We start from the raw sequence: 143,623 nt of genomic DNA on the forward strand, positions 1-143,623 counted from the left end.
GGTAGAATACTTCCTTGATAGCCCCAGCTCTCTTCAATTTTGCGACTTCCTCTCTCACAGCGTTCGCATGCTCCTTTGACGGGCGCCGGAGAGGCTGCTTCTTCGGTGTAATAGCCGGATTAACGTTAAGGTGATGGCGTATGAAATCTGAGTCAACCCCGAGGGCTTCATAAGGATCCCAGGCGAATACGTCCTCATTTCGTCGAAGAAAATTAATTAGCGCCGACTTCTCCTGCGCTGGTAATGCCGAGCCAATTTGGAAAAACTTCTCGGGGTCTGATCCGACGAGCACTTTCTCCAGCTCCTCACAGCTCACCTCCATGGCCGGTCCTTCATTACCCGTAGTTAGGACCGGGGTTCTTGATTGTTATAAGCTATTCCCGGCTGAAGTGGAAGGTCCGCTGCTTGATCGTCGAGAATTGCCGATACCATGCATTGTCTGGCCATTCCTTGGTCCCCTACTATCTCTTTGATTCGACCTTCTGACGGATATTTCACTTTCTGGTGCAGGGTTGACGACACAGCCCCTAGGGCATGAAGCCATGGCCGTGCCACAATAGCTGTGTAAGGGGAGTATGCATCTACCACGATAAAGTCCACTTCCACTACTTCTGAGTCTGTTTGCACAGGCAGCCTAATCATGCCTTTCGGGATGACGACTTTTCCCTCAAAACTAAGCAGGAGTGAATCGTATGGCGACAGGTCTTCCTGCTTCAAGCTCAGCCATTTATACAAGTCTGGGTACATTATCTCCACGGCACTACCCTGATCAACTAACACCCTCTTCACGTCATAACCTCCTATTCTGAGCATCACGACTAGGGCATCTTCATGGGGTTGAATAGTTCCTTCCTTATCCTCCTCCGTGAATCCGATTAATGGCGGGGCCCTCGCTCTGGCTCTCTTGGATCCTCTTTCGCTTGGCCCTGTCGGGAACCTCCCTACTGACATCACTCTGAACGGGCCAGAACCGGTTCTCCCAGGTGCGGCAAGAATGACATTTATCGTGCCTATGGGTGGCCTCAATGCGCCTTGTCTGGTTTCGGCATTCGACTGCTCAGGGCGGTGCAACAGATGCCTTAGCTTTCCTTCCCGGACAAGCCGATCCAAATAGTTTTTCAGGCTCCTGCATTCGTCAGTGGTGTGACCGGGCTCTTGATGATACGCACAGTATAGATTCTGATTGCGCTTTGAGGGGTCGCCTGCCATCCTGTTCGGCCACTGAAAGAAGGGTTCGCGCTTTACTTTCTCCAGGATCTCGTGCAATGGTTCTCGGAACACAGCGTGGACTACCTGAGCCCCAATAGGTCCAGACTGTTCTATGTAATCTCTCCTCGGCTTGTTACTGCTGCTGTAGCGGTCCGACCTGAAGTCCCTTCTCTCCTGAGGGACAACCTTCGTCTTTCCCTTCCCAATCTGTTGGTCCTCCTCGACCCTTTTGTACTTGTCTATCTTGTCCATGAGTTGTCGCACGCTGGTGACTGGCTTCCCAGTGAGAGACTTTCTCAAGCCATGCTCTGTCGGCAGGCCCCTTTTGAATGTACTTATGGCGACGTCGTCGTAGTTTCCTTCTATCTCGTTGTATGTTTCCCAATACCTGTCCGAGTAGGTCTTCAGCGTTTCTCCTTCTCGCATGGATAAGGATAAGAGGGAATCAAGGGGCCGAGGGACTCTAGTGCTGGTGATGAAACGGGAACCAAAAGTCCGCGTCAGTTGTTTAAAGGAATCTATGGAATTCGGCGGGAGGGCATCAAACCATCTCATTGCCAGGGGTCCCAAGCTGGATGGAAACACCTTACACATTAACGCCTCGTCCCTGGAGTGGACGGCCATCCTCTGGTTGAATTGACTCACGTGCTCCACTGGGTCAGTTCGACCATCATATAATACAAACGTCGGCTGATTGAATTGCCGAGGGAGCATCGCCCTCTCTATTCTACGGGTGAATGGCGACTGGGAGATTCGATCCAGGGCCTTGCTCATAGCGTCATTGGTCAGGCCTTGGTAAGACGGGCTTTTGCGACCGTGTTTGTGAGGCCGTTCTTCCTCATAGGAAAACGTCTCGCTCGGAGGGGTTCTCGACCTCCGTCTGTATTCACCGTCCTCACCACTGCTAGTGTCCGAAACGGGTGAAGGACGTTTTCGCTGGGCTCGACGCAGCTTCTTCTTCAAATCATCAATCTCTTGCTGTAGAGCCTTCCGCTCGTTGTGCTGGTGGGACGCCTGATCCTTCCCTTTTGAGCGGCTTCTACTCGTGTGAGAGGTGTTCACACTGCCCTCTCGTTGATTATCTTGGTCTCTCGCTCGTTCGAGGTTTAGAAAGTTGTCCTGTCGTTAAGATTCTACACGTCCGATTTGGCGCGGACCTAATCCTTCCATCCCTTACTGTTTTACTTGTCGAGACATAAGTTCTCCCCACAGACGGCGCCAATTGTAGGCGCCAATTGTAGAGGCGGTTTTTGGGGCTCAGGCCCAACTGGCAAGCGATTCTGGCCCAAAAGTCCCTCAACAATGAATTTGTAGAGAGTAGGTTACAGAACTAGGTCTTGACAGCATGAACATAGTTACGAACAAGCCATGCAACCATTTGGACGTGGGGATGTTCCTCTAAGCTTCTTGGGATGACAGTCCGTGGGGCTATATCTTCTGCTTTTTTTTTCCTCCAACTCCTTTCTCTTCTTTCTCTCTTTTTTTCCCTCTCCCCCTCGATCCCCTGGCCATGGGGATTTTCTTCTCTTATATAGCATCCTTCCTACGATAATGACCCTACACTTGTTAATCATCCGGGCCTCTACTTGAGTGCCTGTCCTATAGGACATCCTCCTTCTTTTCTGTGAGTTGCACTGGCCAAGATAATTCTGTTCTCCTGTCCTTTCCACATTAATGCGGCTGGAAAAGTAGCTCCTTGGCATTTAATGCGGCAGTTGTGGTTGCCCCCCTCCCCGAACATCATGCACTCTTCCTTGATACTGGATGACCTTTCGCCATATAAAGGGTGTGAATCAGGCTCCCATTTGGTGCGTCCGAGGAGCTACTCCTCCTCGGACGCTCCTAAGCAGGCCCGGCCCAACATGATTGGGCTGGGGGGTCCTCTGCCCGTGTCTTCGCTTGTTATTGTGGTTGGGCCTAGTACAAGGACTATGGCCCAACGTTGACTGGCGAACTTTACCCCCACATATATATATATATATATATATATAATTTTCATGCACTATTACTTTCGAAAATCTAATGAACAATGCTACCTCTCATTTATCGTCTTTGTTATGCAAATCATCAGTTAGTAAATATATGATAATGGTAAGAAGCGTTACAAATGAGATCACTAAAAAAAATATAAAATTAATTAGCCACTATCATTATGGAGTAGTAGTTTATAATTTTACGCATCCAAAAAAGTGGAATATATAGAGTTTTTTTTTAAAAGGTATGTGTAAAGATTCACTATATGTGTGTGTGTGTGTAAAGGTAAAAAAAAAAAAAAAAAAAAAAAAAAAGGTATATTTAAGGTTTTTGTTAACTTAAAAACTAATGAAAATCAAATGGTTAATAACTAAAATTATAGTATTAATAAAATATTTAATGAGACAATCCTAAAAAAATTACCGCGCGCAACGTGCGGGTATGCGACTAGTCATTCATTATTGCCATGAAGGTCTAGCTGATCAAAATTGGAGTCCAACAATAACTCACAACCCAAATCAAGATTAAAGCTTTAACCTTCAGAATTTTTAGTTTTGGTTATATTTTTCGAAAGGATGAGAGTTGAGATGTTGCATCTAGCCAACTCCAAGTTCTTAAAACTCCTTTTAATATTTTGTTGAACTCAAAATTTGTTGTTTATTCTAAATAAGAGTGTGACCAAAAGATGTGTGTGTATATATATATATATATATATATATATATATGTTGTTATCAAACCTTAAATTCGACAATGGACAAGTTCACATTGTACCAGATGATATGTGATTAATGATTCTCTCCTATATATGAAAATTATGATCATGACTCGTGACCACCCTTTTATCTTTAGCACCAACTCAGGAGGGCATATGGGCCTTAATTTGAACCAATGGTGTCTATTGCTTTTATAGAGACCCCACCGACCGTTTGTGAACTGTGAATTTGAATGAGTCAGAAAACCACAAATATATATATTGTACCACAACCATAAAGTTGGATTCTCCTGGGCTTTCAATTTTGAAAACAAAAATATAGGTTAATGATCCAAAGGATCTATAAAAAAGAGCAACATCAGCAACAAAAACAAAAGGCATACTCTCAGCTCCTGAAATTTTTACTTTTGTCTATACATATATGTTTACTTTGGTGATGACATGACAAAAGAGATGTCTTTAAATCAGGTCACCGATTAGCTCACCTGCAATCTCAAAAGTCTAACAATAGTTAAAAAAAACTCCAAAAGCGAAAGACTTCACCATGAAGAAAGCAGAGGAGTATTATATATGTTTTGGTGGTTGCTATTTTAAGTGACAAAGCCAAGTTATTAGTTGGTTGGTTTTCTGTAAATTGAAACATTTTGTTAGGAGTGAATAGTGACATTGACTGCAAATTACAAAATATATAGTCTTATGAACTGATATATCAACTTTTAAAAAAATATAAAAGTAACTCAGAATTTATTTATTATATTGTTAATTACATTCATTCTTACGAGACTTATGTAGTAAAATTGGTAATATAGTCTTAATAATTTCGTTTTTATTACTAGAAATCATGAAGATACACTTAAATGCTCCCCATGACATTCTTAGAATTGTGTTTGATAACCCTACAAGAAATACTTTTTTGGGTTTTCGAGAGGCATGAGAATGCATCAACATCAATATGTTGTGCTTGTGATAGGTGTTGGTAATGTTTGATTTAGCCATATCACAAATATATATTCATGGAAGTAACAAAAGTTACAGAAGAAATGTGCTGCATTTAATTTAAGAGAGAGAGGGGAAAAGCCCTGTAATTTAACTTTAAAAGATATAATATGATAAACTGACAGAAGATTAATTATATCAAGTCTTAAAAAAAAATTCCCTAAAAAAAAACATAGCAAAAAAGTATAAATGAACAGAAAGAATGAAAATGATATGAAATGGACCCCAGAAATAACTTGTAAATATTCCGATTGCCTGTGAGGCTTGGAATTGAATAATTTGTTGTGGCCTGATTAAAAAATTTAGCCACTGTACAGTTTGCGTTCTTGACCACATTTTATATATCCACTGTACAGTTTGCATTTGGTGGTCAAGAACCAGACTTCAATCCACAAGATTCATTTCATAAAAAAATTGATGATGATGATGACAACGACAATTCAATAAATTATGAACTCAAAACTAAAATTTCTAGTTTAAGACAGGCCTTACATGCATGTTTACTGGGCGGTATAATCGTTGCAAAAACTCACATGATAAAAGTCTATTTAGTTACAACAATACTTCTGGGTCCCGAATCTAAAGAAACAAATTGCCTTTAATACTCTTTTTAATTTTATTTTTAATTCTAATTTCTGAAATAATTGGATTTTTTGAAAACCTTTTGAGGATTTTTTTTTTTTTTTTTAGACAAATATCTATTCAAACGACATTTTTGCCTTAACATTCCAAAATATTTCCTCTATGGGTACTTTTTAGAAAAACCATATCTTCTTAATGCTTTTTTTAAAAATTATTTTTTAATTCTAAAACTAGAAAGTAGTTTTTTTTTTTTTTTTTTAGTACATGAAATAAATTTTAGTGCCTCAATTCCTATGCCATATATGCACGCAAGAAAGTGAGATATGATGATTCTTGGACATGCAGATCTTCGATACAGAAATTTTTTCTAGAACTTCATAATGATGAAGTATAACTTTTGGGGGGGGGAAAATATTGCCCAACCACAGCCCATTACAGCTTCTTTCAATTCCAAATTCCTAACCAAAATGGAACCAAGGTGTTCACAATTGACTCTTGCTTTTTCTTTCTGTTGGATAACAAGATCATTCTCAAATGGAAAATATATGACACTTGAATGAAAAGATCATCATGATGGTATGGGACAAAAAAAATTCTTTCCTTTTCTAGGCTTGATGATCTAGTTTCTTTCTAATAGCTGTGTGCTTACCAAAGAAGACTTCTGCTATGGTCCAACACATTCAGTCGTACATTGGGTGGCATTAGGAGTTTATGACAGAACAGAAGTCATACTTGACCCCACTATGTTAGAGAGATGTTGTTGGCATTTGAAGACTTCTTGATAGCCTTATTTGAAAGATGTTGGCATTTGAAGACTTCTTGATAACCTTATTGTATGTATGAATTCAAATTATGGTATTGGTTCCATGATGATGAGCTAATTATAACCTATGAGTATCAAGTCATAATAAAAAGAGAAATGAGTCAGGATTTAGAAATTTTGCTTTGACTATGGTAACTTGGAAGTAACAACTCATAACTTTGTGGATGGTAGCAAAAGAAGGTAAAAATAATCAGATATACCTTTTGCTCAAACATTTTAACTAGTTAAATGAACATTTAAGCACCATATGAAAGAAAATATGGCAGTTTTAGACATATCAAAACAGAAGAAGAATGATAAATCAGACAGCACTAGCTTCTTTGCCCACTCTGCCCAAGATAAATCTCAGACTGAGCTTGAACTTAGCCCACTCGACCATATAAACCATCACAGGCAACTATTTTCTGTGCAAATCATACTTTTTAGAAAACTTAGTTTAGGATGGCCCAAATGAGGTTCAAAGTTCAAACCTCAAATGGGCTAGATCTCCAAAGGGAGTGTTAGGAAGGAGCATGGGTTGGGCCCATATTTTCTCTCATTTTTCATCTTTGAGCCAAATTTGGGCTGCTCTTAGGTGTAATTCAACTGCCCAATTGACAGCCCAGTGCGATGAGACTGTCCATTGGAATTTGGAAGTGTGAACTGGATTTATAATTCAGAACTAATGTCCTCCGAATTTTTTAGGCCAAAATGGCCCATTAGCATGTTTTTTTGAACTATTTAGCAACAGAGCACTGTTTCGGAACTATATAGGAATATACCACTTTTTCTGGTACTCGAGCTTGGTGAGCTCGAGTACCATGTTTTTTTAATCCACTGTCGCCCCATATTCAAGGAGCCCTATAGTGGCGTTTTTAAGTCCTATAGTGACGTTTTCGGGCCCTATAGCGGCGTTTTTAAACCCCCATACCAAGTTAAGGGCCCTATAGTGACGTTTTCGGGCCCTATAGCGGCGTTTTCCTGCAAATTTTTTTTTATAAGTTCCCTTAACAGGTTCAAGGGGCCCTATAGTGGCGTTTTTAAGCCCTATGGTGACGTTTTTGGGCCCTATAGCGGCGTTTTCCTGCAAAATTTTTTTATAGGTCCCCATAATAGGTTCAATGTGCCCTATAGTGGCGTTTTTAAGCCCTATAGTGACGTTTTTGGGCCCTATAGCGGCGTTTTTTTTTTTAGAAGATGTTTGACCAGTAAAAAACATGGTACTCGAGCTCACCAAGCTCGAGTACCAGAAAAAGTGGTATATTGCTATATAGTTCCGAAACAGTGCTCTGTTGCTAAATAGTTCAAAAAAACATGCTAATGGGCCATTTTGGCCGAATTTTTTTTCTTAAATTCTAGGTATACCATTTGACTGTAGAAAGACTTTACTATTTGCCCTACCTCTCTTTTTATTGCCTGCTAAAGAAATTTGGGCAAAACTTCTTTTTTCTAAAAACTGATTTATTTTTCAAGAAGCATTTTCTATAAAATTATCTCATTTTTTTTTTTTTATATTTGGTAGAAACTTTAAAGGAATTAAAAAACAATCTCATAACTTCCCTTATTTAACTTGTTGTGAAATAAAATTATTTTTCCAAATGAAATTAGTAGAAAACAATTTTTAAAAATAAACTATACTTTTTATGTTGATTAAAAATAGTTTTCTTTTGACACATTTTTTCTTATGCTACCAAACACTGAAAAATACGAAAAATTATCTTTATACAATATTTTCTATTGAAACAAACAGAACGTTATTGTGTGTCACATAATTAAATTTAATCATCGTTAAAGAGAGATAACACTATACTATATTGGTAAATATAATTGAAAGATGTAAGGTGCTAATGCTAAGAAATTGCATCTAATTTTTATCTAATAAACATACAAACCAACTAACATTGAAGGTAATGGATCTTCCAGGGTCCAAAGATGTTTACCTTGAGTTTCTTTTTATTTTTGATAATGTACTTTTGTATGATGTCATTACTCAAACGATCCTTTGCTATATTAAGGACATATTACTCTTCTTCCTCGTTTTTAAAAAAGGACATATTACATAAATAAATAAAAATTCCTTTTAATTTTTTTTCAAAAAATCTTTACAAATAAAAGTATAAAACTAAGTCCGTATCATGTTATGTTTATATATATATATATAAAAAGTTGATACCATATATAACTTTTAGAGTAAACTACATATTTGGTTCCCAACCTTTACAGTGAATGTCAATTTAGTCCCTAACGTTTCAGATGTATCAGTTTAATCCCTAACATTTTGGTATTATGTTAAAATAGTCCTTACCGTTAAGTGGTGGATGCAAAATACTGACAAGACTAACAGACATATTAAAATATTATTATTTTTTCCAAGTAAATTGCCACGTGTCCTTTAATTAATAATAATATAAAAAAAAAAACCCTTGGCCTAATAATTTGGGAACTGAATCCATTGTGAGAAAGGAACGAAGGGGAAGGGGGAAGAGAGATTGGAGACTTTACGAGTGCTCAAACAACCCACCCGTCTACAACAAAACTAATACAGCCACTGGGAATCAAAATTTTTTTTCACAGAAAAATCCCGAAAAACTAAAACAAAGGTCCCAAATCCATTTTATATTTTCGTAATTTATTTTAACAATAATAACAACGATTATAGAATTAACAAACAATCCAAATGAAAACTATTGTAAATTAGAATTAAACGAATAAATAAATAATCCTCAAGATACATTTCAAACAAGAATACAACTAGATATACCACTTTATATATAAAAAATAATAATAAATAAAATAAAATTCAAAATCAAAACACGATCTAATAAAATAGAAATTTTGCGAAAGTCATAACAATTGTTGGCTTATATGGAGGACAAAGTCACATAGACATGATCTAGTAATATATTACTGAATGATTTTTTAGGCGCTTGATGAGTTGATTGAGTTTGTCGATGCGGATGATGAGATGAGTGATGGAACAAAGGAGTGTTGTGCTGAAGCAGTTAATGAACATAGAAGACAAGGATGGCGGCGATGAGGAGAGCATTGCACTAGCTTTGTGATGAGTGGGTCGCCGATCTCCACTCAGCCAGGCCTCTCCATTAGCTATATTAGCTTCGCCATGGATGGGTGGGTTGCCATCACCGTTGCCGTAGATTGAGCACTTTCAGACTCTCCTTTCACAGTGGATTATGTTCCCAAATCAATTGGCTTTCTTTTTTCTTTTTTTTTAGTTGGACATGTGACAACTTATTTGGTAAAAATAATAATATTTTAATATGTCTGTTAGTCTTGTTGGTATTTTTCATCCGTCACTTAACTGTAAGGATTATTTTGACACAATACCAAAAGGTTAAGGACTAAACTAACACCTCTAAAATATTATGAACCAAAAAGACATTCATTACAAAAATTAAAGACCAAATATATAATTTACCTTAGCTTTTAATAGATACAATAGAATTTAAACGGAATGATGTCCGCGTTCAAGGATAATTGCTTTTTATAGGTAATTATTTTATAGTTGATATTACCATAGTAATATAATTACATCTTACATAAATAAAATAAAAAATAAAAAAAATGGTGACTTCATTATCTTATCACTTTAAACAAAACAGAACAACACCGCCATGATATCATTAAATTCTGAATTCTTGACTTGGAATCATAGTGGCATTACAAGGTCCTCTTTGGGTGAACCCCACCACATAAGCTTTTTTTATCTTTTGCAACTTTGAATTCAGAGATTAGGGTTTGTATCATTTAGCAGTTAGCACTTTTTATTTTTTTTTCTGGATTAGTATATAGCAGTTATATTAATCAACTTGTACAAATATATTTTTACCAAAATATATATATATATATATATATATATATATTGTCAAAGCCACGTGCTCTAAGTCATTGTCACGTGCGCTTATATAGACACAACACAACAAAGTGAAAGATAGAAAAGAAAATACCCCAATCCAAAAAAGCCTCCCAAATCCAACTCCAACTCCAACTCCTTCCAAGCACCAATGGCCAATAGGCAATGCCAAACAGTTGGAGGGAAACTCATCTGACCGTCCATTTTTCATCCTACGGTCATGATCAATTCCAACCTATTTCCCATACAAAATGGAGAGTTAAAAAAACACATTGTAAAGAAGTAAGGAAGAAAAACCAAAGTAGGGTGAAAGGAAGAGAAACAGAACAGAGAAAAACAGAGAGAGAGAGAGGGGGAGAGGTTTGTGTGTAGAATTGATTACACAATAAGCGCTGGTTTTTTAATTTCTATACCTCTCAAAGCTCAAACTAACACATACCCAGAAATGTTACAACTTTGATCTTTGTGTAAATTTCCTCTGAGAAAATACAAAAAGTCCTTCTTTCCAACTCTCTCTCTTTCTGCCATATGTGAATGAAGAAGTCTCATCCTTGTAATCCTTCTATCTCTTTCTCTTTCTCTCTCAATCTTTGTGCAGTTATGGATTGTTTGGTTGCCTAGAGAAAAAAGATGAGAAGCAAAAAAATTGGCAGTTCTGATTGGATTTCAACATTCTATATTCTTATTTTCTCACAGCAACCAAATGGAGTTGTTTACTCTGTTGCTTTGTTCTGGTTTTTTCTTCTGTAAATGCTTTAGGATTTCATTGATGGGGTTATTGCTTTTTATCTTTGAAAATGCAGGCTGATTTTGATGATTTGAGACAGGTTTCAGAGACCCCATTTGTGTTATCCTTTAGATCTTGAGGTCAGTGACACTTTTTCTTTCACAGATTGCTACAATTTGTTCTCACAAAAATTTTCAATTTCTCAGTATTCCTATGAGTTTCAGAGAGAAAACCCAAATGGGTATTGGCTAATTTGTAGAAAGTTTTGGTCTTGTTGTACAGAAATGGAAAAGGAAGCAAAAAGTCATAGAGCGAATAACAACAACAACAACGGCAACAATAACAACAACAATAGAGCTACTGAGACAGACTTTGGGTTGCAGTGGGGTAATAGAAAGAGGCTTAGATGTGTGAAAGTCAAAGACCAAAGCTTAGCCAACAAATCAGATTGTTTGGGGAAGAAGAAAATTACTTCTCGTGTTGATCGCCGAGTGGTTAGCGCTGCCGAGAAAGAATCAGTTTCTCCACAGCCCCATCGAATCAATAAGTAAGATAAACAAAAACCCAGATGAAATTTGAAAGGAAAATTCTTAATTTCTCTAAGGAAATGTGAGAACTTGAATGCAAAGTTTATATCTTTTACTTTGATTTCTTGGGAACTAAATGGGTGGTAGAGAAAGTTTCAAGCTTTAGGAGGCTTAGAGAAAGGGAAATAGAGGAAAAATGTTGGAGTGGCTGTGCTATTGGGTTAGATCCATGAAGATCATTTGATTAATGCCCTTTCTTACATTGGCTATTATCATCATTATAAGGTTTGATTGATTTCATTATGTTAGCTTAATTGATTGCTTAAGAAAGTAAATGAAAGAAAAAGGAAGTGTAATTTGATTTATACTCTGATTGATTGCTTAGAAAAGGTAAGAAAAGAAACATACAACAATAGGAATCATATTGCAGTTGTTGTTGGAGTTCTTGTTATTGTACTGTCATATGAAAGTATTCTTTACTGTAATGTTATGTGATTTTTTTTCACAAAACCAGATTTAATCATTTGGAGAAGTAAAGTGCTGAACTTCTTGTTCCTTTTTGGTTCTTAGGAACTCTGACTTGCCAATGAATAACCGGAAAGTGTTGGTGACATCGCCAGAGAAGGAAGATCGATATTACACAACAAGGGGTTCGTTGGGATTGGATGATAATGGGAAGGTGTTGTTGGATCCTGTAAAGGAGGATAGAGGGGTTGTTTGGCCAAAGCTGTTTATCACACTGTCTAGCAAAGAAAAGGAGGAGGATTTTATGGCTATGAAAGGGTGTAAGCCTCCTCAGAGACCCAAGAAGAGGGCTAAGTTGATACAAAGAAGCTTACTTGTAAGTGTCTTAGTCATACTCATACCTGTGCGAAATCTTCATTTTTTTTGTTATGAAAATTAGGCAGGGAACAAACTTTGTGACTTGGTTGTGTTTATGTTTTTATCTTTTCCTGTATTTTCTTGCAGTTGGTCAGTCCAGGTGCATGGCTATCGGATCTGTGCCAAGAGAGGTATGAAGTGAGGGAAAAAAAGGCTGCAAAGAAGGTACAACTTACTCTATATCTCTCTTGTTGTGGTTGTTTAATGCTTTTCTTAATGCAGTCTTGGTTGCTAAGAAAATTCAGGAGAAGTGAAGAAAATTAAATTAAAAATTCAATATTGGATACTCAGGATTTGTAAAAGCTCTAACCACTCAACCTGAACTTTGACTCATGAATTTTCTTTTACTTTTACCTGTGTTTTCTGAGCAACCAAATGTAGGGTATATAGATAACACTCATACAGTTGTTAAGAGGGTATGTGATTTGGCTAAAATGTAATGCAGAGACCCAGAGGATTGAAGGCAATGGGAAGTATGGATAGTGATTCAGAATAAGAAATTCAGATGAATACAGAAGCAGGCAGGGAAAATTGAATTTTTTTTTTTTTTTTTTTTTTTTTTAAATTTTTGTAGTTAGATGAGAAGTAGAGGGAGAGAAGAAAAAGGAAAGGAAGAAAAGAATATTGTTGATGAAAAGGGTCTCTCTCTCTCTCTCTCTCTCTCTCTCTTATCTTTTTTGTTTCTGTAGAAATTGCTCTGCCAATTTTAACTTTTTGAAAATAATTTTCTTCATATTTTTTGGGCATGGACTTTTTCCTTTTCCTTCAATGATCCTTTTGTCTACTTGTGGCGTATACTTTGCATTCTATTCTGCTTTATTTCATTTCACGGGTACCCAAGAAGGTGAATTGCATTTGCATATACGTGGATATATTAACAAATGGCTTAGATTTTAGATTGAGTTATCCAACCTTTGATTCCCTGCCACTCAAAAAAGAAAAGGGTTATCACAGAGTCTGATATTTCTATGCCTTATGGATTGGCATTCAAATTATACAACGCAGTCAGATGAGGCAGAATTTAGTTTTTATTTTCAGTTCTTCGTTTTGGGCAACAGAGGCAGAGAAGATCACCTATTTTAGATGTTCTTGGGTAATGCATAATCCATTGAGCACACACTAGGAGGTACGTTTTCAGATTCATTTGATTGGTTCTCATTGATAATCTAACATACAAAAAATGTTGGAGGAAGCTACCTAAAAACCCTATAGGACAATTCTTGCAAATATTTATGAGTCTGGGTTCAGATTTGGGAGCTTCAGGAACAAATTAACAAGAATTTTTCATAAAGTCACTGCTTTAAAACTAATTTGATAATGCAGCCTCTGGAAATAATGGGAATTACTGACAGTGCACTCCACGTTTGTTGGGGCACACATTCCTAAAAAATTTGTTATATTTAATAGCATCTGACTGTGAGACAAGCCGAAGCCACAAATACACAAATGGCTCTAAAAAGGACACAGACATACTGAGAAGAGATCATCAGACCATTAACAAACTAAATTGACAACACCCCATATTCAAACTCCATCAACCTGAATAAGTGTCCGCTAATTTCATATCTGCTGTCAAGTAACACCGTACGAAGCTAAGGGAAGAGATGATAATAACAAGAATAAAACAAGGCAATGTATACAGTTTTGCGCCCACTAGTTCAGTGACGATTGTACGAAGCTAAGAGAAAAGATGACAACAACAAGAATAAAACAGGGCAATGTATACAGTTTTGCACCCCACTAGTTCAGTGACAGTATAAGGACTTCTTTCTAATTAACCAAATATTATTCTTTACTACTCATTTCAGTAGAGCACCTAATTCCATCCCAGGAAAGTCGCCAAAGTATTAGTTCTCTAACTTTTTTTCTTTGCAACCAAAAAAAGAAAAAGAAAAAAGAATGCTTGGAATATACTCTCAAAGAAGTACACTACCAACCACCAGTAGCTTGGTCATATATAATCTCCCCAACAAAGAAGAGATTTGAGATTTGGGAAAATATAATGAATAGTTCTCTAATTAATCTACCAACCAGCTGAGAAGTCGACTGATTTATCTTGCCAAACCTTGGCATTTAATTAGTTTGTAGTGTAACCTTATCTACTGAAACTTGACTTTATCTTACAATGCCATATGTGGCAAGGCTTTTTGAGATATCTTCCTCTACTTGTCAACTAAGTTTATAGTGCTAACCACAATTTCAGAGTGCGCTTTTGGTCACCTTGTCAACTGAGTTCATACTGCTAACCACAATTTCAGAGTGCACTTTTTGTCAGCTTGTCTGATTTTGTGTGTACCTATTTCAGCCCACTGCAAATAAGAATTCAAAGTGATTTTCTTTAAGTAATGAAAAAAAGAGAGGTTAATTTGGTAGTTAAATGGGCAAACTTCAATTTACTCTCTCAATTATTAATTTGGTCAATTTAGTCCCTTAACTTTTAAAATCAAGTCAATTTCATCATTAGGTCCTCTCTATTTGAATTTTAACCCAATTAATAATTGAAAGTGACTTGATTTCAAATTTTAACATTTTTTATAATAATATTTTAATGTCTATTTTATTTGCCTCATCAGTAAATTCCGTTAAATTTTAAATAAATTCGAGATCAAAGAATAAACCTTGATTTTGAAACTTCAAGGATGGACCAAATTGAACTTTACCCAATGGTTGAAGAACGAAATTAGATATTTAAAGTAATAAATTAAATTTCTATGGCCAAAACTGCAAAATCAGTGGACTTTTTTGGAGTGCCAAACCAGACCAAATTTTATGCCAACAATCCAATGTCAGGGCACCAAATTCAGACCACATAGGAGCAAACTGAGGTTTGTATGTTTCTATCCAGTTACTGCTTATACAAACGTTACTGCTAAGGGGGGAAAATGAAATGAAAGATGACACTTCATATATAACAGATGTATAGTTATCACACTACAAAATTTGCAAATTTTTTTAGAATGATCTGAATCAGATTTACTGATTGAGTAATCTTTATTCTTCTTTGGCCTTGCCCTCTTTTGGCTTCTCTTCATTCCTGCACAATTGATCTATTTGTTATGAATATAAATCCATAAGAAGCATGACAAACAAAGACACATCAACTCATGCACATAATTGCACAAGTCTGTGAGCATACACAAAGAATGTACCAGTTGTTCTCTTTTAGTGACTGATCTGTCACCTTTCTTGGCTGAACTCTTTGTCACTTTTGCTTCTCCACATACCTTCATTGTTAAAATTGTAATTTATTGACTAACTACGTGTACATGAGAAGGATACACACAAATATACATGTGAGAAAATGCACAAGCACACTTTGCATACAAGAGAGAGAGAGAGAGAGAATACCAATCAGTCCAATAGAAATAATCGTCTTGCCACCTCTTCGATCTTCCTCTCTTCGGCTTCTGATTTTGTTTGTACCTTCATGGTTGAGATTTTATTCTTTATTACTAGTCCATGTGCACATACATATGGAAAGAATCACAAATGGTGGGAATTATCCAACATATATATATATATATATATATATGTATATAATCATTATAGCATCTCATGGAAATAGTTTATTCCATGTATTCTCTCTCTCTCTCTCTCTCTCTCTCAAAATGTTGTCATTTATGTGTTAACATTCAAATGAAGATCAAGATGGAATCCTCAAATACAAAGCCCTAAAGTAAATTATAACATGCTCTCACTTTCTATCAATGAACTTGTAACATCAAAAGTTACTCGTAGTAGTAAAAATCATTATGGGCACTAGAAGGCATAAAAAAGCTTGTGTATGTTTGGGTGAGAGTACTTACTGAACAGGCCTGTTGTCATCAGCTGACTGATAATTTCCCTGCTTCCTTTTCCTTCCCCTTCTCAGCTTCTCCAGTGGCTCAACAAATTTCTCATCAAAGGTGATCTGTTCTTGTTTTTCTTGCCTCTGCGGGCTACAAAATGGAGGTGAAGGAGGAACTGATTCATAGTTTACAACGCAATTAATGATATTGTTTCCCTGCCAATCAACATCAAGCATTTCTGTTGCTGCCATCTTTACTTCTACTATTCCATCTTTATCATTTACATCTATTGCATTTTCCTCTGCAACCTCTGGTGTTTCATTTTCCATTGCCACTTGCACAGTTATATTTTTCTCTTCCACTGCTATATTTTTATCTTCTGCTTTGGCCTCCCACTGATGGTACAGTTTGCTCTTCTTTAATGGTAGCTTCTCTCCTGATTCAGAACACCTCTCAAGGAGTAAAATATAGACACAGGACACTATGCTGTATTGTTGCCAAGAAACAATAAAAAACTTGGAGCTAATAAGAAATGATATCAAAATGTATTTGTATGAATTTAACTTCAAACTAGGCAGCCTTTTGGTGGTGGTGGCCTTGTATAATCATTCTTCTTTCAATCTTGAATTAAACTGTCTAAATATTTCTTAATGATATTTCTATCATCCATGTATATCTATGAAAAACTTATAGATATCGATCAATATCACAAGTTGACTGACATTAAATTCCTTAATTTTATCTAGTTAAAAACATTGGCAAGATGGCTCTTGCTGTAAGTCTTTCTTTCCTTTTTTAGGTCGGGAACTGTAAGTTTGAGTTTGAAGACCACAAAGCTCTTGACCCTTCTCAATCTAAATGCTCACTACTGTCATTGAGCCCGGAAATTCTTTTGGGCCTCAACAGATTTAAATTAGTAAAGATGATTTTCTTGTGCAAAGAACACACCCCACCCCAAATCAGTGTTTTGGATGAAACTCTTAGTTGTTCAGCCACACAGTAGGATTTTTATCAACTAGAGAAAAAGCAAGAAGAATCCCGTGATATAATGATTGCTCATTTATACTTTATCCACTGTGCCATACAATACGTAATGAATCCTACATTTTTGGATGAAGTATATTCTTTTCAACCGAAATGTGCAAACTGGTGAAAATGAGCTATGCAGAAATTACATTTCTCATACAATAGATACTCCTAATATGAGATAGATTTAGAGAAGTGCAGAACAACTTTCAGGTTTGAGATGAATTGAGAAAATCGCATTCCACATGATTCAAGATGATCTTGTGGCACCACTACTTAAAAATGAACATACATTTTACCTATTTCAGAGGAAGCTGAAGGCAGGGCAATGTCAACTGTAACAGCAACACAAGAGCTCTCCCCATAACTGTGACAGGGAAAAGTCTCTTTAAGTTAACAGATTTCATGTGGTAGATTGAATTCTGTAATCCAAAAGCAAAGAACTGATACACCACCAAATATATTGTGAAAAAAGAACCGGAATATATTGAGAACCACAACATTGTCAATAAGAAACAAAGATTGCTTATATATTTATGAATCAAAGATATTGAGAAACTTAATTTATCACAAGTGAAGCACTGGAATAAATGTATCATATCATTTAATTTATGGATTTTAATAGCATCACAATGGCAAATGGGGAAATGTGTTTATATTTCCCAAACTAGATTGAATAATCTGCATTCAAATTTAGGTAAATAATGATAAAATACATAAATAAAAAAGATACATATTTACCCCGGTGTGGCACATAAAGGCATTTCTTTTGTTTCATCTGTCTTCCCTTGTTGTCCTTGTGAGATCTATATTGGATATAGGTTCAAAATTATAACTTGTAGAAGATCAAATGAATTTTTATCAGAATTGAACAGAGCTAGGTGGTGGTTGAACAAGCTGTAGTGAGGAACTCAAGATGTTTTTTCTTTTTCTTTTTTGAGTAAAGAGGAATTCAAGATGTTGACAAAAAAAGAAAATGAATAAATAATTTGGGACATTTAGAACTTGATATACTAAAATTTCTTAAAAGAAAAGGAAGGAAGAAAATGACATCAATTACTGGACTTGAATTGTTCTGCATGCAGCTGTCCATATCTTTCTCCTCCCTGACACAATTCAAAGAATTCAATCCCCTAGTGATTGTTGGTTCCATATTACCATGTTGGTTCTTTCTTGATTCTTGAGCTATAGGTTTTTCCAATGGAGAACATGACCATTTAATGCGCCTCCTCTCTTTTCCTACCAAGAAATGCCTGCCTCGTGAACCTTGTGAAAGGAGACGTGCCGGCCCAGTTATAGGTGCATATTGAGGAGGAGGAGGAAAGGAAGGCCGTCTATTTCTAATTCTCATATTTTGGAAAATGATAGTATTTAGAAAGGAAAAAAAGGTGAAAATTTAGGGATAAGATTCTGAAGTTTGTAGAGGGATGCTGGTGAGTGATACAAGGAAGAGCAATTTAAAGTAATTGAGTCATCTGAGGATGAGAGACTGCTGTAACGTGGAGCTTTATTATTAATTACGTGGCGCATCAATTGCATTGAGCGCACGCGTGGTACCAAACTATTTTCATTTTGTACCATGTTGCATAAAGTAAACACGGACAGATAATTGCCACAACTGGCATTGTGCATGAGACTATCTGCAGTGCAAAAGCATAGGAGAGATTGATCTTATTGTTACCCTTACAGCAATCTCTTTTTAGTGTTAAATTAAATAATCAACAGTTTGAAACTTGAAGTTCATACCTCACTCAGAACGATATTTTCAATTGAAGTTTATTCTATTACTCACTTGGCATTATAAAACTAAAAATTTTAGGTTAAATTACCATACGTGCATAAGTAGGACATTGATTGTGTAGGGACAAAGCACAAGCAGCATACTAGCAATGGACAAGCAATTATAATAAATAGGTAACATAAACTTAAAATGAAATAAGCACATTGTAGTCATATTGTCCTGCCTCGTATCTATCATTTTTTAAACAGAATAAGTAAAACATTTAAGAGATGAAATTTAATAAGATATTTGACATATATGCATAAATATTCTACCAAGAAGGACATATACAATTACAGAAAGTTCAGATGATTATTGAAGCAATGAAAGAATCCCAAAAAGGTTCTAATGTTATAGAAAACATACCTTAACTCTATAGCAACAATAGACTGTCCCATGGGCGTGCAAAACACATTACTGACTGGAAAATTTGGTCCAAGTAGACCACCATGCAATTTGGAGCAGTTGCAAAGCATCAAATTTTAGTTATATTCTCTGCTTTACCAATTTAATCATCTGAGGCAATTCTTTCACCTCCAAGAAAGATATATATGAAATATCAGCATGCTAATGCTATTAATACATATTGTAAATGGTGTATAACAAAAGTTTTTGGCAGCCAATTTGGGCCGGCAATGTGCTCAATCTTGTACTGAATATAATCAGTATTTTACGAAAGCATAGAGTTTCTTCAAGATTGTCCTGCATAATTTTTTTTATACGTACTTTCCATTTTATGATAAATCAATCCCAATTTCAAGTAATCTCTGCATAATTTGGTTTTCAGTACTTAAATTTTGAACTGCACTTTACAAGGATTATTAGTACCAAGTACCAACCAACCATACAAAGTTCAGGATTCTTCTCATGAATTTAAGATTCTACATTACATTGTATTTGAACTTGTTTGCATCAATATGTCGCTCGCTTATGGAAATTTCTGTTTTTTGTTTGTTTTCTTAGAAACTGTGTAAAGTGGATTAAAAAATCTTATCTGTTATCCCAATTTAAAACACTATTCAGAACACTCAAAATGTCATAGCCAATATTGTACTTCCATAAAGGTGCAACTTGTAGATCTCATATACTATCTGGCAACTGGGAAGTTTTAGTCCAATATTTGGCCAGAGCCCCTTGTAGTAGTAAATTTTCTCATGAGATGAGGATATACGATATTTAGAGAACTAAACGTGTTGCCTATTGATGAATTACATGAGTGTACAAAGCATTCAGCGAAGTCCAATGTTTTCCAACTGTTAATGTTAAAAGTTTCTGATCAATGGTTATAGATGTGATCTGATGCATAAAGTAAGGTTTTATGAGCATGCAACCTCCTAACCATCTATTGTATTAATCAATTAAGATCCGAATGGAGAAAACTGGTAACATTGGAAAAAGCTTCTTTTATAGAAGTTTTGTCTCACATTAGAAAACTTAATCATTCTTCAATGAGATGGAGTGGCCTTCAAAAATACTGTAGTTCATCAGAAAAGGGCCTTTAATATGAGACTCATAAATTAAATCCAGAATAAACACAGTACTTTTAAATGACAGTAAATTCAGTCATTAGAAGTATCAAATTGGGCACATATTACATAGAATATTTTTACTGTGTAAGTTCTTTTTTCTTTTATTTTCTTTTGGCCAAAGCATAAGAACATACCTTAAACCCATCCTGCACTATCATGCAGTATAAGGTTAGATTTGTTATGATGTCCATTCATTGAGGTGCATAATCCTTAATTCAAAAATTGGTGTGTAGAGAAAGGGATGAAAATTCACCAATCCTGCCTAGTATATGAAACTTGCAAGCATTAACCATATATTTCCCATTTTGCCATCTCTAGTAGTCTTGCAATGCTTCTGCATTGAAAGAATAAGAAGCTGGACTAGGGCCAAAAATGTGGCCAGGATGACATGGGCTCCTCGTGTTGTGTAGGGGAGAAAACTCAGAAATTCATGCGTGATATATCTGAAACATGCGATTTTTAGGAGCACAAGGGAAGAAGATGATGCCTCAAAAAAATTGTGAGAGTGAGGGAACCATTATACCTTTTGTGGGAGAAAAGGTTCTCTTCTACCTAAAAGGAGGTCAAAATTCAGGAATTATTCTTCTTGTGAGAATCAACTTGTGGAACTTCCTTTCATCTCCTCATGGCACAGGCTACCCTAAACTAGCCAAAGAAATTAACAATCATTCCTACACTGCTCATTACATGTGGCTACATGTAGAAATACTAGGAAACATAATGACAAAATGAGCCACAGTAGCATTTCAACATCTTTACATTTTTCTGTATATATTGAAAATTAAAAAAAGGAAAATAATAATATATAGACATAAGGTTATAAGGAGAACCTAAAAATCAATATATCACTATAAACACTAGCATAATGATTAATCTAAAACAAAACCATATTCAGCATCAATAGCCAACAAGAAGCTGGCAATCTCCTGAAACAAAATAATACATTCTATGACATTTTCTTTTAAAATTCTGTAAATACACTTCTCCCTCATCTCCTCCTAAATATAGTACTAATTCAAAGAATTGCATATTTGTAAAAGCAGAGATCTAAAACCAGAGTAAGTGTCCCCAAAAAAAAAAAAAAAAAAGTGATAGAGAACCATTTCTCCTACCTATTGAATAGTACAAGTAAAAAACTGCAAAAATGTGGAAAGAGAATGTAAATTAATTTCTCTTTCTAGTTGAGATCTCCACACAAATTCTATCAAGGTTACTTGTTCTGGATAGGATTGGATTTGCTTGGCGGCGCCTTTCGTAGGCTTGTCTCAACAGATTTCTTGGCATCTTCCATGGCTTCATCCAACTTGTTTGATTTTGCAGAAAAGGAGCTGACTAAAACTAGCAGTCTCCTTGGCTGATTTCTGTCTCTCGGACAAATTTTCAAATCATACTGGAGTGACAGTAAAGAACACATGAGAATAAGCAAGCAAAATAAGGCAAAGAGATTAAACAAAGCTCTCTTGCTGCTTCTCATGTTGGTATTTGGTTGGAAAGAAAATGAAATAGACATGGTAGACAGATGAAATTTGCTGCTAAGAATTTGCAGATCTCTTTTCAAGATAGATGGTGGTTCATGCTTCTTTCATACAGGCTGTGCTTAAGCCTAAGAGTGAGAAAGTACACATGTTACTTAACAGTAACTATATTTTCTTTTGAGAGCCTGCATGGTACTTAAATACTCTTACACATTAAAGGGTATCAGGTGTTTGGGTTCATGTCAAGTATTGCAGATAACTAACCAAGGTAATTGGCAGAGAATTTAGTATCATTATTTGACTTATTCTGTCTGGGGTTAAAGTATAAACCCTGTTTCAGTCAGCTCACAAGTAAGCAGAGTAAGAAAACTGCCAGATATTCATCTAGAAGACTGGCTAAGACAGAACAATTAAGTGGTAGGTAACAAGATTAAACTAGGCCAATCAGGTGTGTAAAAAAGACAAATGATTGTGAGGTCTACTGCATATACTTGATTGAACATTCGAAGTTGTTTGGACCCTAATTTGACCTGCTTAGGCCTTGGTAACATCTTTCACTTGAGTTTACTGATTCCTGAAGAATTTCCTCCTTTGTTTTCTAGTAGGATAGAGCTTGGAAGCAGCTTATCATGTGATTCTGAATTTGAGTATATATTTTTCTGACTTCTCTGCAAACATTCAATATTTTACAAGATGTCTCATGTGACTTATCACATGAAACCAAATCAGTTACATCATTTTCTGTCCTTCCATGTTTTATTAAATAACTAACTAATTTTGTATATCTAATAAGTGTCACAAACACAGCTAAAGTTAGCTGGGTAAGCCTGCTTTTTATAACACAAACACTTATCATCTTCAAGGAAACTGACTGCTCCTCTTTCACCTTGTACTGTTCAGTGTTCACAATCTCCTCCTATTCAAGTTGAGTTATTCTAATTTAGATCTAGGACTTTCCTTTTCCTTTTCTTTTTCTTTTTTTTTTTTTTTTTTTTGGGGGGGGGGGGGGGGGTGTTAGAACCTAGCTTATGTGAACAGCATAGTGTGGGATGTCGGCAGTTCTTTCAGCTGAAACAAGGTTCAAAGATTTTGTTCCATGTTTAAAATGGCAAAGTATTTAACTCCACTAAGCACATTAGGCTCATCTAATTGAAAGAAAGGCCTTCCAGTTGAAACTTCCATTATAGCAAGGTTTTCTTCCCATGGAGCCGCTTGTTTTTGAAGATTCAAAGATGTATTCAATGTAGAACATGGATTTCAGCAAATATATAAATAAATAAAGCAATTAAAAGATTTATCCACTTGCCCAAGCCGCATCAGCAATCTTTCAAGAATATATAAATGATACATTCTCAAAATAATAGGATTTTCTCCATTCAACAATGTGCAAATCAATAATATAGTCAGCTCTTTTTTTATTCACTAGGAATTGGAATTTCTTCTTTATGTATATAAAAAGAACCCATCTCCTTTAATGGAAGGAAATCAGTCATGAAGGTTGAAGGATACAAGATCTGGTCAAGGGAATTCCTGAAGTTGTAAATTGAATGAAGATTTTTAATGAGTTTTATTTCAAACGTGCATGTGGACTGAAAGATTCTGTCCATAGTGAAAAAACATGTGATCTATGTCAGCATGACTATCATAGAAGACATTGTGCTGACTTTCTTACCCTTTAAATGAATGATCAAACAGCACTACACAATAGTGAAAATGACTTCGTTTTTCCAGTCAAACATGCCAATTAGATGAGATGTTATAAAAATCATCCAGTAAGGACACTTTTTTCTCTGATAGAAATATTAATATAGTTCTATTGGAATCACTTCAAAAAGCTCTAAGATTGAAAAGCAGCTTCAAGAAACCAGCTTTCAATAGTTATTGCTCTCAAATCTTGCAAAAGAATATATATATATATAAATAAAATAAAAAAACCTTCAGATTATGATTAAATATAGGAAGGCAGAACAACAGAATTTTAGTCACTAAGTCCTTGAAAACTCCATGCTAAACTGACTTTTTTCTTTAATGATCAGCCAAACGTGTTCTTTTTTGGGTTTAAAGCTCTATTGACTATATTTTTTTCCAAGAGTCTTGTAACTCAACTAGCGCCTTCTGGTATTTCCAATGGAGACATTTAAGGTTCAAATCCCTCTCCCTTATTGTAACCATTGAATTTAAAAAATAAAAATAAAAACTCTCTTTTAAAGTTTATAACACTATATTGACAGTTTTAACAGCTATTTATTTTTGAATAAGTAGCAATAACATCACTAAGTCCATATTTAAAAAGCAATAAAATTTCCCCAGATATTATAGAATCTAGGAATAGCCAGTTTTCTTTAGTTTTTCCAATATATATAGACCCCTAAACTGGAAACAACTTTCACAACTGCTTTAAAAAAAAAAAAACAACAACAACAACAGCAACAACAATTTTGAACATTATGTATCAAAACAAAATACAAAATACAAAAATTGTTATCATTTGTAATTCAATGAATAAATTGATGATAAGGTACAAAGCTTACAGAGACAAATTGTTTGGCACATAATAGCCATCTCATCAGTTTTCCCCATTATCTGACAAAATCGAACCCTTCTCTTTCCAAATAAGATTGCTATAACCAAATAGTCTTGCAAAACAAGAAATTAACTGTTCTTGAATTACTTCTTCAGTTGGAAGCACAGAATCCGTCTCCTTTCTCAAAGAAGTAACTTCTTTATCGGCAATCCCACAAGGCACAATATGCTTAAAATAGCTCAGATCAGGATCAACGTTGAATGCTAACCCATGAGAAGTGATTCCATATGATATACTAACCCCAATAGCACCAATCTTTCTCTCTCCAACCCAAACCCCCGTCTCACCCTTTTGTCCAGCACAAGCTCTCACACCATACAGAGAGGCCAATTCAATCATAGTTAACTCAAGTTTCTCCACATAATTTCGAGCACCAATTCCAATATCCCGGAGAGAAATAATGGGGTACAAAATTGCTTGATGTGGACCATGAAATGTAATGTCCCCTCCTCTTTGTGTGTAGCAAAGTTCAGCTCCTATCATTTTAAGTTCAGACTCGGGGATCAACAAATTGTGATCAGTCCGTCGTTTGCCAAGGGTATATGTAGGCGGGTGTTGCAAGGACAAGACAGTATCTGCAATTTTACGAGTTTTTCTATCGGCCACGAGCTTTTCCTGGAGCTTAAGTGCATCCAAATAGTTAACAGTGCCCATTTTCCAGACCTCAAGGCTTCGCAGAATTCTCATTCCCTGCAGATCATAAAACACTAAACTTATGTATCCTTGTGCTATCATCAAATAGTGAAATTTCAACTATTGTGTAATGAACACTAGTAGCATATATCAATCTGATTGACCCCAAAACTAGAAGAAAGCAAAAGTGAACCCCACATGTATCTATTAGTTTTACATATGGGTCTAAATCTCAAATGTCAAAGCTTTAGAATCAATGCCAAATAAAATGAATTTTCACCATAGGAAAGTGTAAATAAATTTGAACATTAAGCATTTTTTTACAAACCCATGATTAAGAATACCACTGTTTTTGAAAACATGGATCAAAATATCAGAGTAAGAAGTCGTGCAATAAGTATTTGCAAACAGGTCACAGAGGCATTTCATCAAACAATTAATGGGCACTCAAAAACAAACTATCGTCATTAACAATACTGATTTAAGAACTGGTATTAATCTTAAAGAACGACAGCATACCTAAAACCACGAAAATCTCAGGCCTCAGTTACGAAGAGAGAGAGAGAGAGAGAGAGAGAGAGAAGGCTGAAGAAGCAGTGAAACCACTACCAGAGCTCATGGATTTCTAGGTTGTTATTAAACGGCGCCGTATCTGTACTTCTTACAGATTACGGTTATTACTACAATGAATTCTCACCAAACGCGCAGTCTTGGGGCACTAATTCGTAAAAGTTTAGAGTGTTCAACAAATTGTTTATACGTGGTTGTGTGTCTAGTGTCTATCCACAGTCTACAACTACAAAGATGATGTCCTTTTGGAATTTTTTTTTAAAATAACAATAAATATTAAACAATTTAGTTAATTGTTATATTTCAAAACAATTTTGAAAAATAACATCTCGAGTATCTAAAACTCGAGTTCCAGATGGAACTCGAGTTTTTAAGTCTCGATTTGGAGAAAAAAAATTGCGCTGAAAATCGAGTTTTAGAGACTCGATTTCCATAAATTGCAAAAAACGCCGCTATATGGCTTTAAAACGTCACTATAGGGATTAAAAACGCCACTATAGGGTACCCTAAACCTGGTACTTACAAAAAATTTTTGCAGAAAAACGCCGCTATAGGGATTTAAAACGTCACAGTAAGGCTTAAAAACGCCACTATAGGTGAAATTTTTTGCATAAAACTCGAGTCTTAAAGACTCGAGATCTATGTGGTATTTTCCCACTCAGAACGCGAGTCTTTGAAGGTCGAGTTTTTTATGTGGATCTCGATTTTTTGAAACTCGAGATGCTATTTTCCAAAATTGTTTCAAACGTTGTCTAACTTACAAAATAGAAAGGCTGAAGGAGGTTATTTTGCTCAAAACCTCTGTCCTTTTGTATTCATACCCTTTAGAACTCTCCTAATTTTTCAAGTCACCATTATTTTTTTTTTCTTTTTATTTTAAATTTTATATATTATATTTATATATATTAAAAATATTTAGAAAGTTAATTATTATTTTATTTCCTGTCAAAAATATCTTTAAATTAATTAACCAACAACTTAAAATTTGTATATATTAAGAAAATTCAGAAAGTTAGTTATTATTATTTTTTCCATCAAAATACCCCTAAATTAACTAACCAACAACTTAAAAATGGGATTAAAATAATAAATTAGAAAAAGAAAGTTGATTATTGCTTTATTTACTATAAAAAATACACCTATCTAAAACTTAAAAATGGAATTAAAATAGTAAATTGACAAAAATAATAAATTCCTACTTTTGCATTGAAATGCTTTTCTGCTTCTAATAAACTCATACTTTTACGTTAATTTAAATTCCGAGAAATGATATGTCTACAACATTTTCACAACATTTTTACAACAAATCATAAGTGACAAGTTGTTATTGGTTATTATTGTTGGGGCAAAAAATTAATTTTAGTGTTAGGTTCAAATTTGAACCAATAACAACTAACCACCTATGATTTATTGTGAAAATGTTGTAAAAATGTTGTGGATGTAGCATCTCTCTTTAAATTCCTACTTCTACTCGCTAACTCCCTACAAAATAAGATTACTCTTTTGCTAGTTTTAAAACTCCTTCAATTTACAAAACTCCTTCAATTGTTTTTTCTTTTTAAATAAAATTCATTACAACCTTAGGTTTTTTTTTTTTTTTTTTTGTGTGATTGAAAAATTTATTTTTTTGAGAAAGTGTGATTGAAAAAAAGTAGAAATCACAAATTATAATAAATGTAAATTATTAATCTTTACCCAAAAAATAAAAGAGCGTGTGCTCAGAGGCTTGTATTTATTATTTTTTTTTCAACATGTAATTATCTTATCAAATGTTACAATAATTTAGTTTAAGTAAAACTCTATTAGATATATATTTCAAGAACTTGAAAATTCTATTTCAACTAAAATTCTATAACAAAAATTTCAACAAATATAAACCCCTACTCTTTTTATTTAAGTTTTTTTTTTCACGTATTATATATATATATATATATATACATATATATTTTTTTAAGAAACTTTCATGTATTATATTAGTAAATAATATTCAGACCACAATATTTAAATTAAATTATCATTTTATTTAAATAAAGTTATTTTTGTTTAGTCCAAACTTAACAAGAAGTGAAGCTCTATCTCTCTAACAAGTCCAATTTAAACTCAAATTTATTATTATCATTTTTTTTAAAACAAAACTACTTTGATTGAAAAAGCTTTTTCAAGGTTTTCCCAGAAGAAATTTATTACCAAACAACACATCCCATTCAGGTTTAATCATGTATGAGAATTTTTTTTCTTCCTTTTATAATATAAAATTGTTAATAAATAAACCAAGATTAAATTATATATTGTAGGAATACTTAATACATTTCCCATGCATTATACGGGTTAGCAACTAGTATATTATAAATCCTGTTTAAAATACTATTATTATTTTCGTGTGTGTTCTAATAGGTATTATTGTTTCTTTAAAAAAGAAACAAATTTTTTTAATAATTATTATATTTCTTAAGAATATCTTAAATTTTTATGACATACTAACTTTTTTTTTTTTAATTACAACTGTACGGTACTAGGTCCCCAAGCCCTTTGGGCCTTGAGCCCCAGCCCTGTGGTACGGTCCATAACCCCAACCCCTTGTACAAGGCAGGGTCCTAGGCCCACTAGGCCATGGGCCCTAGTCTCGTGCCACGATGCCTAACCCAATGCCCATTGGACCTGTAATCTTGACCCGAACACACTTTGAGGCCCAATCCGGCCTCTCCCGATCAACTGCAACTTGGACGGGAATGTGATTGCTCAGAATGACCATGTCTTGGCTGCCTGGTATTGCCTTAAAGAATATCGCTGCCAAACAGCCTTTTGGAGGTGGGAACCAGTTCCAATGCCATTACCACCACTCACAATGGAACATCCACTTAGAAACGATGAAATTGGACCCCCATTCCCACTAATAACCAGGAATAATCATAACACCTCCATTCATCTTGAGCTATAAATAGGGGAATAGAGTGAGAAATAAGGGGGGAGGTTGGAGAGAAAAAGAGAGAAAAGGAGGGAGCCACATCAAGAGTGAAAGGAGCGACCTTGTGAGAGGAAGAGAGAAATTCGTAAAGACAAGAGTGAGTGTAACTGGGTCTCCGGGCAAAGAACTAACCATGGTAAGAAACCCAAATCCCACAATACAAATAAGTTGTGAGTCTAAGTATAAGTCAAGCCCATTGGCCATATTTTGGGTTCGCACAACAACAATGGGAAGTGGATTCATTATACATATACGTGTGTTTCTAGTTTTTATGATAGAATAAAATAAAAGGTTGTACATAAAGTGATATGGATATCTTCTCAAAAAAAAAAAAAAAAAGTTGTAGCTAAATAGTTATGTAATAAGTACATTTTCTTTGTTGACAAAGGTCTACTATGTTTTTCTTTTATTAAATAGAAAGTTATGGGTGTTTTCACAAATTGTGTAATTATAGTCAACTTATTTAAGAACCATTATATATTTTATTTCATAAAATAATTGGGAGACTCTGTTATTACCTAGGATTTTTTTTTTTTTTTTTGGGGAGATTCTTGTTATTACCTAGGTTGTTCACTCAAAATAACCGAGAAACTTTACCAACAAGTGTGAAATTTTCTACTTCATCAACCAAGCTATTTTAAATAAGTAATTAGTCATTGGTTTGAGATCTTTTTTGATAAATAAGTAATTCTTCTTTAATTAAAAAAGAAAGTAACACAAAAACCAAAGCACGCCAGCAGTGTTCTATAAGGACACTACAATGAAAACTACGGCGCATAAAAATAATAACAAACCAATCAAATCAACTAAAGAATCAAAAGTAAAAATACTCAAATTTGTCCACTCAAAAAGAGTTTGGAAAAATAGTTGCTTCAAGTTATAAATTGATCTCTCATCTCCTTCAAAATACGGGCATTCATTTCTCTCCAAATACTCCAACGATAAATTCTTAGTAGTCCCCAACCAATGAGAGGGTGCCATGGGTTTTGAAATGCATTACATCAGCTTTCCTACCACTATGACTGTTTCTGATGAGGATAAAATTATGCTGACAATGGTGACGGAACGGACCTAACAAGGGTGACGGAACGTACTTGACCAAGGTGACGGAACAGACTTGACAAGAGTGACGAGATGGTTTTGCCGTCAGCATTCCTCCAAGGCTGACGGTGACGTGAAGTAAAAGAACTACACATAGGGCTGAACGTCCTAATGTTGACGGGATAAGCGTAGACTGACGGGGTAACATCAACTGACGGCGTCAGTCTATGGAGCATTGTTCTGCACGTTTACGTGTACAAGTAAATAACTTGCTCCCCACGTTTCATGAAACCTAAGGACTCCTATATGGAAAGAATCCCGTAAAATACGCCCAAGAAGACTCCTATAAGGAAAAGACTTCTACTCCAAGGAAAAGAGGGGCAGCCCTCGCTACTATAAAAACCCAAGCGCCCTCACAAACCACGGTACGCATAATTTACCCTCTCTAGCACTCTAGAGCAGTGAGAATAATTCTAACTTAACCTTCGGAGGGTGTTTGGCCGGTACCACACCGGTACCCCCCGCTAGGTTATTTCTTTTTGTTGTGCAGGTGCCATTTGCGATCGTACGAGGAACGTGTGACTAACTGGTGGTCTTATTTCCAGCATCATCAGTTGGCGCCGTCTGTGGGAACCGTTTTAACACGTTCTCGCTTCCAAGACAAAAGAGTTACATGGTACTCACTCGCTCAATGGCGACCACCAACGACATTCAAGAAGAAGAAACTCCTACAACTGCGCTTGAAAGACAGGTGAGGACGCTCGCCGCCGCCGTGGAGCGCCTCACAAAACAAAATCACGACCTAGAAGAGCAACTGAGACAGAAGAATGCAACTCCCAACAACCAAGGAGTAGAGCAAGAAGGAACCAGCGCTGACAGGAGAAACCAGGAAGGACCCCAGGCCAGCAACGCCCCGAGCAAACCTGAACGACAGAACACGAGCATCCCCTCCCTCGCGGAAACCACTCCGCCACTCGTTCTCGCGGAGATGCAAGCCATGAAGGAACAAATGGAGGTTATGATGAATGCTCTCAAGGGACGAGTATCAAGCGACCTTGACGACCTTGTCAACCGAACGGACTCCCCGTTCACCGCCGCCGTCAACTCCTACCCCTTACCAAGTAAGTTCCGCATGCCGCAGATAGACAGTTATGACGGGGTCAAGGACCCACTGGACCACCTGGAGACCTTTAAAACCCTAATGCACCTTCAAGGAGTAGCGGACGCCATCATGTGTAGGGCCTTCCCTACAACGCTGAAGGGCGCGGCAAGAATTTGGTTCAGTCGACTGGCACCAAACTCCATCAGCACCTTCAAAGAACTCAGCGCTCAGTTTACCGCACACTTCATTGGAGGCCATCGGTACAAGAAGTCTACGGCTTGCTTGATGAGTATGAAGCAAAGAGAAGACGAAACTCTAAGAGCCTACATCTCCCGCTTCAACAAAGAGGCGCTCTCGATCGACGAAGCTGACGACAAGATACTTGTCGCGGCATTTACAAATGGTTTGAAGAAGGGCAAGTTTCTGTTTTCCATATACAAAAATGACCCAAAAACCATGTCAGAAGTACTTTATCGGGCCACAAAGTATATGAACGCTGAAGATGCACTGTTAGCTCGGGAAGAGAGGCCTAGAAAAAGAGAACGGTAGGAAGACAGTCGGCAGGACCAAAGCAGAAAGAAGGCAAGAACCGCGGACCGAAGGGACGAAAGACGCCCTAAGCCCCTAGGGGGAAGGTTCACGAGCTTCACTTCGCTAACAGCCCCGATAGATCAAGTCCTTATGCAGATCAAGGACGAGGAATCGCTGACATTCCCAGGAAAGCTGAAGAGTGACCCCAACAAACGTTCCCGAGATAAGTACTGCCGATTCCACCGCGACCACGGCCACGACACAGCTGATTGCTATGACCTCAAGCAGCAGATTGAAGCCCTTATCAGACAAGGAAAGCTGCAGAGATTCGTTAGCAAGGAGAGAGCGGATCCCCCCGCGCAAGACCAGCACCCCCGACGGGATAATGAGCGACCAAGGCCCCCAATTGGGGATATAAGGATGATCGTAGGAGGGATGACCGCCGCAGGGTCATCCAAGAAGGCCCGCAAGACCTATCTTCGGATGATACAAAATGTTCAACTGACGGGAGCCGTGCCGAAGATAACACGAAGAGGAGGTCCCGTAATCGGATTCTCGGAAGAAGACGCACGACGCCTTCACCATCCACATGACGACGCACTCGTCGTCAGCTTACGTGTAGGAGATTACAATATGCATCGGGTCCTGGTCGACAATGGCAGTTCAGCAGATATCTTATACTACACCGTGTTCCAGCAAATGAGGATCGACAGGGGGCGACTGATCCCAACAAATGCCCCGCTTGTTGGCTTCGGCGGGAGTCGAGTATTCCCACTGGGCGCGGTCACCTTACCCGTAGTTGTGGGTGATTACCCCCAACAGATAGCCAGAGACGTGACATTCTTGGTTGTTGATTGCTCATCAGCCTACAACGCTATCCTCGGGCGACCCACACTCAACTCATGGAAGGCAGTGACCTCCACCTACCACCTGATGATAAAGTTCCCAACTGACTACGGAGTAGGGAAGCTGCGCGGGAGTCAGATGGCCGCGCGCGAATGCTACGTAGCCATGATGGAGATGGAGGATCAGGTTCAGGCTTTAAATATAGAAGAGCACCGGACGGTAACGGAGCCGGTTGAGAAGTTAGAAGAGATACCCCTTGACAGTTCTGATTCTGGCCGAACAACCAAAATCGGGACGCTCGCTAACCCCACCGTCCGTCAGGAGCTCATAACCTTCCTTAGACGCAATCGAGACGTATTCGCATGGGGTCATGAAGATATGCCAGGAATAGATCCTTCAGTCATGGTGCACAAGTTGAATGTGTCGCCCGCCTTTTCACCCGTCAGACAAAAGAAGAGGGTGTTTGCCCCCGAGCGAGACCGAGCCATAGCAGAGGAAGTCAGAAAGCTACGGGAAGCGAGCTTCATTAGGGAAGTGTACTATCCCGATTGGTTAGCAAATGTAGTAATGGTGAAGAAAGCGAGCGGGAAATGGCGGATGTGTGTGGACTTCACCGACCTTAACAAGGCCTGCCCCAAGGATAGCTACCCCCTCCCCAGGGTTGATGTCCTAGTAGACTCTACGGCCCGACACCAGTTGCTGAGCTTCATGGACGCATTCTCGGGATACAACCAAATCCGGATGCACGAAGCCGACCAGGAAAAAACGTCGTTCGTGACCAGCCAAGGCCTATTCTGCTACAAGGTCATGCCCTTCGGCCTGAAGAACGCGGGCGCAACGTACCAAAGGCTCATGAACAAAATGTTCGCGCAACAGATTGGGAGGAATGTCCAGGTCTACGTAGACGACATGCTAGTCAAAAGCCGAAGGGAGGAAGATCATCTAGGAGATCTCAAAGAAACATTCGACACTCTTCGCTCCTACAACATGAAGCTCAATCCGGGGAAATGTGCCTTTGGAGTAACGGCAGGAAAATTCTTGGGATTCATGGTGTCTCAAAGGGGAATCGAGGCAAACCCGGACAAGATCCGGGCCATTATGGATATGGCACCACCAAGAAATGTGAAGGAGGTGCAAAGCCTCAATGGAAAGATAGCGGCGCTGAATAGGTTCGTGTCAAGGGCGACGGACAAATGCTTGCCCTTCTTCCGAACATTGAAGAAATCCTTCGAGTGGACTGACGAATGTCAACAAGCATTCGAAAGATTGAAGGCTTACCTCTCCTCCCCGCCATTGCTAAGCCCGTCACAGCCAGGAGAAGAACTTTTCCTCTATCTAGCTGTCTCCCCCGCAGCCGTTAGCGCGGCCCTGGTCAGAGAAGAAGAGAAGGTGCAAAAACCCGTGTACTACGCAAGCCGAGCGCTTCACGGTGCCGAAGAAAGATACCCCCCCATGGAGAAACTTGCCTTCGTATTAGTCACGGCAGCCCGTAAGCTCAAACCATACTTCCAAGCTCATACTATAAACATCCTAACTGACAAGCCCTTGCGACGGGCGATGAGCAGCCCTGAGGCCGCGGGACGATTGGCGCTGTGGGCCATAGAGCTGAGCGAATTTGACATTCAGTACCGCCCGCGAACCGCCATCAAGGGACAGATCGTCGCCGACTTCATAGCTGAGTTCACTCATGGGGAAGACAAGGGGGCAGCAGAGTCCCCTCAATGGAGCATATATACGGATGGATCGTCCAACAGGCAAGCCGCAGGGGCCGGCATCGTGCTACTATCGCCCGAAGGAGACACCATCGAATGTATGGTCCGTCTCGACTTCCCTGCCACCAACAATGAATCGGAGTATGAGGCTCTAATAGCAGGGCTTGACCTTGCCAAAGCAGCAGGAGCCACAAGGGTAGTCATCTACTGCGATTCAGTGGTCATCACTAACCAAATAAACGGAGACTACGATTGCAAGGGCGAAAAGATGAAAAGGTACCTTGACGAAGTAAAGACAAGGGTGGGAGACCTAGAAGCCAAAGTCGTCCAGATTCCCAGAGAAGAGAACGAGAGAGCCGACCGTCTCGCGAAGGCCGCTTCAGCTGAGAAAATGGTCATCCCTGGTAATGTACTCTCTTTTGTACAGCTTTCCCCGCTAATAGATCTCAGCAACATGCAGGAAATAAGCTCCGACAGCAGCTGGGCAGCGCCGTTAGTTTCGTACTTAAAAAATGGGGTCTTACCAGACGAGAAGGAAGCTGCAAGGAAACTTAAAGTCCAGGCGGCGAGGTTCGTCTTGATAAAAGACGTCCTGTACAAGAGAGGTTTCTCCTGACCGTATCTGAGGTGCTTGGGTACGGAAGAGGCAGACTACGTCATGAGAGAAGTACATGAAGGAATCTGCGGAAACCACTCGGGGTCCAGATCGTTGGTACACAAGCTTGTACGAGCAGGGTATTATTGGCCCACCATGCAGAAGGATGCCGAAGCCTATGTCAGGGCCTGCGACAAATGCCAAAGGTTCAGCAATATTATTAGACAACCAACCGAAGAGCTGACCCCAATGACAGCCCCATGGCCGTTCGCACAATGGGGATTAGATATTATGGGACCATTCCCTACAGCCGTGCGACAGCTGAAATTCCTGGTAGTAGGTATCGACTATTTCACGAAGTGGGTGGAAGCTGAAACTTTGGCAACGATTACAGAAAAGAACGTGCGGAGCTTTGTCTGGAGATGTATCATATGCAGGTTTGGCATTCCTAGAGTCTTTGTCTCGGACAACGGGAGACAGTTCGACAACGACCCCTTTCGGGATTTTTGCTCGCAATTGGGGATAAAAAACCACTACTCCTCCCCCGCCCACCCCCAAGCTAACGGACAGGTCGAAGTCACGAACCGATTCTTGCTCAAGATCATCAAGACTCGGCTCGAGGGGGTAAAGGGTATATGGCCCGAAGAATTGCCAAGTATACTATGGGCATACAGGACAACGGCAAGGACGCCCACAGGAGAGACACCGTTCCGACTGACATACGATGGCGAAGCAGTTATCCCAGCCGAAGTTGGACTCACAAGCTACAGGGTGCACAACCATGATGAGAACAAAAACGACAAGGCTATGCGACTACAGCTCGACCTGGTGGACGAAATCAGAGCAGCAGCAGAACAAAGGCTCGCCAGGTACCAGGACCGCATGGCCAAACACTACAACTCTCGAGTCCGACATAGAGACTTCCAAGTTGGAGACCTTGTTCTTAGAAAGGTCATGGGTGCCGCTAGGGACCCTACTCAAGGGAAACTCGGCCCCAACTGGGAGGGACCTTACCGAGTTACATCGTGGCAGAGAAAAGGTACTTACCACCTAGAGACATTGGAAGGACAGAAGCTACCACACCTATGGAACGCCGAACACCTACGGAAGTATTACCAATAGGAGCGGTAGCCTGAAGACCGACCTATTTTTGTTACTCCAGCAAACTTTAATTTTACTCCTCGGATTTATCATTTACTTCAGTTTTTTCTTTTCTTGCAACAAATACTTTTTAGCCCGAAGGGCAGGATTCGGTTTTAATTACCTTTATTTAAATGCATGCCAATAAGAGGAGTTTTATTCAGAAATTACTGGAGGATTTATTCTTTCTATGGTTCACTAATTTCATATTCTAGGACGACTAAGTCCACAACACAAGATCCTCAAAACCGACGGATCGACAAAGATGTCAAGACATCAACGTCTAAAAAATTGACGGGCTAAAACGATGTCAAAAGACATCCAAGGCCAAGGCCAAAAACTGACGGCCCAAAAAAGCTAAAAGCCAAAGGGCTGACGGTCCAATAAGATGGAGTAACCATCATAGGGACGAGATCCTCAAAATCGACGGATCGACAAAGATGTCAAAAGACATCAACGCCTAAAAAACTGACGGCCTAAAACGATGTCAAATTATATCCAAGGCCAAGGCCTAAAAACTGACGGCCCAAAAAGGCTAAAAGCTAAAGGGCTGACGGTCCAATGAGATGGAGTGACCATCATAGGGACAAGATCCTCAAAACTGACGGACCAACAAAGAAGTCAAAAGACAACACTTGTAAACCGACGGTCAAAATAAACCGACGGTCAGAAGAGGTTGACGATTTAAGAAAGGTGCGACCGACCAAAAGCTGTAAACCGACGGTCATAAAACTGACGGGGTTTTCAACAGTTTAAAGAGCTGACGTATCCCAAGCAGACGGGAATTTCCAACAATTTCGTCTAAAATAAAAAGATAAAAACGACGGAAATGAAATACGTACATAAACGACAAAGGCACTTAAACATTACAACTGTTTAAAACTACAACTGTTTAAAAATTACAACTGTTCTCCAAAAAACCGTCTAAAGATTACAACTATTTCCAAAAAAAATTTTACATAGCTATAATTAAGCAGCAGGAACGTCAGCAGGGTTGCCGTCAGCATGATGGTCTTCGACATCCACGATAATGGTTGGAGAATCTGAAGCTGTAGGATTAGCAGCAAGCTGAGCCAGGACTACAGAGCCGTCATGCTCCGGAGTAGGTTCAGGCTGAAGAGAGACATCGTCTCCATCATCCATTGAAATCCCAGACAAGTCCAGCTTCGGGAAGGCCGACGCAACCTGTCGAAGGCAGTCATCGAACCCAGTGCCGTAATACTGACCACATGAGTCGATAAAAGACTGCGACGTTTTGAAGTCTCTAATCGCGTCAGCCCCCGCCGTCTGTAACTTCTCCTCCAGAGCCGTCACCTCTCCTTGGAGCTTGACGTTCTCGCCACTGACCGCCGTCAGTTTATCCTTAACCTCCTGCAGCTCCTGGTTAAGGATACGGACGACTTCCTTATACTGAGCCTGCTGATTCAACAGGTTCTTGTTGTGGCTGCGAACTCGACTGACAACCCCCTCCTTCGCCACACAACGGTCACGGAGGGCTTTGACACGAACCAAGGCCTAAAAGAGCGTATCCGTCAGATAAAAAGTACACCAAAACAAGATACGGCATGTTCAACCCAAAAATGTGAAAAACTTACCCTGGAGAGATCAAAGAGGGCCGACGCCCCTAAATCCTCCGTCCCCACTTGATCACAGGGCTCCATGTCCGTCGGTTTTATCAGAGATTCAACCTCCCCGACGGCGTAATCCTTATGGGTTAGGAGACGGCACAGACCCTCGCTGACGGGACCAGTGGAAGTCATCACCCCCTTTCCCGCGCCATGGCCAGACAACGGAGGGGACTTCTCCTTCAATGGTTCGTCTGACGGAGTGACGGCAGTCTTTTTTGATGGACGGCAGTCACTCCCGTCAGGTTTCCTCTTCGCCACTTTAGCGACGGCCGTGGGGGTTGACGAGGCTTCCCCCCCTGCTTCCTTGGCCTTCCTCTCCTCCTTCTGACGAGCTGCGGTAGCCCGTATCCTTTGCTTCGCAGATTCCATCTCTATAACACAAAGAAAACACTTTAGGAAAAGTGACGGAAAGAATAAAACTGACGGCAAAATAAAAGTCTACTCACGTCGTCGCGCAAACTCTTCCAACCTACAAGCTTCGCTGACGGATCTGGGCCCCCACAGTATAAATGGAGGGTGTCAAGGGTGATCAAATCCCTGCACTTACGGTCTTCCAAAGGGATCTCTAGAATCCGTTGGATGAACTCCTCCTGCTCGTCAGTTATATGCGGACGGCTATAAGCTGAAAAAGAATAACAAGTGTTAGTACCGTCGCCTCAAAAATGCACGAGCCTCATGGGTGACGGGATTAACCTGAATCCTTGACAAAGGCCCAGGTATTGTCAAAGTAACCATGGGGCATCGTCGCCCACTCATCCTGACGGCAGACCCAGTCCGTCCCTTCAACGAAAAAATACCTACTCTTCCAGTTCCTATTTGAATCAGGCATATCTGACACTAACCGTAGCCCTTTCTCTCGAGCATTAAAATGATAAGTCCCCTTAGACGAGGCAATGTGATGAGGCCTATAACAATAAAAAAATTCTCCTAGTGTAAGCTGACGGTGCCCTCCACTAAAGCTGCCCCACAGGATTTCAGCTCCTATAAAAGTCCTCCAGGCGTTTGGGGCAACCTGGGTGACGGATATTCCAAGGAAGTCAGCTAGTTGACGGGGCAGAGCCGTCAACGGTAACCTCAGGCCCGCAGCAAACATGGCGTCATACATGCCGACGTCCGCTGTCCGCCCGGAGTAACACCTCTCACCCTCTCTAGGGAGACGGAGGGGGATGTGGTCTGGGATTTGATAACGAACACGTAACTCCCTAAAAACTTTACCACTCATCCCAGGCAAAAATCTGTTGATGGCCCAATCCTCAGGAAGAATGAAGGGACGGTTATCTACGGTACCCTCCGAGGTTCCTTCACTGGATCTCTCCTCCCCGTCACTATCCTCTCCGTCAACATCCATTCCACCCCCGTCATTTTCATCCCCTCTTCCCTCATCCTCATCTCCCTCAGCAAAACTCTCATCGCCGTCAGGAGATTGGGCTGACGACTCTCTCTCTGACGGGAGGGAGAAGTCTGACTCGTTTCCAGAACCAAAGGTCTCGTCGTAGCCCGCTCCTTCGCGGACTGACGACTCGTCACAAGACGCGTCACTCGACATCTGACTACCTACAAGTGACGGGTTCAAACTAAGTACCTAGGCTGACGGCCTCACTAATGAGGCAAAAATAAAAAGAAAAAGAAGGAAGAAGAGAGGATGAAAACTTACCGGTATGGAAGCCTTCTGGACGGCTCTAGAGACAGCAACGGATAAACTGACGGAAGTAAAGCTGACGAAAGGTGAGCGACGGTCTGTCTCTCCACAAGTTCAGCAAGATTGAAATAGTGAAAAATGACTGGAAACGCTGTTTATATATGGAAAAAATGGCGCAGAAGACGAAGCGACGTCTCGTCAGAAGTGAAGCCAATGGGAACGAGCCACCTGTCCAAGGCATTAAATGCACAGATCCACGTAAATGATATTTTTGCTTCTTTTTTGAAAACAAACTCCATAACCCGTCAGTACAGAGTTTGACGGAGGTATGGAGTAGGGGGCAAGTGATGAGGATAAAATTATGCTGACAATGGTGACGGAACGGACCTGACAAGGGTGACGGAACGTACTTGACCAAGGTGACGGAACAGACTTGACAAGAGTGACGAGATGGTTTTGCCGTCAGCATTCCTCCAAGGCTGACGGTGACGTGAAGTAAAAGAACTACACATAGGGCTGAACGTCCTAATGTTGACGGGATAAGCGTAGACTGACGGGGTAACATCAACTGACGGCATCAGTCTATGGAGCATTGTTCTGCACGTTTACGTGTACAAGTAAATAACTTGCTCCCCACGTTTCATGAAACCTAAGGACTCCTATATGGAAAGAATCCCGTAAAATACGCCCAAGAAGACTCCTATAAGGAAAAGACTTCTACTCCAAGGAAAAGAGGGGCAGCCCTCGCTACTATAAAAACCCAAGCGCCCTCACAAACCACGGTACGCATAATTTACCCTCTCTAGCACTCTAGAGCAGTGAGAATAATTCTAACTTGACCTTCGGAGGGTGTTTGGCCGGTACCACACCGGTACCCCCCGCTAGATTATTTCTTTTTGTTGTGCAGGTGCCATTTGCGATCGTACGAGGAACGTGTGACTCACTGGTGGTCTTATTTCCAGCATCATCAGTTTCTAACATTTGTTAATTCGTGAAATGAAATTCAAAATTTGGGAATAGGCAGCTCAAATTTGAGATGTAAATGGCGTTTAATGTGCTGCAAATTCCAAAACCTCTCTCTCTCTCTCTTCACCTTCTCCATTTTCTCTTCTCTTCTCTTCTCTTCTCTTTAGCTTCACCTTCGCCAATTTACAAAGTCTCTCTTTCACCAAACCTTTCTGTGGGATATCCATGGTCGAATCTCCATGGCTACAGCAAGCAGCCACCAAGTCTCGCACAACCACCACTATCGGCAGTGCTTGCCGGTGTGACCATCTTCTATCTCAAGGGTCTCTCTGTTTTCTTATTCTCTCAAGCCCTCTTGTGGCAGAGCTTATGCTTGCACTAACACCACCATTGGTGAAAAACCCAATTAGCACCCATAATTGATTGTTACCTGGATTTTTTACCCATAGATACCTAGTCCTAAATTGAACCCGATTTTTGGTTTTTTTTTTTTTTAAATAATAACTTTAATTTTAAAATTTAAGATTTAAAATTTAAAATTTTTGGAATTCTAGTCAGGTTTCTACCATTGCTCCTAAGTTTGAATGTTAATTTTAATGGGTACAAAATTGTTGCTGCTGCATATAAGTATATGACATTATCTCAAAAATGATTTAAAGAAAAATGTACTCAAACATGTACTCAGCTGATGAAAAATCATAAACAAAAAGTGAAGTGTACCAAATCCAAGACAAAAAGATTGGGGTGATAAGTAAAAACAATTTGATAAGATAAGGAGCCCATATAAGTAAATACAATTTGATAAGATAAAAGCTACAACTGGGCCACAAAAGTAACAAGTACGTAGATACAATTTGATAAGATTAAAGCAATAGTTAAAGGATAGAAAAAAAATCTGGTCTCTATCATAGATTCATAGCCAAATACACGTGTGGCACATCCCAAGGCTTGTAAAGCTACAGAAGCCAGAATTGTAAATGAATAGTACTAGAGAAAAATTTGAAAAGCTGACTTGTTTGCAAATAAATACATCAAGATAAGCCAAATATGGACTGCTTAGAGCATCTCCAACAATCAATGCTAGCCAAAATATAAAGAATATTTGCTCCAAATCTCTACTGTTTATGCTATGCTCCAGCAGCTTCTCTATTCTTCAAAATTTTTTTTTAATGAACAGTGGCCCATCAGAAATTTCTTGAATAAAATATTAGAACAACTACTTATTATATTAATTCTTTCTCTCTCCTCCATATTTCTTTTTCTCTCTCATTCTCTCCGTTGCTTTTTTTTTTTTTTTTCCTGTCATTCACTCTGTTGCTGTTGCTTCTTTTTTTCTCATAAACCAAATGAAATCAGAAAAAGAAAAGAAAAAAAAAAAAAGAGAGAGACCTGTTCATAAGCAAAAGAATTAATCCAAACACAAAACAAAATCCAATTCTTAAAATAAAGTTGAATAAGAACAAGCAAATATGAAAAGAAAAAAAAAAGAAAAGAAAGAACAAGCCGATTTGACCCAGTGGCGGTGGAGATGCTGGAGCGGCGTTGGAGCAGCGGCTGGAGCGGTTGGAGGACGACAAGCCGATCTCTCTCTCTCTCTTTTCTCTGATGTGAAGCAAAGAGATGCTGGAATGTTCTTGATGAGGTGAAAAAGAAAATAAAAAGAAGGGGGCTGGACACTTGTGTGGAGGAGAAAAACAAGAAAAAGAAAAAAGAAAAAAATGAAAGGAAATGTGGATGAAAATGAAATGGTTGGAAGAAAAATAATAAAAAAAATAAAAAAATCCTAATTGAAAAATATTACCACAATAGTTTTACAATATTTTCATAATAAATTTTAAGTAACAGATTGTTATTAATTAATATTGGCAAGTAAAAAAATAATTTCAGTGGTGGGTTCAAATTAGAACTAGTAACAACTTTCCACATAAATTTTGTTGTAAAACTATTACGTAAAATGTTGTGAACATAATACTTCTCATTGAAAAATATAGTTGTTAAAAAAAGAATAAACAATGAATGAAGAAATAATATTTAAATGAGATAGAGAATGGGATAGAGAATCTGTTGGAAGTGTATTTAAAAAAGTGAGTAGGTAAAAGCTAAATGTCACCGTTCATTCTCCAAACAGTACAAAAATTTGCTGAAACTGCTGGAGATGCTTTTATTGCTTAAGCACCTCTAGTTTCCATCACATCACATACGGATTTCATGTTGTCCGGTTTGAGACTTTGAGGCAACCGCACCTAGTGCGCTAGCTCTTTCCTTCACTGCCGGTTGTGGTCCTAAAAAAAGAGGGGGAAAGAAGAGACCTTTAATGTTATTAGATATTTACCACCATCCAGGGATAGCTATAAGCCTATAATACAACCTACCAGCATCTGACTTGCAGTTCAAGAATGAGAAAAGAAAATTTAAGGAAGAAAAAGACATGAACTGGATCAAATCTGTGATGTAAATCACTAGACTAGATCTCATCTAAGCAAGGTAGAAGATCTTACACATACTGAACTGGATTCAAATAAACCCAATATCTCACCCAAGTCATAAGCTTGCTCAATTATTAATTTAATATTGGCCAACATAACCACTTCCTGTCTTTCTCAGCATAGGACACATACTGAACTGGATATATACTAATAAGAAGTGCCAAAAATCCAAGGTACCAAACGAATATAACAGAGGAAATTTTGGAATCAGGACAAGCCAAATTCATTACATACAAGGAAAAAAAAAACCAGGACATCGTATAAATCATTGTAGGAATAACGACAGACAGTCAATGAGAATCATAAAGATCAAGACACTCTCCTCTAACACTAGGAAGTCACTTATTTAACAATGTAAGCATCAAGCACCATTCTACTACCAAAGCAATTATTCTTCCATAACCGGTACTAAGTTTCCAGCCACCCAAGCATGTACATTGACTAAATTAATTCAGCAATTCCCTAGAACAATATAATATGGAAAGCTACTAGATTTGGAAGATTGGAAAACATTTTCAATTTCAACACTTAATTACAGGTACTCCACAAAGTTTTCATGTATTGTTCTGTTTTATATGACCATCTTGTTTCATAAGACACACTCATCCCTAATGAGAATAAGAGACCAAATACATATGTACATACTAAATCAACACATTCCAAACCAATCAATCTCACTCTCCAACAGTCTGACTAGTATGTGGCTGTCAGGAGAGCAATAGCTCCAAGAAATTGCAATTTAAGTGGCTTAACATTTTGAATAGGGAACGAAGACAAAATGCTAGATAGAAAAGAAATACATATAATTGTATTCTTGACATTAAAAGCACCAGGTATAAATTTTATAAAGTAAAAGATCTTGAACCAAACACGAAGATATTTCAACATGCTTCCATTCAAAAACAGAATAACTAGTTAAAATTCCCCCATAACAGATTTAGGGTCCCAAAGGGACAATTACCATTCTATCTCTAAAGTAATGCATTTACATGAAAATAAGCTGTAGATGTTGGCTTTCATTCTACCATCTTTGCCTTTCAAAATTAATCTACACTAGCTCAGCACACCAATTTTTTTTATAAAACATGGAATTATAGCAGCAAGTACTAGTTAAACGAACAGTCCAGGCAGGGTTCATTATAATTTTAGGACCATATAAACGATCATAATTTATCAATAAGCAAAATTTATCAATACAATATATAGAACATCATAGTTACCGGTCAATAATCAAATAATATATAGCATGTCATAGGTACTAGTCAATAATCAAATAACACCCAAGCACAAGCAACTTCAATTTAGTGCTGAGGCATACACATCACATGCATGATATAGCATGTAACATTATCAAAACAAAAATTAATAAAGTGATCCAACAAGGCTTAAATAGAATAAAACCAACAAAAGAACAAACCCATCTTACAAACACTAAACGTGGAGCAAATTAGAGTAGGTGAACGAATCTTTCAGCCCTTTACCCAAACAATCCTTTATAACACCAAAAGGCATAACCCATGAAAAAAAAATCAACATTATGGTGAAAAAAAGAGAGCAAATGTCTATAATTAAATTAAAGCAAATAAATAACATGTAAATTCTCCACATTGTTCACAGATTTAACATAACTGAGAAAAACCCATATCACAGATTGCTCCAAACAATATAGAAACCCATTAATTTGTGCTTGAAACTGAAAAGCATTATCACACAGAATCCCAGAATAATAAAAAACATAGGATTAAATTAACTTACCAATCAATACCAAATTCTTTTAGGAAATAACAGCCGGGAGAGAGAGAGAGAGAGAGAGAGAGATTTTCAGACAAAGGAAGTGAAAGCTTTAGTGGTTGGAGTATTTTTAGGATTAGTTATTGGTGTCTAGTGATGTAAGTGATTGATGCTCATTTTGCTTTGAAATGAAATGGGAAAAGTGAGAGCCATATCTAATCTTGACTGTCACCTTCTCCTTCCATTTCAAAGTTAATGATTATCATTGTCTTCGTTATTTTAATACTTCCCCTGCTTAATCAGTTTTGCATGATCTTCGAGGGAAAACCAACTTTTAAGATTTAACATATATATTTTTTAATTAAATACCAAACTGATTTTGCTTTTGAACTCTTAGAATAAGTTACTTTTCAATGAAATTTCTCTACTATGACCAATTCCCTTTTATTTTTGTCCTAACAGTTGGTGATTCGAATCATATTATATCTACAACCATGTCTAGAGTTACAAGTGTTGGGCTTTGTGGAGTCTAATTTTGTTTGATCCGGTTTGATGACCTGACTCGAATAATGTTGCATGGTTCTTAATGAGATATTTTTTTAGGCTTAATCCATAGAGTGGATCGAGAAAATATTTTTGGCCCGTTTTGTGTAGAAAACGCAATTTTGTGATTAGGGTTTTGTTGTGTTGTCGCCGTGTTTTTTGAGAGAGAGGAAAAACTGTAGCCGCACTTTTGTATTTTTCCCTGATAATAGTGTAATCCCTGCAACTCCATAGACATTGGTAAACTACCGAACCACGTAAATATTGTCTTGTACATGTTATTGTTTTTCTTTGGAGTGTGTTTTCTCTATTTTTTGTTTCTCACAGGTTGGGAATTCGGGTTAATTCCCTACAACAAGCTGCCTTAGGTTCTCAAGCTAGCTCAACTCCGATTTGCGGAAACTTGCTCTGAATCTTATCTCACTATGAAAAAATGAAGACAAGGAAATGGAATGAGATTCATAGCAAGCATTCCGTTTCCTTGTCTTCACTTTTTCATGGTGAGATGAGATTCATAGCAAGTTTCTGCAGATCAGAGTTAAGAAAAAAATAATTACAAATCATAGCTCAAATAACAAGTAACTGAGTAAGCCAATCAAAACATAGAGTTCAAATCAAGACCAGAAAATATTACAATAAGAAAATCTTAAATGGAGAGGCGGATCCTGCTGGTTCAAAGGTGAGAGTAAAAGAAATGCTGCTAAAGGAAGAGTGGTCACCCCAAACTTCCAAAAACATAAGCTTTATATCCCTCTTCTCTCTCAGCATCATGATTCAAAAAAAGAGTTTACCTGTAGCTAAAATTTAATGAGTTCACATAAACAAACACAAAAATTTAATGAAACCAATCAATAATAAAAAGCTAATATAGTTTTAACAACTATAATCATTAGTCTAAATATTTCAAAATTATAAAATATTACAGATAATTAAATGAGAGAACATTCTTAATTTACAAAGTTCACATCTAAAAATCAAAAAACTCATACCTTGTACTTGTACGTGTTCACAGTAGGCCTCTTTTCGGACAGTGTATGAGAACATTGTTGGGTATGAATATGATTGTTTGAATGTATGATTACTGATTACTGTGTAATGGCCTTTAGTGATTACTGATTTGATTACCAAAGAAAAGAAAAAAGTAGTGGCCTTTAGCCCATGTTGTGGGATATGGTGGCCTACTAATTTAACTTTAATTTGGCTTCTGTAGGAGAAATGGAGATTCCTTACTTTGTTTTGAAGTCATGGGATGTGGGTGAAATATCTATCTAGCTAATTTCAACTTCAACAACCCTTGTTCATCTTCATTTCCTCGTTTAAATTCACGAATTACTCATCATGCTCATACTTATATAAAAATACATAAATTACTGCCCATTGATCTGCAAAATTCCTACTATCACCTGAGGTTGTACAATTTGTGGACCAGCCCTTAGGTCCATATCCAAATCTCAATCACAATCAGCCCCTTCTATACCTGCATGCCATGTTCTATAGGGCTACAAACAAACTATTGTCATGTCATCAAATTCTATTTAAATATAAAAGTTAACTTTTGTTATAATGGGACGACATTGAGATATTAATATTAACTATGGGATATAATTCAAAACATGTTATTAGTACCAAATTAAAATATAAGAGATTTAAAGCTTGATTCCCGTCTACACCAACAACTAATTAGTGTCTTGATTTAATGATAAAAAACAATTATCAAGAGATAGTCATAAGTTAAAAATATCTTTCCAAAAAAAAAAATAATGATTTTTTTTTTTTTTTTTTTCGTTATGGATGGTCTTTTAGCGACGCAAATGTACAAGTTAACTTATGTTACAATTTCCGCCTACACCAACAACTAATTAGTGTCTTGATTTAATGATAAAAAACAATTATCAAGAGATATTCATAAGTTAAAAAATATCTTTCCAAAAAAAAATAACGATTTTTTTTTTTTTCGTTATGGACGGTCTTTTAGCGACGCAAATGTACAAGTTAACTTATATTACAATTTCCGCCTTCACCAACAACTAATTAGTGTCTTGATTTAATGATAAAAAACAATTATCAAGAGATAATCATAAGTTAAAAATATCTTTCCAAAAAAAAATAACGATTTTTTTTTTTTTTTTTTTCGTTATGGATGGTCTTTTAGCGACGCAAATGTACAAGTTAACTTATGTTACAATTTCCCCCTAAAAAAAAAAAAACTAATGTTACAATTTAAGTCCATAATTGTCAAAAGATTATTTTGGGGGGCCACCCAATATATTTTGGAGGGGCCAACTAATGTTTTAGGCCATAGTTATTCTTCTATTGACAAAAGTTCATTACATTTTTCTTTTTCTTTTTCTTTTTAATATAAAATTGTGGATCTTTATGTTTTCATAAACCGTGTAATTAACTAATTATATTCAACTTGTTTAAGAACCATTTTATTTTTCTTTTCATAAAATAATCGGGGGACTATGTTATCACCTAGGCTATTCACCCAAAATAACCGAGTGAATTTGTTATCACCTAGGCTATTCGTATCAACAAATGTGATATTTTCTATTTCACCAACCAAACTATTTAAAACTTCCCTAGTTCCCTAGTCGTTGGTTTGTGATCTTTTTTTATAAATAAATAATACTTCATTAATTGAAAAAGAAAGTTACAGAAAAAGCAAAGCACGCAATCAGTGTTCTAAAGTAGGTTTTGACCATGATCTGGCCTGCCATTTTTTCTTTTTTCCTTTTTGTTTAACACTTCTTTGCACCTTCTCTCCCTTCTTTTTCTTAAACCTTAAAATCTGAAAACAGTTTCATTTAACCCTGATATTGGGAGAGTAAATGAGTTTAAGCCCGGTTAAATTCCAAAGGTTATTAATGAAAGCAAATCATGTACTACTAAAACTTATTATTAAAGTTTTTTTTTTTTAATGTTTGGTCAACAAAGGATCAGATTCTGCCGACGAGATTGAATCTGAACAAGAGAGGGATAAACACTGAAGCGAAATGCCCATTATGTGAGAAAGCATTAGAAAGCACTAGTCATGCCCTTCTATACTGTGATAGACTTTGGGATGTTTGGTGGAATTGGCATGCTTGCCCGATAAGCCCTATTGGCAGAGAAAAAAAAACTTTGTGGATGTTGCATTGCAGATTTTGGATGCAGGCACCCATCATGATCTTGAACACTCTTTGCCACGGCTTGGTCCATCTGGTATAACAGAAATCAAGTGATCCAAAATGACTACAAAGGAGTTTAAGCACCACCTCCAGGTTTTTACAAGATAAATGTTGATGAAGCAACCGATGGGAGTAGAAGTCTGGCCAGTGTAGGTGTGGTAATCCGTGACTGCAGAGGCATGGTAGTGGCAGCGAGGAGCAAGGTGATGAATGGAATGTATGAGGCAGAAACTACTGAAGCTATTGCAGTCGAAGAAGGTGTCCTCCTAGCCCGTGAAAGAGAACTTAATCAAGTTATCATCAAGTCGGACTCTCTCAGTAGTTCACGCTGTCAATACAAGCTCAAACATTGGAGAACTGGGATCAATTATTCAAGGAATCACAGGCTTGCTAAGGGCTTTTGGAAGCTGGAAAATGAAGCATCTGAAAAGGGAATACAACAGGGTTGCACATGAATTAGCACAGATAGCAAAAGCTGATGGGGCTACTCAGACCTGGGAAGGAATAGACCCACCAATGCTGCAACGTCTCCCCCTTATTGATAGGGCTAAATGTTAATAATCTGTTATGTCTTTTATGTTCCTTCTATCCTCTGTTGTATTTCAATTTAAGTTTCAGTTAATGAAATTTGAGTTTTCCTCTCAAAAAAAAAAAAAAAAAAAAAACAACAACAACAACAACAACAACAACAACAAAGGATCAGATTCATTCAAACAGCAGAACAACCCACAGAAACATAGCGTTCATACAAAAATTATCAGAAATAATTATGCGTGCGTACAGCAGAACATAATATATAATTATTTGTCCTTCGTCAAAGACTTTGCTAATATGTGATATAGCAAGTTCCTCAATAACCCATTTGATCAGGCGTTAAAACTTCATTACTACTCTTCCTTCTCATCTTCATTTTTTCCCTCCTTACCAGCAAACTTAGGATGCGCTAACACTTCATTCAAAGTGTCGTACCTGTTCTGCCAAAAATGAGAGAAATCATTCAACATCCAAGGGGGTCAACATGGGAACCAAATCGGTGCCAAATTCTGGGAACTGGTTTCCACCGAGCATACTCTCCACTTCAAGCGGTGTGGACGTGTGCTAGGTGTAGCAAATTGTGGAAGACTTGTGTCTCGTGCCAATTTTGATGGACTTAGCCAGGGACCATGGATAGTGTCAAGTCTGGTCCATATGGCACTATCTTCAGGCCAGACAGACAACTTGATCTTAGGCCAGTTTTCAAAAACTGCTGATGTTGCTATGTAATACCCGTGTCCGTGCCCGTGTTTTCTAGCAATAGACAGAAGTTGCATCTTCATACTGCTGATACTCTGCAACCAGATCATTCATGTTGCTCTCTGCCTCAGTAAAACTCCATCTCATCCATCCCTTCCTCAGTATATACCACTGCAAAAAAAAAAAAAACCTTCCTCTTAAACATGGTCGTATAGATGGAATTTACTGATCATATCCATATTTCATATTTCAAATTAAATAACGTATACCTTGTGTACTTGTAGGCATTCACAATATTCCAAAGATCAAGTTGTCTGTCTGGCCGAAGATCGTGCCATATGGACCAGACTTGACGCTATCCATAGTCCCGGGCTTCAATTCCATCAAAATTGGCAGAGGCACAAGTCTTCCACAGTTTGCTTCATCCAGTACACGTCCACACTCTCAGCTTGAAGTGGAGAGTATGCTCGGTGGAAACCCTTTTTCAGAACTTGGCACCGATTTGGTTCCCAAGTTGACCTCCTTGGATGTGAATGATTTCTCTCATATCGTTCTGCCAAAAATGAGAGAAGTCATTCAACATCCAAGGAGGCCAACTTTCAAGTCTCTACTTTCTGAGATAAAAAGAAAATGAGGGATTGAAGGGTATTTATAGTGGATGAGATCAATTCACATATTCACAGTTTCATAAAAGACAAAACATTACATTATCTATTTCTGAATGGTAGATGAACGCTATTGAGAGAGACGGGTTGTTATTGGGTAAAGTATATATGCTATGAAATGAAAGCTTAAAGCTTAAACTTAAAGAATGGTATGAAATGAAAGCTTCAAATTGAAGTAATGCTATGAAAGCTTAGTTAATTAACAGCTCGATCAACTTGAAATTCATACTGTCCCAACTTTTCTTATATTGTTAAAGAATCTATCTTTAGTTTCACACGACTGTTACAGAAGTTGTATTCATTCATCCACCGAATTAAGCTGGAATGCAAGAGCGTCTTCATCACTTGGGATGGGAGCAAGTGCTTTAGGACAGTAGGGTGGCATTTATGGTCTGTCTAATAAACAAGGCATTGTATAAGCAAGTAAGCAACCATGATTGATACTATTATGTTCTTCCAAATATAAATGGAGATTGGGGAACCATTGGACATTTTGCATCTTTTCCTTGGGTTCACACAGCCTGTTATATTCTACTTTCTGAATTTTCATAAACTAGCATCATCACTGATTCACGTGGGATGTTGGCGAAAGATCTAGGTAATTTCAACTTCAAAAATCATTAAAATTCATGCCATGCCCACTACTGATCGTGGTCATACTTTGTGGTATAAAAATACATAATTGGTCATATATACTTATTGTTATTGATATAAAAATACATAAATTACTGCCCACTGATCTGCAAAATTCCTACTATCACCTGCGGTGGTAGTGTGGTACAATTTGTGGACCACCCCTTAGGTCCATATACAAATCTCAATCAGCCCCTTCTATACCTGCATGCCACACTATGTTCTATTGGCTACAAACAAACTATTTGTCATGTCATCAAATTCTATTTAAACATAAAAATTAACTTTTGTTACAATGGGGTGACATTGAGATATTAATATTCAGAACATGTCAAATATTAGTACCAAAATAATGAATAAGAAATTTGGGGGTTTGGTCCATTCAATCCACTTCAATCTATTCGGTCCAATTTAGTCCATAGAGTCCACTTAGATCTATTTGATCTAATTTGGTCTATTCAGTTCACTTAGGTCTATTCAGTCCAATTTGGTTTATTCAGTCCACTTCAGTCTATTCGGTTCGTTTGGTCCATTTCAGTTCACTTCAGTCCAATTTGGTGTACCTACTTAAGAATGGCAAAATACAAGTTTAAGTTGAGAGTACTATTAATTATTTGAGTAATATCAATTGTAATTATATGATAAGTTTTGGTTATCATAATAATCTCCTAAAGAGAATGAGAATTTGAATAATAACTTTGAAACTTAAAAAATTTTATTGTACCAAAAGAAATTAGAAAAGTATAATGCATAATAAAAATAGTTACAAGAATGTAGACTGTGGGGCCCAAAATCTGCGGTCCCAGCCCACCTTGTATTAAGGGCCCGAAACCCAGGCCGAGGAGCCCTACTACCAAGGACGTATGATGAAAGTCCCTTAAAGGCCCAAGGATGTGGCCGAGGACGATCTCACGCTCAACACCTCACAAAACGCCTGAAGTAAAGGACAAACTCAGTACAAGAGCATTACAAGGGAGAAAGCTGCCCACACCGTAATGTGGAGCCCAGCACCTGGCAAGCCCATACTCCAGACCCTGCTATTCAACTTTCCCCAACCACCCCCAACCACTCTGACGTATGGATTCATAGGACGAGTACTTACCCCAAAAAAGGAAAAACTGACACGTAGATGAAGAACAGGAAGTAAATACTAGTATAAAAGGGAAAGAGAGCTGAGACAAAAAAGGGGGGGAGGATCCTACAAAAAAAGGGGGAAGAACGGTGAGAATGCGATGCTCCTCGGACTAAGTCCGAGGAGTCAAACCTTTCAAATTAAATCGATGTAAGGCTTAGCTATACAGGTCAAACCTACCTTCGTATGAGCTTCCATGAAAATCATGACTAAACCGCCGTCCAACGACCAAGGTCCAGCCTTTCTATCCCACCCTCTATGAATTATATTGTTCGGGCCTTTTACATACGAGCCCAACGTCATTCTTGGGTCGTTAAAAATTGTGTCCCTACATAGACCATTTCATAAAAGAATAATATCAATCAAAAACATCAAAAATGATAAAATTATATATTTGTAAACTTAGAGTGATGGAAATTACTTTTTGAAATTGTTTCATTTTTAGGGAGAACAAATTATCTACAATAAAATTTTAGATAATAAATTATACATATTCAACATAAGTTTTTTATGAGTTTTGATTATCATAATAATCTCTTTTAAGAGAATGAATAATTTATTTAAATAAAAATCACACACACATATTTATTTATTTATTTTGCTTGAAAGTATAATCAACCTCATGCAATTCATTTAAAAGTAATGATATTAAAACAAATGAGTAACTGCCCTAAAGTTTAGATTTGTATATTCATAACCTTAGGGCCCATTTGAATTAGAGGGGAGGGAGGGGGAGTGAAGGAGAATAGAGTAGAGTTGGCTAATTTTAGGCACATTCTACTCTACTTTACTCTACTCCCCCTCCCTCCCCCTCAATCCAAACGGAGTGTTAGGTTTATAAATTCTTTCACTTAAATTTAGCATGACCAAAGTGGATTGAAATACTACATTAATGTGGCTCAACAAAAGTGTAGCATTAATAAGTACCATACTTATGATTTTAGATATCACGATTTTGAAATTTAGATATATATATATATATTTTAATAAATTTGAATTTAGAATAGTCATTCTCAACCCAAGCATGTCTTTTCCCTATATGTAAGTGCAAAAAAATGAACTGAAGTAGATACAAATGGACCGAATGGGTAGAATATGACCAAATGAGAACAAGGTGGACCGAAATGGACTGAATAGAATAGTGGACTGAATAAGATTGAAGGGGACCGAAGTGGACCGAATAAGAACGAATTGACAGATTAGGACCAAAGTGAACATAATGGACTAAATAGAACAAATTGAACCGAATAGGACTAAATTAGACCATATTAGACTGAATAGGACTGAAGTGGACAGAATGGACAGAATAGGACCAATGTGGACCGAATAGAACTGAGGTGGATAGAATAGGACCAATGTGACCAAAGTGGACCAAATATAACCAAAGTGGACCGAATAGAAATTTTGAATATTTATCATTTTTAGGGCTCATATTTCTAATTTATAATGTCTATTTTTTTTTTTTAAACTCAAAACTAAAGTTTAGCCAAATATAATAAAATTTCATACTTTTCAACCAAAAATTAAGAAAAAAAATGAATTTTTTGAGTTAAACTTGAAAAAGCAACTCACAAAAAGAATCAATTTAAGGCCTAATTAATCCAAAATGGACTGAAGGGACTGAAATTGACTGAGTGGATCAAATTGGACTAAATGGGACCAAAGTGAATTGAAGTAGACCTAATTGGACCGAATAGCAATTGTTTAATTTTTAGGAAGAAAAAATTAACTTCAACAAATTTTAGAGAACAAATTATATATTATATTATAATTATAAAATAATTATTTATTTTAATGCATCATGTGGATCTACGACTATTTCTATTTAAATATAAAAATTAACTTTTGTTACAATGGGGTGACATAGAGATATTAATATTAACTACAGGGTATAATTCAAAACATGTGAAATATTAGTACCAAAATAACCAATAAGAAATTTGGAATTTGATCTCCGCCTATATCAAAAATCAAATAGTGTCTTGGTCTAATGATAAAGAGCAATCATTATAAGAGAACGTCATAGGTTGAAACTACCTTTCACAAAAAAAAAAAAAAAAAACTAAGGAATATGCTCTTCTTCTTTTTTTTTTTTTTCCTTTTTGAGAGAGAGCCTCAATCTATTACGTCCGCTTCTTATGATGACTCTTTATCATCAGACCAAGACACCAATCAGTTTTTGGTGTAAGCAGGGATTGAATCCTAAATCTCTTATACAACCATCAGAGACTTTACCAGTTGAGCTAACTGGAACCCACTGGTACTCTTATTTGTTAAATGGACTATCTTTCAAAAAAATAATTGACGAATATGCTTTTTTTTTTTTTGGGGTACTCTTGTTTATTAAATGGATTGTCCTTTAGCTATGCAAATGTACAAGTTAGCTTTTGTTATAACTATGTAATTAACTCAACTGGTAAAACTTTTTATTTTAAAATAAGAGATTTGTGACTCAAACTTTGACTACACCTTAAAACCGATTGCTATCATAGACTTGTAATAAATAATAATCATTATAGAATTGACGTCATAAATTAAAATTTTCAAAAATGGCTGTTTAGGAAAAAAAAAAAAAATGTTCAATAGCTAAATAGTCATTTTCCCCCCACATATTTTAGTCATTTTCCCCACATATTTTAATCTAGATTAGATATCATTACAGGTTACATCAACCAAATCTTAATCCCAAAATCTTGGGAATTGATATGGTTAAAATTTTTTGCACTCTTCCATGCTGCCAATCAAGGGCTGATCAAAACGTTAATACCAAAAAACAAATAATGTCTCCTGTCATATAAAATTGGGGTAATTACACTAAACCCACCTGTGATTTGGCCCGAAATCACTTTGTTTACCCGTGATTTAAAAAGTGTCAATTTACTTACCTGAGATATGTTCTGTTTGTTTTCCGTAACCCATCTCTATTAAAATTAGGGGTAAATAGGTATTTTTACTCAAATTTTATGTCTCTCTCTTCCCAAAACAAAAAATAGCACAGAAATGCAAGAGAAACAAGATCAAAAGGGAGAGTTTTGTGAAAATTAATATTTGGACCCTATATTCAAAAATCCTAATTTCACCTCTCCCTGCATTCAAAACTCTTATCTTTGGACCCTATATTCTAAAGACCCCCTTTGTTTTCACCTCTCCCTTCACAGACATGTCCCCACAAAGAACAACCTCCATCTTCTTCTTGCAGAAACAAAAGCTATTTTTAGCACCAGGTTAGCTTGTTTTGAGTAAATGGCCTTATGGAGCACTGTGTATTTGTATATTGTTAGTTCATGCAACGCATGGTCCTCAAAACGATTACACATATTTATCACTTCCTGCACTTCTTCGTTCAGTAGAGCTCAGCACAGCTTTCCATTTGATTTATGAATTTCATCAACATCATTTTCTGTACAAGATCTCCTTCAGCGATCTAAGTTGCACTAAACCCACAAATGAGATGAGAAAATCATGTATATATAACATATTTGATTGAGTCAGGTCATAGTGTATTGTTTGGTTGATTGAAGGGCAATCTTGTATTGTTCGGTTATTTGGGTAGGATGATCTGGGTTTTATTTTTTTGGGCATGTTCTTCACATTCAAGTTTTATGTGAATTGAGAGAGAGACCAACACCACTTTTTGATCTTGTTTCTCTTGCATTTTTGTGCTATTTTTTGTTTTGAAAAAAGAGAGACATAAAATTTAAGCAAAAATATCTATTTACTCCTGATTTTAACAAAGGTGGGTTACGGAAAACAAACAGAACATACCTCAAGTGGGTAAAGTGACACTTTTTAAACCACAAGTAGGCAAAGTGATTTCGGGTCAAATCACAGGTGAGTTTAGTATAATTACCCCAATAAAATTAATAAAACTGCATTAAAAAAAAAATATATGAAAAAACAAGGGTATCAGGTATGCCACTTCCTCGCTTTATTGTGGAAAACAAAAACTGAATTTGACTATATAAATATATTTACATACAACAAGTTATTGATAGCCAAAAAGACAAGGAAAGTAGAAAAAATACTGGTTGCACTCCTCTCTCTGATATCTGTATAATATTATGATCAAACAGCCTGACTCATGACGAACAAGAAAGCATGCAAACACCAGGCCTATAGGCCCAAGCAGGGGGCAAGCGAGCATATTTTTCCATTCCCGGTTGCTCGTCATATGGTCGTTCCATCAATTTAAGCAGCCTTCGGACTTCTCCAAAATCACCAGATTCAGCTACGTCGATGGCACTCTGACATAGGTAGTTCCTGAGTACATATTTAGGGTTCACTGCATCCATTGAGACCTTTCGTTCCTCATCTGAGATTCCACTAGCAGCCAGCTGCGAAAATAGAAGAGTTCAGTGAAAAAAATAACTAGTATATATAGCTCTATATATTACACTTCCCTGTCCATGCTGTTTTGACAGGACTACTATATAGGAATACGAGATAAAGATTTAAATTGCTAGGATTGATTACAAAATTATTAACGTGACTGAGGTAATGGGTAGTGCATGGCAAGCTAGTTTCCTAAAACCTACACCCTTTTTATGTAAATTATAATTCTAATTGTGTTTTCCAAGAATATGGAGGTAATGATTGAAATTGGAATGGTTATGATAGTAGCATGTTCTTTCACCTTCATGGCTAACCCTACAGTTACAAAGATCATGCTTTTGTTCATCTTGGTAAATCATTGATACTGGTCCACTGGAGTTAACCAAACATTTCAAACCAAATACTTCAAGCACTGCTAATTATCGTCTTACATTGTGTTTTCAATGGGGCACATACTTATAAGTGATGAATGACATCACGAGCAGGTCGTGATAATGTCCACAAGAAATGTCAAAAGAAATGAGAAATTGTAAAAAAAAAAAAAAAAAAAAAAAAAAAATGGAAAAGACATGGCATGCATGCATGAGAGAGAGAGAGAGAGATTCAAGACTCGAAGAGGGCTTCTCGTTAAACCTCTCTTTAATCTCCCCTTCTTTTGTTAGTACTCTTTGATCATCTTTAATGCAGTTAACACCATTCAGGTCTCTTCTTTTCATTTCCATTGTCTTAGCAAATTTGTAAATATTCTCTTCTGCATCATTTGTCCCCAACTTGCTATATATTTTACCATAAGCCCTACATTGCTTATTCGACAAACTTCTTTACTTGCCTCTTCGCCACTTTATAATTTTCATATGCAGCGTTGTCTCTACATCTAGTTAGGCTTCTATAGCTCTCTCTTTAATCTAATTGTTGCTTGAACTTCCTTTATTCCACTGCCAAGTCCCCTTAGTTGGCCACTCGCATCTCTTAGATTATCCAAGCACGTCTTTAGCCAATCTTTTAATACTGCCATTTCATTCCACATCCAATCAACATCTTCATCAAGATGCCACTTGCCTTCTTTATTCATTTAATCTTTAAACACGTTTTGTTTCTCTCCCTTCAAACCCCATCACCTAATTCTTGGGTTTGTCTATCTAATATCTCTAATTTTTCATCTTCTAATACTACTATCTAGTAGTACCAGCCTCTGTTGAGTGGTTATACTCACTCATAGTATCACCTTACAATCTTTACATCGACTATCGACTTTTCAAGTAAAATCTATTTGACTAATGTTTCTTTTTGAAAAGTTTGTCCTCCATCTTCTTAAACCAAGTGTTTGTTAATATCAAATTACACATTGTTACAAAGTCTAAAATAGCATCTCCTGATTCGATCCTTACTTCCCCTGGCCTCCATGAACTTTTTAAAACCCCCACTATCTTTTTCAACATGACCATTTAGGTCTCATTTGCTAAAAATCTTTTCCCATTTGGTATCCCTTGAATCAATTCATCCAAAACTTTTTAATGATAAATTACTCATACACATGGTGAGTTTTAAACTCATGACCTAATCCTCCACCTATTCATATGAGAGAGTGAAGTTCCATTTGAGTCAAACTTCATCGGAAGAACAACCTAATTGTGTGAAAGTTCTCAATGTAGAGGAACTTAACCACTATCTCTTAGAAATTATTTATACTTTAGGAAGTCAAACACCTATTTTGGTGGTTCAGACCAGGCAGTCCAGGAAACTACGTTAATAGCAAGGATGCACGGACGCGGCTCCCAGGCCGGCGCACCCGCGTCCGACGCGGCGGGACGCGGCGACGCGGGAGGGACGCCGCAGACCGCGCGTCCGTCCCGCGTCGTGCCGCGTCGCGCCACGTGGCGGATCCGACTCGGGCCGACGCGGGCAAAATCGGCACCGACGCGGCCGAATCGGTCCGTATCGGCCATATCGGCCGGCGACGGATACGGCCGAAACAGGCCAGAATCGGCCGTGAAAATCGCCGGAGAGGCCGAAATTCTGGCCTCAGATGTGTTTCTTGCCTTATTCTTTCTTTGTTTTGTGAATCAAGTATATTAATGTGTTTTTTAAGAATATTTTAATAGTAAAAATATATAGAAAATATAAATAAAAATATTTTTAATAATTTTTTAATCGCCGAGTCCCGCCGCACCCGCACCCGCACCCGCACCCTACTTTTTCAAAAATTACCGAGTCCCGCACCCGCACCCGAGTCCCAAAACGCACCCGTGCTTCATAGGTTAATAGGGGGTATTGTATGGTGCAGCTTGTCAGGCATAAGTGTGCATGTTTGATAATGAGAATACCAGCTGCTTCATTCAAGCTCTCTTGGCAGGACAAGGACTAGATAACGGCCCTTAAGCCTTAGGTCAAAAAAACTTTATGAGGAGAACCTAAGCTCCACAATGGTCTGCCCTCCTCAACAACAACCTGTTAAGCTGATCTAGTGCTGAAATTTTAATTGCAATTAGAATTCTAGAGGTAACATTGGGAGGCATACATATTTTGAGATCTCCAACTGACTGCTGTGTCATCATGCTAAATCACAAAAGAAAATGACATATACAGTCGCAGAAATGAAAAAAAGAGCCCAAGAACAGGGCACATGTGTATGCGTGTACCACACAGAACTAAGGAAATGAATGCAATTTTATGGAAAATGGATATTCAGACCACCCAAAAAAAAATCATCTTTTTTGAGAAGGTGGGGTTTGATGTGTCAAAAAAATCATCATACCTCCTCTATGTAGACTTTAACCCAGGTGATCCATGCTTCCTTGCGCTCCTTGCCAATATCTAACAAAACAGCCTTCAGTGGGACCAACAACTCCTCTTCGGGAATGCTGGGATCTGCTTTGATATTTGAAAGCAACCGAAAGAAATTTGTGTAATCTACTTTGTCAACAGCCAAATTATTTAGAAGTTTACTGATCAACTGTTTATTATACTTTGGAAGCCCGAGTTTCTTGGTCATTATAGCTTGATACTCATCCATAAATTTGGTTCCATATCTGTAACAAGTCAATACACAAAATCTTCCATAAACCACCATATACATTTTAATTTCTTTTAGAAGAAGTTTAAGGGATAAAAACTACCTTTCCATGGCATAGTTTGCCTCTTTCTCATTTATCAACTCAGCCGAAGATAGAGTTGACGTGAACTGAGCAATATTCCATAAGCCAATATCAGGCTGATTTGCAAAACAGTATCTTCTCCCAGGAAGATCAGTTGTATTGGGTGTGTAACTTGGATCAAAAGCATCCAGAAATCCAAAAGGACCATAATCAATGGTGAGACCCAAAATGCTCATATTGTCGGTATTCAGCACACCGTGAGTAAACCCAACACCCTGCCAGCGTGCAACCAAGGAAGCAGTACGCTCAGCAATTTCCACTATCCAAGCTGATTAAAACCACCATTGGACACAAAAAGGGAAACAAATAGTTAGAATCATTGTCCATGATAATTTAATTTTTCTTCCTTCAACTGTGAATGTACATACCATCAACTACACAAGGAAAAGAAAAGTCAGAATAGATCAAAGGCCCCTCTGAGAGTTGCCTTCTTTGTATGGATTGCAGCTTTGGGTAAAATTTTGACAATTGACAACTTAAGGAAGAGAAAGATAAGGATTACAAATTGGTGCTATATGTGCAAATGCAATGGTGAATTTTCCAAGCACAATTTATAAAGCTACAATACCGCAATGCTATTCGTAGGGCCAACTAAGCTGGTCCCAGCTGAGTACCCTGTAGCATTCTCCAACACCATCAACCAAGTGTCCCAAACAAGTATCCAAATCAAAAACAAAACAACATCAATGTCGTAGCACATGGTCAAGTCAACTCATGCTTTTATAGCTGTCAGATAAGGCCACAGGAGTTCAATAAATCAGAAAATTATGATTTGCAAACCCTGCAGTTCTCATGTGCGCTAAATTTATCATCTATGCCACTTGCAACAATAACATTATTCTCAAAATGAAAATTCAGTACCTGCATATTTGTTTGAAGTTAGATCCACAACCGAATGATCTTCATTGCCTGTGTCAAAAGATAAACTCTCACTTCTACTCATGTTCTCTATATGAGGAAAGTGGTGCCTGATGGCATAGTCTGCCAAAGCACGAACAATTCCAAAGTCCTCTTTCCCTCTAAAGGCATGTATTTGGTATGATCCAAACCGCAGGAAGGATTGGGAAACTCTACAAACAATTGCACCAGGCTCGTCCTTTGGATTGCCACTTCAAATGAAAACGTAAATTAGTATCCACGTGATTAACCATGTCTATGTAGTATAACCAAGAGTAACTAATACAAGACTAAGTGCTACCGCTTTAAATCGTAATCCAGGTAAATTTTATAATAAACCCTAGAATTTGCCTATCCCAGAGGATTAACTAGAACTAGTTAAATGTAGTGCAGGTCCAAACTAAAAGTACTGAAATTCTGAAAATCCAAAGAAAATAAAAGGAACAAAGGGAAAAAAAAAAAAGAGAGCAGAATTTTTATTCTACTCAAAAACTTGAACTTACTCATTTGTTTCAGTAAATAAGTTACTCGTTTAAATTCTGAATCCTTAAGATCTCACATGGCAAAAGAATTCTATGTCCCAGTCTATCCCTAAAGAGAATCATGCATTAAAATACAAGAAACAGGAATACGGGAACAAGGTGTGAAACAGATGAAGGTATACATGAGCCAGATGAAGGTATTCATCATAAATAAAATTCTATGAACTTACTCATAAAACATGTCTCGAGACACATTTTTTCCTGTTGTGACAAGACAAAGTGCACGAGTTGTTGGAATTCCCAGACTATGCATTGCTTCACTGCAAAGGAACTCTCGGATGCTACTACGGAGCACAGCAAGGCCATCTGCAAACCGGCTGTAAGGAGTCTTCCCAGCACCTTTAAGCTGCAGTTCCCACCTTTCAGACTTAGAATTAATTATCTCTCCAAGAGTTATTGCCCGACCATCACCCAACTGTCCAGCCCACATCCCAAACTGATGCCCGCCATAGCACTGAGCATAGGGCAAGCTGTACAGATGAAGATCAATCAGGGTTGGATGAAAAGTTATCAAGAGCTAGATTATGATTCTTGTAACAAAAACTTAAGTGAAAACACTTACGCTCCTGCCAAAGGTTCTGCCCCAGAAAATAAAAGAGGGAAATCTGGCCTTTCAAATCTGAAATTCCAGAACAAGATTCCATTGTTAGTCCAAATGGATTATGATATAGCTACTGCAGACAGCAAAGACGTAGACCTCGGCATAATCCATGAAAATGGTGAAAAGAACACATGAAATTGATAAATGATCAAGGATTTTTTTTTTTTCTTTAGTTGGTAAGTTACACACACACCCCATAAGACTTGAACCCACAACCCCACCCTTCATCCCATTACCATGGAACGAAGGAATTCCATTTGAGCTAGAACTCATTGACTTAATAAAGGATGGATTGTAGCAAATTAAAGCTCATATGGCAAGCTGCTAAAGCCCACATGGATGCATCAGACATTCTAATAGCTACCCACAAAGGCATCCACAGGCAATAATCAAAACCTAGGATAATCTGTATCGCATCACAAAGTAGAACTAACAACACCGTGTTTACCATATGACTTTAAAGTACACTTAATGGTGATAACCGATAACTTTACCCAAAGTACCATTCTCTATATGCATGAAATGGTCATTTTAAAAATAAACATAACTCATTAACTTTGAAATGGCCATATAAGCCAGTCTTCCTAAAAAATTTCTTCCAAATACATTCTTAGATTCAATTATAAATAGTCTCAAGAACACATCAACAAACGCTCCGACATGCCAGGGCACAAAAGAAACAAGAAAACTCACTCTTGAGGATCCAACTCAAGCAACTCTGCAACCGATTCTGACCATGCAACAAGCTGAGGGTTCTCCACTTCAGCCGATGGCAACACTTTCGTATAACAAGCGTGCAAAACCTAAAAAACAAAAGCACACAACCATTGAATCAACAAGTTCATTGAATCACAGCCATCAGATCAATATGCACAAAACATAGCACCAATCTCTGGCCCAAGATTACAAACTCCTATTACCTGCTCTTCCCTCATTCATTCCTAAATTTAAAAATAAAATAAAACACTAGCAATTAGGTCATTTCTTAGTTCAAAATCTTAACATATTGTTCTTTATTCGATAGCACTATAATACAAAAATACTAAATCACTATAGCACAAATTCAGATTCTAAATACTCAAATCTTTTCTTAATCCAAAAATCACTATAAACCACCTCATTTCACTTCAATTTAGAAATTTACAAACCCTAAATCACTGCTCTTCATTCAGTGTTTGTATAAAAGGAAAAAACAAGACAAAATCCAGTCTTTCTTTAATTTTTGATAATTAGATAGCTAGGGTTAGCTGGATTTGAACCCTAGATATCTTCATTGGTAACATCAGGAGGTGCCAACCAGTTGAGCTACAAGTCTCTTAGCAGCAACAACAACAAAAATACATATAAAGGAAAATATAAACATAAATTTTGCCTTACAAGCATAATATAAAAATTCCATGATTTTCAATTACTCAATCATTCCTTCTTTCTTTCTTTTATTTTTATTATTATAATTTACTAGAAATCATTTCATTTCAAATTACATATATACTAATTATTATTCTACATGAGCTAGCTGCATAAAGCATAAGAAAATCCAGTTTTAAAAAAAGCATAATACGAAAAACTTTCATGATTTTCTTCTCTTTTTCTTTTCTTTTCTCAGCAACCGAACAAAGCCTAACGCAAGATACTTGTAAAAAATAAATAGAGCTAGAGTTGACCTCTCGGGGAATAGTATCGGTTCTGCGATCACCAGGCAATGCAGTGACGAAGGAATGGTCCCAACACAGATCTTCCAGACTCTTCTTCTTCTTCTTCTTATCGTTGCTGTTCAACAAAGTAGGTCCCTCTTCTTCTACCTTATCATCATCAAGGCTCTGATTCTTCAAATCACGAGCCACGGAGTCGACGGCGGACTCGGCGAGGTCCGGTGACGGCGGCGAGTCCATCGGAAAACCCCTAGTACTGACGTGGCATGCAAAGGAAAAGGCGGAAGTTTGTGGAGGAGGAGGATGGCAAGGTCGAGATTTTAGGGAATGAAAAGGGTAAAAACGGAAAAGGGGTTTTGAAGAAGAAGAAGGGACGCGAAAGGCGGTGAAGGATAGAGATGAAGAAGAGAAGAAGGGTATAGAAGAAATAGGAAAAGGAGGAGAGAGTGAAGACAGTGAAAATGGCTTAAGCTGCGAGATATGTGAAAGCAGCATTTTTTTTTTTTCTTTTTATTTTGAAATGTTGACTAAAAACTATATCATAGTTGTTGTTATGTTGAGTGTGTGTAGTGTGTACTTGGTCTGACTCTGAACGGGTGGAAAAATCATACGTGACTATTGAAGTTTGTAACGGCCTGTACAGTGTACACACGAATGTACATTACAAGACTAAATCACAACCACAAACCTAGAAATTAGACAAAGACCCAACTATGTGGATTCTATAATTAGCACAAGTTATGTGATGTACATCGAGTCCTGTTCAGACTGAAATTTATATAATTTTAATTTTTATATTTTTAACTTGTAATTAATTTGATCTATATTATTTTCAAACTTACCGTTTATTTGGTTCCTATTATCAACTAAATACAAACTAAGCTCGAACCTTTGAGAAAATATAACTTCAACAAAACTAAGATGACCAAAAGCCACAAACCAGAGAAACCATATATAGAATTCCTCAAAGACCACCCTGCTACTTCATGGGCAAGCCATAATCAAAAGGACAAACAGATTGAAGAGGTTTAAAAACAAAGTTAACCATTCTCCAAGGGATCCTTTCCTTTGGAGCCTTCAAAGCATCAATTCATAACCAAGAGTCACTTGTAATAGAGTCACAACCCTTACGCCAGCTCTGCTTGCCAAATTTAGTGCCAACAATGTAACTTCAGCTTCTAATTGGACAGACCAAAAAGAAATTTATCAATGGCTTGTCTCATCATGAAAGATTGAAGTCCTATTTGATTTCAATAATTTCAGCTACTAAAGTCTTTTTTAAAAAAGTTAAAAAAAAATAATAATAATATTCTCTCTGTCTAATCTCCTAAAATTTTGCATGATTAGCTCTGACACCTAATATACCTCCTAGATTCACATTCTCAACATATGCATATTAATATATTATATTGCTTAAAATGTTGAAGGGATTCAAAGGGACTGCAATATATTCGCCTAATACCCTGACTCAACTTTCCAGCAAGAGCCATTAGTGATTAATTTCCTACCGTTTAAAATGGACTTTAAAACCCAAGAGCCATTAGCTTTAGATGGAATGTTCTTAAAATCTTTATAACATACTTGGCTCTAAGTTGTTTGATCCATGCCTTATCATCTTTGATTAGGATGCTTCACCTTGACTTGGCCAAATAGTGCATGATTGATGTTGATGATGCACAAGATCTTCATGAGCCACTTGTCCAAGCAAAGCAATGGAAGGTCTGCAATACACAGTGAATAGGGAATACTCAATTGAAGTAGCACTAGTAATGATGAAGCTGAAAATTCGACAGTCATGCTTTCGTCGATACGGAAAGCAACCTCCAAGAAAGAACTTAAAACAAAGTGGGACACTGGTGTGATGTCGGCCAAAAACCCTCTGATGATTAAATTACATCAAACTAGAGAGTTATTCAATTACTCAAATCGAAGAGTATTCACTTGGTAGTTGTAAAGCTAAAAATTGTGTGTACCTTTTTCTTTCTCTCTATCTTCCTTTTATAGGCTTCATCCTCCATTTTCGGGGATTAATGCGTTTTTATTGTTTTTAGTTCTGTTGGCAATAAATGACAATCTTAATGATATTTGTCCGTTGGTCCATCCGTTACGCCTATGTATAGTTGGCTCGTCTTACATTACGACCTGTGAAAGTCAGGCCATATGTCATTAAATGCTTCTTCATTCATCAATGCAATGGACGATCATATTTATTTATGTCCTCATCAAGGGTGGTGCCGAATAAAATTACTCCACTACTTAAGTCAGACTCACAATCCAGAATATCAAATGTTTAACAAAGTGTTTTGGAGTTTTCCTCTCATACCTGTGGCCTAGTGTTTATATAGCTGTCTGATATGGTCATCAACTCTACAATTTGCTCCATTTTACATAAGGAGGGCGTGGAGGATGTAATGGCTTCAATCATGGGCAAGAATTTCGGGATTCATGCACATGTTTGGCCATTATGGATGAACAGGGTGAGGATCTTGCTCTCATGCCTGCAAATCATGTTCTTTCCAACTTATGAGTTCTTTGTCTATTGTCCTCATCCACTTTTAGGGTGGACGACAATTTTTGGGACGTGTGAGGAGATTTAGAAGAGTGTAGGAAGACTACCATTAGTTGACTTGCTTGCATATGGTAAGTTTTTAGTTGATTGTATGTTCACTTTGATGAATGAGGAAAATTTTAGAATGATCAATTACATGGTTTTATTTTATATGATATGATCTAATAATCTAATGGAAGTTTGTTACTCTTGATTTTGATTAAAAAGTGAAGGCTTGATAAACATTAAAATGAAAAAGGGAAGTAAATGGTAAAGATCTAGATGCAGCATCCTATATTTTTCTCTTTTTCTTTTTTTTTTCTTTAATATCTTGTGTAATAATCTAGGCAAAAATACATTTTTGGTCCCTATATTTAGGATATGTTTTCAATTTGGTCCTCAAATTTTTATAACTTCATTTTGGTCCTCATAATTTTAAACTTCCTGTCATCTCACTTACAGAGAAAATTGGACCCTAGAAAAACAGTATTGTCTTTCTTGCAGCTCATGAAGCTTAAAATTGTTTATAAACTAAAACATTCAGAGTCAGATATTACAGCCACATTTGGTATGGCAACTCAAACACATGTTTTCAGTTTTTAAACAACATTACATTTATTTTCACACATTTTTTCACTCACACGTATTTCCACACATGTTTTCAAACAACAAAACACATGTTTTTAAGTGCATGTACCAAACACCCTCTACATTTCAGAAATTGAATCAACCATCACTATGATACCAGGTCAGGTTTCTAAATGAGGGGACAAAAAACAATTGCACTAAGAACGGGAATCAGAGAGTTTCAGACATTCACTCTGGCATCTCCTTAAGCAAACGTCATTCCAATTAGGCACTTGATGTTGGTTAACGCAAACAGTGCGAGCACAGGCATCAGCACATGCATCGAGCTCAGATACACCACAGACAGTAACACAGGTATCACGAATTGGGTCCTTTGAGAATGAACCAACCTTTTTCAACATTCTCTTTGATGTACATACCCTTTCGCAAACAAAAATGTCATCAGAGCTCTTCTCCCTCCCCCTGGCACTCTTTAGCCTCTGCTCTTCAGCATTCTTTTTCTTCATTCTAAAAGCTTGCCCTGCTATAACTGCTGGGATAGCAGCCCCGAATAGGGACCACCACACTTCCACCATCACCGAAGCAGAGGTCAAGCTCCTCTCTTCTTCTAATCTTCTACACTTATTTAACAAATGAGCACAAAAGTTACAAACTTTGATGTGCACTTTAGTCTCTATTTTCAATGTCAGTGCATAGATTAATATAAGAAACTTCACAAAATGGAAATCATGAAATTCATGTCATGGCTTTAACTCTAATGAAAGCAGCAATATTGTCAAATTAACAGACTCATACTGTTTGCAGCAAATAGAAATTCTACAAGAAATGAAATCAAGAAACGATATCAACATGAAGTTCAATGTCCACACCTATCGCAGAAATGGAAAATCGTTATATAAACTATACTTTCATATATTAATAATTTTTTTTTTTTTTATAAATCTGGATTATCATATTATGATATAATATGAAAATGACTATGTTGTTCACCTTGGTTTTGGAATCTCATCTAAGATACTAACAAGAAATCCACTAGTCAAGTTCTTAAGCTGCAAGAACAACAATACTGTTTTTCTAGGGTCCATTTGTCTTATGATAAATAATGGTAATTTATTAATAGAATAGGTTACTTCATGTTCATGATGATAAGCACACCATAACCTAAAGGAATTATGCACAAAGCTAAGTGATTATGTGAAATCTAGAAGGGGGTTGCTATTTGTAAGCACCCCAGGCAAGAGACCAATCAAACAAAGTTCTAACCAACAATGATTCCAACAGAGTCTTTAATCAGTTTGTATCTTCAAAAATACAGCTATTTTGCTCCTTCCACAGTAGCCATTTGTTCAGGCAATATGAAACATAACTTTTTCAAACAACCCATTTTCAAATAGTAAAAAATTGAACTATACCAATCAAGCACTTATTGTCATCTTTTCTTCCCTAGGTAAAATCTGAACCTGAGTCATACCTCAATCCCACCCCATCCTTAACCACCTAAGTAACACTAACATTATCAGTAACCATTCCAATGTACTACCACATAATTACTAAGAACAATACTAAAGCCAATTATGATTACTCAAAATTTTGTTATGCACATCTATGATTCAAAAAAGAGAAACTAAAGACAAACCCCAACAAGAAAGAACCATTAAAACTGTCACAAATCAAACCAAACACCAATTAGTGTAAACCAATTTCAAAAATTAGTACCAGACATTATACTGAATTAAAATTCGGGAATTGGGTTTTAACCATTTCAGGTTGCTACAAAATAAGAACAGAGAACACCCTATTTAGATCAGTAGCAACAAAAATCACACTCAAACAAAAAAAAAAACAAAAAAAAATCATAGCATTTACAAGAACCCCAAAAGAATTCCACACATAATATTGAAGCAAAGAGAGATAGAGAGAGACAGAGGGTCTAACCTGGAAGAAGGAAACTGTGTAAAGAGCTGGTTTTTTGATCAGATTAAGGAGGTGAGTTTTGCTTTAGCAGCTAGAGTGAGTTCATTGAGACAGACAGAGTTTGAGACTGAGAAAGAGAACGAGAATGTTTTTTTTTTTTATCGGGCGGGTCGGGTTTCTGCTCAGCCCGTGGTCAGACCCGCTTTTTTATTTCTCTGAGTCTCAAATTTCAAACCCAAAATTTATTTTATATTACATTTTAGCCCCAAAAGTCTAAGAAAATTACGAAACCAAGCCACAAACCCAGTTAAACAATTCGATCGCGGTTCTATCATTCTCTGAACCACAAATTCAACTTCTTTGGAGCTTTTCTCACCGAATTACGCTTCGAAATCGGACCGAATTTCGGCCAATCGATATCGTTTCGGTCCGTACGATCTGTATCGGCCAGTATTACCTCGTGTTCTCCAATGATTTGATCGAATTCTCAAAGGATTTCGAATTTTCGACGCAGTCTTCGTTTTGGGCGAAAATTTTGATTCGGTGGAGTCATGGATTTCGTGTTTGCAGATAGCAGTGGTGAGCTCTAGTTCAAAGATTGTGTTTTTTTTGTTCAATTTGTTTTCTTGGGTTTTAATTAGCTTGAATTTCGTGAAAATTGAAGTTTGTTGTTTGTGGATTTTGGTCGAAGTTTGACACTGTTCATGTTGGCTTTGCAGTTAGTGTTTTTGATAGGTTTGGAAATTGTAGTTTTAAATCATAGAGAAGGAATTACTGACTTAGGGTTTTTGAACTTATGTACTTGATTTCTGGTTGAAATTTGATGCAATATGCTTGAATTATTGAAAATTTTGATTGGATTCTGGTGCTGTGGCTCGTGTTCTCGAAAAAATTTTCGGTTTTTCACACTTCTTAATTACAAATGAGGTTAATTTTTCTATGGGGTTTCTCTGTTTGGACTTAAAAATTTAGTTGGAGTAGTGTTTTTGATGAATTGAAGTTGCTTGTTTAGTAATTTATTGGGAATATCCGTTTTCGATGTCTAAATTTAGTTTGTGGATCTTTTGGAACTATGTTTATGTTAAATTTTGAATGGTAGATTATGAACCAGTTCCTTTTTTTCAGTTGTTTGAGGTGACTGTAAATTGTGTATATGAAGAAATCAATGATAATCTGCTGTTTCTGAGTCTTTTGAAAGTGGATTTTGGGGTTTATGATATATTTAAATAAATGTGATGGATAAAAAACTTGCTAATTTTTACTTTGGGACTGCCTAAGTATAAGTTTTTGGTGGTTTTCAAGGGTTTTTACAAGTTCACTCTCAAGGTTTCAGTTAGGCTTTTTATGAGTTTGATTTAGCTTATGGTTTTCACTTTGGAGAGGTTGGTGACTAGAGATAGGATAATTTTTTTTTTTTTTTTTTTTTTTTTTTTTTTTTTTTTTTACAAATTGTTGTATTCAATTTCACATGTGGCAATTCCACCAAGATCTCTTCTTTAGTTGGGGGAAGCATCTGGACAAATCAAAAATAAAAAGTACTAATTCCCATTCCCTAATGTTTTTGTAAGCAGATTTATATGAAACTAACTTTGTTTTTTTACGATATTGGGGTTGTAGAATAAGAATCCTTTCATGTACTGAATATTACAATAGCTACTAATTTTTTTATATCATAATACTTTATTTTGCTAGGTAAATTGGGGGAGGGTTGGTAGGGTTGGAACCCTAGTACCCAGGCACCACAAGAGGTGCTAGAACCACTGGGTATCTTGAACCCTTATTATATCATAATACTCATCTTCTTCAAGATTGATGAAGTAGAGAAATACTTAAGATGCAAACCTAGTTTGCTTATCATGTACTTTACTATGTACTTGTCTTTGTCATGATGTGCACATGCAACAAACATTTCCTTTGGATGGTATGAAAGTTGTGGGAGAAAGTAAAATTTTCTAGTGAAGTTGGAAAGTTTTAATTTTGGAACAATGATATCTATGTGTGTTTACCTATCAAAAAAAATGATAATTCTATCTTTGTGTGTGACATTAATACTGGTAAAGAATGGTAGACCCAAGTTTTATGCTATGTTTTGCGTGCATATTTTTGCCTCTTATTTCTATTGGATTATCTAGCCAACAATGTTATTCTCTGTTTCAATGAGATGATGCATCAGCAATTTTTGTCTGACCCAATTGAAAAATGAATAAGAAGTTATTTTATGTTGATATATATGTTCCACACTGCTATGCCTGTTTCATGATGTACAGAAACAGTAAGTAGCCTGCTGTTAAAACGTGCATTAATTGATTATTTTGTTCTCAAGTGAATGTGATGACATCGTTGTTATTGCATCAGAAGCCAAATCATGTGCGAGTTTTTTGATTATTGGTGATATATTATAAACCCAGTGCAAGGGTTTTAATTTTATTTCTTTTGAAATTTCTGAGAATATTTGGCACCTAAATCCCAGAAACTTGCTCTTTTAATAACTCCTTTTAATCTGAAACAACTGCAGGAACAGATGATGACCTTCCTCCTTCACATCAAAATAGATTTCAAAGATCAGGCCGTGCTTCTGGAAATGGAAGATCTGCAGTTGTAGGTTCTGCTCCATTACCTAGGATGCATGGCGATATGGAAACCCAGATCCACCTCATTGAGCAAGAAGCATATAGTTCAGTTCTTCGGGCCTTCAAAGCTCAATCTGATGCAATCACCTGGGTATCTATTCATTTCTTCTGTACTCATTTGTTTAATGAACATTGTATTTATTGGGTAAGAACACCTTTGTGCTATGTGTAATTTAGGACAAGGAAAGTTTAATTACAGAACTTAGAAAGGAGTTAAGAGTTTCAGATGAGGAACATAGAGAGCTTCTATCCAGGGTTAATGCCGATGACATCATCCGGAGGATAAGGTCTGATTACGTTGGACATATTCTTCTGAGTTACTTTCATATAGTATTTACTGACTTTTAGTCAGGTTTGTATTCTAATGGGAAGTGTTATCAATTATGCTGTTAGGGAATGGAGGAAGGCAAGGGGGCTCCAACCTGGCATGCACAGTGCTTCTCAGGCTGTTCATGATCCCATACCTAGTCCTACAGTTTCAGCGTCACGCAAGAAACAGAAAACATCACAATCTGTAGCTTCCTTGTCCCTAGGAGCACCATCTCCTGCATTGCATCCATCTGTGCAACCATCTTCATCAGCCTTGAGACAAGGTCCTTCTCCAGGATCAAGAAGCAAAAAGCCAAAATCGGTAAGTAATATAGTTTTGGAGAATTGAACGATGAAATCACTACTTCCATTTTGGATGTCATTGTTCTCTATTTTCTTTTAAAGGAGTACATCCCCTGCTGCATCTTTTGCAGTACCCTTCTGCAGGTCTTACAGGAAGGGCCCCAGTGTCTAATTGGGGTTCTTCAGGTCTCTTTGCGACAAAGGAACCTGCTGAGGCTGCAACCCAGGATCCACTAATTGGTAGAAAAGTATGGACAAGGTGGCCTGACGACAACCACTTCTATGCAGCAGTTATAACTGACTACAACCGTGTGGAGGTCCGTTTTAATGTTGACTACCCAATATTAAAGTAATCCATGGGCCTCCATTTATCTTACTATACTCTGTACATTTTGTAGGGCCTACATGCTCTGGTGTATGATATTAATACAACAGATGAAACTTGGGAGTGGGTCAATCTCAAAGAGGTAAACATTTTCCATGTTCATAGAGTCTCAAGGAATGATTCATTCACTTCCTAGTTCCTAAAGGCTTTTATAACCTTTCTAGGCTGATTCTTAGGTTACTATCTGTGAATAAACTTTGTTTGTGTTATTTTCAAACCAGAGACAATTACTTGATTTCCAGTAGTACAGTTTCTTATGCCTTTGCTTAGTCTTTCCTTTATCCTGTTCTCTTCTTGAGCTAATACAAACATATCATTTAAACATCACTTCAGGATTAGAGGAATCTCTCATTTACTTATAACTATTTAATCTTTGAATGCTAGATATCTCCTGAAGATATCAGGTGGGATGGTGAGGATTCTGGAGTATCTCGTAAGAGTGGCCGCCCTGGACCAGGCCCAGGCCGAGGGGGTAAGAAAACCATGGCACGTGGTGGTGCAGTTATTGGTGCTGGAAGAGGTAGAGGAACACCAAAGGGTCAGTCGAAGAAAGATTTCCCATTATCACAAAATGGAATTGGGAAGAAGGCAGTAGGTGATATTGAAATAGTTCACACAGATACTCTAATCAAGGAGGTAGGAAGGCAATTAATTATCAATTTTGTTCTTTGAGCTTCGCAATTGATTATTATAATTAAATGCCAATGTAGTGACTTGCTTTTCCCTAATTGCCTTGCAATTTAACCAGGTGGAAAAAGTTTTTGATGCTAGTCATCCTGATCCAATGGAAATAGAGAAAGCTAAAAAAGCGCTGAAAGTAAGAGCCAAGCATCTTCTTCTGCTATTTATCTTGCATGGTCTTTCATTTTTTTTTTTTTGGGTCAACCATGGATGGTCTTGCATGGTCTTTCATTGCAACACTTGTAATGTGTACTTTATGCAGGACCATGAACAAGCACTGGTTGATGCAATTGCAAGGCTGGAAGATGCATCTGACGGTGAAAGTGGTAATAAATAACTAAATAACAAATAACCATGTTATATAATATATGAAGTTAAATAAAGTAGTGCTGCCTTCTGTTGTATCTAGTTATTTTAGTTTTTTTTTTTTTTTTTTCTTTGTATATTTGAATTTGACCGGAACCAGTTGTGTATGATCTTTAAATTAATTGTCAATCTTTTTTTATCCCCCACTAATTGAGTTTGAGTCTAAAAAACTGGGACCAAACTGAGTGCCTGGTGTTGTACATAAAGAGTTCATAGTTAGTTGGTTATCATCTCCTGACTTATTGGGGCCCAATATGGCACAAAATCGTGCCTCATCTATTATGACCTTATAAATCTCTAAACCGGTATGCCCTACAATTGTCAATGCCAATTATAGTGCATTTATGTTTCTGGGAAAGCAACAAAAGGTTTTAATAGTTGTGTTAATGATGAATACAATACTTTCTTTTTTCCTTTCTCCTTTGTTTCCAAGCAGATCGAGAACATCCATTTTCACAGGGGCAATTAATGGACCAGGAACAAGGATGGAGGAAACAGCAATATGATGAAATGGGTGAAGGTAGAGTAGTTGAGGGTTTAACTGGGGGTAAAATGGTCAGAGAGGCTGGAGTTGCATCCGATGATCCACCAGATGTAGGCAATGGCATATGATTTAAGTTGTGGCTTGTGCGTGTGTGCCTGTATTATTTTGTGTTCTAATTTACGACCAACTAAGTGTAAGTTAACTTGGCCTATGGTCTCTTACTTAAAAAATTAGGCTTGGTTTTATTGTAAGTTTGACTAAGCTGGGAAAATGTTGATGTAAAAAATATACTTGTCCATGTAAAAATTATTTAGATAGTGCATGCTATTCTCATGGTTCCCTCTCTCTCTCTCTTGTTTATATTATTTGATTATGGTACTTTAACAGGCCAAGTTCTTTGGACAGTAGGGGAATTTTTCACTGTGATGGCACAGAGAATCCAAAAGAATAATCTATAACCCTGCAATAAACAAAGGTGAAAAATCAGCATATACATACAATGAAGAGATAAATCCCAATCATAACTCAGCGAACTGGATAATATTACTGCAATGAAGCAATAAACTCAATGATAAGATTCACCATCTGAGCATCATAATCAGGCCCTTCCATTTGGAAATGGCCTGCCCCTTCTATCAAATGCGTCTCAACACGTCCTGCCGCAGAGCTCAACTTGTTGTTCAGCTGCTTCACACTAGTAAATCCATCCCTAGTTCCCATAACAAAGAGTTTAGGCTTAGGGAACTGTAGGATGTTTTTGTGGTGCCTCCCAAAAAGGATTGAGGCAATCATGCCAAAAGGGTACCCTAGACTCACATAGCCCACAACTTGTTCTATCTGATCAACAGCAGATCCTGCAATTGGTGCACCTGTGACAGAAAACTCATAAATTCAATGAGGATTTCATGCACTATTACATCCTTTGATGAAGAATGATATCATAATAACAATAGAGGAATGCCTTTAGACTCCATCTATTTTTCTAATGAAACTGTGCATGCCGATATATAGGTTACGTTTTGCATTAGACAAAATTTAGTGATAATTGAACTCTATCCACATGTTGCATGGGTTTAATTTGATTTGCCAACCTGTGATTTAAAAAATTGCAATTTTCAGTCAATCCTTAAGAAATATCAACCCGAGATACATTTTAAGTAATAATCAGTCCAAAATCACTAAAAAGTCACATGTTTAAATCGTGTTTTTGAAATGTAAGTGAAGAAAATAATTATTGAAAGAAAGAAAACCATTACAATCTAAATAAATTAAATTCATGAAACAAAGGCAAATACAATTAAACCGTAGGTTGATAAAATACAAATTTTTAAAACCACAAGTTGACAAATTGAGTTCAACTCAAAGTAGGAAAAGTGTAATTAACCTTAGAGAATCTAAATTCTATACCATGCTCTAAAACCAAGGATGATTGTGGCATGTGATCTGACTGCAGCATCAAGCATTAACCCACAAATAAAAAGGTTGAAAAGAAATTCCATAATTCACAAAGGGTCAAAGAAACATGAGAATATAGTAAACAGTGATTAATTTTGCTTATAAGAACAAGGCTGTTTTTATTATATTCAAGTTAACAGGTTACGAGTTATCCAATATGTGTAATGAGTAAAACTCTCATTTAAACAGATAAAAGCATGTCTATTAACATCCTAATGCAATTAATGCTTTCTAAACTCTAAGGCACGTAGCATATAATTTTACACTTGCACAATTTGTTCCTCATTTCAATACATCTGTCTCCCACTATACTAATATCCACAAGATTTTCTCTCAGAATGATCACAGATATGTAAATAAATATGTGCAATGGAATCATCCAAGCCACGTAATCACTCAAAGCACAATAATTTGTTCCCCCAATCAATAAATTTCTGCATGTAAGCCTCAAAACCAACCTTAATTCCGTAACTTAATCCACAAAACCTATTCACCTTTCCCTTGTGATAGATTTTACTTCACGTAGTCACCTATGTGGCTCACATTTACATTGGATTTGGATAGACTTCAAGGATTGCTGGAAAATAAAGAGTAGTTCTTCTAGAATTTGATGGAGCAATCTGATCAAAAGCAAAACTATTGTAGAAAACATACAAACACAGAGTGGTTCTTCTAAAACGAAAATCTTTAAGGTTCAAAAAGAATCCCGTGCTCCCATGCTTACTGACACAGATTTGTGATGAATAAAGCTATATGCCAGCCTCTAATCCAAAAGGTGTATTACCATAATACACAAAACCAGCCAGTAACAAATATATAACAGTTGAAAGCATTATACACCTTTAGATTTGTAACACTAACATATAGACAATTTAATATTTTTGCAAAATTCAATACCTATGACTATCAATCAACACGGAGGACAGAATCTATAAATAGGTTGCAAGAAACCTCAGATATGATAGCTCCCTTGTTTCACTTTTTAATACCATCAATTAGTATAGATCATCAATACCCCAACAGGTCTGATTTTCTGCTTTCTAAAACAAAGCAAATCACAGATCAAAAAAGAAAATTTATATCAATAACAAACAGAAGTTAGAGATATCCACTCCATCAAACTTGAAAATTCACTATATGACACAGCAAATTAAGTAAAATTGATCTAGCCAGTTAAATCAGACCCACTTAAACCAATCAATCTTCAATCAAATGCTGTATCTTCCTCCAGATAAAAGAAAAATATAGCTAATACAACCTAATAACCCATACTATAGATCTAAAATCCAAACAAGCAATCTAGACCAAATCAACCAGACAAGCAATCGAGACACTACCAAAGATTTAAAAAAAAAATAAAAACGAAACCTTTTTAAGATTTTTCTACCCCAAAATAGATAATTCATAACTTGATCCATGAAAATTTGTTGCAGAACAAACCAAGCGAAAAGGAAAAGAATCATACCTGCAGAAGAGCCCACCAGCAAAATCCTGTCAGAAGAGAGATTTTGACAGACCCAGTTGCAGATAGCAATAACATCCTTGATTTCTGCAAAGCCAGTGATAGAAGCCCTCCCACTTGACTTCCCAGCGCCTCTCATGTCAAAGGTGATAGCTCTGTAACCTTTGTCAGCCAACCCAGCTGCTATTCCTTTCAAAAGGCCTTGACAACCACCCAAAATTGAGTACGGGTGGACAAGAACAACCACCAGGTTGTCCTTGAGTTCTTCTTTGGGTTTGAACAGCCTTGTGTGGAGCTTCACTCCATCGCTGGTTTCCACCTTGCTGGACTCTACAGTACAGTTTGACATCTTGCAGATGCAGAGACAAAAGACAGGTTAGTGGAATTAGAGGAAATGGCTTTTTTGATGTGTATGTGAGAGAGAGAGAGAGAGAGAGAGAGAGAGTAATTAAAATGTTGGTAATGGTTGGACAGCAACAGAAGAAGTGATAAAGACATGGGTCGTGGAAGTTGTATTGGGCTGGTTTTTCTGAATGAGAGGAATAAATGTAAAATGGTGCTTGGTTTGCCCACAGCCATCGCATTGATAATATTTTAATATTTTCTATTTGCTGAAGTGTTAGTTTGGCTAAGTTTTAATTATTATTTTTTTGTAATTTTTTTTCAAATAAATTAATTTACTTGTAATTAAATTATTTTAATACATATCATATGGAGGGAAGCCAAATCCCCTATCCCTTAGCACACATTCTCTCTCTTATCTCAATCTCATATTGTTGTGCATTTCCCTTGTCTCTCATCTCTCTTGCTTTCATCAACCATCATTTCATTGGATAATTGGAGATAGTAAAAATGTTTTCGCCTCGCTTTATTATGCCCTGCCATGTCCCACCCCAAATTGTTGTCATTCTTATCTTACGAAAATGTATCTCATGAAGCACTCTCATGAGATATCTCTCTCACAACATGTGAAACTCACATCTATGAAACTCACATATGTTGTGGGATGGATTTCTTATAAAACAATCTCATAAGATAATTTTTCCTACTTTATCCTTATAACTAGCATCCCCCCATATTTTTAGTATGTATAACATTCAATTTTTAGGGTTACTTTAGCTGTCACTTACAAGAATTAAGATAATTTTACATATTTGTATAAAATTGAATAATATAGAAAATGAAGAAATCATGGTTGGACACTGCTCTATAACAGGCCAATTCCATTTTTTATACACAATAATAATTATTTATAGTTTTAAACTGTTAAAACAAGTCTATAAAAATATGACAATAGCCCATTTTTAAAATTATCTTGAATAAATGACAACAAATTATATATATATATTAATTATTATGTTTGTGTAGTGAATTTTTTTGCACATATGAGCCAAAAGATAACGATTATTTTGTAGTATAAATATACGTTTGTTGAGAGGACTCTATTTTTGGTTACACTATGAATGGACCCCAATCCCAACCAATTTAATGGACAAGACTGCACTACACGGTCCTCCAAGGTCACAAATGCCCAACTGTATATATTGGGCCCTCTTTTGATCCTTACAACAAACAAAAGGCCCATTCATGTAGCTCAAGCCCACAACACTTAAAACTCAAGTAAGAGGGGTAGTGGTTTGGTAATTGGTAGGTAGAGATTCAAAATGTGGTGTTTATTACACACACTTTATTTCATACACACATTTTGTATTGAAATCATGACTTTAGTGCAAAATGTGTGTTAACATGTGTGTATAGGATTGTGTGGAATAAAATGTGTGTAATATGTTTTAGCCTTCGAAAAATAGCTAACGTGACACTTGTTTACCTTAAAACATATATGCTTAGCTCCATGCTTCAAAGGAATGAGACCCACAATTTAACTAAATGTGCATGCCTCTCTTAAATCACAATACAATTTTAGCTCTCTAAAATAATTTTCAATGGTTTATTGCAGTTCAATTCATAGTCATTCCCTCACTTTCTTCAGCATAAATCTTGGCTAAATTAACTACTATGTTTCCAACAGTGAAACTAGACATTAATAAACAAAATCTCCTGGAGCGTCTTAGACCTACTAGACATCAAAATGCACAGTAGCCTAAGCCACCCTATCCAGTATGAGCAGTTTTCCTTGAGGATAAGACCATATTTCTACGACTTTCATTGGAACTTCTTCACTCTCATTATTACCAAAATTACTTAACCACGAAAAATTTATTGTACTTTTAACAAAGAGATGAAAAGGGTATCAGTTATAAACCAATTTCCAGCTGTTACTTCTCTCTTAGATATATCATTCTCATCACCATTTTCATTAACTTCATCTTTGTTAACTAGCCCCTATGAAAGAACATTGCTTATTCTTCTAGCAAGACCAGTTTCAATTCCATGGTTACCACAAACATATCTAGTAGAATTCAACATACTTCCAACAAGAGAAAGGAGAGAAGTACAACTTAACTATTTTGGCAAGCACTAAATGAATCAATGTTCTCCCTCTCCAAATTCACTTTTCTCTCTATCTTACTACTTGATTTTAACACATTATTTTTGTTTTAATATTGGTTATGAATCTGACTGAAGATGTTTGTATCACTTTGTTGAACTCTCAATTTTAGAATTGCTAGACGGAGTTGTAGCTTAAACAAAAGTATAGAATCCTGAACTGCCAGCTGCAATCTACTGCCTAATGTCAAATTACAATGTTACGAGTAATAACTCTTTAAGACCCCATCTGACATCTCTCTTCAGATCTGACATTTGTAGCTCAAGCTCTAAATAAGCATAAACTTTTCTAACCATAAAAATGTATAGACTATCAAGAGGCATGTGATCAATAGATTAATTGGCTATATAGATGTGGATAAAAGATCTCGCCATTTATCAAGAAATATGAGAAACATAAGGAAAGATACCGAACAAAATCTTTCGGTGAAGCTCGGTTTCCCCTACTGAAAAGAAAATGAAGAGGAAAACTGTGTTTCACTACAAGCAAACCCGCCTTATTATTTGGTAAAGGAAGAATCAACTTTATGAAGGAAATTCATGGAATCAGATCACTAACAAGATTAATCAAATTACAAGGAAAATCTGTAAACTTTTTTTTTTTTCTTTTTCTTGTATTATGCTCAACGGTAAAACAAAATGTTGGTCAGTTATTTGAGACAATCTAGTATTCACCAGTATTTATCACAATTTCCTCGGAGGATCACCATTGGTGATTCACCAATGTTCACTTTTGGATCATGCAGTACATACACTTCTCCTTTGAGGCATCACTTCATCACCTTCCTGAACACTGTCAATCATCAACTGCAGATGCCAATAGTCGCATGAAGATTTAAAAACTAGCCAGATAAGCCTTTAGAATTAATATGTCATGAAATCTTCAAAGCAAAGTAATGGTTATAAATGCAGAGGTTTCACATCAACTCAAAGAAGAGTTTTCATTACTTACCTGCCAGTCCTTAAAGTCGAACCTGAGAACAAAGTGATGATAAGAGACCTTCCCGTTTTCTATGGCCAAAGCTTTAGGACCATTCCTTGGGGCTGATTTTAAGCACAAGGAAGCACCAGGCAATTTTGTTTTATAATTGCAACACTGAGAATGGTTAGAAAAGATTTCCAATAACAGACATTGCAAATGAATAGGGGAAAAAATAGCTTTTCCTTCTTTAAATTAGCTCACCAATGAGATGGTTCCCTTCATCGTCTACTGTAATTTCAGATCTTCCATCTTTGACAAGAAATGAAAGAGCAAAGATGTTTTCCACAGTCTGAGAGAATGATGATCTGTTTAGCACCAACTTCTCCAATGGGATGCACTTCCGCTTTTTCAAAGTTTCAAACATTGTGATAACATTCTTCTCAGTGTCAGTATTGCTATCAACAGCTGGCTCTTCAACCTACAACACAAGTCACAATGTGGAAGCAATTCCATGTCATAAAAGTGGCATGAGATGTTATTTTTTCCAGGATATAACAATTTGCCAAGCACAAAGAAGAGTGACATAGAATGCAACCTCATCAGGACAAACAACCTTCACCGCTCTCTGACGTTTCCTTTGAATCATAGACATTCTCTTGGTTGGTTTAGTGTCCATTGGTCCAAGCCTATATTAGACTAGGATCATGAATAGGAGGAACCGTATATAATAACCTGTCAAAAACCAGAAAGTACAACAACAAAAAAATGTTTACATAGTTGCCAATCCTGGTGCCTTTCCAAATATATGAGATGTATCCAGGCCCAATTTCCTCCAGGAAATAGAATTGCAAGTTCTCTCTGGCAAACTTTTCTGTGCATATTGCTGCATCAAACCTCCAATGAACTTTGAGATACTATTGGGGTTCTGAGAGGATTTGAGAGATGAAAATAAGGTCCTTGTAAGGTCCAGAAGAATTTCTGCATCAGAAACTTGTTCTCGAGGTTTCTGAACTGTGAATAATGGAAAATGAGTGTATTTGAGCACTATTAGTAAAAGCATTACAAATATGATTTATAGCAGGGGAGTGAGGGAAATTAAATTACCTTGCTGATGCAATTTCTCTACATTGCTAATAATAGATGAAAAATCATCAAATTCATCCCTTTCTGCTTGATTTTTTCCTGCACCATACACCAACATTTTTAAATTGTTCAAGAGTAAAATCAGAACAAACAATTTATCTACTGTAGAAGATAGCAAAGAATGAATATTCATACCTATTACTGAATCCTTGAAAGCAAGATAGTGCAACCTCAGAGTACGGAAATCCATCTCTCTTTGGTTACATACAGCAGATCTGACACCAACTTCTAGTTCAGGTGAACCACATGCAATACCTTGTGCTGTTGCTGTCCTCATATTAAGAACTTCTTAGCTGATTATCTTATTCTTAACAACTCATATAGCTGTAACATACAGCAAATTGTTAAAAGTAAATACAGCAATCCACAAGAAGAGGAATCTGTGAACATCAAAAGTACCTGAGTTTGGTAATTTAAAAATCTAACAGATACATAAAATTTGCCTCTGCATTGAGTGTAAGATGTTTGCAAATATCTAAGAGCATTGGCTACCGATGGTCATCATTTCCTTAGACTTGATTACAATATCAAATTATGCTTTGTGACAATTGCTTGTTAAATTACACCATCATCAGTATATATCTCAGATCAGATGCATGATTAATTGCAGATGCCATTTTACTAAGGTCAATGACTTAAACTTGATTACTTTATGCTTGCTTGTTCTGCAATATCGCTACCTTCACTTCGTGCATAGTTTGTTGCATGTGCCCAAAAAATCACATTTAACCATCCTTTACTTTAGTCTTCCTAGAGGTACTCCTGTCTCATCACTTTAACATCTTCATTTCAACTATCCAGAACCTATGACTATGCTAGATGTTGGCTATTCAAAGTTTTACCTCATAATGCATTTTTTAGTCATATAAAGATGTTCAATCATGATCATGCATAAAGTATATCATATTTGATTACACAACATTAACAAATATCAATTTACAAACACTGGTATAAGTCATCTTTCCCACGACATACGATTGTACTAATGATCTGGTCCTCCCTACGGATATCAGAGTTACCCATCATGAATAATTGCAACTTATCAGGTAATCAATAGACGTCACATTTACCACTCTACCTATCTAATCTTCACTTGTTAGATGAAAATTCACTATCCGAAAATATTTTAGAGTGCTATTAGGGATATTACAAATTGATGTGTCGACTTCTAATTTCTAAACAACAAAAAAAAAAAATAATAATAATAATAATAATTAAGTAATTTAGTTTATTATGTTGTTGATGTGACACTAATCACATTCATTATCAATTTATCATGTCAATTTATAAAAATTTTATGTGGTACAATTGATAGTATTTTTAATATTTTTAGTTTAAAAAAAAAAAAACATTTTCCAATATTTTAAAGTGGCATCAATGTGGATGAATTTATTCAAATTCTTCCAAGTACTAAAGATTTACCATGCTAAAACCTTTCATGATCAATAGCTTGTTCTATTTTCCCCTTACTGCCTTCCATTTGTATTGCATGAAAGCCGGAAACAGTTTCAACTTACTTGAAATTTACAAGCTCGTGATCCGATATTCACATAAACATAAATAAATAATTCAGAATTATATAAAGCAATATCCAGTGATAAGTTAAGAGAAAGAGGTACTACAATTATGCACAATTTTTTTTTTAATTTTGAGATACATATCAGATTTGTCTAAACAAGCAAGTTTCATTATCTTCAGGTATCTAAAAATCAATTTCCATAAATTCAACAAATTGATATTTAAAATTAAAATTAAAAAAAAAAATCAAAGGAAATGAAATGCAGAAAGATATTGAAGTAATGAATGAGGTACTAAAAATTGTAGTATCAAATTCCATACGCATCAATCAGTAGAGTAAAGTAGAAAGAGAATTTTGAGGCTCAATTTCACGTGATCCTAAATTTTCCAGATTTGTATTTACACAGTGTAGCGTCTAAAGTCGAAAGCCAAAGCTATTCAAATATTCGATGCAATACAGTTACAGTCTCTCTCATCCCCAAACTGCCATAGAAGACTTCAATCAAAACCTACACACATATATACACAAAAACAGAGAGAGAGAGAGAGAGAGAGAGAGAGAGACGGTACATGTTGAAGAAGCACAATCAAGTTGAAGCTACGATCGCAGAGAAAGATAGGATCCAAAGAGAGAGTCTGAGTGAAACAGAAATTTGAAAAAAATGAGAAAGAAAAAGTGGCGCGACCGGCCGAGCTTCGTTTAATTAAGCCCATATATTTATATATAACAAGCCCAGTTCTCCAACAATTATTCGAGCATATCAACTACAATTAGCCCATGTATAAGCCCAGCCTATTTATTATAGAGAACAATACATACATGTATTTGATATAGGAGATAAGTGATACATATATTTGTACCAGTGCACTATAATTTTATTTTGAAATCTTTTGTAATAATTTTTCTTTCTAATATATATGTATAATAAGCATTACACGTGTTGTATGCATGCTAAAAATCTCTCTCTCTCTCTCTCTCTCTCTCTCTTCCATAAAAAAAAATGATACAAAAGAAAGGAAAAAAAAAATGAAGTGATGTTTGTAATATATAGAAAACCATTGAAGATGATAATCACCAAGATAAGAAGAAAAGAAAATTAAACTATCGGATACACATTTATAATGTTCAAATTTTAAGGAAATTTAATTTTTCTCCTTTTTAAAAAAAAAAATGGTAAAAAGAAAGCTTTACCTTACTAATAAAAGAGTAACAATATATAATGCGAATTACAAGCTAATCAATGTTACGGACTTACAATCGACTAAAAAATGTTATGTTCAACTAAAACAAGCTAATCAATGTTACGGACTTACAATCGACTAAAAAATGTTATGTTCAACTAAAACAGATAAGAGAAACTGTATCCCAAAGCCCAAAATTGAAATCCTTAATGATGAAGCTAAAAATAGTCGTCAGTCAATAGCCTTATCAAAACTTATGACGAGATAAAGTTCGCTGCAAAGATAAAAGAGAAAGACACCAGAGTGGCATTAGCCAACAGTTCTCTGATGATGAAGTCAGTAGAGTTCTCAATATCTCACAGAGAATAAGAATGTAATTTTGTAGGTTTGAATTTGTGTACCTTTCTCCTAGTGCTTGGGGGTTTATTTATAGCCTTAGTATAACTGTTGGGAGGCTCATTATAAGTGTAACTGATGGCAGCCTCTTAATGGCTTTCTTGGCTGTCTTTTGTAACGTATGTCTAAGCTTAAATAAGGCTTAACTGACTCATGGTTAGCCTTTTTGACCATTGGAGTTTGTCGATGACGAAATCATTAATGAATGCACCATAAATCTTGTATGGACGTCATCTCATTGACGACCCTGTGGATTATATGCTCGTCGTCTGTATAGACAAGCCTATAGAGTGAATTCTCGTCAACTTGTATGACAAGAATGAGAGGACGACCTTATGAATTGTATGGTCGTCATCTGTATGGACGAGCTTATTATTTGAATACTCATCAACTGTATGACAAGCCTGTGATTTTAGTACTCATCACTTGAAATTTTAGACCATTAAATATTCATTTTTGTTTGCGTTTGCTAGGAGAAAATAGGATTAATCCATGATATCATCTTCCTCATAAATTTAATTATTTTTAGAATACAAACTTGAGTGTGATTTATCTTTTCTTGTAAAACAATTGCTTTGGTGTATACTATTTTCCATTCTTTTAAGATTTTCCTTTTAACCTTCTTTTATCTTTCCAATGGTAAAAAATTGTTGTTATCTAAACTATTTTCAAGGAAGAGAAATGTTACGTCTACAATATTTTTACAACAAATTACAAGTGGTTAGTTGTTATTGGTTCAAATTTGAAACTAACACTAAGATTACTTTTTGCCCCAACAATAACAACCAATAACAACCAGCCACTTAGGATTTGTTGTAAAAATGTTGTGGACATATCATTTCTCTTGAAGGAAAGGCCTAAACTATCATTATTAGTTTTTTTTTTTTTTTTTTAGTGCAATTAGTAGTTATATATTAAAACAATGGTTTTGAAATCTCCTGGAGTCCTGGTACTATTTCCCAACCATTTGAGAGAAGGTTTGAATTGGACTATGTGAATGTGAAGGGTAGCTTTGTTCTTTTCAATGTAAACAACATTCATATAAGTTGATTTAAAATGTTAAAGTAAACATGGTTATTCATGGGCCCAAAAGGCTTGAATACACTGAAGAAACAAAGCTATAATCAATGAAACGTGTGTGCTTCTAATCTGTACCTAACAAAACTACATGTGCAAGTTCCTTTGCATTAGAGCCATAATCAATGAAATCATTGACATGTTGACAAAAAGTTAAGGTTAGCATCTTAGGATAAGCATTATCAAGACAAATTAATTAGTAAAAATAAATAAGGAGTTGAAAAACCCCGATCCCCGACATCACAGTTCGTCGTATTATTTATCTTCCAGTATTTTTCTTCGATTCACAGCCACTTTCAAAAAGAGGACTTTTAACCTTTTTTTTTTTTTAATAAACTAGAGGACTTTAACCTCATCAAATGGCTCAAGCCTCAAAGCAAAATTGGTAAATACTAAAGACCAAAGAGGTCTTCTCACGTGCCTAATGATGACCATTTAAAAAGCTTGATTCTTCTCAAGATCTAAAGTTATCATCAAAGGGCAAAGCAGTAGCCAATTTAGATTCTGTTCATGCAAATGGTGGATATTCCTTGGTTCTCTCTCATTTACAAACTGCCCAAGATTTCATCAATTTTCTCCAAAGATCCTTAGCAAACTTTTCCTAATGCATTAACATCTGATTTTGGTTTTAGCCTTTAGGTCTCACTTTGAACTTATGTCTTGGCTTTAAATAAGTATGCAAAACATAGCAACCTATAAAAGCTTATCTTTGATTTACCTAGATTGATTCAAATTCAAGAAGCAAACAAACAAAACAATAAATCTAGTGGCAATTTTTTTTATAATTATTTTGCGTGATCTGTTATGATTGGTGCATAATAAAAATTGTATAAATGATAAATCTATGTAAAAATTATGTTGCTCAAATAACAACTTACCACCTCAAAAAGTTGTGAAAAATTGTGTATACACACTCTAAGTTATATGTTTAGTAATGTTTCTTTTAATTATGTGTTTACTATTTAGTTCTAGAAGTTAATAGCTATACAGACCGAGTATGTCAACCTAGCTCCGAGCTATAGGCCCATTCGTCGAATGTTCTCAGCCCAAGTGGCTGAGCTGATATGGACTTGGCCGAACATTCAAGTTGGGCACTCCTAGAGATGCCATGAATAAAAGATAATGCCTTGGGGGAATCCGCTTGCTGAGCAATAACCAATGTCAAACGCAAGTTACAAGAAAGTCATGCCAGCAGTAAGAAGTAGATCCCTTCTGGTCAGCGATGTGATACGGAGGGATCCACTGACATGGGGAAAATCCCCTTATCATGACAACTCCATTAAGGGAAGAATATAAATAAGGGAGAAGGAGAATAAAGGGGCTAGAAAATTTTGGGAAGTGAAATACAAGAGTAGTAAGAAAAGAAATAACTCAAGGATTAAGGTATCCTATTTGGATTTTAGGGTAGGGGCCTGACTATATAATTATCCTCTCGGCTGATCCAGGATCAAGGGAATTTAGGACCAAGAACAACAATTTAACTCCCTCAGTAACCTTTAAAGTCATTTCTTGGACCTTACATTATAAGATAAGCCCAACTCAAGGTACAAGTAAATTGGGGATTTGGGCTCAAGGGCTTAAGGTTGTTGGGAAAGGACCTCTACAATAACAAGCTAAAAACTAAGCCTTTCTAATTCATTTGAGAGGGGGGTGGTGGAGGAAGTATGCAGAGATCATTTGCTCTAAATTTTCACTCCACCTTGATTCCTTGAAGAGAATATGCAGCTCAATTTCTGAAAACCATTCATCAAAACAATAATTAATATGCAAGATTCCAGGCAAAAGTATTGTGCTGGAACTCATCCCCAAAAGTCAACCTTGTGAAAATTCATCACCAGCCTTAAACTTTGTATTACTATTTTCTAATTAGCCTATCATAATTCATGCCACACATGGTCTTATGTTTCATCTGTAGTTTTTTTTTTTTTTTTTTTTTTTTTTTAGTGAATATAGAACGTGAAAAAATAATTACGATTGTTCTGAAGAAATATTTAAACCCTCAATTATGAGATAAAGAAATAAGTAAATGAACCCCACAACGTTGTGAATCCGCTTATTTTGTTGAAAGTACTGTAAATAAAAGTAAAAGTTAGCTGAAATAGTACAGTGTGACCCATGAATAGTACCAAAAAGTATAGTAGAACCTATGAATAGTAGCAAAAATAAGCTGAATAATAAAATAAGTTGGCAAAAAATAATTTTTGCCAAATAGACATTTAATATATATATATTGTTAATTCCACAAAGAGAGAGAGAGAGAGAGAAGCATAATAATATGCTAGTTGGGCATAATAGCATGATTATATATATTTGTAGTCAACTTCTCGAAAGTGAGAGTAAATAGTTGCAATTTAGGTATGCTCAAAGAGAAATTTGAATGATGAATTTCATTTTTCTCTTGCATCTTCTAGGATTTTGCATTTTATTTCTTTGATCCAAAAGAAGGTATAGTACATAACCCTGCTTCTTGGTTCTTTCTGTCTCACCTAATCAGACATGTACCAATTATGATCCCTCATGACTTACCTTCACCTTGTTTCTTCTTGCCTTTTTCTTTGCTGCAAATCATGCATGCAACCAAATAAACCAAAACTCTCTCGTGTCCTTACCCATATTTTCCTGCTTTAAATTGGTCTTCCATTGATTGTTGCAATTATCTTGGTGGACATATGTCGTTGCTATTATCATCTAACTAATGGCTGGCCTACCTCCATTCAAATAGTCGTCATATCTAGCAATGACTTCAATGGGATGGCACTTCATTCTTTCAACTAGCACGGGGTTTGACAAAGCTCAATATGTCAGCAACAATAGTTTCACAGGCCCTATTCCTTCTTTTCTTTCTTTGCATCAATTCTCCCTTTGTCAGACTCCTTGACTTTTCTTCTAATAATCATAGTAGTCAAATTCCTAGTGGACTAAGAGGATGTTCCAAACTAGAGGTTTTCCAGGATTGTTCTAACTTGGTAACTCTAGCTCTATCAGGATTGCTTCCATTTGATATGTATAGTGCAGCAGGATTAAGATTTAAGAGAACTCTCATGTCCTTCCAATCATCTTTCAGGTCCTATTGTCAATGACATTGTGAACCTTACCAAACTCACCAACCTTGAGTTGCATTACAATGAAAAAACGATGTTAGTTTACCATCTATACTTGAGATCCAAGGTGCTTGAGAGTTCGAAACCTCGAAGACTGTTTTTCCAATGCCTTGGAGTGTGCTAGAGATTCCAAAGGCAGTAATTGTTAACCGTCATGTGTTCTATCCACTCAATATGGTTGCAATCTCAGTGTGTGCCATTCAAAATGTTCATTTTTTTTAAGTTCTAAGCTTGGAATATAATCTATTTAATATAAAAATATGATAGATTCAAAAAGTAATATAAAAAAGTTGCTATTTTCATCTAATGGCTGGCCTAACTCCAGTCAAATAGTTGACATATCTAGCAATGACTCCAATGGGATGATACAAGCTTCATTCTTTCAACTAGCACGGAATTTGACTCAATATGGTTGCAATCTCAGTGTGTGCCATTCAAAATGTTCATTTTTTTTAAGTTCTAAGCTTGGAATATAATCTATTTAATATAAAAATATGATAGATTCAAAAAGTAATATAAAAAAGTTGCTATTTTCATCTAATGGCTGGCCTAACTCCAGTCAAATAGTTGACATATCTAGCAATGACTCCAATGGGATGATACAAGCTTCATTCTTTCAACTAGCACGGAATTTGACTCAATATGGTTGCAATCTCAGTGTGTGCCATTCAAAATGTTCATTTTTTTTAAGTTCTAAGCTTGGAATATAATCTATTTAATATAAAAATATGATAGATTCAAAAAGTAATATAAAAAAGTTGCTATTTTCATCTAATGGCTGGCCTAACTCCAGTCAAATAGTTGACATATCTAGCAATGACTCCAATGGGATGATACAAGCTTCATTCTTTCAACTAGCACGGAATTTGACTCAATATGGTTGCAATCTCAGTGTGTGCCATTCAAAATGTTCATTTTTTTTAAGTTCTAAGCTTGGAATATAATCTATTTAATATAAAAATATGATAGATTCAAAAAGTAATATAAAAAAGTTGCTATTTTCATCTAATGGCTGGCCTAACTCCAGTCAAATAGTTGACATATCTAGCAATGACTCCAATGGGATGATACAAGCTTCATTCTTTCAACTAGCACGGAATTTGACAAAGCTCAATGTCAGCAACAATAGTTTCATAGGCCCTATTCCTTCTCTTCCTTGCATCAATTCTCCTTTTGTCATGCTTCTTGACTTTTCTTCTAATAATCATAATGGTCAAATTCAGTGGACTAAGAGGATGTTCCAAACTACAGGTTTTCCGCGCAGGTTCTAACTCGGTAACTCTCTATCAGGATTGCTTCCACTTGAAATGTATAGTGCAGCAGGAGTGAGAGAACTCTCGTCCTTTCAATCATCTTTCAGGTCCTATTAGCAATGACCTTGTGAACCTTACCAAACTCACCAACCTTGAGTTTTGCATTACAATGAAAAAACTATGTTAGTTTACCATCTATACTTGTGATCCAAAGTGCTTGAGAGTTTGAAACCTCGAAGACTATTTTTCCAATGAGTTAACTCTAGCCCCCACCCCACCCCACCCAAAAAAAAAAAAAACAAACAAACAAACAAAAAACCGCTAGGGAAATCTTGAGGTGCCTTGGAGTGTGCTAGAGATTCCAATTGCAGAAATTGTTAACAATCATGTGTTATACCCTCTCAATATGGTGGCAATCTCATCGTGTGCTACTCAAAATTGTTCATTCTTTTTAAGTTCAAAGCTTGGAATAGATTGATGTGGTATTTTAAACCAATAAACATAAGTTATTTAATATAGAAATATGACATAGATTCAAAAAATAATATCGAAAGGTTAATTCTTTATTAGGTGACTTGTATTTATTAGTGTAGAGTATCGCGTCAACTATATTCAAGAAGTATCTAATAACTATTATATCTTTTTTAACAAGCAATATAGCAATATAGCAATACGTCAGCTTAAGGAATATAGAAAATATAGTAATACATCATCATAGGGAATATCACAAAAACCCTAAAAAAAAAACAAATATAAAAGCCTCATTTTTGTCACAAACCTTAATGTGTAATTTTTTTTAGAGAACTTCACAACTCACCATTTTCATCCTTCCTATTTTACCTAAACAATTACCAAATATCTCCCAAAAAAAAAAAAACAATTACCAAATATCAAAATAGGAACACATTTCATCTAACCAATTACCAAATATTAAAATAGGAAAAAAGTGTCAAAGTGTCGTGTTTGTGAGCTTGTTAATTAAAATTGTGAATTTATTTTAAATGTAATACGATATTGGTAGATTTTTTTTGTTTTATTTTTCTATTTATTTATTTTTTGAGAGAGGGTTGGCTTATATTTGAAAGGATAGTAAGCGTGCTTATATTAGTCAGATTGGCAAATGTTACTATTTCTTCTCATCTTTTCTAAACAATTACCAGGTCCTAATTTATTTTAGACTGAAACACTGAACCAAATTAGAAAAGACGCATGATTGCTACCACCTCTACGTGCCTGTGTATATGCAATGGCTGCCACAAACATTCTACAAGTTCACAATCTCTCTCTCTCTCTCTCCCTATCTCTCTGTTGACTCTTTCCCTTTCTTTCGGGTATGCTATAAAAACACAACTTTGGCAACAAAACAAAAGGCCAATTAACACACATGCACTATGTAATGTACATTATACAACAACCACCATCATCTTCTTGGACGTTTCCTTGACCTGCTGCTTGCACTTCCCACCACCTCCGACTCACTATTATCTCTCCCCCTCTTCCCCGAAGCTGCCGCCACGGTCACTGTCTCCGGCCTCTTTGGCGGCCTCCCAACCCCTCTTTTCGCCTTTGCATTCTCCTCTTTCGTCCCTCTCCCACCTGTAGAACTCCGCGTAACCCTCTCCCCCCTCCCTTCATTCTTCCTACCCCTCCTCTTCTTCTCCTCCTCCTCCTCCTCCTTCTCACCTTTACTCTCAATGCTATCATCTTCGGAAACATCATCAGTATCCTCCGTCACTTGATCACTTGGCGAATTCTGCTTCATTCTTTTCAAGAAGCTCGCCGCGCCTTGCTTCTTCTTCTTCACCGCGCTTTCCTTCTTCTTCTCTAACTTAATCAACTCCAAAGCGTCATGAGAGCTGAGCACATTCCCACCGAATTCATGTTTTATTTCACCACCACCTTTATTATTGTTTGTTCTCCTGCTTCTCCGACCCTGTCTTTCTCTAGTCCTTTTCCTCCTTATACCCTGCTTCTCCTCCCCACTAACCTTAATAAAAGTACCTTCATTCTTCTTCTGATTAATAACAACATTTGGTTTCTCCCCAACCACCACTTTCTCTCTTTTATCTTCTTTTCTACTAGCACCTTCGGTTAGTACTTTCATAGAACTGCGTTTCCCGCATGCCACCAAGGTAGCGGTAGAGGGCTTATTATTGGGTTTCGAAAGTGAGTCCGGTTCATGTTTGGGTTCAAGTTTCACTGTCTTCCGGGGTTGGGGTTGGGGTTTTCGGAGCTTATTTCTCAGCTCCCTGCGTACTAGAGCTCGGAGATCTTGGGCTGCAACGTGCTGGGGCGAACTTTTACGGAAAAACATGACACCATTGTTGAATATGAGCAGGAGATCACGAAAGAACTTGTGTATGTTATCCGCGTACACACCTCTGTCAAGCCTGGATTGAACCGTTCCGAGATCCATGTGTTGCCGAATCAAGTTTTTGTACCTTTCGGATTCCTGAAACAACAGTATATTGGTTCCTATTAAACAAAGAATATTGGAATAGAATATGGATGCTAATGCTATTCCACATCTTTGCCTTGAGATCAGAAAGTACAACAATTGTTGATTCCCATTAGACTTTTCTTCATTTTAATTTTCTGCGATTCCTTTCTGTACGTGCATGATCATCACTTTTGTTAATTCCTTTTTAATCTTTTTTACAATATTTTTTTTGGTGGGGGCAGAATGGTCATTCCAAATAAAGTCATACGTTAGTTGCATCGGTCCTTAACTTAGCTGACGCAACAATAATATAATAGAGAGCCGTAGGGACACGGAAAGTATTTTACCACTAGGACCCTATAATTTTAAATTTAATGGGGATTAATTGTAAAGTTGTGATTTTTAAAACTACAACAAATCTTAAGAACAAAAGATTTTCATAATTTTTGTGACTCCTAAGAGGGTATGTTATGAATATTATGATTGATCTTAATAAATTGGAATCATCTATCAATAATACAGCTGTTGAAAATAATATTATTTTAAATCATAACTTTTGACATTTGAAAAAAAATTAAATAGAAAAGAAAAGATCAAAATTAAAACTATAGAAAAATACAGCCCAATTAATAAATTTACACACTTGATCAAAATGTTAGCGTATGAAAGAGGGAATGCGTAAGTGCGGGTCAATAAAGAAGCCCTTTCAGTATAAAAAGGAAAGTTTTAGCTGTAAAAGGAAAAAAAAAAATGCACGCAAACAATGATGTCATAAAGAGCGAAAAAAAAAGTTTGAACATTGTGCCGCATTTGTAGTAGATTTTAGGGTAAACTAGGTTTTGCTCCATATCATTTACATTATATTTTAATTTGGTCCATAATCTTTCAATTATGTCAAATTGGTCCTTAATTTTTTAAAGTCGTGTCAATTTAGTCATGCCTTTATATCTTAGATAGAAATTGCTGACATTGCAAACAACCAAAATAAAAAATTAGTTTATTGCCACATTAACAAAAACTAATTTTTTATTTTTGGTCATTTGCCACGTCAACAATTTCCATCCAAAATATAACAACATGAACGAAATTAACACAATCCTGAAAGGTTAAGGACTACATTGACACAATTAAAAGATTAGAGACCTAATTGAAATATGATGTAAATAATAAAGACTAAATATGTAGTTTATCTAGATTTTAACACTTACATATGGAAACCACCACTACTACATGTGAAAAGTAATCAAATTAACGTTTAACATGTGTATTGGTTATGGCTAAGTGTGTGTAGAGACTTTTTGTTATTTATTGGTGGGTTATGCAAGCAAGCAACTCCCCGTCTTTAAAATTTTAAGTTTAAATTTAAAAATAAAAATAAAAATAAAAGGCAAAAAATTATGGTCCCCAACTGGCCAAAGAGAGTCAGCTAAGTGGGCTAGATTGCAGCACGACCTGGATCAAGGGATAAAAAAACAAACGGGTGATCTACAATCAACACGTGGCTTGTATAACGAGTATACGTTACATGCAACATAGAAACCAATCGCTCCCAAGGATTCAAACGACGTAGCATAAAGAATAATATCCACATGTTTTAGCTAAATAGTTAGAACTCAGGGCTTCTAAGACTTTCACCCGGCTTTCTCTTAGTGTTAAAAATACTTAGTATCTTTAAAAATAAAATTTAAAAATTATAAATTATAAAAAAAAAAAAAAAAGCCTTCTCAGGCTAAAATACGGGAAAAAATTTGTCGGACTTAAAGAATAACAAAACGAATTGTAGCTTTCACTCGGTCTCTTGAACCCCTAGACGAAGAAGAAATACTTTTCACTTGAATCAGAATGGGAGGCCAGTAAGAATTGTGAGGAGGGGTTTGAATTGACACGTTGCAGCAACATGAAAAGGACAACGTTTTTTTTCCTGAGACAGCCCAAACAAATGGACCGTCGTTTACTCCTTTTATCTTCTATTACGAATCGACCAGGGCCACATAAGGGCATGACTCGAGGACTACTACATATATCCGTATAGGCTCGCCACCTTAACAACTCCAAGCGACACATGCCAGAAATATGGCATAAATAGGTACCCCGCCTAGGTAGCCCAATTTTTATTGGCCACATTTGTGACCGTCTTAACCATGCAACCACCATAGGAGATTTTTCCCTGTTACCTCATCCCACGAGGGAGAAATTATTAGGTCCACGAGAAGGACTGATGATTTGGCCCTTCTCCTATCGAATGAAACAAAACCATCTATGCAAATGTGTAAGTGAGCTTCTTAATCAGCACAAAAAATAGAAAATAAAAATTACCAGGTAATGTCATATTTGCTTAAATAACAACATTTTATTGGTTGGGAGGTCAGAGAAGACCATGTCAGTAGTCCTCCTAGTGGACCTAATAATTTCTCCCCATGAGAGTGTAGAACGTGATATATTGCAGTGCACCTATCTAAAGAAATTCTTATTTGGTACGTGTAGTTAAATAACAATTTTCAATTTTTTTGAAAATACGTGTAGGTGAAAAAATATAAAAATAAATGTAATATTGTTTAAAAATTGAAAACATATATTTAAACTAGCATACCAATATCCTCTATTTCAAGTGTTTGTGTGGGACCCACCTACTGTGATGGTGTATACACCCAATACAAAATATAATTTTCCCTACCTACTAAAGGACCAAACTCCAGCCAAAATTTGAACTAGCAAAAAAAATTTTAAAAAGTTAAAAACTAGTATCTATCTATGATGATGATGATAGATACAGACAAAATAAAAACAGTAGCCTCACAATAGAGCGTTTTATGTTTTAATCGGATTAAAATTAAAAGGCCTTTTGGTTCTAAATTTTCGTCCCAAAAATAAAAACCTTTTTGGTTTTACTGGACCCATATTGCTACCCATTTAGGAAATGGGTAACAATCCAATCAAATTCAAATGCCACGACAAAGGTGACAGTCCCTTTTACTAGGATGCATGTGTAAACAGTATATGTTGTAAATCTTAGTTGTCTGGCTAAACATGGTATCATGATATACTGATAGATAAAAGATAAAATTAAATTAAATCCATTTTAACTGATCAATAGAAGACAAAAGACCGAACATATGCTTTCAAAAAAAAGACCGAACATATAAATTCTATTTGGGAAAAAAAAAAAAAAAAAAACATTTTGTTTCTTTTAAGAAAAAAGAAGAAGTGTTTAAGAAGAACTAAAAATGTACGATTGTCGATTGATATCTTATTTTAAAATTACTAAAAGAAGTAACAAGTAATAAAACCCACTCAAACGGCAAAGACTATTCGTACGCTGTAATCTATTTACTGTTTTGAACTTTTTTGCCTTCGTGTCCTTAGCATTTTACGCTGATTATTTATTATCTAAAATATTAAAATCTGAGCACGCTACGAGCCAAGTCGGCAAGGCCCAGGTCAGGTGTGTGTAACTTAAAAAGAGTCTTATGTTTCATTATGCACTATACGACGTAGTTTCAAATGTATATAACTGGACCCCACCTAAAAAATATAACATGCACCCACACCCTTCATAAGCATCATTGTAGTTCCCGTTTATTTTTAAATTTTTTTTTTTTGTCTTTTAAGTTTTAACCCAATGCTCACGTGTCCCATCACAGTTTTCTGTACAGTATAATTACCAAAACGCCCCTAACAATGCCTATACGCTATGTATGGCACTATCCGATTGGTCCACAACAGATCAACCTGACATTTGAGAAAGCATCACGTCCGTTCATTTTATGACTTACGATGTAATATTGATCCTCTCTCTGTTTTTTTTTTTTTTTTTTAAATTTTTTGAAAAAAAATATAAAGAAGAATATATGTTTTGTTAAGAGTATAAAGGATACCTGGCTCCGAAGCCGGCGCTCGAAAACCGAGCCGAGCCGATGCGACCGAATGATTCCAAGGAGCTTGATCAAGGGCTCAGATTTGACGGCTGAGACACGTTTTGTGGCGGGAGACACCTCATCAACCTCGGGCTCCTCGCCGCTGCTACTTCCACCACCACTTGAACTGACCTTACGACGCCGTTTCTTTCTTGACAAGCTCGCTGAGCTTTGTACGTCACTGCTTTGCTTAGAAGCCGTTTCCTTTTCCCGCTTCGACTCACCGACCGATTCCAATCCCTCGTTCGACTCGCTGAGTCGACCCGCCCGACTCGGCTTAATCATAATCCCTCCTACAAGTTTTCTCTTCTCACCTGCGTCGTCATCGTCGTCTTGTATTTCATTTTCATTTGCGTCCACCTTACCGTTCAAGACCGGGCTCGACTCGGTTCGACCCGGATCCGGTTCGTTTCTCTCCGGTTCGGGTCTAATTTGGACTTTTGCGGCGTCGTTTCGGGCTTGACCCTCGCCTTTTTGAGTCGTCGAATTTGACTCGTTGAACGAGCGATTCTCTTTATCGTCGGACATATCGCCGGACACGGCGAGATTCTCTGGCAACGGAGTTGTTTCTCCGGCGTCACCTTCGAGATCTTTCTTCAGATCGACGTTCTCCGCCTCCTCTTTCAAACTCCGGTCTCTCTCCTCCTTCAACCTCTTAAGCTTCAACTCCAACGACCTGTAGACATAACAACAACAACAACAACAAACTCAGATCTTAAACCAACAGATCTCCAACGAGAAATGAACACAGATAATCCGATCAGCCGAATTACACGATCGAGTCGTCGCGTCGTCGGACCTCGCGCTTAAGCTCCTCGACCCGAATCCGACGCAGCTCCTCCGCGATGCGACCCGATTCGTCGTCGTTTCGAGCCATGAACCGTCGTTTAAGGTCGTCGAACTTGTCCTTACAGTACAGAGGAGTGATACCGAGCATGGCGGTGGCGGTGGCGGCTGTAGCGGCGGAGGAGGAGGAGGAGGAGCTCCGGTTCTGAAGTTCCATGGCGATGGAGTCCCAGCTGGCTGTGCCGTGACGGATAACGGCGCACGCTAACAGGAGGTCCTCTAACGTGCCCCAAGGTTGAACGCTCGTTCCGTGCTCCCTACCCATGCTCCTCTCATTTCCTCATATTCAAATTGTTTTAGGGTTTTTGCGTTTCGATGGGGAGGGACGGAGAAGAGGAGGGGTTGGGTTTGTACGTTTTTTTTTGTTTTGTTATGTGATATATGGAAATGGAGTATATTATTATCTATCTCTCTTTCTATTACTACAACTATTAGTATTGTGCTTTTTTTTTTTTTTATGTGTTCGTTTTCGTCTGCGGCCTTTTAGATTTGTATTTATATGTGTGAGTGTGTGTGTTGTGTTGTGGTTCTGCTTTTCGATTTTTTGCTTTCTTCGCGGTTCGGAAGAAATGGGTATAAACAAAAGAGTGTTTTGGGCTTTGATTTCCAGCTCGCACCACCTTGGCAAAAGTTATGAAGTTTCTTTCTCTTCTCTTCTATTTGTGACTTGTAATTTTACGAAAATGTCCCCTTTCGAAATTATACCCTCTCCGTCACAGACTGAGTGTTCTTCTCCACATATCGTGGCTCGACGTGGGTCCCACCGCACCTGTTATCAAGGGTTAGCAACTATCACGGCCGTCACAGCCACTCTAGGGAGTGTTTCTTATTAGCAAAGTTTGATAAATCATGTTTTAGAGCCCATTTAGTAACATTGTTCTAGTAATATTGTTTGTATTTTTTAAAAATATGTATGAGTGTAAAAGTGTGTGAAAATATGTGTAATATTATTTAAAAACTGAAAATTGTTACTCAAAATCACATGCCAAACAGCCCCTTAGTTTTTTTTTTTTTTTTGAAACAAAATGTTTGAAATGTTGTAGAAATAGTACTAGTAGGTTTTGAATTCTAACTTAACTGACACCTCCCCTGTTTTAACTCATCGGACTTATTGTCACTTTATTTTTACAATTGAATCAATGGTGATAAACTATCACAATCGTCACAGTGATATCGTAATTATTTTTAGTGAATGAGTTGTAAAATAATAGTAGATATATAGCTCTAACTCAAATGTTAAGTTATCTTTATGCAAACGTAAAATATAAAGTAGGATTATAAGAACCACTATTGTCCCTGTTTTTTATTAAATAAGAGTGATGAGCTATCGAGGTCGGCACAAACAATTCAAGTACCTATTTTTTGTTGTGATTATCAAATTTATCATCGTTAAACTCATTTTATGGGAAAAAGGGTGCAAAAATAGTAGTAGGTTTAGAAATTTAATTCAAACTTCACATTCTCTTTTTATGAATATGCAGTCACTCTGGCTGATAAAACCACTTTATAGTATTTTTATTTTTACTTACCAAAATTATCATTGTTTTACTTTTTTGGCAACAAATCGATCTTTGTGTTCTAACTTTCAAAGGTAATCCTAAGTTAAAAATCAAAGATTTTCCCTTATTATTGATGGATTCCCTCTCTATCTATTCATACTCTTTCAGAGTGAGGCTTCAACAAGCAATAAGCACTTGATGATCCCACAAAATATGCTCACTTGGAGAATTCTTACTCCAACTGTTCCAATGTTGTATAGTTAGTAGTAGGTTTGAAACCCCAACTCAATTGCAATAAAGCCAAAGACACAACAAAAATTCACACCAATTAAACAACATTCCAAAATTTGCTTATCACCTCACACATGGACCTATCACTATTTACAATTTAAATTTTGTTAATGACCTACATATGAGGTGATAGGCTATTTGTGAATATTATATATATATATATATATATGTGTGTGTGTGTGTTTATTTAGGAGGGACTCAATAATAATTAGTGCATGATTTATGTGAGATATCTAAACAAGTACCTTTTTAAGTTTATAATTAAATTTATTCACTTCTTCCAACTCACTCTCATATAGATATGAGTTTGGATTCAAATTATACATTATGTAAATTTATAAATAAAAAATTAGTTCACATAAGAAACGTTTTATTTGAAGGTTATTTATTTAATTATTTATTTACAAAATTGCGTTATATTACATGCAAACTATGAAAAAATATATATCTTGATGGATTATGCCATCGTCAATGTCGTCATAAATCTCCACCCCACACTCATCCACTCACATGGACAAGACAGATAGGCCAGTAAAAGAATGCACGAGCATCAGAAGTGCATTAAATATGCTAGTATGTTTATGACCGTTACCCAACAGTCAAATACCCTAATGATTACGCGGCCGCTACAATCAACATATTAACCACATTCCTGTTATGGAATGGGTAGTTATGAAGCCAATGGTCACTCACATCGCATAACTAAGGGTAGCATGACTCCATTCGCATAGGTACAATAAGCATTTTGACTAGCTTACCCACGTCAGTGTCTTCTAATAAAATTTCCTTCATATGAGTCTTTTAACCTTTCTATGCATTATGTACTGTGTTTGGACGAGTAAAAGTCTGTTTGGATATCGCTTATTTTGTTGAAACTGAAAACTTATTCGGAAAATACTGTAGGTAAAGGTAAAAGTTAGCTGAAATAGTACAGTGGAGCCTATGAATAATACAAAAGTGCAGTGGGGTCCATAAATAGTAACAAAAATAAGCTAAATAATGAAATAATTTATAATTTTCATTACTTCTCAAACGCACACTAACTCACAAAAGATTTTTTGCATTATCGAGTTGAATAATAAATAATAGATTGTTGGCAAGAAATGTGTAGCATTATTATTGGTTTTAAGAACCAAAAACAATTGTGTAATCTAGTTGTGAAAATTTGAAAAATACTAATAAAATAAAGAAGCAGTGCAAGTGCAACATTATTATTATTTTAAAAAGATAGACCGGGATATAACTTTTTGTGAGTGAATACGAGATATTAGTTGAAGTGTTTTATGAACTGTTTGATTATTTGACCATCTCATACTATTTTTATAAATTGTACGGTTGATATTGAGGTACTGCAGCATCAATAGTCTCTCATAATTCATAAACAATGAGAATATGATTCGACTGTTTAGATCTGGTAAAGTCGTCGAATGATCATATTTCGTTTTCTAGTGGCCTTTTTGGCTGTGGTTCTTTTTTTTTTTTTTAATTGTTGGTTCCTACTTCCTAGTCGTGGTTCATTTCTTTTACGCCAAATATACAACAATTATTGAATTAGTAGCATATCCTTTTAGGCTTATCTCCAAAAATAGTTATAATGATTCTCTAGAAATGCTTCTGACTGATTTATCACATTGAAAATAGGTTGAAACTCTACATCTCAAAAAAAAATTATTGAAAAAAAATTATTTTTTTAAAAGGTATAGTAACAATAAAAATAATGATGATAATAATATGAGTATGTTATAATATATTCAATTGATAAAGTCTATTATTGTTAAATAAAAAATATATGATCAAATATAATCTATACTAAAAAGAAGTCTATTTTTGTCTTGACATTATAATAAAGAATAATAATCCGAGCGGACATCATGAATTCAAAACTTATCATATATAAAATAATAATAATATAAGAAGATGCTTGGCTGTCAACTTGTTCCAAGTTTCAAAACTTTGACAAAACTCACTAATAAGCATAAATTATAAGTTTGTAGCGTGCCTTTTATGTTCTAACTCATTTACCCCTTGTTTGTGTATGTAAGTGTTTGTTTCTTAAAAAAAAAAAAAAAACACGCACTAAATTGTGGGCCTTGCGAAATGTGCTCTTTTTAGCTTTAGATTACGGTGCTATAAACCATGTTGAGCAAGATGTAAAGATCATGGTTAATCTCTTAGTGGAGACTTTTGTTATAATATGCTGATGGAGCTTATTATTATTATTTTTTTGTTAATAGCTTATTATTATTTAATTTTAATATTGTAGGAACCTGTTGTTTCATTAGCTAATATGGATGCACAACAAATTTATAATTTTCTTTTGTATTTTTAACCACCACTTGTGGTTAGGGCAGTAAATGAGTTGAATCAAGTAGAGTACTCAATATTTAGACTTGCTTATTTAATTTTATTTCAAACACAAGTTGAATTCAAGCTTATAACCAAACATGATTACATATTCAAACTTGGTTAATTTTTTTTGTCGAACAAGCTTGAGTTTATTTTTGAGTTACTTGATTAGCTTATTATTTTCCTATATATAGTAAAATCCTGACTAAATTTGTTTACCTTTTCACAAATTCATGAAATTTAACTATGATTAGACTATTTACATTATCAATAAATTACAAATAATAATTTGGTATTATATGGACATATTTATAGAATCCATTCTCAAGTATATATAAGTATATTTTTAGGTAAATGTACAAATAATAATTGGGAATGACATCGAACCAATTGATAACTTGTGTACTTTTTTTTTTCTCAAATTGGTTATATTTATTTTGGCTATTATGTTTAAACTTTTTATTTAAATATTTTGGTTTTGATTTGTGTTAGCATATATAAATGGAAATTTGTAATATCCCCTCAAGAACTACAAGTGAAATTGTGTAAGTTTTACAAGTACATAGTCTACTTCAATTATACGTGGCTTTCTCTAGTAGTCATTCCACACCCACTTTGGATATGTGCAACAACCCAAATTAAGAAAAAGATGGGCTGCAGGCTCCTACCACTTTTGGATTTCAGATCACAATCGACCAATTTGGATTTCTGGTTTTCAGCTACATGAACCTTTAGTATATATGACTGAACAGGCTTATAGATAATGCTCTCGAATAGACCCTGGACATGGCTCTCTCTCTCTCTCTCTTCACTTTTTTTGTTGGGCTCAGTTTTTTCTTTTCATAATTAACTTTTAAGTAAACAATGTTACACCAATTTTGACCACATCATTTTATTTATTACCTTTTGAAAGGTCAAGATTTATTTTGCTACTTTAAAAACTATAGGGTTTAATTTGGATTATTCATAAATTATAGAGTTTAATACTTTAAAGTGAAAATTCCCTTATTGTTATTTATTGACAGGCATGTGATGTGACATCTTTTAGGAGGAAAAATTAAGAATATATTATAAAGCATTTGCATCAATTTTTAATGCATAAAGCATTCCCTTAATACATAAAGCATTCGCATTTTTTAAATACATATTTTTTAAAACACTCTGCGACAAATTATCTATTTTATACTATAAGATAAAAAAATCATAATTTCCAATTGATGTCTGCAAATCTGGACCCCACAGTTCTCATCCAACTGATACCATCACCGCCTCGTCGCCGTCAATAACCCCCCGAGCCGCCAGCACCGCATCCAAGATTTAAAATTAGCAAGCAAGCCATGCCTCTCTTCTCAGATCTGTGCCTCGCGGAAGTATTATCTTTTGACTTAGAGAGTTGCTATTACCTCACCATTCCTATATCTGATCACCATTGAATTCGCTTTATACAATGCTGCTAGCTTGAGGTGGATTCCAACAAGTAACCTGTTGTGGTATTGTGGTCTTAGGTTTGGCTTTATGCATTATAGGAATTCATTCAACCACTCTCTCGAGCTTCTGTCATCAGTTGCGCGCTCACGCCCACCCAGGACTGGTTTTCTCTCAATTTGTTTCTTAGCTTCCATATTCTATATCCATGTAACCATTGCAAACAGAGCCACTTCATGTGTTTTAGTTCTCAATAATACAAGATTTATCAAGTAAGCCATGTAACATATTTGCTCCTCTAACGCATCTGAACTCCAAGAAGACCAAAGTTTTGTCCCATACTAACTGTATATGATCACAATTCCACAACGCGTGAAGGCTATCTTTGACATTGTCACTGCACATTTCACACTGGATGATTGGATCCGCAGTTACCTGCCTCTTCACTGTCTTCAGTAGGTTAAGATATTAGGTAATGTCTCGTTACAATTTATAAGTCCCCCGTAAGAATTGTTTCACCTGATTGACAAATGCTAGTATTGTAGCTCAACTGTAACTTTTTTGTGTTTTCAACAAAAACGTTTAAGATTTAAATCTCTCTTCCCAACTGTAACTGAAAAATAAAATAAAAAAGTGTTTCAATTGATTCGATATGTAAATCTCTTAGTCCTAAATCCCTTTCCATAATTTTTGAATTCTATGATATTGATGTGGGATGTAGAAGCATCAAGAAGTAGAACACAATAAACAAAATATGTTTGCTTCTAAAAATAATCTCGAATCCACGAGAATTCCTTGAATCCACAAGCAGAGCCATAAATTTATCTTTGGAAGGGGCACACACACACACACACACACACATATATCTATTTGTTTGTATGAAATGTAAAATAGTAATGTACAATATTTCATAACTCATATTTAAATGAATTTTTTCAAGTTCCACTTCCACCACTGATGGTCTAGAAGGATTTTTTTTGAGATCAATCATCGGAGATTTGGAAGGACGTTCATTGGAAGTTGACACTTCAACATTAGAACCCAAAAGTGTATTATTTTTTGAATTACCATTTTCATTTTTATTTTTGAAGAATGAGTCAATAGTCCTAAACTTACCCATGAACCTATATTTATCAAATTAAATTATCACTCACTAAATAAAATGATTGTGAGATTTAAAAAATATATACTAAAAAAATACTAATAGCCAAAAAATTGCTAAATAAAAGACAAACAATCATTCAACTGTCAACGCATAAAAAAATAAAATAAACAACAACTAAATACATGTTAATATAGTAGCATATACTATTTATTTTAATCAACGAATCAAGTACATTTATAATTTATAAGTACTGTAAGGACACGAAAATCAAGCGGCCCAAACCCATTTAGAATTGTGAAATTGGTACTACCCAGTCAGGCCCAAATCAATAGATATTTATAAAGAGAGTGGGATAAAAACAAGTTGGGCATAGCTTGAGGATTCAGACAGAGAAGGAATAAGCTAAAGTCAAAAATTAAGTATATAAAAGGTTCTTTACAAGCTCACCCGAGGACGATATTCTTACACAAGGATATACACTATTCTCTCTCTTTTTCTCTATCGTTGTTCTTGTTCTAATCTCTTCTTCCTTTTATTTTTTCTCCCCCTTTTCATTTGTAAGTCCTCTTTCTTTATATACTCCTAAACTTATTGCATCCTAGCCCTTCATCTACAAATCTCCAAACTCTTCTTAGGACACTTGTCCCTTTAAACTTCTGTTGAAGGTGGTAGAAGGAGCTACTTAGCTATGAATTATACTGTTCAAGTCACTTTCTCATCAATGCAGCTGATAAAGTTGTTGTCAGTCATTTAATGTGAAGGTAGTAGGTAAGCTTTCATTGGAAACTTCCTTCACCTACCTTAACTCTCTCTTTGAACACCATCCTCTCCATTCGGATTTCTAGGAAGTATTTTGTCCTTTCTCCTTCTATCCTTAGGTGAATCCCCTCCTCGGGATTAGAATGCTTTTATAATGATAGTTATAGCTTGTTGTATCCTTCTTCGGTCCTTGGGTCCCCACAAGTACATTTATAATTTATAATCCCATTCAGTACATAATATATTGATTATTATAATAATAAAGAATATATTATAAGGAATATAAAAAAGAAATCCAATAAAAATAAAGTAAAAAAATCAAAAGAAAGCAAATGCAAAGTACCTTGGAGAGAGTTAAAAACAAGGGGTCAGCTAGTCAGCTAGGGGCACAGAGCATTGCACAATTAGGAGATGGGGGGCCTACGAAAGTTGCCAATGGATACAAGGATAACGAGAGAGAGAGAGAGAGAGAGAGAGAGTTGTGTAAGGCAAAATGTTTTTGCAACTGTCTGGGGGACTTGGTGGTGCGGCACATCAACAAAACTTTTGACTTTTTCAATTTTTCTAGTGCTGTGGTACAAGTATGCCCTAGATGTGTTGGAATGAAAATTAGAATTTTTTTTCCCTTTTATTTGTTGAGATGATTGTTAAAATACCTATGTATTCATTTGAAAGATGATTATTGTAATTTGTTGACATATGAATTTATGGATTGTATTTTATTTAAATTATAATTATGTTTATTTTTAGACTTTCTTAAAAAGATATATATATATATATATATTATCAAGTATGAGAGAAATTATAGAGTCCTCTGGTGAATCATGTCACTTGTCCACCATTTCACTAAAAAACTTCCACTTGTTTAAAATTGCTGAGTTAGTAATTAATTTATGTTTAAAATTTTTTTCTAACTAACAATTTTAAATAGGTGGAAGTTTTTTAGTGAAATGGTGGACAAGTGACATGGTCCACAAGAGGACTCTAAAAAAAAAAAAATTTCAAATTATTTAGGATATTTCAAACAGATTTTTTTTAATTTTTTTCAAAAATTTTAGGGAGGCCAAGGCCCCCCTCGGTCCTCAAGTGGCTCCGCCGCTAGGTTCTTGAATTCACAAAGAGAAAAGGGTATAGAATCCATTAGAGAAACAATAAACAAAAGTTTGAATTTTTATTAATATCAATAATACTGGAAAAATGTTTACAAATTTGGAGGCCTATTTAAGGGCTTCATAAAACTTAACAGAGAATAAAATATATTTTAAAATAATTCATAATTAATACCTAACTATACCAGGAACCAAATTTGACTTAAAAATCATTAAAAATAGCTAAAAACAAGGAAATAAATGTCCTAAACCTAAAATAACAAAAAATAATAAATTACTATAATAAAATAGTAAATTGTGCCCTACATCAAATATGTTGAACAAGTGGGAACATTTGTTGTGGATTGTAATTCATCCATTAGCACAAGATATACACTTTGAATGAAAAAGATGCCATTTAGGTTTTGAGGACACATAAGAACATCATTAGCCACATTTGCACTAAGAGAAATTCAATTAACGTACTTAGCTTCATGAGGGAGGTTGATTCTCACCCAGCAAAAAAAAAAAAAAGCTTCATAGGGAGGTTCATCCAACATGTCATCTCCCAACATCGTTTCTCTACACTTATAAATTCATTCATTGTGGACATTGTGATTAACTCATCGCTATTAAAACTATCCAATAACCACCTATGTCCTATACATGTATTGATTTAAAATCCCCTACTCTTCAGACAACTCCTGTATAAAACAATGTCTTATACCTTTAAAAATACTCTATTGTTTGTATTTATCGCCGAATCATTTTGCTTCAACTCTTTTGTAGATTAGAAGCAATAACAACTTACTTCTTAGGTTTTATTGTGAAAATGTTGTATACACATCATTAATTTTTCTTCAACTCTCTAAATAAATGGTTTTAAAACCAAATTGGACCAAAAACCGGTGGTTTAACTAGAAAAGACCAAATACTGGACCCAATTTCAATTCTTCGACCGTTCCAATTTTTAACACCATATTCTAAATTCCATCCCACCTTGCAATTGAAACCCCTCAAAGAATGAGTTGGTATATATGTTGTTAGGCTGTTTCTCAAGAAAAAAAAAAAAAAATATATATATATATATATATATATGTTGTTAGGCCCAGCCGAGGCTAGTCCTCAACGTTCAAAATTGGTCCAGCCCATTCTACAAATATTTGATAATTCTTACCCAGGCGTTCAGGCCAAGCCACACCGCCACAGCCAAAACTTTCAAAACACGCTAAATTTTCACATCAGCGGGAAATACGACCTCCCTTTAAAAAAAACCGAATTTCAAATCCCAAATCTTTTAAAAAACCACACGAACTGTGTCAGTCACAGAAGTAGTACGAAAAAAAAAAAAAAAAACACAACCTAATAAAGCCTTGCCATAAAAACCCCACTGTTTTAAGCAAGATTTTAAAATTCCACTTCCTCTCCTCAGTCCTCACTCATTTTTTACTCTTTTTCAAATTCAAAACCCTAATTACCAATTGCAATTTAATTTCTCTCCCTCTCTTTAAAAGTTTGGGACTATGCGGAAGACAAGAAGCAGAGTTGTTGACAACGAAGAAGCGTTAAGGGCCGTGAAGCGCGAGAAGGCGAGTGGCGGCGGCGGCGAAGACCGAGTTGACGCGGCGGGTGACGATGAGTCGACCCGGGAGAGTCGCTTGGATCGGCGGGTTCTCCGGTCTAAGTACCTCGCCGTCATGAATATGATTAAAGGTACGGAGTAAATGATATTTTCCGTTCTGATTTTTTTTTTATTAAATAAAAAAGAATTTTATTTGATTTATGTAATTTGGTTGTTGCAGATGAAAGAGACGATTTAACGAAGGCAGAATCGGAAAAGTTCAGCGTTATCATTGGTGAAGTGGAGAGATTGCATGAATTGGGTATTTTTTTTTTCTTCTTAAATCTTGTTTGGTTGCTGAGAAAATTGAAAAAGTAAGGAAAATGAGTTTTCATGATTAAAAAATAAAAAAATTGAGTAACCTTCTGATAAATGCAGTGGAAAGAATTATGTAATCAATATTTTTATAGCTCCGTATAAAATTAGATAAATATTGTACTTGCTAGTTCAATAAAGTTGTATTGGGATTGCTTAGGTAGAATATTTTTTGAATTTAGGTTCGTGATGAGTGTTAGAATAATGGTTAAAATGATTAAATTCATAATTTTTTTAATTGCTTGTTCTTTTGGTATAAGTGGTAATTTATTGTAAAAGGAGCTTGTATAATTTGAAAAGGCTGGGTTTGCTACATGTCCTTATTTGAATTTTCTTGATTTGCTTTAATGAAAGTGGGTATTTAAATTGTGTGTTTACCTAAATTGGGGTTTCCAGTTCAGAAGCCAAGGGAGCAAGTTGCTGATGCGGAGGCCCTCTTGGACATTGCTAATACCTTGGCGAGCTCCGTGAAATCCCATTCCAATGAGGGTATCACACCTGCAGAATTCGTTAGCTGTTTGCTCAAACAATATGGGGGACCCAGTAGGGGGGTTGCCACCCAAGGGGATGCTCAGATTATGGTCTGTTGGAAAGATATTGGTCTTGCTGTTGCACCGATTTTCAGTAAGGCTCATGGATGTTGTACCATGTGAGTTTCTTTTTTTACTTTTTGTCTTAATGTGCTCGCTGCTCAAAACCATATGCATTTCTTGTTGTCTTAACACGTGCTGACTAATGGTTTTGTCACCCATTTTACTTTTGTCAATTTCTTCAGGCTTGGACCTATGAATACCGAGTTGAAGCCTCGAAAGACTGTGGTTCAGAGAAGACGCACAAAGCCAGCTGAAAGTGCTCATCCTGAAGAGGTGACATTGCTTTCTGTCCCAGCCTTGCTGTTTATGTAATTGGGACTAACTTTGCCATGTGCTTTGTGTGTAAGATTTGTCTCTAATGGAAGGATAGAGGATATGGGTAGTTAGGATTGTAGATAAGAGGTTTTATAAACAGCAGGTTGATCAAATGCTGCTTTGTTAACAAGTATAAAAGTTATATTGATTGTGGCTTTAAGGTTGTTATGCTTGAATTCATGTTGTTAAAAGGTGCTTTCCCTGCTAGATCTGGAAAAAAATAAAGGTTTTAAATCCATATATATATTTTTCCTATTTTAGAAGAAAGGTTAAAACTAGAAGTATGTTGTTGAATGATTTGATTTTAGATTTTATGTTTCTTAGCTTTCTTGTTACTGCAAATTCTTTTTATGGGATTTTCTTAAAGCTTGTTCACACTTCACACAAGCCACTTTTTTTGTGTCCTATTTTTAAAATGTTCTCTGTTGTGTATCTGTGGTCTGGTCTTTCATGATAATGCCAAGGTTTATGATCCAAGAGCAACTTTGATGTAATTTTTTTTTTTCTTCTTTTCTTGAATTATTAAATTGATACTTCTACCTTGCTTTAGCAATGTGAGCATTAACCTGGATCTATTATGTGTGTCACAGCTAGATGGTGCTGGGGAAGAAGAAAAAACAGATACTGACAAGAATATGGCAACAATGTTTGGGATATTAAGGAGGATGAAGCGTGTTAGACTTGAGAGTTTGATATTGAATAGAAAGTCCTTTGCACAGACTGTGGAGAATTTATTTGCTCTGTCATTCCTAGTTAAAGATGGGCGAGCTGAAATAAATGTTGATGAAAATGGCTCTCATCATGTTTGTAAGTGCATTTGGTCAAAAAATATAAACAGAATTTCTGCTTCCACTGACATGTCTTAGGCCTTCTGGCTTTTGTTCTGTTGGCTTATTTGTTACTTGTTTTCCTTCTCAGCACCAAGGAATGCTCCTGCTGCCAACTCTGTTATGTCAGGCGAGGTTGCTTATGGTCACTTTGTGTTCAGATTCGATTTCAAGGATTGGAAGGTATATTTGTGTGCCTTGAGTGTTTAAGTTATCTCCTCTGCTTTCATGAATGACATTTTTGTGCGTGCCTTGTATTTGAGTCACTCGTGAAGCCTGATTTGTCTTATCCTCTTCATGGGCACATGGTATCTGTCTAGTGGCAATTGGTTGCTAAAAACTATGTAATGATCAGTTGCATTGAATCTGTATTGTATAATTTTTGTTCGTTTAAACGAACTTTCAGAATTAGTGTGAAGTTAAGCTACAAGGAACAGTAAATTTACCTTTACCCTGCAATTGGGAACCCAAAAAAAAAGTAGTTCTTTTTGTCTGCAAAGCCAAAAGTACGGTTTTTGTGAGGTCCTGTTAGTGCATGTCTCTCTTGATAGCATAAATGGTTTTATGTCAGGTATCCATTTAATTTGTTTGATTTTTTACCTTGATAAACAACTTCTGATTGCATTTTTGCAGTTAATGATGGATGTTATGCCAAATGAAGAGGAGCTGATGCCACACAGGAACAGCTCAAACTCATCAGCTGCTACCCAGGCAGAGCCAGCAGTGAACAGTTCCCAAGCAACATTGCCCACAACACCAATTAGGAAACTGTCCAGGAACCGTGGCCGGGTTGTGCAGGAACAATCCATTCAACAAGAATCATCTGATAGTGATAATGATAGCGATCCTACAAGGGCCAATGCAAGTCGTAGGTGTAAACGTAAGCTTAATTGAAGGTATTAGTAGAAATTTGTGGATTTATCCCCAAAAACAATAGCAACATGCAGAGGTTTCCCTCTTTTTGTCCAGTTGCTTGCTGCATATTTATTGTGTCCTACAATGTATATTATAGGTATGTTCATTAACTTTTCTTGTTGCGTAGCTAGATTCCAACTATTTCGCTAGGTACCTTCAACATTGCGGTACCTTTTCTCTCTCTTGGTAGTTAGGTTCCATGTATTTGGCTAGGTACCTTCAACATTATGGTACCTTTTTTGTCTCTTTTGGGTTGGTTCAACTATGCCACTGTTTTTGGGGGGATATATTCAGTGTAAGTTAGGCTAAAACTATGTAAATTTACACAGTTTTTATGGTAACTGTGTGTATATATATATATATATATATATATATATATGGTTACTGTAGTTTTTGTATCTAATATTTTATTAATTTTCTCGTCTCTCTTCTGTGTCTCTCTTCCCGTCATCTCTCTCTTCTTTCTCTATCACTCTTCTTTGTCTAAACAATAGAGAACTTTTCTACAAATCCACCCACACCGCCCAACCACCATCACAACCCATTATATAACATGATAATCAAATCACAAAATCAACCCAAAATCAAAGGAAAATCAAATCCAAAATCAATGGAAAATCAAATTAAAAATCAACACAAACCTATAAATGGAAAACCCAAAATTAAACCTTCAATGAAAAAGTCATAACTCAAACCCAAATCATCACTGTTGCCAAGTATGCTGTTGCCAGTGTTGTTGCCTTGAATGTTAGTTTCAAAGAGGAATCGGCGATCCGGTGAGGAATAGAGATGTGGAGGTTGTGGTTCTATGTGAGAGAGAGCTCAAAGGAGAGAGAATATGAGGGAAATTCTTAAGAGAAAGAGAGAAGGTGATTTGTGTGAATGGATGAAATGAGAGAGAGATGAGAGGAAAACTATGTGAGTGATTGTGTTTGGATGAGAGAGAACTAAGAGGAGGTATTTCATATTTGAGAGTTGAGAGGAGACTAGAGAGTAAGAGGCAGAGGCATACTAGTGTCAAACTTTACTTGTTGAGGTGATTTGATGTGATTGGTGTATAATAATTTTTAGATGGTCTCGCAGTTGATCTTATTTTTATTGTACATTTTAAGAACATTCACATTCGAAAATTGCATCTTATCTTATTTTACCATCTCAAAAAGCTGTTTTATTAATTATACTATACCATTTTACAACACATCTAACATCTCAAAACTCTATTTTTTTCCTATTTTATTTAAATATTCTTTTTTATTCCTTTTTTTTTTTTTTTTTTTACTATTTCTCCCTCAACCTCTAGCACTGGCTATAATAGATAAAACCAAAACAGTTCAACCTGCAGTCACCCCCATAGCCACCATGCCACCACCAACACATAGTCACCCTTATATATCCCAACACCATCCACTGGACCATCAAACCAAAACCAAAACCACATTAAAAAAAAAAACCCATCAAAGCATCAGTTCAAACCAAGCCAAAACCCCACCATCAAAGCCACCATCAAACCAAGCCAAAAAAAAAAAAAATCACCACAATCTCTGATCTTCTTTGATCCACGCCGATCTCAAATCCAAAATCCAAAACCCAACTCCAATCCACACCCACCGGCCACAACTGATCCAAACCCACGCCACCACCTGACCCATGATACATCGATCCACCTTTCCAAACCCATCACCTGACCCACCTATCCAAACCCATCACCGATGGAGCTTCGTTTTGAGAATTTGCAAACAAAATCTTAACCCAAACCCAAAAACTCTTGAGAATCTCAATTTGAAGAGAGTGATAAAGTGAAGAGTTAAATGGGTAGAACTATCTAGAGTGTTGGGTTTATGGGATGAGTAAATCGGCTTGGTGAAGCTTAGCGATGGCGAGAGTGAGAGATTGTGTGAACTTGAGAGAGAAGAGAGAGAGGCTTGGTGAAGCTCAATGATGGAGAGAGAGAGATGAGAGACTGCGTCGTGTGAATGAGAGAGAAAACTGATATTTAGAATAAAATATTATATTTTGTTTTACAATTAAGCTACAGTGCGATTTTACATTTAGAATCGCATTGTAGCACAATTACAATTTTTTTTGCAATAGTAGCTTTTTACAAGTTTGGACGCAAAGGTTGTTTTGGGCTTTTATGCTAAATTGAACCAATATATGGCATATGCCATTTCCAATATGAATGTTCTAATGATGTCATTTCAATAACCGTAAACAAAGTTATAAGATTTTGTATCATTAGACTTCTAGACTTAAGAATGGCTCTTTGACGGTATAGATTCTATACTAAATTTGTAGTAATTATTACTGATAATTAAATTCCAAGCTGAAGTGCTTGCTCCTATATATTTAAGGTTCATTTAGATAGAACTTCTTTTGTTGAAATTGAAAATTAAAGACTGAAAACACTGTAGCAAAATAATTTTTAAATGTGTGAATAATACCATGAGACTCATTTTTAATGAAAAAGTTATTGAAAAGTGAAGTTTGTGGAACCTGTACATAGTACACGGGTGCATTGTTCATTGCTGAAAAGTCAAAACATGCTGTTGGAAAAAAAAAAACAAACGAAAAAAACAAAACGTTAATGTGGATCCGCGTTACTTATATATGATCCCCAGAACGTTGAACTAGTTAACCAATGAGTACGGATCATACCAATGTATCCAATTGCTCCTATGGCTCTATTCAATTACAAACAAATCAATTGTGGTTGGCTTGAATTTTCGTTACCAAATTGATTTAAGTGTAGCAGGACAAAATTGGATTTGATTGTTTTTAATAAGTAGCAAATTTTTAACAGTATTGGTTTCATGAATTCATGTGCGAGCATGACTTAAAAATTAATATGCTAATCAATTACTCTCAAATACTTGATGCCATTAAATTAATTAAAAAAAAAAAAAAAAAAAAACTTGACGCGTTGTGTGTGACTTAACAAAACATAACCATAAAAAGGCATTATTTCTTTTTGAAAAAGGAACAGTACAATTGACTTCAAGTTCATATGACACCTCTTCTCCTACAGAATGGAATGGAGCTTATAGACGTAGGTTCAACACTTTACTTATTAATTAAAAAAGAAAAATTGAAGAGTCTAAGAAACATGAATCTTATTAGTGTTTCAAAGGTCCAGGACTTCCACATGGGGCCTTTGCAACACCTGCCCCCAAGAAAATGTCCCTAAGAAAGGCAAAGAAAAATTCTCACAACAAAATGGGGCCACTAGCCAAACCATCCTAGGTTGAAGCCGATTGGGAAAAAAAGGAGCAGAAAACTAGCAGCATTAAAGCTAAACTTGAAGTTCGGAGTCTGGCTTACTATAAACCAATTTGTGGTTGTCCTAGTGCTTATCTGTTGGAATGTCAAGATCCTTGAATATTGGACTGTCAACTCCGACACCCATTGCGTTCAGGCCATTGTCAACATATATAACAGCACCGGTGATGGCAGAAGCCAAAGGTGATGCTAGAAAGGCAGCTGTGTTCCCCACTTCATCTGTTTAATCAGCTTATGAACTCAGTAAAATGTGATAAAATAGTGGAAATAGGAATAAAGCAGGTAAAATTGAAGGACAAAGAAAAATCTGGAAAGTCACCTGCGGATAGTTCTTTTTGCAAAGGTGCATTGACTATTGAATAGTCAATCATCATGTCAATAAATCCAATTGCTTTTGCAGCACGGCTCCTTAGTGGACCTGAGGATCAAAGATACTTCAATCAACCAGGAAAACTGAGGCAGTGGTAATACCAGCAACTACTTGACATCTTTATGAAGCCTAAGTATCAAACTAGATCCAAAGAGGTCAAACAGACCCTGGACCCAAGATTTAAAACAATAAAAATCCTGAAAGTGGCAACAAATATACAATGTATAGAACTATTAAGGCCTCAAAAATCAATTTAGTTGGATTATGTTAGCTGAGCTGAGAATTATTAAGTCGTTGTTAGTTAAAGCCGGTCATTGTAAAAGCAAGCTTTCATGAAATTCAGGAGCTTAAGATCTGATTAAGATACTCTAGACTTTTTAGGTAACTCCACCATAGAGTTCCTAAAATTCTATCCATTCATTTTGAAATTAGTGGATTGAATTTGGACACATCGACAATAATTTAAGTAGATTCCAAAATGATAATAGTATTTATTTATTTTTAAAAAATCATATCCACTCATTTTAAAATGGGCAGATAGGAATTTAGGAACTCTATAGTAGAATTACCCCTACAAACTAGCATCCTAATCCCTAAAGATCAGGATTTGAAGAAGAAAATGAACCGACTAAACCGCCTCTGGCTAGGGCAATGAGGCTCGTTTAAGATGGAGCAAGATGGGTAAATGGGTTGAGGCAAGGCTAGTGGTCTCAAGAATTACCAACCAATCCGAATATAGAAAACATATAGATTCTAATAAGTACATCCTAATACACACACACACACAAAAAAAACACTATCACTAGGATTAAAGTATCAAAGATATTTTTGAAAACCCAACAAAACCTTATCTCTGAGAAAAGTAGCATTAAAACACATGTTGAGCATTGGCAACAATAGCTATGATTTAAAACAATTCTTGTGGACCATGACATGGATGCATAAAATCTGAGATAGGAAACACTTTAAATTGAATTTTAAAAAAGAAAGGGCCAAGTTACCAGCAGATATTGTGTTGACTCTGACTTTGTGTTTTCTACCCGCTTCAAAAGCAAGCACCTGAATGAATCAACATATGAATATATATGCCAAAAACATATCAAAATGAGGTTAAAAAAATGTGGTGCTGATAACTAGAAATGGATAGGTAGAAAGAAATGCAAACTTACTCGTGTGTCACTCTCCAGAGCAGCCTTTGCTGAACTCATACCTCCACCATACCTGAGTAATATATATCAAGAGCTCCATCACCCAATGATAAATGACAACTCTTTAAACTGAACAGCGAAGCAAACAGTGCATGACATACATACCCAGGAATTATCCTTTCAGAAGCAATATATGTAAGAGAAATTGAAGAACCACCTGTAACAACAACAGCCATATATATGAGTTCCACATTTGCCTTGATGCAGTAAATCTAGTACAATGAAAAAAGCAAAGAACCGAGGACAAGAAGAAAATAAAGTATTTTGGATAATTAAGCATAGGAGATTGCCTGGATTCATTATTGGAATGAAATGTTTGAGTAAAGAAACATAGGAGTAACTTGATGCAGATATAGCTGCAAGATATCCATTCCTGGATGTCTCCAACAGAGGTTTAGTGACCTATTAAAGAGGTGATTGCTTGTTAACTTTAAGATTAATAACACATAGATATTCCACAATTAAAAAAAAAGTACCTCTGGCCCATTTGCAAGTGAGTGAACAAGAATGTCGATGCTGCCAAAATCATTCTTCACAGATTCAGCAACTTCCTGCAAGACAATTTAAAAATGAGTAGAACATTAGAGAGCATGTCATATTTGATAATGTTGGTGGGTCTGCATGTCTTAGCATATAGGTCAATGTTTTAATGAAATCTCAAAACCAGTAAGAAGAAAAATGCCTCTAGCAACTGAAGGTTAATAAAAGCTTTAAATAAATCAAATTACATATTGGCTTAATCTTCTGGTCAAAGCATAGCTGTATGATAAGTGACAACAAAGTTTTTATAATTCCTAGGCTTGGCAAGGCAAGCACAAAAACAAAAGGAAAACCCTTCTAACAAATGAACTGATTGCAAACTCAAATAGTGACACGACAGAAAGAGAACAGATTACAGCTAACAGTTTAGTCTTCAGATTAGATACAAGTCACATGTAATAGGTACAGAATGCACGCTAGTCAACTAAGATGAACAATATAGCAGGCTTTGCCACCTCTTATAAACCTTTACATTTGAAAAGACCATAGCACTACCAAATTATGAGGGCACGAAACCCACCCCTCATATATGTCAGCTTACATATGCAGTTTTACAAAATTTTAAAGCATTGACTATCCCTTCTCTGTCACTAAGTAACCCAGAAACTTGTGTAGCTTGTTCAAGACTCTAGAGCTTGAAACATGACACCTTAAAGTTACAAAACAAAATTAAAATTAACGTCTAACTTTAGCAGACCAACCCAAAAATTCAATTACTCACATGAATCATGTGTCTTAAGAAGCAAGGTAAAAAAAATTAAGAAAGATAAAAGACAAGCCTAACGTGGTGCTGCTTGTATCTTGGATTTCAGTTTAAAAATGTCATTGGCCCTACATCTAGGTTTGTTTTGTTCAAGTGCAGACTATGAAAAGTGCCATGTCTTATGTGAATTTTGGCATTAATATCTCATTCAAATTCAAGTAGGCTGTCAATAAATGACTTCAAACCTTTTCTCAAACTCCAATTTAGGCTCTAAATGTTCCTCAACAGAAAATTCAAACAGAAATAGGCAAAGTGAAATAATATGATGTTATACCTGAACAGTCCAATTACTGGATCCTGCATAGCGTTTATTTGCTTTTATCTGCAAGAATTAACAACACCACATGTTAGTCAAGAACAGATTTGACCCATTTTATACTTTGTAAGACTATAAATCTCTCCATTACATCTTCAGGTACATCCTCAAGGTTGTCAAAGACTGCATCCAAAGGATATACTTTAGTAATCTCCATTAAAGAGCCATCTGGCAACCTGAAACATCAAACCTTTTGTTAGTACCGGCCACTTACAAGTAATACCCAGTTTCCCTAATTAAAAACTTACACACGTGATTCGTCAAATTTTCCACGTCGCAGGCTGGATTCAAAAATGTTCAAAGCCTGCAAGAGCAGCTTCCTGGTTAGTAGTTATCCATTTCATGAGTCTTGGGAATTCTATTATAGGAAATCTCAAATGCACAACCCTAAAGATTAGGATGATTTACTTACAGGCACCCATGTGCCTAAGAGAATCTCAGCCCCTGCAGCAGCAAGGGATTTAGCTATTGCCCAACCATATCCGTTGTCATCAGCAACACCAGCAATAAATGCCCTCTTACCTACACATAGTGCAACTCGTTTTAGTTTTTAGTGGTATTTTTTTATTTAAATTTTTTTAAATAGGGATACTTGTTGTAAGTATCAACTTAGCAGATTCAGTAAAGGTAACAGTTCCAGGAGAATTATTGCAGAAGTGGAAAGACGATATCACCACAAAATTAGCAACCAAAAGAGGTTTGGTAAAGTGCTGTCTTTAGAGTAATATATTGGCTACAGATACAAGACCAGCTTTCACAAGGAAATACAGCCAAGAAAAAGTGGACATTGAGAAACAAAGATGTTACAGAGGTTGTTCCTTTAAATGTGACAGTTTCCACCAACAATTTTGAACAATCACAAGCCACAAATTGATAGGTCAATGAAAATTATAAGACAAATCATAACTGTTACAAGCTATCCCATAACAAGAAATAGAAGGACATCAAAGCACCATAAACACAAGAACTTTGAAACTCTTAGAAGGAATTTCATACGTACAAAAAGCAAAAGCAAAAGAAAACTGACCTCTCAAATCAATTGGCAACCCTGAGATAGGCTTGTTTTCAGTAGCTTCAGACATTGCTTTTGTAACAACCTTATCAAATTTAATAGACGATGATGTAAAACTCCGCTGGAAAGGTTGTACAGATGATATATGGCATGCACTTGTAAGCTTATTCCATGATACCGCCTTGGAATTGCCACCAAGAATTGCAGCACCTGCCTTGAAAAGTCTGCGAGAAGAAGAAATGCAGGGTCTTGCTGTTGCAATTTGCAGGCTGGAAGCGGCTGTTGTTGCCATCTCCAGTAAATGATATCTCACACTAGAGAAAAGAGATCTATTGGAAGCAAGGGCACTCGTATTAATATATATTAAAAAAAAAATGTATAGTAGATCTCATAAAGTAAATGTCAATAAGCTCTAGCTAGAATGGGAGAGGCCGTAGATTCAAGATCCGCCATGCATGTGTGTGTGATTTATCAATTGAAAAAAAAAAGGACAATTCTTTATATTACTATGTATATATTTATAACTTAATACTTCTAATAAGATATATTAGCGTACGGTATTCCTCTTCCATTAAATTTCAAAGCATAAAAAAAAATTGTCAATTCTTGCATGCCCAACTCCTGCCAGGGCTTGCATCAAATAAAAATAAAAATCTAGAAACAGCTCATTTTACTCAACAATCCAAAATTACACAAGAAGATAACAATGGACAGAATTTTCTTTCCAACCAGTTTGGAGGAAAATTACTCCAATTTTCTATCCACGTGTGCTTTTAATCATATGAATTATTTAAATGTCATGCGCCTTAAATCAATGACTTAAATAGTTCATGTGATTAAGAAACACAAGGATGAACATATGACTCACCATGTAATGGTTTAGGGGTGAAAATAGGCACCCAAAAAAAGGATTTTTTTCCCCAATAGTTTTAAGTATGAAAAAAGATCATTTTAAAGTTTAAGATCAAAAAGTGTAGTTCTCAATAGTTTAGGAACAAAAAGAAAGAGCTTATTAAAGTGTAGGAACCAGGGCCGGCCCTTCCCTTAGGCGAGTTAGGCAATTGCCTAAGGCCCCCAAGTGGAAGGGGGCCCCAAAATTTTAGAAAAGAACCAACCGGGTAGTAGAGGAAAAAATATATATACATATTTAGTTTCAAATGAATTACAAAAATAATCTGGCACATCCTTTTAACCAAAAAAAAACAAAAATTTTGGTAAATCCTATTAAACATTGGTTCTAAACAAAATCATTGACCAAAAATCAACCAGATAAACTACAAATCCGATCTAAGAGATTAACCACAAAACAATCACAAATCAAAACAAATAAATCCACTCAAAACCCTAAAAATTTTACCTTTCTCTCTACTCTCTGCTCTCCGCCTCTCTCTAGTCTCCAGTCTCCACTGTTCAGTCTCCAGCTGAACCGCCTCAGCCTCTCTCTGATTCTCTGCTCTCCGCCTCTCTCAAGTCTCAACTGCTCACCTCACCTCAGGAATCAGGTATAAAATTATAAATATTTGGGCACAGGGCACTGCATTTTATTTGTTAAGAACTTAAGATAACTTTGTTTGTTTGGGCCCTCCCTGGCTGATTTTGTAACTTTGTTTGTCACTTATCAGTTTATCATTATGGCTGCCTGGACCCTCCCTGGACTGGGCGTTAAGTTTGGGCCTTCAAGGTTTTTTTTTTTTTTTTGTTATTTTTTTATATTATTATTATTTTTTAAAGCCTGCATTTTTTTTTTTTTTTTTTAGTTATGGATAGGATTTGTTTTTTGTTTGTTTGTTTATTTTTTATTTTTTATTTTTTTGGTGGGTGGGCCTTATTAATAAGTCTTGTGTCAGTGTTATGGCTGTGCTTAAATTTGTGTTATGCTTGTGCTTATTTTTTTTTTCAATTTATGTAGCTTGAGATTGCTAAAAACTTGTTATTGTTCAGTGAAACTACAACAATACTTTTTATATAAATCAAGTTCTATTTCTCATTTGCTCTACACTTGAAAGTTATTTTTTTATTTTAGTCTTTATAAATATATTGTTTGATTAGAAATGTCTACTAGAAAATATATATTTGGATATGAAAAACTTAAAAAAAGAAGAAAAATTAATTGAGTCTCAAAAAGGATCAATGGATAAATTTGTTATTAATAATAAACAAAATATAACACAAAATTTAGATGAAAATATCACAAATGAGCAAAAAATTCACCAAAATAATTTAGAAGAAGATGATGTTCAATTTTGCAATACAACAAATCTTGATAATGAACTTCAAAATAATTTAGAAGAAAATGAAAATAATTATGAAAAATATAATATAAAAATATTAAATAAACATTAATTTAATTAACATATAAGTATAAAAAAATGCCAAATTTTTAATTCTCACCTTAGGACCCAAAATGTCTAGGGCCACCCCTATTTCCCTCTCATCCTCTCTCTGCCTCAACCCACGTCACACCGTGCTCCATGGCTGATCACCAAGCTCTCCTTCTAAACCTCCATGGCCAGAGCTTTTTAAGCTCATCACCTCTAATCATGCATCACTACTGAAACCTAGCCAAAATCAAATCACGACCACCACCACGGCCAAAACCCAGCCAAAATCAAATCGCAACAAAAACCCAGAAGCCCACCAAATCACAAATCAAATCACACCCACCGAAATCAAAACACAAAACCCACAAAACAACCAAAATCACAAAATGAAAACACTGAAAGTGAACCCACTATTAAAAAAACATATATTGGTTTTGTTATTATATTTTAGAAGAAGAATCATCTTGTTGAACTAATTTTAAATCCAAATTAATCAAACAAATAAATAAATAAACAAAAATCACACACCATAATCTGGTGAAGTCTCGTGAGCCACAATTTCACCTAAATGGATCGTCTGAGTTGAGAGGAAGAGATTTTCATAGTTTTTGGCTTGGCAGCACAATCTTCGATTTCCTTTCTTGACGTGGCTTTCGCTCGCTTCTCTCCTGTCAGCCTAGGCGACGTATAAAGAGAAATAAAAGGAAGAAGAACAAAACACCACATAAAAAAGAAGAAAAGAAAAATAGTGAGAGAAGAAAGACGAACTGAGATCAGGTGCATCGCAGGTATTTTTTTATACATTTTTTACTTTTTTTTTTAAAAAAACTTTTTAACTCTCCTTTAATATATTTTATTTAATGGTTGAGATTGAAAGTTGTTTTTTCAACTTTTAATCTCAGCCATTAATTATAATTGCATCAGGGTATTGTACCTGAATCTGAAAAAGACAAAGAGATCTACAAATACACATACACATACAAATACACATACACATACACATACACATACATAAGCACGCATAAACACATACACATACACATAAACATACATAAATATAAGCACGCATAAACACATACACATACACATACATAAGCACACATACACACACATACATAAACATACACATACACATATACATACACATACAAATACACATAAACATATACACACATAAATATACATATACATAAACATAAACACACATACACAAAAACACGTATAAACTCAAATAAACGTAAACATACACACACATAAACTTAAATATAAACATAAACACACATAAAGGCTCGATTTAGCACACTAAAGTAACTAATGAAATTGTTTGAGGATTGGTGTTAGTTTGCAATTTTTTCTAGTCTATATGAAGGTTTAATTTTTTTCAGTCTGTATGTGTGTTTATGTCTATGTATGTTTATGTTTATGTGTGTGTGTTTATGTGTATGTGTGTTTATATTTGTTTGTTTTTGTTTATGTTTGTTTATGCGTGTTTATGTGTATGTGTGTTTATATTTGTTTGTTTTTGTGTATGTTTGTTTGTGTTCATGTATGTTTATGTAAATATGTGTTTATGTTTATAAATATAAATATATATAAACATGCACACATACATAAACATACACACGTATATACACACTCATACACATACACATACATAAACATACACACATATATAAACATACATAAATATAAATGAATATAAACATAAACACACATACACATAAACATAAACATAAACATACACATACACACACATAAACATACACATACACATACACATACACACTCATACACATACACATACATAAATACACATACACATACACATATATTTCTAATTCTCGCCTTAGGCCCCAAAATGTCTAGGGCCGCCCCTGGTAGGAACAAAAATCAAAATTGCAAACTTTAGGTACAAAAGCAATAGTTTAGCTTTTTTATTCACTACAATTCTTATTATTTATGGTTAAAAATCAATGATTGCTAATCTAAATTTCATTCTTTTTTTTTTTTTTGCTACAGTGAGTTGAGGGGATGTTGCCCTGAAATTTCCTTCTTTTAAATTTCTATTTCTTTCAAATTAGTGAAACTATCGTTCACAAAATCCTGATTTATTACACCATGCTAATGAAAGTAATAACTCATAGTTTGGTACACAGAAGTAAAAATCCTAAAAGAAACCCAAAAATTAAAACCCATCAATCAGCCAAAAAAAAAAAAAAAACCAAAACACACTTACACTGTAGTGGAAAATCTAAAAATAAATCCATAAATAATAAAAAATAAAAAATTTAAGTAGAACCCAGAAACACACAAGCAGGGATCAAGTAAAATGTGGGGACTTCAACCTCAAACATCTAACAATTTCAATAACAACATAAATACATACATACATACAGAGAGAGAGAGAGAGAGAGAGAGAGAGAGAGAGAGAGAGAGAGAGAGAGAGAGAGATTGACCTTTGTGTGAGAGAAGGCAGCAATGCGGAGAGCAAAATGGTGAAGAGAACGATGAGAGAGAAGTAGATGTTGGTTTGGTTGGGACTGGGAGCTAAAAGACTAAAGAGAGGCGCTTCGGAAATGTCGAAAGCAAAGCAAAGCAGATCGAAAATTTTTTGTTACTTTACTATAAGGAAAATGCCATCACACGACTTTTGCCACAATTTTTGTACCAATTTGTGGCAAAATCGTGGGCGATGGAGTAAAAGTGGGATCTACTGTTTCACCGCTCATAACTAAAAGTGAGGAGTCTATCGTTCATTTGTTCTACCGTTCATAACTTACCATGTGAGTAATTTGTAACAAAAAATTATAATCTTTAGTATCACTCTTAAGATAATGTCTTTACTTGCACCTTTTTTTTTTTTTTTTTTTTTCTTTTTTGAAACACATGCCTTTACTTGTACTTAGTTGTTTTTTTTTTTGAGGGGCTACTTGTACTTAGTTGTTGGATTTTGATTCATGACGTCATGCACTAGTATGTGTTCAAACTTATGAAAATAATTATATTATAAACAGTGATTATATTTGACACGATTAACAAACGCTACATAAAATTGGGCTACAATTAACATAATGGGTAAAGTTTCTGATAATTGAATAAGAGATCTAGAGTTCAATTCTTGTATATGCCAAAAACTTATTAATGTCTTACTTTGATGATAAAAAAAACCTAATTATTAGAAATAAATACCATAAGTTGAAACTCTATTAAAAAAAAAAAAAACACACACACACACACAACACAACACAAATACATACAAGTTTTGTGAATGGTATTTTGTGTAAAAGAGTAAATTGATCAATTCCATATTGATTTGCTTAGCTTCCATTTTTTCAATCATAAATGACTTGTTTCATATAAATAAATCTTATTTTTATCTACCATAAATTTGTATTCTAAATATTAAATTTTTTTAATGATTATATTGATAAATTTTTCATTGAAACTCCCCTAATCATTTACCCAATACAAAGAAAAAAAAAAGTCTATTTTCATTTTATTTTATTAGATCGCATATTAAATAGGTTAAAATTTGGAAATTGTCCATATTGTGTCAATTCACTTAATAAACAAGTTGTATTAGAGTTGAGGGGGGTTTTTATATGATTATTAAATGGGTTGGGTTAAGATTGAGTTATGTATTCGAATATTCTTGCCACAACATGAACAAAACCACTCTAACATGAATTGCCATCTCTAATTAAACACTATTATAACAAATTAAACCCTAGAATTTCAAGAGTAACTGTAGGGACACGATTTGTTTAACGGCCCAAGAGTAACGTTGGGCTCGTATGCAATGGGCCCCAACAATATGATTTGTAGAGAGTGGGCTTGAATGGCATGACCTTGGGCACAGGTGGACGGTTTGATCGTGGCGTCCATGGAAATTCTTGTACAGGCGGGCCTGGCTTGACTAGCTAAGCCCTCCATTGGAACGGGTTGTAGGACTTTTGTCCTCGGACGCTGTCCAAGGATCCTTGTGTCCTTCCCTCTCTCCCCTTTTACCGGGGGGGAAGAGTCCTCTCTCTTCTTCTGGGGGTCTTCTTTCTTTTATACCCATGTTTCTTTTCCTATTTAGAGTCCACGTGTAAGTTTCACTTTTCTGAGGTGCAAACCTGTCCTGTCAACCCATACCTAGTATGGTTTGGGGTCGTTGGGGAAGTTAAAGGGTATGGTTTAAAGGATGGACTTGTCAGATACAGGGTTTGGTATTATGACGTTGGCAGCTTTTTCCCTTACCCTGCCCCTGAACTCAGTTTCTCCCTTTCTTCAGGCATTTCATGAGGTGCCGAGCAAGAGGTTGTCCTCGGCAATGGCTCTTCTTGGCTTGGGCCGTAGGGCCTGGGCCCCCATGTAGAGTGGGACTGGGCCGCGAATTCATTAGCCCCACAATAGCCCCTCAAAATCCTGCTGCCCGACTTTTAGTTGGGGATGAGGATTTTGATAATACTGGGCCCACATCACGACTCATTCTGATTATGTACTTTTTGATGTTTGGGCTTTTTTATTTGCATAGGAGATGCACCGGATTAAGAGGCATTTCTTTAGTCTTCAGTCACGCGATGCCCTTTGACGTTCCAGTGTTCGAGACGCGCCTTCACGAGAATCCTTTAACCTTATGGTTGCAGGTGGCTTTGGAAATTGAGCCAAAACCATTTTGTCTGTAGCGTTCCTTGGAACTCTGCGTAAATTAAATGCCACTTCCTGGTCTTTTAAATAAATAGGATAGGAGGTTGCTCTACTTACACATAAATCCTTCAGTTTCCTCCCAAACCATAACCCTTAAGCCATAATCACAGCTTCCGTATCCGGTGTTATCCACCCTTAGTGTAATATGCTTGAGGCGCGGGTTGGGGTGAAGGAACTCCATCCGCCACAGAGGCGCCGGGTCCTTCTGAGACTCAAAGTAGTGAGGTCTGGGCAAGGGAGGCACAGATTCAAGAAAATATTCCATCTTGACAAAGGGGAAATGGTGTTTCTCCTTCTTTTAGTCAAAATCCGAAGCAGGTACTGGTCGCACCAGATTCTTGGTGCATCAGAAGTAGAGTTTTTCGCTTTCAGCGCCGTCTGCTTTATCGCAGACGTGGTTACGTGAAGGCCCATCAACTTCCGGCTCCCTGCACCTTTTCTTCAACGGTGCTGGCCGCAAGTTGGGTTCTCTGCACCTTTTCTTCAGCTCCGCTAGCCCGGAGTTAGGCTCTCTACGCCTTTTCTTCAACGGTGCAGGCCCCACGTTGGGTTCTTTGGCTGCCTGAGTTATGGGCATGTAGAAGTGTTGAGGAATGGTTTTCCTTGAACAACAGCAGCCAACCTTTCCTCTGTGTTACTTCCTCGGCTTCCTTTTTATTTTCTTGTATTTTCCTTTTCGCTTATGTAGTTAGCTCCAGTATAAGCTTATTCCAGCTTTTCATTGTACGCTGTACTATTTCTTTGTGTTAATAAAAGTGGAATTTATTTACTTGTTTTGGATATCTTTCTTTTTTTTTTTTTTTTTTTGCAACAACTACTTTGTGAATGGGTGTGCTCTGGGTGTGTTTTTCTTCAATGATACTTAGAGCAGGAAACCTTGAAACATAATCCGACTAATTCTAATTTACCGACATTACCAGGCATAATAACGATAATTCACAGTAAATTAAACTCAGGAAACTAACCGAGATAACAGCTGAATATTCCGTAATAAATGCGAGGAGACCATCCGAGAAATGGCCGAGCATTGAGGGACTTCGATTGTGTTTTTGGTAACATATTGCTCTATATTGCATCAATCCCTTTGGTACTGAGGATCCGAGAGCAGACTTGGGAACCCATGCAGTTTAGGGATTAACCCAATTGTTAATGAAGAGCTCTCTCCGGACAGATGTTAAGGTTCATGTAACGTAGTTTTTCTTTTGAGTATTTGGTTTCCCCAGGGGCTTGAGTCCGAGGATCATGCAAGGCCTTGGTTCTGTCCAAAACTTGTATTTTCTCTTTTAAGTAGTTGGTTTCCCCAGAGGCTTGAGCCGAGGACCATGCAAGGCCTTAGTTCTGTCCAAAACTTGTATTTTCTCTTTTAAGTAGTTAGTTTCCCCAGAGGCTTGAGTCCGAGGACCATGCAAGGCCTTTGTTCTGTCCAAAACTTGTATTTTTTCTTTTAAGTAGTTGGTTTCCCCAGAGGCTTGAGTCCTAGGACCATGCAAGGCCTTGGTTCTGTCCAAAACTTGTATTTTCTCTTTTAAGTAGTTGGTTTCCCCAGAGGCTTGAGTCCGAGGACCATGCAAGGCCTTGGTTCTGTCCAAAACTTGTATTTTTTCTTTTACTTATCTATTGATTTAATTTCCAAAGGTTAGCCCCTTGACCCAAGTGGGGAGGGGTTAACTTGATGTTGGAAGCCCTTAGAATTGCCTGTGCCCTTGGCACTGCCAGGCATAGCCCCTAGTGGGAACTTATGTTGGAACAACAACAATATGTCGTTGGTCATGAAGGCACCCTCATAGACCCTTGCTTGACAAAGGCTTAACTCCGCCGCCACCTGAGCCAACGCGCAAGCCATTCCCACAGACGGCGCCAATTGTAGGGACACGATTTGTTTAACGGCCCAAGAGTAACGTTGGGCTCGTATGCAATGGGCCCCAACAATATGATTTGTAGAGAGTGGGCTTGAATGGCATGACCTTGGGCACAGGTGGACGGTTTGATCGTGGCGTCCATGGAAATTCTTGTACGGGCGGGCCTGGCTTGACTAGCTAAGCCCTCCATTGGAACGGGTTGTAGGACTTTTGTCCTCGGATGCTGTCCAAGGATCCTTGTGTCCTTCCTCTCTCCCCTTTTACCGGGGGGGAAGAGTCCTCTCTCTTCTTCTGGGGGTCTTCTTTCTTTTATACCCATGTTTCTTTTCCTATTTAGAGTCCACGTGTAAGTTTCACTTTTCTGGGGTACAAACTTGTCCTGTCAACCCATACCTAGTATGGTTTGGGGTCGTTGGGGAAGTTAAAGGGTATGGTTTAAAGGATGGACTTGTCAGATACAGGGTTTGATATTATGACGTTGGCAGCTTTTTCCCTTACCCTGACCCTGAACTCAGTTTCTCCCTTTCTTCAGGCATTTCATGAGGTGCCGAGCAAGAGGTCGTCCTCGGCAATGGCTCTCCTCGGCTTGGGCCGTAGGGCCTGGGCCCCCATGTAGAGTGGGACTGGGCCGCGAATTCACTAGCCCCACAGTAACAAATTAAACTTCATCCCATTAAGCGGAATGATATCGTGTTGGGGGTTCAATATGAATTGATGGTTTAAAATTTGTTACCTTTTGAAATATCTTGGATTTTTTGGTTTATTTTAAAATTATATGGTTTAATTTGTTATTTTTGAATTTTTTTTTTTTTTTTTTTTTTTTTTTTTTTTTTTTTTTTTTTTTTTTTTTTTTTTTTTAACTTGCTACACCCTTAAAATATAGAGTTTAAAATATAATTATCACAATAGTTTATAGATGAGCTAAATTTAGGTCCAATTCCTTAATCGATACATCTTAAGTTTTCCAAATAAATTTAATCATACAATTGCAAGTTTCCTTTATAATCAATATTTTTCTATGTTCTTAACTTTGAATTCCATTAAAAAAAAAATAAAAAAGCTATATGGACAATGAGATTTTTTTTATTTTTTATTTTTTATAAAAAGTATCAAATGGATATTTAGATACAAAATATGGCCTTTTACCGTGTATATGAGGATCCTATTAGGCTATTACAAGCGGGTTAACACAAATGTTTGCAAATGAGCTTTTTTTTTTTTTTTTTTTTTGAGAAGGTGTTTGCAAATGAGCTAGATAAGTAAAACTGTAGAAGCAAAAAATGTTGCAATTTGCATATTTTCCTGCTTTCAACCTCCCCATTTCCATACAAATTGCCCAACGGAGGAGAATGAGTTTGTTTTGCAAAAAAATTTTGGGCTCAATCCTTAATGGGCCTAGCTGCTTTAGGCTTAAGCCCAACATAGACTAACTGTGAGGCGAACCACAGTCAATTTTTGCTGCTAAAAGGTCAGTGGCCCATATTATTGTGGCTCAGGTTTGTACATTTTGAAGGGATAAAGCCCCAATAAATATGAATGAAACCCAGACAATCAGGGACAAAAAGCTAGGAGTCCAAACCCATGTTCAAGGCCTAAAACTCATGGTCTAGCAGGCTTTGTAAAAGATAGCAAGCTCCCATTGATGCCCAAAGCCCAAGAGCACTAAGAGATTATTTTTAGGGCATTACAATTTACCCACATGTGGTTTGACTAAAATTTAAATTGCCTATCTGTGGTTTGAAATTTAACATTTTACCCACCTGAAATTAGCTCGGTTAGATTTCTATAACCCATCCTTGTTAAAAAATCAAAACTAAATATGTAATTTTGCTCAACTTTTATGTCTCTCTCCTCCAAAAACACAAAATCAAATAAGATAAAAAAAAAACTATCCATTGGAACACTTGCATCATGAAATTTCAAACCACAGATAGGTAACTTAAATTTTAGTCAAACCTTAAGTGGGTAAAGTGTCAAATTTTAAACCACACGTAGGTAACTTAAATTTCAATCAAATCACAGGTGGATAAGTTGTAATTTGCCCTTATTTTTACTCAAATGGAAATCAAGTAGATTTCAACCCCCCCCCCAAAGTAAAAAGGCAGAAACTAGAAGATACACAATTGCAAATAGCATTATAGAAAACAAAAGGTGTTGGTAGAATGGCAAAGGAATCAAATAATTAGGAACTTAAAATGAAAAAAAAAAGGTATCCTATAGTTAGGTAAGTGTCCCCATGAGCAAAAGCCTGTCTTGTTTTGGGAAGCAATGGAAGGTGGTGGGCTCTTTCACCTTTAAGAGTGTAGCCCAAGTTTGTACAATTTGAATAGTTTAACCCACTTTTGCCTTGGTCCATTCGCTTCAAATGGATTAGAATCACATTGGAAACTATTTGATAGTCCACGTTTTAGATTTTTTAAGGGCCTCTAATTCATATTTTCTATCATTACCAAAGCCTTTTTGCTGTCCCGCACATACAAAAAATGTTGAATTGATTTTAAATGCATCCACCACAACTTTCCATGTACATTTAACTATGATTTTTTTAAGAGATCAACTTCATTTCTAACTCTGCATCCGTGAACTTTTCCATTCCTTTCCAACCAATTATGATAAATTATAAATAGCTTTTTGCCATGCAACTTTTCATATTAAAGAAAGACTTCAAAACTGCCCTTAGGAGTCTGTTTGGACAAAAAAATTTCATCACTCAATTTCCATCACTCATCACTCATAACTTATCACTCATCACTCAAATTTTTCATACCCATTTGGCATCATCACCCAATTTCCATCACTCAATATTTTTCACACTATTTATGGGCCCCACACCTGTCACTTTGTCAGTTTTTTGTTTTTTGTTTTTTTTTCAATACCCAAACTCACCGAATCCATTAAAAAAAAGAATAAAAAGAAAATAAAGAACTAAACCCAGAAACCGAAACTAGTGAAAGAACAACTGAACCCAAAAGAGAAAAAAAAAAAAAAAAAAAAACCGAACCCAGTGAAAAAAAAAAGAAAAAAAAAGAAAGAACTGAACCTAGTGAAAAAAAAAAAAAAAAAACAATAAAAAACACAGCCAACGGAGACCAGTGAAAGAAGAAGAAAAAAGAAAAGAAAAAAAGAACCTAGCCAACGTGAAAGAAGAAGAAAAAAAGAACCCCGCCAATGTGAAAGAAGAAGAAAAAAAAAAAGAAAAAGAAAGAAAGAAGAAAGCCAACGGAGACCAGTACTGAAAGAAGAAAGAAAAGTGGAGAAGAAAGGGAAAAAAAATGGTCAAAAGCTGCTGCTGTGGGTCTCTCCTTGTGTGTATATTTACGAAAATGCCATTGAGTTATGAGTTATGAAAATTGAAAACAGCCAAAATGTATTTTCAGTTTCCATAACTCATAACTCAAAAATCAGAGAATTGAGTGATGGAAATAGAGTTATCGTTTGCCAAACGGATATTGAATTATGGGTCCCATCATTTTTGAGATATGAGTTATGGAAACTGAGAATTGAGTTACCAAAATTGGCAATCCAAATAGCCTCTTAAATTCTTAAATGCCTAAGACACTTTCTTGTCATAAGAGCCAATTCACCCGTAAAGATACAAATTATTTTACAATATTTTTTTTATCAAATGTTGGTGTGATAAGTATTTATTAGCAAGTGAAAAAGTGTTATTAGTGGTGGGGTTAGATGAGAACTGTAAGAATTGTTTATATCAACAGTTTATAAAAATGTTGTAAAATAATTTGTGGTGGTAGATGAGAAAATGAGCTTTTGATTAAATGAGCTTTTGATTAAAAAATAAAGAAAGAAATGCTACCATTACAAACTATTTACAACATTTTTACAAATTATTGATGTGACAAATTCTTATTAGTTCTCATACGAGTCTTTCATTAATATCACATTTTTACTTACTAATAGCCACTCATCACATTATCAATTTATAAAATAGTACCTTACTTTAGCATTTTCCAAAACAAAAGAAAAGGGTGATCCTTTGACAACAGTTTTGCTTTATAGCCCCATTTGATAAGTCTTATCTCTAGTTGTAAGCGTGCTTTATGAACATAGTTTCAAATCCAATTGAGTTTCCACCATTCAACCTTAGGCAACCTTCCCTTATGGCCTTATCTGCTCCCAAGCTAAAGGACAACTGAAATCATGTTCAACAGATCACTTTGTCTTTCACCACCCACCAGCACTTCATCCAAACTAGCCAAGGACAACTGAAATTATGTTCAACAGATCACTTTATCTTTCACCACCCACCAGCACTTCATCCAAACTAGCCTTCCACTCTGAATAGATCATTAGATGTGTAGCAAGCCAAAACCAATCACCATTAATAGTAACATTGGTCGCTTTGCAGAGAAGTGAATTACATAGTTATATGCTATTCTATAACCAAACTTGGATCTTAGTGGCAATCATTTGGAATATGAATTCTCCAAGCTTCTTCCTTTTCATAAGTAGCATGCGTTCAGGCCACCCAGAAGGAATCACTACAAAACTAAGAAGTCAAATAAACCTTATCACGGTAACCTTATTCCAATCCCAAAATTTTCTCAAGCCCATACTACCTTCAAAATTTTGAATTTTTAAAGCCTCCCATGCTATTTAAATCACCAATAGCCTTCCCTTGAAATCTTTGCCACAAGTAAGCACTCAGCTTTTGTTCCACCATTTTTAACTTTTTAAGGAAAAATATAGAGGCCAGACTAGTACACTGAACAACAGATCCTTAATGAGTTGAGGTTTACCGACAAATTAAACGATAAATTTTGCACTCCAAGAATTAATTCTGTCACTAATTTTGTTGGGTGGAGTTTGTATCTAATGCATTAGCGCATTGGACACGTGTCAGAATTTCAATGTGTGTAGTGCATTTTTACACTGAATACAAACTGTGCCCAATTTTGTTAATGAAGCACTTACATTCATGCCAAGAAAGCTTCCCTGAGGTGAAAGGCACCCGAAAGTATCTCACAGGAAGATTACCTTAAATTTTAAAACTGAGAGGATTTGGTCGTTAAGCCTATGATTGGTAACAGCAAAAAACACCTCATTCTTGAGAGGATTAGATGACAACCCAAAAAGAGTTATATTCAATGAGAATCTGTTTGACAGCTATAATTGATTTTAAATTTGACCCAACAAAGATCATAAAGTCATCGACAAAGGTAAGGTTGGTGATATTTTGCTTGGAAGTTAGAACACTTAGGATCATACACTTTGGCCTTCATTGTTCATAGCAGTAGCATAAAGGAGAGAAGAACAAAGTAAAGGGGTATAGGATATTACTTTCCTCTAAATACCTAACTAAGCTTCCAATGGTGCCAAGCACAACAAGGATAATGTTCCATTCAACAGAGTCAGAGCTAGTTAAAAAAAAAAAAAAAAAAAAAAACAAACAAACAAACAAACAAACAAGCCCATGCATCACATGATTGAAGCGGCATATATTTAAACGGACAAAGTTTGACTATAACTCTATTCAATATTTTTTTCATCAAATGTAAACTTTGATAAATTCCTATTGGATAACATTTTTTTTAAATATTTTCCATGGCTTGCAAAATTTTTAAAAGATAAAAAATCAATAACTATGAGATCAATTAAATGTTTATAAAAAATAAGTTTATGAATCAAATAGTAAATATATTCATGTTAATATATTAGGTTTTCAACTATTAGGTTTTCAAAATCTATAACCATGTTAATTTTTTTAGTTAAAATTGCAGTCATTTTCTACAGCAAAGTTTATAGTCAAATTTTATCATTTTTAAACTTACATCATCATCTTCAACCTCCAACTAAATATATTCATAAACCGATAAAGTTTCTGATGGTTGGATAAGAGATTTGAGATTCAATCCCACTTACATAAAAAATTGATTAGTATTTTAGTTTGATGATAAAGAGCTATTATCAGGAACGGATGTCATGAGTTGAAACTCTCTCAAAAAAAAAAAAAAAATCATAAACTTTGTAAATTTGGAACTTACATGCATCTTTTCGGTGGTGACAATCAACATCATCAATTATTCATGATCACTCATAGTGATTTTAATTCCATTGTGACCTTCTCATATCTATCTTTTTTTCATTTTTCTTGTTTCTGATGTGTCCTCATATCTAAACAGTGGATAACACCAAAAAAGTAAAAAAGAACTAAGCCCATTACCTTTTTTTTTTTTTTTTTGAAAGCAACTAAGCCCATTACCTTGATTCTTGATTTCCAATTATAGTTTTTCCAACTTCTTGTTTTTACACTATTAAATTATCCCTTTCCTTTTTTATTTATTTATTTATTTTTTAACATAGTCACATAGAATTCATCTTTGGTGCAAATTAATGTGGCGTTTGGTTCGGGGGAATCCATATTATTTCTGGCATCTAGATTCCTAGGAATGTGATTCCTTGCAATTTGGATGCCTAGAAATGTAGTTATTCCTACGTTTGGTTTCATTGGGAATCTCTTAACAGGGAATGTAGCTATGCCTAGGAATGTATCTAAATAGTGAATTATTTATTTTTCACATTCTATCCTTAAATTTGAATGTGAACTACCAAGTCAAATCTTCCTCTAAATAAATAATGAAAAACAAAATATAAACTATTAATAATTTTTTAAGCAACACAAACAACAACAAAAGTGAATACTTGGCAATAATGGAGGGTTCCCTTCAAATGTTTTTTTTTTCCACATGTGAAACCTAAATAAAACTTTGTTAAAAAATTTATCAACATAGTTTTCTATCTTGTTTATGTTATTTTGGCGGGAAAAGATATTGATGATTTGCTTTATATTTTATCTTAATTGCTTAAATGATAAGAAAAAATGGTTAAAATTGTCAATTTATAAAAAATATAATTTCCTTTAAACTTAAAAATTTGGATACCTACCTGTTTTAAAGGGAATTTACATTCCTACTGAGAGGGGTTTAAAGGGAGAATTTAGATTCCTCTAACATCTGATTCTCTAGCGTGATTTGCAACAAAATATAAGAATTTTTAAACATTCCTAAAAATTTTAAAATATTATTCCATACCAAACGCCACATAAGTTCTTCCCCAGATACATCTATGCTGGTTTCTATCTAAATAAATCATGACCTTAATACTTTTTGGGACATGACCCACCGTTTGATAGGCACCTAACAAGATCTTGGTGGTCAATGATGAACATGAGCACGTGATTATAACCTCCTGTCGTCATGCAAGCAAAGCAATTGAGATTTGATAGGCTCTTTGTATTTTCAACAAATAATAATTTAAAAAAAAAAAAAAAAAAAAAAAAAAAAAAAAACAGATGAGGAGGAGAAAGAGGAATCCATGTCATGCACAAGTAAAAGATAAAAAGATATTATGCTTCAACATTTGTCCGCGCATAAGTTGTTAGCGTTGATTTTTTTTCTTTTCATAAAAAAAAGATGAAATTCATGAGTTTCAGTAAAATTTGTTGTTGTGGAACAAAATATTTAGAGTTCGAACATCATTTATACCAAAAATTTATAAGTGTTTTGATATGATAATAAAGAGTAATTATCTTAAAGTAACACTATAGGTTAAAATTCTATTATATTTATTAATTTTTTATTATTAAAATCCTATATTTTAAGATGGTTTCAAATAGAAGCTAATGGTTTTAGAGTTTTAAATTAACTCTTGAAGTTTAAAGCTGTGAATATAAATTAAGCTTTATAGTTTTGAATTTTAAAATTTTGAAAATTTAAAGTTTGAAAGGCCTGTGAAACTTGATAATATATAAAACCGCTAAATCAAATCCAAAATATTTAGTGTTTAGATTGATACTTTTAGTATGAGGTTTAATCTGTTACAGTTTTAAAGTTGAAGGTTTAATTCAATTTCAAATCTTTTAAAATTACCATAAGGTTTAAGTTGAAATCACCCCTAAAATACAGGTTTTAAAATGTATTTTACCAGATTTTAAGAACAGAGTATTTGTATGTGGTATATACCTTAACATTCTTGTGAGAAATTGAGGACAATATTATATATGATGGCATTCTCATGGTCTTTGTCATGGCCACCGTGTTCGCCTGACATTTGGACTATTGCACATACGTCATACTGATCAAGACTCTAATTTTTCTTCTAACCTTTTATTAAATAAAAAGGAAAAAAAAGACACTAATCTGTCATGCACAAACAGGTTAAATTTGCCATCGGCCACACTGGGGTCGAGTCCTATCTTAATTATGACAAAAATTCACCTTGCATAAGTAGTATTTATTTTTTAGAGACCATTAGCAAAAATATTACCTAAGTCTTAGGTTATGGGTTCGAATCTTTTCTCCACTAACAAAATGACGGTCTATCTTATAAACGATTATCGAACCCTTTGATCATGAGTTTGAATCTTTTCTCCACTAGTAAAATGGTAGCATCCCTAAATTTTATAAAAATGAAGTCTTGTTCGGGAGCAGTTGAGGGTGCCGCTATATATATAGTGGTGGTATCCAGCAATGTTACAATCAGCATGGTGTACAATTCAAATTGGCATCAAAAGTTCAAAACCAGTAGTCTCAGACTCTCAGTAGGTCCAAGAATTCAGAACCCCAGACGCACATATCAAATTAATGGACAAAGTCCACGGTATCTATGAATTTTCTTAGTATTAGTTTTGATATTTGATATTTCTATAATTTCTCTTACCTAATTACTTGTCCTTGTTTATTTCTTTTTGGGTTTTGCCACCCACAATCAGGATGTTTTCCACTGGTACGAAATGAATGAGTCAAATCTTTTTTTCTTTTCTTTTGAAAATATGGTCAGATGGTGGGACTAAATCATAATGTCTTAAACATTCTCTTCTCGTGTTTAATTGGAGCAATATAAGAACTTTAAAGCATTCACGACTCTTTTAAACTTTTTGATTAATTAGTTTGTTCTTAAATAAATTATCAAGGCACATAAAAAATAAAAATACTAATTATCAAGGTAAAATAGTTCATCAACAGTTACGTAGTGGATGGAAGAAAAATTCTTCCAAATAATTTTGGAGGTTTTTTCCTTTTAAAAACATTCACAAAATTATTATTTAAAATCTTTTGTTGTGTTTGTTTGTTAGTAATTCATTGATACTCTTCAAATTCAACACAATACTTGCTAACTGATTACATCTCGATGAGTCCCATAATACATATAAACAAACTAATTATCAAGGTAAGATAGTTCATCGACAGTCAACAGTCACCTATTGGATGGAAGAAAGATTCTTCCAAATAATTTTGGAGGTTTTTTCTTTTTAAAAACATTAACAAAATTATTATTATTATTATTTAAAATCTCTTGCCGCGTTTGTTTGTTAGTGATTCATTGAACAAACATTTGACCTAATTTTTGTAGATTTCAAAAATAGCAGAGTTTTTCTAGAATTACAACTTTGTCACAACTCTAATGTGGAAAATTGTGATTCTATATTTATAAATTTTTGTATAAACTCATTACTTTTTCTTCACAAATCATACATTGACACATTAAAATTGTGGCAAACAAAAAAAAATTCTGATCCTAAATTTTCTCACAATAGCAACAAGATTAAACATAAAAATCATCAATGTTACAGACTTTGTTAAAAACAAAGTGCAGGCCCTATGTAATGTGACAAGGAAGCTGATTAGGATGACCGACCTACGCAATCGAGCACAGAAGCAAGAAGACTGGTGGAGTTAAGAAGAGACAGAGGGTGGTGGACAGTTTTATTTTACTATGGACAATGACTAAACAAAATTAACAAATAGAGTAAAGTTTGAGTGGAAGAGTGCTTATCTAACTGATAGGACATTTTGAATGGGACACTTTTGTGTAACGTGTTTGATTTGATAAGTCAGTGTTGCACAGTGTAATATGGACCTATCCTTATCACATATCCTTTTCTTTTGGCTTGAAAATAGGTTCCACTTATATATGACTTGGAAATTTCATTTTCTATGGGAAAAATCATAGATATATGTAGTGGTTTACTTGTCTATAATGAAAATTTTGGAATAATCGACAAAAATGCATAAGTTGACCATGTTCCTGATCTTTTGGCTTTTACTGATAATTTTCCTTGCAAAAATAGAATTAGAAAAAAAAAAAGTGAAAGTCATGTTAATGTGAAATGAGAATGTTTACGTTGTACTATTCAATTTGGCTCACAAAGGAAATCTTCAACAAAAAATTACTTTGTTTTGGTAAACAAAACCACAGTTTTTTATATCTTTAATTTTTTAAGATATTATAGGATTTGAAATCTATGGTGTTTGGTGTACAGTTTCTTTTTACCATTATTTTATCATTAAGCAAAGACATTAATAAGTTTTTTGTGTGTGCGTGTGCGCACTCGTGTGTGTAGATGAGATTTGATTTTAGATTCTTTATTTAAGGACAAGAGACTTTATTAATTGAGTTAATTGAAACGCATGCATCTAAATCATCTTAGTTTGGGTCACAATTTCATGTTCTTTATGATAAACTGAAATTTCCATTAAGAAAGAAAACTAAGGAACAAAAGAAGAGCAATCATCCTAAAAATATAAGCAATAACACAAGGGGGATGAACTTGTTACAAGAAAAAGGGCTTCTATATGTTGCATCAAAAGAGTGAAATCATATATCTCTAAAGGCTAGTTAGTAAAAGGTCTTTATTTGTGGATGTAAGGATTAATTATTAAGGATTTGTATATTTACCTTCTTTATTTATGAAGTTAAGCGATATAGATAAATAGATAAATACTAACCTATCCAAAAAAGGTTGTTGATTCTCTTTAAAAAAATGGGTAATTACACTCCTCTTGTTTGCGTTTTGGGAAAATGACACTTCACTCCAAACTCTTAAAAAGAAAAAAAAAAAAAAAAAATCACTCATCTCCCTTGAGGTTAAATTAACATTTCCCCAATTCTGTTTATATTAAAAATGAAATATTTTAAATTTCTATAAGAATCTCTTTACAAAAGTTTAAACATGGTTTGTAAAAAATAACTGATAAATTTATAATAGAAATGTAAAAATTTTCAACCACCAAAACACTTGTAATGGCAAATCTCTCCATGACCCATTGAAAAAAGAAAATAAAAATAATAAGCAAAATTCAAATTTAATATTTGAAATACACTTTAATTAAAAATTTAAAACAATGAATTTTAATTCTGAAATGGAGAATAATTTTTTATCCTTATCCAAGCAAAGAGCAAGTTAGCATACAACATTTTTAATATTAATTTAACAAAGTTTGGTCAATTAGATATCAAGGGAAAGGGGGGGGGGGGGGGGGCGAGTGTTTTTCCCTTCAAGTTTGGAGTGATATGTTATTTCCCCAAATCTCAAGGGAAGAGAGTATGATTACCCAAAAAAAAAAGTTGTCAACTTTAGGAGAATAAGATATAAGTTGGGAAGAAATAGTGGATTCAAATGTAACCTTGTGGGTTATGAGAAAAAGAAGAAGGGAAGACTTCATGATAAAGGATCTAATGTGAGTTTGGTTCAGCTTTTTTAAAACTATGCTTTTTGAAAAAGTGGTAGTTTTAAAAAAGTGTGGTATGAAATTGAGTTTTTTAAAAAGCAGAGCGTTTGGTTAAAACTGTGACAAAATGCTTTTAGAAAAAGTTGAGTGCTTGGTTAGCACTTATAAAAGTGGCGTTTGAGTTGAAAATGACAAAATGTATATATAAGGGAGGTTATTTCATTTAGTATCAACTTCTTAATAATAATAATAATATATTACTGTTATTATTATAATAATATTTGTATTAGGTTTTTTAGTGTCATAAACACGTGTTATTCCTATTAATGACTTCTTATTAATATTAATTAAATCTCAAAAAATTTCATCATCATGGAGTAGAAAATGATAATGCAAAAAGATTATAAAATACTACTAATAATCCAAGTTTAAATTGTACTACACAATATTGTTAAAAAAAATAAAGGCAACTAGTAAGAAAATAGTTTAAAATTATGAGACATTAGACAGATTACTAAAGGAAAAGTTGCTTTGACAGAAGCTAGTAAGAAAATTAGATTGATCATAATATTTCTGGAAGAGTTGCAATACATTTACCTAAATTATCTTGTGAGCTAGTTGATGAAAAACTGATAGTGACTAATTGTCATTTCCCAAATAATGAAGCAAGTTACTTAAAAATGATGTACCTCACAATATAAATACTTATGGTCCATTTGGTAATGTTGTTCTAGTAACGTTGTTTAAGTACTATGGAAAAACGTATGAGTAAAAAATTGTTGTGGAAATACGTGTTATGTTGTTTAAACAACAAAACCAAACATGTCCTTATGTTTTGAGAAAACGCATTTGTTTGGAGGCTAAGTTATGGACCTTATTTGATGGAATCTGATAGGCCAAAAATGTATTGACCCCTTGTGATGAATTAATTGATTAATTAGTCAAGTTTATTAATTAATCAAATTAACATGCAATGTATGTGGCAGCATAAACAAATCACCAATTAAACTAAGTATGCAGTGGAAATTAAATTGACATGGCGATTTGTTTACGAATGGGAAAAACCTATACGGCAAAAACCTCATCGGGTTATTTTAAGGTTATCACTTTCGAAAATCCACTATTATCAAAACAAACGATTACAAGTAAAGGAATCCCAGTACCTTATACCAACCTACAGTTGAACCCTTACCCAATACCCAATTGGACTTGTTCTATAGTGACAATCTCTCATTTTCAATGCACAGCTCTCAGTACGTGACTAACCAATTGCGCGGATCTCAATACACGAATTAATCACCAACTTGAGAAGAATGTTGGCTGCAAAGTTTTTCAGTTCATCACACAATGAAGATCATGAAGTTGCTTGGTCATAAAACCCTATAGTGTACAAACACAGTAGTTTCTTCAAGAGAAAGATGAACTAGGGCAAATTAGGTTTCCGGTCACACATTTCTTCACACTTGTGAAAATGCGTTTTTGTGCAACTTGTGTAACCTTTTACGGCCCTCAAAATAATCCTTATATATGTTTAGGGTTATGAGAAAAGAAAGCTCAAACATGTACCCACGGATTAGATTGAAATTAGCTCTAAAAAACTAAATTTCATAAACCTCGATAGATAGCCATCTATTGAGCTAGCTGTCGAGCCACGGGTTTCAGCAGCTTTGAAACCTCGATAGATACTAGTTGTCGAGTTTTAAAATCCAGAACTTAGAGAGAGAGAAAGGAGAGAGAGAAACAGTGATAGAATCACTTGGAGTACTTTTCTTTCCACACCTTGGACGAACCTTTCTGTCTAGCAAACCCTTGATCCGGCGGTAAGGGAGAAAAATTGAAACCGTTCAAGTTCGAAAGGAACATGAGGGTTTTGAGAAGATCTCCAAGAGGAGCAAAAGAGGATGGAAACTGATTCCAGTTTCCCGATGCTATTATGCCGTTGCTCTGTTGAGTGGCTAACCACTTATAGCAATTAGGTCAAGTATGATCGGTTGCTCCACAGTGATGACAGAGATGCTGCTTCTTCTATTTAGGCTTTGGAGAGTTAGCCTTCTTATCCCTAAGGTTCTTTAACTTCTTTCTTATCCTGCTTAGGGGGTACTCCTAAGATAGATTTACCATTGTCTATGTTCTCACTAGCTAATTCATTTTTAACATCATTATTCTCAGGTTCAATATAATTAGCAAGAGGAACAAAAACAGTAGTACTAGTAAAAGCAATACTAGGAGAAAAGAAATCATACCCTAAACCGGTTCGATCGGAAGCAGATTTCTAAAGATTGAGCATTTCATCGAGCTTAGCGCTTGAAGTCCTTTCCAGCTGAGCTCTGACTTGGAACAGTTCTGCCTCAAGTTTCTTGGTCTTCTCAGCCAAGAAATTATTCTCAAATCTCAGTGCTCTAATAGACTGATTGGCTTCATCAAACTTTGTAGAGATTTCTTCTCGCTCAAGTTCCACATCACTAAGCTTCTTGGTGGCCAACCTATACAAGTTCTCATACTTTTTTGAAACCTTGTATAACTTTGCATAGGCTGTGTGGATGTCATTTTGTTCATCCATCTTCTTAAACTTAGACTTCACCAATTCTTCTTCTTCATCCACATCTTTAACAATCCCCTCAGTAGGATTTACAGTGGTAGTGAAAGCATTTAGGATTCCATCGTCCTCATTATCAGAGTTATCCTTAGGCTTAGTGTCGCTCAAGGTAGCAGCAAGTGCCTTACTTTTTCCGATGGTCTTGAGATAAATAGGGCACTCTTGTTTCATATGACCGAACCCCTAACACCCAAAACACTTTGGTCCTGAGGGAATAGTGTACTGACCGCCATCCCTAGCATCCTTTTTCCCTTTATCTTGGCTCTTGAATTGTGAGGAACTGGATTGCCTACGGTCTTTGTCGAAGCCCTTCCCATTGGCATTCTTCATGAACTTCTTGAATTGCCTTGTAATGTAGGACTTCATTTTAGAATCTTTATCATCTGAAGACTCATCAGTATCACTGCTTTTGGCCTTTAATGCCATGCTCTTGCTCTTGCTTGATTTCCTGGTCCTTGTCAAACCTAACTCATAGGTCTGCAAATTGCCAACCAACTCTGTCAAAGGAATTTTGTTGATATCTTTTGATTCCTCAAGAGCGGTGATCTTGGCATGAATCTTTCGGCTAGAGATCTGAGCACTTTTCTCTCAATCTTGGGTTTAGGAATGGTTTCCCCAAGATTAAAGGCTGAGTTCACTATGTCTTTGAGCTTGACATAAAACTTATCGAACGACTCATCATCCTCCATCTTGATCTCTTCAAAACTTGTAATGAGCCTCTGAAGTTTTGAATTCTTGACAGCCTTGGGTTCCCTCATAGGTTGTTTGGAGAATAGTCCATGCTTCTTTAGCCGTTTCAGTAGAGCATATCTTCTTGAACTCCTCATTCGTGACTGCACTGAATAAAGCATTCAATGCTCTACTGTTGAAGTTTGCTGCCTTGATCTTTGCATCATCCCAGTCGGTCGACGCTTCCGTAGGCTTAGTCCAGCCTATCTCCACAGCTTGCCACACATTTTCATCTAATGACTACAAAAAAGTTCTCATGCGTACTTTCCAATATGCATAGTCAATGCCATCAAATAAAGGAGGTATAATAAGAGACTGTCCTCTATCCATGACAAACAAGGGTCAATGGATCACACACAAAGATTAAAACATAATCAGAGTGTGCCTACTCTGATACCACTTGATAGGCCAAAAACGTATTGACCCCTTGTGATGAATTAATTAATTAATGGCGTAAATGCACTTTTAGTCTCTACATTTTGGGTCAATTTCTATTTTGGTCCCTACATTTTCATTTTATTGCTTTTAGTCCCTAAAATGAAAAACGCGTTCCATTTTGGTGCTTGCTATTACTCACTTGATGAAAATTGCTGATGTGGCAAACGGAATGCATGGTTGGCAAAGTAAATACTGACGTGAACATTAAAATAATATTAAAAAATCATTTAGTATTTAAAACATGCCACTTCAACATTTTAATATAAAATTTTAAAAATAAAGAATTTCTAATTTATCAATTTCTAATCTCCAAGCTGTCTTTTCTCTTGATGAAAATCTCAAGTGCTCTCTCAAGGTGAAAGTGGAGGTGGCTGATGGTGGTTTCAAGTGAAGGTGGATTGGAGGTGACTGAAGTTGGTTTCCGTTGAAGGTGAGCTCTCTCTCTCTAAATCCATGGCCAAAATCCCAACTCTCTCTCTCTCTCTCTCTAAATTCATGGCCGAAAACCCAAAATTCTCTCTCTCTAAACCTTGGCCAAAACCCAACTCTCTCAGACTAAAAACCCTGCCCTCTCTCTCTCAACCTTGGCTGAATACCCGACTCTCTCTCTCTAAGCCCATGGCCAAAAACCCAACTCTCTCTCTTTCTCTCTCTAAAGCCGTGGCTATTTGTAGTTTCGGATCTTGGGTTTTTTTCATCGATTTGGGATTTGAGTTTTGTGTTTGGTTTCTTAGAAAGCATAAGAAAATCTGTATTGAGTTTTGTGTTTGGGGCCAAAAAGTTTGGGTTTGAGTTTTGTCTCTACGTAATTGGTGAAAAAAAACTAGGTTGAGTTTTGAGTTTGGGTTCTGAAATTTTGTCTATGTAATTGTGGGTTATGATTTTGTTGATCTAGGTTTTCACCTTGTTCAGATTTGGTTGTAATTGTTGTATTTATGGGTTGCTGTTAGCCTTTATGGTGTTTGATAAATTTTCTCAATGAACAAAGTTAATTGATTCCTTTCATCTATATCCATTTGATTTTGAATGCAATTACAAAATGCAATTTTTTTGGACTTAGCATTAGATTCAAAGCCTAACTTAAGATTTGTTTTGTTTCTTTTCTGTGTTTGAGAGAGAGAGAGAGATGAAGAGAGAGAAACCAATGAATTACCAGATCTAAATTCAAGTTTTTATTTATTTATTTTATTTATTTATTTATTTTTTTATAAATTTGGTTTATGTATATATGTGGATTGATTTTGTTTTGTACAATATTCATTTATGATTTTTTTGAGTGTGATTTTCTTGTGTTTTTGTGTTTGATCTTCTGGGTTTGTACGATTTTTTCTGGGTTGTGCTCTTTTGTGTTCTTAATGAAGAGGTGTTAGATCTAAATTCATGTGTTTTTTATTTTAATTCTTTTTTTTAATTGATCAATTAAAATTTAAAATTCTAAGCTGACATGGATCTGATGTGGCATTTATTAAATAACAAATAAATTTTTTTAATATTATTTTAATATCCACATCATCATTTACTGGCTAATAGTACATTTCGTTTGCCACATTAGCAATTTCCGTTAAGTGAGTAACGACAAGGACTAAAATGGTACGAGTTTTTCATTTTAGGGATTAAAAACGGTAAAATGAAAATGTAGGGACCAAAATAGAAATTGACACAAAATGTAGGGACTAAAAATGCATTTACGCCTTGATTAATTAGCCAAGTTTATTAATTAATCAAATTAACATGCAATGTACGTGGCAGCACAAACAAATTACCAATTAAACTAAGTATGCAATGGAAATTAAATTGACACAGTGATTTATTTACGAATGGGGAAAACCTACATGGCAAAAACCCCACCGGATGATTTTAAGGTCATCACTCCCGAGAATCTACTATTATCAAAACAAGCGGTTACAAGTAAAGGAATCCCAGTACCTTATACCAACTTACAGTTGAACCCTTATCTCAATACCTAATTGGACTTGTTCTGTAGTGACAATCTCTTATTTTCAATGTACGGCTCCTAGTACGTGACTAACTAATTGAGCGGATCCCAGTACGCGACTTAATCACTAACTTGAGAAGGATGTTGGCTGCAAAATTTTTCAGTTCATCACACGATGAAGATCACGAAATTGTTTGGTCACAAAACCCTACGGTATACAAACACAGCAGCTTCTTCAAGAGAAAGATGAACTAAGCCAAACTAGGTTTTTGGTCACACTTTTCTTCACACTTGTGGAATTGTACTTTTGTGCAACTTATGTAACCTTTTACGGCCCTCAAAATAATTCTTATATATGTTTAGGGTTATGAGAAAAGAAAGCCCAAACATATACCTATGGATTAGATTGAAATCAGCTCTGAAAATCGAATTTCATAAACCTCAATAGATAGCCATCTATCGAGCTAGCTGTTGAGTCACGGGTTTCAACAGCTTTTGAACCTCTATAGATGCTAACTGTCGAGTTTTAAAATCCAGCACTTTCTCACTTGATTCTTGGACAGACTTGCATGGTTTTAACAATTGAACTTGAAACTTTGTTTCTTGAAGCATTAAACACATCCTAGATCTACCCAATTACAAGTAAAGTGCGTTTTGTCAAAAGATTAGCCAGTTACATAAAATGTTGACATATGTTCCTAACATCAAATCACATATGTCCTAATAGAATCAACCTTACTAAATTTGCTGGAATCACCAAACTTATTATTGAATGTGATGCCACTGAAGCTGTAAAGCTTCTCTCTAGCAACTCATATTCTAATAGGCTGTTTAACCTGATTTCGAATGATTATAGGAGTTCTCTTTGGGCTTTCCAGGAAATCAAGATTCAACATTGTTTTCGGGAGGCTAACAAAGCTGTAGATCTTCTTACTAAAGTTGGCTGCCACCAAGCTACTCCCTTTTTGAC

The 143,623-nt window shown here is 35.8% G+C and overlaps 11 protein-coding genes and 1 long non-coding RNA gene across 15 annotated transcripts in view; 3 read left to right on the plus strand and 9 right to left on the minus strand.

The window, feature by feature from the left end:
• LOC126715210 (uncharacterized) overlaps positions 1–1,635 on the minus strand; it is a 2,995-nt gene extending 1,360 nt beyond the window's left edge. The window contains exon 1 of the mRNA XM_050415749.1: positions 950–1,635. Coding sequence (XP_050271706.1) covers positions 950–1,635 — 686 coding nt within the window. The remainder of the gene's footprint in view (positions 1–949) is intronic.
• Positions 1,636–10,271: 8,636 nt separating this feature from the next.
• On the plus strand, positions 10,272–13,067 carry LOC126719850 (uncharacterized). Its single transcript, XM_050422364.1, has 6 exons — positions 10,272–10,700; positions 10,951–11,014; positions 11,157–11,421; positions 11,972–12,242; positions 12,371–12,448; positions 12,729–13,067. The coding sequence occupies exons 3-6, from the start codon at positions 11,159–11,161 to the stop codon at positions 12,777–12,779; spliced, it is 663 nt and encodes a 220-aa protein (XP_050278321.1). The 5' UTR covers positions 10,272–10,700; positions 10,951–11,014; positions 11,157–11,158; the 3' UTR covers positions 12,780–13,067.
• Positions 13,068–15,005: 1,938 nt separating this feature from the next.
• On the minus strand, positions 15,006–25,897 carry LOC126719858 (octanoyltransferase LIP2, mitochondrial). Of its 2 annotated transcripts, XR_007653199.1 has the most exons (7): positions 25,618–25,897; positions 24,413–25,155; positions 17,397–21,796; positions 16,090–16,507; positions 15,632–15,706; positions 15,433–15,507; positions 15,006–15,317 (listed from the first exon to the last, which is right to left on the minus strand). XR_007653199.1 is itself a non-coding variant. In XM_050422372.1 (2 exons), exon 2 carries the CDS (start codon positions 25,150–25,152, stop codon positions 24,448–24,450), a length of 705 nt encoding a protein of 234 aa, XP_050278329.1. In that variant the 5' UTR covers positions 25,153–25,155; positions 25,618–25,897; the 3' UTR covers positions 24,304–24,447. The 2 variants fall into 2 exon arrangements, 1 of the variants encoding a protein (XP_050278329.1); XM_050422372.1 differs by lacking the exons at positions 15,006–15,317; positions 15,433–15,507; positions 15,632–15,706; positions 16,090–16,507; positions 17,397–21,796 and having other exon boundaries at positions 24,304–25,155.
• Positions 25,898–48,445: 22,548 nt separating this feature from the next.
• On the minus strand, positions 48,446–50,137 carry LOC126719869 (uncharacterized). The gene is made up of 2 exons (XR_007653200.1): positions 49,266–50,137; positions 48,446–49,167 (listed from the first exon to the last, which is right to left on the minus strand). It is a non-coding gene; the product is annotated as an uncharacterized LOC126719869 (long non-coding RNA).
• Positions 50,138–55,330: 5,193 nt separating this feature from the next.
• LOC126719875 (uncharacterized) lies at positions 55,331–63,127 on the minus strand. The gene is made up of 8 exons (XM_050422384.1): positions 62,618–63,127; positions 61,647–61,756; positions 60,915–60,971; positions 60,523–60,822; positions 59,775–60,022; positions 58,875–59,181; positions 58,514–58,787; positions 55,331–55,760 (listed from the first exon to the last, which is right to left on the minus strand). The coding sequence occupies exons 1-8, from the start codon at positions 63,098–63,100 to the stop codon at positions 55,506–55,508; spliced, it is 2,034 nt and encodes a 677-aa protein (XP_050278341.1). The 5' UTR covers positions 63,101–63,127; the 3' UTR covers positions 55,331–55,505.
• A 2,515-nt stretch (positions 63,128–65,642) lies between these two features.
• On the minus strand, positions 65,643–67,830 carry LOC126719896 (uncharacterized protein At5g64816-like). Of its 2 annotated transcripts, none has more exons than XM_050422397.1 (2): positions 67,677–67,830; positions 65,643–66,356 (listed from the first exon to the last, which is right to left on the minus strand). In XM_050422397.1, exon 2 carries the CDS (start codon positions 66,314–66,316, stop codon positions 65,939–65,941), a length of 378 nt encoding a protein of 125 aa, XP_050278354.1. In that variant the 5' UTR covers positions 66,317–66,356; positions 67,677–67,830; the 3' UTR covers positions 65,643–65,938. The 2 variants fall into 2 exon arrangements, with proteins under 2 accessions (XP_050278354.1, XP_050278360.1); XM_050422403.1 differs by having other exon boundaries at positions 65,643–66,361; positions 67,677–67,809.
• A 113-nt stretch (positions 67,831–67,943) lies between these two features.
• On the plus strand, positions 67,944–73,158 carry LOC126719882 (protein EMSY-LIKE 3). Its single transcript, XM_050422389.1, has 10 exons — positions 67,944–68,234; positions 70,171–70,376; positions 70,463–70,572; positions 70,679–70,916; positions 71,029–71,214; positions 71,296–71,364; positions 71,667–71,918; positions 72,031–72,099; positions 72,226–72,289; positions 72,766–73,158. Exons 1-10 carry the CDS (start codon positions 68,207–68,209, stop codon positions 72,939–72,941), a joined length of 1,398 nt encoding a protein of 465 aa, XP_050278346.1. The 5' UTR covers positions 67,944–68,206; the 3' UTR covers positions 72,942–73,158.
• Positions 73,159–73,251: 93 nt separating this feature from the next.
• LOC126719887 (uncharacterized) lies at positions 73,252–76,246 on the minus strand. The gene is made up of 2 exons (XM_050422393.1): positions 75,734–76,246; positions 73,252–73,682 (listed from the first exon to the last, which is right to left on the minus strand). Exons 1-2 carry the CDS (start codon positions 76,077–76,079, stop codon positions 73,357–73,359), a joined length of 672 nt encoding a protein of 223 aa, XP_050278350.1. The 5' UTR covers positions 76,080–76,246; the 3' UTR covers positions 73,252–73,356.
• A 2,609-nt stretch (positions 76,247–78,855) lies between these two features.
• Positions 78,856–80,671, minus strand: LOC126713627 (non-structural maintenance of chromosomes element 4 homolog A-like). The gene is made up of 7 exons (XM_050413435.1): positions 80,439–80,671; positions 80,265–80,342; positions 79,934–80,171; positions 79,756–79,846; positions 79,422–79,638; positions 79,191–79,282; positions 78,856–79,045 (listed from the first exon to the last, which is right to left on the minus strand). Exons 1-7 carry the CDS (start codon positions 80,578–80,580, stop codon positions 78,977–78,979), a joined length of 927 nt encoding a protein of 308 aa, XP_050269392.1. The 5' UTR covers positions 80,581–80,671; the 3' UTR covers positions 78,856–78,976.
• Positions 80,672–90,043: 9,372 nt separating this feature from the next.
• Positions 90,044–96,661, minus strand: LOC126719907 (uncharacterized). Its single transcript, XM_050422408.1, has 3 exons — positions 95,958–96,661; positions 95,146–95,860; positions 90,044–91,282 (listed from the first exon to the last, which is right to left on the minus strand). Exons 1-3 carry the CDS (start codon positions 96,293–96,295, stop codon positions 90,251–90,253), a joined length of 2,085 nt encoding a protein of 694 aa, XP_050278365.1. The 5' UTR covers positions 96,296–96,661; the 3' UTR covers positions 90,044–90,250.
• A 9,038-nt stretch (positions 96,662–105,699) lies between these two features.
• Positions 105,700–109,239, plus strand: LOC126719916 (non-structural maintenance of chromosomes element 4 homolog A). Its single transcript, XM_050422416.1, has 7 exons — positions 105,700–106,256; positions 106,346–106,426; positions 106,876–107,128; positions 107,255–107,345; positions 107,978–108,194; positions 108,306–108,397; positions 108,848–109,239. Exons 1-7 carry the CDS (start codon positions 106,067–106,069, stop codon positions 109,106–109,108), a joined length of 1,185 nt encoding a protein of 394 aa, XP_050278373.1. The 5' UTR covers positions 105,700–106,066; the 3' UTR covers positions 109,109–109,239.
• A 2,975-nt stretch (positions 109,240–112,214) lies between these two features.
• On the minus strand, positions 112,215–121,512 carry LOC126719924 (enoyl-[acyl-carrier-protein] reductase [NADH], chloroplastic). 2 transcript variants are annotated; one of them, XM_050422430.1, is made up of 13 exons: positions 121,392–121,512; positions 116,630–116,943; positions 116,015–116,124; positions 115,851–115,906; positions 115,694–115,778; positions 115,561–115,608; positions 114,460–114,534; positions 114,274–114,385; positions 114,089–114,140; positions 113,945–113,996; positions 113,777–113,834; positions 112,725–112,823; positions 112,215–112,624 (listed from the first exon to the last, which is right to left on the minus strand). In XM_050422430.1, the coding sequence occupies exons 2-13, from the start codon at positions 116,904–116,906 to the stop codon at positions 112,470–112,472; spliced, it is 1,179 nt and encodes a 392-aa protein (XP_050278387.1). In that variant the 5' UTR covers positions 116,907–116,943; positions 121,392–121,512; the 3' UTR covers positions 112,215–112,469. The 2 variants fall into 2 exon arrangements, with proteins under 2 accessions (XP_050278387.1, XP_050278382.1); XM_050422425.1 differs by lacking the exon at positions 121,392–121,512 and adding an exon at positions 117,972–118,187.
• Positions 121,513–143,623: the final 22,111 nt, after the last annotated feature.

Source organism: Quercus robur, chromosome 1 (assembly GCF_932294415.1).
Source record: "Quercus robur chromosome 1, dhQueRobu3.1, whole genome shotgun sequence".
NCBI lineage: Eukaryota > Viridiplantae > Streptophyta > Magnoliopsida > Fagales > Fagaceae > Quercus > Quercus robur.

What these genes read in the sequence shown, in the direction of transcription:
- LOC126719850 (XM_050422364.1), top strand. Translation starts at nt 11,159, where the DNA reads ATGGAAAAGGAAGCAAAAAGTCATAGAGCGAATAACAACAACAACAAC. An exon ending in TGATACAAAGAAGCTTACTT is followed by an intron (nt 12,243 to 12,370) that starts GTAAGTGTCTTA and finishes ATTTTCTTGCAG; the next exon opens with TTGGTCAGTCCAGGTGCATG. An exon ending in AAAAAAAGGCTGCAAAGAAG is followed by an intron (nt 12,449 to 12,728) that starts GTACAACTTACT and finishes AATGTAATGCAG; the next exon opens with AGACCCAGAGGATTGAAGGC.
- LOC126719887 (XM_050422393.1), bottom strand. Translation starts at nt 76,079, where the DNA reads ATGTCAAACTGTACTGTAGAGTCCAGCAAGGTGGAAACCAGCGATGGA. An exon ending in GCTGGTGGGCTCTTCTGCAG is followed by an intron (nt 73,683 to 75,733) that starts GTATGATTCTTT and finishes TTTCTGTCACAG; the next exon opens with GTGCACCAATTGCAGGATCT.
- LOC126713627 (XM_050413435.1), bottom strand. Translation starts at nt 80,580, where the DNA reads ATGAGGACAGCAACAGCACAAGGTATTGCATGTGGTTCACCTGAACTA. An exon ending in TTTCAAGGATTCAGTAATAG is followed by an intron (nt 80,343 to 80,438) that starts GTATGAATATTC and finishes TGTATGGTGCAG; the next exon opens with GAAAAAATCAAGCAGAAAGG. An exon ending in TCGACTTTAAGGACTGGCAG is followed by an intron (nt 79,046 to 79,190) that starts GTAAGTAATGAA and finishes TGGCATCTGCAG; the next exon opens with TTGATGATTGACAGTGTTCA.
- LOC126719882 (XM_050422389.1), top strand. Translation starts at nt 68,207, where the DNA reads ATGGATTTCGTGTTTGCAGATAGCAGTG. An exon ending in CAGATACTCTAATCAAGGAG is followed by an intron (nt 71,919 to 72,030) that starts GTAGGAAGGCAA and finishes CAATTTAACCAG; the next exon opens with GTGGAAAAAGTTTTTGATGC. An exon ending in AAGCTAAAAAAGCGCTGAAA is followed by an intron (nt 72,100 to 72,225) that starts GTAAGAGCCAAG and finishes TACTTTATGCAG; the next exon opens with GACCATGAACAAGCACTGGT.
- LOC126719896 (XM_050422397.1), bottom strand. Translation starts at nt 66,316, where the DNA reads ATGGTGGAAGTGTGGTGGTCCCTATTCGGGGCTGCTATCCCAGCAGTT.
- LOC126719916 (XM_050422416.1), top strand. Translation starts at nt 106,067, where the DNA reads ATGCGGAAGACAAGAAGCAGAGTTGTTGACAACGAAGAAGCGTTAAGG. An exon ending in CGTCATGAATATGATTAAAG is followed by an intron (nt 106,257 to 106,345) that starts GTACGGAGTAAA and finishes TGGTTGTTGCAG; the next exon opens with ATGAAAGAGACGATTTAACG. An exon ending in AAAGTGCTCATCCTGAAGAG is followed by an intron (nt 107,346 to 107,977) that starts GTGACATTGCTT and finishes TGTGTGTCACAG; the next exon opens with CTAGATGGTGCTGGGGAAGA.
- LOC126719924 (XM_050422430.1), bottom strand. Translation starts at nt 116,906, where the DNA reads ATGGCAACAACAGCCGCTTCCAGCCTGCAAATTGCAACAGCAAGACCC. An exon ending in CACTTGCAAATGGGCCAGAG is followed by an intron (nt 114,386 to 114,459) that starts GTACTTTTTTTT and finishes CCTCTTTAATAG; the next exon opens with GTCACTAAACCTCTGTTGGA. An exon ending in CATTCCAATAATGAATCCAG is followed by an intron (nt 114,141 to 114,273) that starts GCAATCTCCTAT and finishes TTGTTGTTACAG; the next exon opens with GTGGTTCTTCAATTTCTCTT.
- LOC126719858 (XM_050422372.1), bottom strand. Translation starts at nt 25,152, where the DNA reads ATGAGAATTCTGCGAAGCCTTGAGGTCTGGAAAATGGGCACTGTTAAC.
- LOC126719907 (XM_050422408.1), bottom strand. Translation starts at nt 96,295, where the DNA reads ATGGGTAGGGAGCACGGAACGAGCGTTCAACCTTGGGGCACGTTAGAG. An exon ending in CGACGCGACGACTCGATCGT is followed by an intron (nt 95,861 to 95,957) that starts GTAATTCGGCTG and finishes TTATGTCTACAG; the next exon opens with GTCGTTGGAGTTGAAGCTTA. An exon ending in AGCGCCGGCTTCGGAGCCAG is followed by an intron (nt 91,283 to 95,145) that starts GTATCCTTTATA and finishes CTGTTGTTTCAG; the next exon opens with GAATCCGAAAGGTACAAAAA.
- LOC126719875 (XM_050422384.1), bottom strand. Translation starts at nt 63,100, where the DNA reads ATGCTGCTTTCACATATCTCGCAGCTTAAGCCATTTTCACTGTCTTCA. An exon ending in CTTGAGTTGGATCCTCAAGA is followed by an intron (nt 60,972 to 61,646) that starts GTGAGTTTTCTT and finishes CTGGAATTTCAG; the next exon opens with ATTTGAAAGGCCAGATTTCC. An exon ending in TCTCGAGACATGTTTTATGA is followed by an intron (nt 60,023 to 60,522) that starts GTAAGTTCATAG and finishes TTTCATTTGAAG; the next exon opens with TGGCAATCCAAAGGACGAGC.